This window comes from Coloeus monedula, assembly GCF_965178545.1.
Source record: "Coloeus monedula genome assembly, chromosome: 1".
Taxonomy (NCBI): Eukaryota; Metazoa; Chordata; class Aves; order Passeriformes; family Corvidae; genus Coloeus; species Coloeus monedula.
In genome coordinates this window covers 147,754,662-147,896,723 of record NC_138781.1, presented here as the reverse complement: position 1 = coordinate 147,896,723, position 142,062 = coordinate 147,754,662, and the positions used below count along the sequence as shown (strand labels likewise).

Here is a 142,062-nt window from a genome sequence, read left to right as displayed (position 1 = left end):
TTCCATGAATTTACATGGCTAGAACCTGGTGAACTGCTGACAAGGCACTAGGAGGAGCAGGATCGGGTCATCCTCTGGAATCCATCCTGGCTTATTTGAAAGCAGATGCTGTTTCAAATACAAACTGCTGAGTAGAAGATGCCATTTGTCACTCTTGGGAGCAGATCTTCACTGTAGAGGCCCCCATCTGATTTGCACTAGATTGCCTCATAATGTGCAGTGATTTATGCTATTCTTCAACTATGAATTACATTTACATCCACTCTACGGTCTCTTTATATTGCTAAAGTGTAGTAATGTGAGACCATAAGGTAAGTGATAGTGATAATTTGTCTACAAGAAGAAATTCATCAGAATAAATGTGTGCATGAAGAAGAATCTTTTTTATCTTGGAAAATATTCTGTCTGGTTTCCTCATGTGAAAAAAACCATTCACAACACAGATTTGATCTGCAGGCGTTGTTTCCCGTGACCCAAACATCACAGATATGTGCTACATCTTCCTCTGAAATGGGGTCAGAAATTATGAATCTCTTCTGTAACTAACATAATTTTTATTCAGCGTATTTATCCTAAGATCCCAATCAGAGAGTAAAAAAGCAATCTAAATTGTGAATGAGGATAAATTTGTCGTGCTTGCTTTATTTTCATTTGCTTTTCCAGCATCCGGAGAACATATCTCTTCCTATTCTAAGCTATTTTTCCAGGGTGATTTTACTTACAGTCAAAAATGAGCATTGTGAAACCGTTAAATTTAGATCTTCAGGCTGTTTTCATCAGAACAAAAACACAGGGATTTGTAGCTGTCAGCTTCCCTAAAACTGATTCATACAGAATGACCAAATCCTGAGCTCAGTTAACTTAAGGTGGTTTCTTGTGATATCGGAGACATAGGCATGAAACCAAGGTGTCTTTGGACCTTAGGATGGGGGATCTTTTGAGTATTTCAGGAATGACCAGATTGGGAGAGGTAGCTGGGAGAGAGCCACTTGAGTGGTTTCTCACTGCTAGCTTCCTGCTGAAACTTTTGAAAGAGGAAAACAACATTTCTGGTTTCTCATTTTTCTTTCTATTTTAGGATATTACTTTGGCTACAGTTGAAACTTTCTGGCTTTGAGAGCCAAATTCTACCATTAGATCAGCAGGGCATTTTATCTGTGAGGGAATGAAAAATGTGTGGAACATATAATAGAGGACCAGCAGGATTCTTCTGCACTCCAAATACTGGTCCCAGTCAATCTATGCCAGTTTTGTACTGGGCATAATGTTATATCTTCTTTGAGAGGGGAAAGTTCTAGTGTTACCTGCACCAGTAAAACACACACCATGTTTGCCTGTAATAGGGGCTAAGTCCTACCATGAACTGTCTGATGGCTTTTATGACCAGATTGCTTAATATGCTAAATTACAGACAATTACCTTGTTATTCTGGATAGAGTATTTTTGTCCACATGTCAGGGAGATGAATGCTGTATATAAAACAATGCCTCTGAAGTTCACAGCAGTGTTTTCTGAGAAAAGATGTCCTTCTGGTTCACTGGTAAAAGCAGTGTCTTTCCAGAAGAACAAATCAACCAGTTACTAGATAAGCTCCTGCTTTCAAAACTGCACTTTAGTCTTGGAATTTAGTCCAAGAACTACATTCTAGGCCAAAAATCTGGTACCTGCCACTTGAGTTTTTGTCCTACTCTGTTAGTCCAGCAAACCAGAAGAATGGTCTGACTGGTACAGTTTACTTGCAGGAATCAGTTGCACCCCTTAAAACTTTTATGTGCAGACTCATTTTTTTGTTGTTTTGAATATCCTTTACATCAGGTTAGTTTGTCCCAGCCCTGTAGGTCATGTCTGTGTGGCTTTTTTAGGGAAAAAATCTACAGCTTGCTACCAGACTGACTGCTGCTGATAGCCTGTACAGGATAAAGTAAATTAAAACCATGAATGTAGTTGTTCAGAAAATTAGGTTTACATGTGAAGAGGCATAATTCCAATGCTACCTTTTAGTATCCCTGTTAAACATTATGGAACCTGTTGTTAATGCATTCTATGCTGCCAACTGTATGAGCCATTTCACTGGTTAGGACCAAAATCCCCAGGAAGCACCGGAGTTGTCCTCACAGAGAAGGAAAATGATATGTTATGAGAGTTATTGATGCTGGTGCACCACAGAAGGCTTTCAGTGGCTCAGAAGAACAGCCCATAGAAAAGGATAGAAAAGCAGAGAAACAAAAACCCTGCTTCCTGGGGCACACTGAGGTAACATCACAATAGTAGCAACCTCAGTGTTTCTAATCCCAGAGGTTCCCTGGAAAACAGGAACTTAATGAAAAATGTCATACAGTTGAATTTAACCTTTTCCTGGTGGAAATGTTGCAGCCAGACATTTTGCCTGCTGAGAGAATGACCCTTCTCCTTTTTCCTTTCTATTGTTAATGATGGAAACATTTAGGCACATTGTATAGACAACACATAGGCTACAGATGGAGGAAAGAGAAAATCTGGGAGATGATGTCCTCTTCTGCCCTTTGTGATACCCGTGCCTGGGGAACAGGGGGATATTTTTGGAATATTATTTTAAAAAGCAGGGAGGGGCTATCAGGTTTCGTTTCATCTGTTGGTTCTGATCTGTGGTGCCAATCATGCTATAATTTTAAATTACAAAATTAAGTCCTATGTGGCGAGGAGCAAAAAAAAGAGACAATGCCCTTCTTCACAGCTGCGGTGTACCTGTGGTGATCTGTGCTTTCACCACTAAGCCCACGTTACTGCAATTACTCTCTGCCCTGGACTTACTGATGTGAAGCCTATTATGTTGGCTTAGTCAGACAGATCAGTGCAGGAATGCTCTGCTCTCCATACCTCAGCCCCTGCCAGGACAGAAAATGGGTTCCCCTTTCTAGAGGGACTGTAGTTTTTCTAACACAAAATGGCAAAAAAATGGCAAAAATTCATGGCATAATTGACATCATCTAAATCCTCAAGTCTTTATCCAAGGCTCCCTCAGGAAGATCCATCCAGACCCCATACACCTCAGTAAAGAAGGATCAACACAGAGCACAAATTACCCCCCACGCATTCCCCTCCTCTCTGGGAATAGCATCCATCTGTGCTTTGCGTTTTGTCCCTTCTTTACAGACTACAAATCTTTCAGCCATTTTGGTTTTACACCAACTTCTGCTGAAACAGCTGATGATTGTACAGCGTGACCACATGGGGAAGATGGCCCAGAGATGCACAGAGCATATCTGTTTACATCCAGATAAGGCTGGGTATTGGGATGGAGAATGGCTTTGAAGGTCCATCAAGATAAGGGAGTTGAGTGGTATCCCGAGTTGACTTTTCTTGAGAAATACATTTGACTGTAAACTTGCACAAATCCCAGTGCTGGGGAAGGGTGAAAAGGGATCAACTGTTCTCATGGTATCAGACATTCTTTAAGCTTTCAGCTACAGTGAAACCACACCAGAAGATAAGGTGGCTTCCTATTCTGATGACATGAATGCTTTGGGGCTGATCTTGGGTCTGAAGATTTTAAGTTGAATTTACCTTGCCTTTCTTTCTTCAGCTTAAATGATCTGTTCCAAAGACAGCAAGGAGGCTTGCTCCAAAGACATTGTGAAATTAGTTTTATGGGTAAAGTAATACACTTACATTCTGGCTTGCAGGGTTGTATATTGTCTACACTGCTACAATGATCTAATTTAGCTGGAGGAGTTAGACTCCAAAATGATGACAAAGGCTGTTTCTGCACAGACTAAACAGTTAACAGCTTTGTACAAGGTAAGCAGCAGTGCCTGGGAACAGGGGGAAAAAACTGGGTTCAAGCAGCTTAAGGTAGCTGTCTTATGATGTATCTTTGCATATCAAATCGCTCAGAGAGATCTGAAACTTCAGCTGTTTAATCAGCTGTCACCTCTTCAAGGTTTCCTAATTCTCCTACGCTACACACACTGCCTTGGATGACACGTATTTTCCACAGACACGTGACAAGAGCTCCGTCAGGGCCCATGTGTCTGTCATGACCCTCCCACACCAGAGCTAATGTCCTTCCCGTGATGGATATCGATATATACATACATGCAACACATCCCCTTCCAGAAAAGTTTTCCAGGCTTTTTCTCCATTAAGCTAACCTCAGTTGTATTATCTGAAATTAGTTTTGCTGCAGTTCTTCCCAGATATTCAACCAAAAGATGAATGCTATAAGCAATTACATGAGCTTCATGTTCAATGGAATAGCTGATCATTGAACTTGGATCCAGAAGCATTTCCCCTCCCCGTGCTCCAGTTGGTGAACTTACAGTGGTCACGCTTTAAAAATCAGCATACACTGCACAGTGCTCAGCACCCTCCAATACATTGCACAATATCTTCTGGGAAATCTTTTTTCTTGACCACCAACTCTGCCTCCAGGCAGCTGGGTTGGTGGAAGAGGATGGCAGCCATCAGCAAAAGCCCTCATTTGAACCACCACAGAGTTTCAAGCTAGAGTACTCTTTAGGGACACACAAATTTAAGATCAAAACCTGCTGCAGTGATATCAGTGGGAAAGATGCCAACAGCAGCTGCAGATGCCAAATTAGCTGTTCTGCAGCAGAAGAGGACACTGTTTTGCACTCTCAGATACAGATACTGTGTCCCACCTAGCCTGGGCAAATGCCTGGTGAGCTAGAGCAGGAGAACCTTAAAATTAAATGCAAACTTACAAGGACTCACCTTTTTTGATGCAATATGTGTGGGAAATCACATTAGAGAATATAGCTCTGAAAAAAAGCAACTCCTGCTTCCAGGAACCTGTAACCTAAAGAATAGGCTGGGACAGACTCAGTTGATAAATTTGTTCTTGAAGTTAATTCCTGAAATTTAAGAATCTCTTGCCTGTGAGCTGAGTCAGCATAACTGTCCTAAGAGCAGACTTCTGACTCCAGTTGAACCAAGGTAATCTGACCGAGTGGGAGGTCTACACCAGCACTATGCAGCTGGTGCATACAAGAAGCACAGCATTCCTCCAGCTCTCCTTGTGCCCAGGGACTTGTTAAAGCCAGGCAATTTTGCATCTTGGCTATCATAAAACAGAAGAAAAGTCCTCTCCTGGTCCAGGTGATACATTTTGGGTCAGAGGAACAAAATTTTCTCCTCAACTGGCCTTTAATTGTAATGTGGAAGCTCACATATCGTACCATGAGCCAAGAAAGAATGACAGGTAACTTTTTTCCCTTTAGGATTGATTTGCAATGGCTGGGTAGAGCACCTAACTGCTTCTGCAGAGCTCAGAGGCTCTTACTGTGCAGCAGCTCTTGCCAATAAAAAACCAAAATCAGTGTTCCAGCTATGCAGGTGGACTGTTTGGACTTCTGAATTATGAACCCACTGAGTTTGCTGAGTTATTCAGTGTCCCACAGTCCTGTATCACAATTTTATTTTGGCTAGGATTAATAATTTTTTCCATCAAGCCCATCCTATGTGAACCCCTGCAGAATATAAAGGGGCCTTTTGTGACCTTGAAGTATTATCATGGCTTATTCCTCAACCTTTGTGAAAGGAATCTGTGACACTTTAAAAAATGCTTCTTCCCATCACTCAAGTGTTTAGATGAGCAACTCAGCATGAAGCTGTATAATTCTAGCAAGAGACAGAAGTTGTCTTCTGAATGGGAAGACTCTCAAAGCAGCAGGTCTTTTTATTTCCTGCAGTTTTAATGATATTTTCAAATTTAAAAAACAAGCCACTAAATATGTATTTATAAAGGTAGATCTGGTACTACTTAGATCTTCCTTCTGTTTTAGAGGGAGAAGACTGCCTCTTTCTCAGCTAAGTCTTGGAAAAGATTTTGCAGCCAAATAAATACTTAGCCTGAATTCATTCCTCCTTCTGCAGGTATCAGTGTTGTGCCCTTTCTTTGCAGCTAACAGCTCTGGCCTGATGAAAAACATCTTGCAGAGAATCTCTCTTGGGCTACCTCTGGGTTGCCTCCCCTTTTCCAGCGTCTTCTAGGAGCTGGGTTCCCATTGCATGCAGAAAAATGAAGAGCTCTCAAAAATGCAGTAGGCACAGTGTGTGCTGAAAAATCCATCCTTGTAATAACAGTGGTGCTGCTGTGACTACTTGGCACTTTTCTCTGCAAATCCACTTGCTTCCTGGAAAAATCAGGCACGCTCAACTCCATGCCTGGCCAAGAAAGTCCAGATGCTTTATTGCTTCATTCTCATGCTGTGTTTAGATTTTTAATGCTTTCATGTGAAAACACGTGGGAACCCTAAGTTGATACTCTATTTATTTCTTCTGTAAAGTCACTTCTTGTTGCGAGAGTTAAAGGTTACAAGGAGTGAATGGCTGCTGACTCCAGGGGTTACTCTTACAAAGCAAACCAACACTGATTTTTATTTCTGTTTGTCTGACACTTGCAGAACACTACACACCATGTAAACATCACAAGGCACTGAAGGGGAAGTTAAAAGAAAGGGTTGACCACTACAGTTATGTCTGCACACAGCACAAAGAAGAACAAAATAAGTATTTTAAACTGTTGTTGCTAAGCCATAAAGTCTTTGCCTCTACTGGAGTAATACCAAGTCTGAGAGAGATGAAGCCAAAGACCATAAGTTATGTCTTCAGGGCCTACTGGAAGGGGAAAACTCAGATGTGTAGTGGGCCTTCAGCAGGAGGTCTGATAAGAAAAGTTCAGTTTTCATGCAATTGTTCATAAAAAAAGAAAAGTGTTATTAAAATATCTTACTTGTATATATTCAGATTAAGAGTGCTGGCATTAAGGTTGCCTGTGGGCAGTGATAGGCAGAGCAAGGGAAAGGAGGCAGCCTAGATTGATGTCTCCTACCTGCTCCTCTAAAAGGTCCTGGGCATGAGAGGTGGCAGCTGTGCCCTTCTAAGCACGGCCGAGTAGTGAAGGGAAGAGTCTGTCACCTGTTCCAGGACACCTAAATCCCCGCAGTCCTGGTTCTCAAAATTATGCATAAGCTTCTCCATAACAAAAAGGCCTGATACACTGGCATCTTTCCCTGAGATTGCCAGTGCCAAGTATTCAAGGACCACTATGTAGCCTTAAAAAACAAAATATTCCTATTTGATTGTCTTCTTAACCAAAACACGGGGTAATTTGCATTTTCTGAGTCATGGGAGCATGCTTGGAAGTTACTTTGTATCTTCTCCGCAGTTGTCAGGGCTCCAAATGTGCATTCTGGATTTAAACTGAAAACTGAGCTTCTCACCCCAAAACTATGCTCCAGATATTGGTGCTGTCAAGAGAAAGCCAGCTATCCCAAGGCTTACGATAAAAATCAGAAAGCCAGCAACTCTCCTTCCAGCAAAGCATTCTTTGTGGCTATGAATAGCCAGCTGAGTCTCAGCTATGTGGCTTTAGAGACAGAAATTAGTACCTTCAGCTGCACAACAAACATTAACTATATCAACTCAAGAAGGTGACTCCACCAGTGTCCCTGGTCACTGGCACCCATGCTGCCCCAAGCGGCAGCCCAAAAGAGGGCAGTGATACAGAAAACAAAGCTGAAAGAGTGGTGGTGCTTCTAAGTCATAGATGTGAGGGATAAAGAATAGATGGCCTTGGGTAGAAAATGGCAAGAAGACCAGTGATTACAATACTGGTCCTGGTCTGAGTTCAAGCACATGGGCCAAGTGGCCCTATTCAATTAAAGATGTATTTGGGAGAGGTCCCACATGAAGCTGCAGTGCTATTCCTGGACACACTCTGGGTGAGCTAGGCTGGCAAGGAATGTGTGCTTCAGGAATGCAGCTGGACAGGCTGTGTTTAGGAAAAGTTGTGTATCCTACCAACAGGGTGGAGGATCGGAACTCTCTAATAACCACGCTCCTCTCTCCACAGTGGTATTTACACAGCAAATCACCCTGCTGCCCCTTGCAACAAGCTCCTGTGGCTGCGCTGAGCACTGGCCACCCATGAGATCCAGCCACCATGGAACAGCTTTATACATCCCTGTCAGGCAGGGATGCTCACTGTGTCCCACTGACACTACCAGGGTGATGTTGAGGCAAGCAAAATGTAGAGCAACCCAGGCTGGAACTTCCTGCAGAAATTGAGGTGAGCATCCAGAGAAACTCCTGTGGGGTCTTCATTGAAACTGAGCAGTTAAGCTCTGGCTTTCATGGAAAGCACCTGCTGGTGCAGGAGAGGGTTTCCTCACATGTGGAAAAATGAGCTGTTCTGTAAAACAGGTAGTTCCAGGCTAGAAACATGTAAGGGACAAGAGGGTCAGCTAAGGGGCACCTTCAAAGCCAGCCAGGAACAACTCAGGCTGCTTCCCCCACACCGTTTGCTGTAGCATGACCATGAAATGTGCACTTGCACAGTGAGAGAAACAGCTCTTTTCAGAGCCCATGAGGGACGGTAGATGTGCTGTGTGGTCCAACAGCAAGGGGTTACCTTCAGATTTTCTCCCTCATCATGTTGAATGGAGGCCTGGAGCGGGCAGCATGCCTGATAGGCAGGGCTGTAATGCCCTGGCACCTTCCCAGACCTCGCCTGGGGCCACCTCTCACCTTCAGAAACTGCCCTGCCCAGGGATAACTTCACACTATGGAAACAGCTGCTTTCTGCAGGCTGCTGGAGGGACAGAAGGGACAGAATTTCACACTCCATTCCCTCCATCTGTGTTCCTACCTTCCCTTCCAGGGACATCTGTCCTCTGCAGCAGGCTTGCCCTTGGATTGCACCATCTTTCTACCTCGGAAGGCTCCAAATCACTTTAAGAGACAGGAAAATGAAGATGCAACAAGGCTGCAAAAGGGAGCACTTGACATTAACCACCTCCCTGCAACAGGCATCCAGAGAATACAAGCAGTTGGGGGGAAAAATGGAGAATTTGGGTCACCAAATTCAGTGCCCTGAGGCTGTGGGCAACCAGGCAGTGATGCTTGTTACATGGGGGCCACAAAAGGCACAGATAACACCGCAGCACCAAGAACAAACTTCAGACTTATTGTAAGAGCCACAGCCATGATCTGTCACAGAGAGGACAGAAGAGATGAAAAGCATGTCCACTGTTTGATGTCCCCAGGATAATTACAGGAGGTCACTGATTATTCTAGATGAGCCATCACCTGCACTACAAAGCCAGACCAAGCCACCCCCACTGCTGACTTGATCTTTGCAGGTGTGATACCCTCAAGCTTAGTGCCTTTTGGTGCCTTCTACTTTCCCCAGCACTGGCAGTGCAGGACACACACTGCTGTGGACCTTGGGGAGGCCCTGATGCTGATCCAGCTCTTGGCTTGGTTTGTTGCTGTCCCACAGCGAAACCTGCATCCTGCAGGACTGTTCCCACAGCCGGTTCAGACGCTGCTGGCCTCTTGCCCACTGTAGCTCTGTACTCCATATCTTCTGCATTGTGGAACTGAATGTCCGGAACTAACAGCTCCTGACTGCAAAATCCTGGGCTTAATGCGGTGGGGAGGGGGTGGAGACACCCTTTCACATGGAAAATATATATTTTCTATGAAATCATATCCCAAAGCCTGTTGTCAGCTATGCTGTGCACAGTTTACTATAAGCAAGAAATAATTCCCAGATATACTGCCAATTTGACAAGATACAAGTCCCTTGGGCTGCTCCTCTTCTCAGCTGGTTTGATGACATGATTTTACTGCCAGCCTCCTGCCTCCTTTAGATCTACCTACTGCACGGGGAAGAGGGAGGATGGGCTGGCCCATTGCATGTGACGAACGTGGAAGTTGGCTCACAGACAACACCCCACTGTTTGTCTTTTGTGCATGGGGAACTGCCAGTACTATTGTGGCTTTCCCCTCTCTATTGTCTGTTCTGAGCACATCACCTCGTGTTTACGGGTACATTTCTGTGAACCAAGGTTTTTACTTCTTCTAAATCCTTTTTTATTTTCATACCAAACCCACTTGCAGGTATTTGCCCAGGAAACTATTCCTCTCCTTCTGGTTCCCAAGGAGCTGCTGCTCAGCACTGCTCCCATTTCAGTGTGAAGCAGGCTTCTCCCCCCTGAGATCAGATAACTCACCCAAGGTACAGCAGCAGCTGGCTGCCCTTGGGGCCAGTGTCCTGGCTTAAGTCCACACTAGTGATTAACACAAAGGGCCCTCTCACCCCAACATCAGCAGCCAAGATCCCATCCAGATGGTTAAAATTTTAAACTCAGACTTTCAAAGTCAACAAAGAAAAAGTTTGGCATTCTGACTTTGCCCAGAGCTGCCTCCCTCAGCCTTTCAGCATCCTTTACTGGGTGTTCTTGTACTGCCAGACCCTGGGAGTGAGTCACTGGAGGATGGACCCAGTGACTCCACGACCTCATCTGACACTGGAACCTGCTTTCAAAGGTGAGTCATGGCCCAGCACCACCCCATGAGCTGCACAACTTGCCTGGAGAGGAGAGGCTGGCTTCTGCACATCCTTGCATGCCAGCTACCTCCTTGATGAGGACATAAGGTCTAATGGTCACCGGACGGGCAGGCAGGAACTGCAGTGATTTCATCACAGCTGTGACCTGATTCACCCTTCATCACATCATTTACTCTGCCTTCCTGTGGAGCGAGAGTCATAAGACTTGCCTGCCTGGTATGAGGATTAATTCCCACCAGCTAATGCTCTGAAGATGAGAAGAACAGCAGACATCACTAGGTGCTGCTGTTGCTGTTAGGCCTGTGCTCAGCCCAGGCTTGGGTAATGCTCAGATCAAGATTCCGTGGTGAGAGGCATTTATGCCATTGGTGTCTGTGTGACATCCCTCTCCTGGAAGGATCCCAAAGGGATTCACTGTTGGGTGCCTCAAGGGATCCAGATCTACCAGGTACTCTCCAGGAGGATACTGGGCAGGGGCATGAGAGTCCCCTACCATGCCCAGGGACAAAGCAGGGGTAGAGCAACAGAATTTTTTGAAAGATAAAGCTCCATAGGACACCTCTGAGCATCCAGAGAGTCCCAGGGTAAAACCAGCCCCCATAAAGCATCCCTGGAGCACACAGGCCACTGAGCCAAGCTTATTTCTGGCATTTGCTCTCAGTCAGTGAGTTGCTACTTTCAGGGAACAGAGGTGTTGTAAAATAAAGCTTGGGCCATACCATGACTCACTGTCCTCAAGGTTAATTGCTGTTCATCATCACTGCATGGCTATCCCAGATGGCAAAACCTCCTGCAGCAGCGTGAGCCACAGCACACTAACTCAGCTGCCAGCATGCCTAGCCGGGAATGACAAGGGCATGGAGGCAACCAGATCTATCTCTCTAAGGAAGTTATCTGTCAGCTGGATCATTTTTTAGGTAAGAGAAACGTGTCTGCTCCTGAGGTTTGAGAGCACAGGCTTCCACAGCCAAACATGGATTCCCTACCTCTCTGTAGAGAGACACATCTGGGATGGCCTGAGTCCTGTATGGGCAGGATCCTTTAAGATGTGGCAAATGAGGGTTTGCTGCCCAGAGTTTGCTCTGAAAGAGTGTTTCTGCCTTTATTCTCATATGGGAAATGCATCCTTTAATGCACACATTGAAACTGCAATGACCACGTCAATAATTCTCCCAATGTCCACTTACCTGTGGGAACCCACACGGCTCACAACATCACCCATGGTCCTTCCGCAAACCAATGCTGCCAGGTTATGTTCTGCACTGCCCAGTGCAGCACCCTTCATCCCCACCCTCAGTCACCATTTTTGCAACCAGAGCTGATTTCCATGGTTGGCTTTGAGCTGTGGTATCTGCCTGTGCTGACCATGAGTCTACAAAAGTTGAAGTTGAGATACTGCTGGAATAAAGTCCTCACCATCCCTCCATGCAGAGTGGCAGCACCAGGACTGTGTCCACTCCCAGGTGCAACCTGTGGCCACTTTGCAATGTCATCCTGTACCAGCTTGTCCCGAAAACAACAGGGTTTTTTTGAAACTGTGGTGTGGTGAATTCCCCCTGGCTCCAACCAGCACTGGGCAATGGCGGAGCCACCCTGAGCCATTCCATGTGCCCTGAGATAAAACTCATTCCTTGGCATGAGGAGCCCAGCCTTGGAGGGGTTCAAGGTGGGGAAGGTGAGTTGTGTGCTGGACTCCAGGAGGGCATAAGGGGCTGCTTTGATGTCTGTGCAACACTTGATGTCTATGCACACAGATGCACAGTGGGTAGCTCGTGCAGTTGGCTTCCACAGCTGCCAGCTGTGATGGACATGCTGCAGCAAGGGGCCCACATGAGCCACCACACTGGTGTAGGGTGGGGATGTTCTCCTTTCACAGATAAAGGTGCCTCTTTTAATCTCTCTGCTGCCAATCCCCAGGTCTGTAAACACAGAGCCATGATGGGTTACAGGTGTACCAGCTTTGTGCAAAACAGATGCCGATGCCTCCACCAGTTCCATTACAAATCCTTGCACCTACCCGGGCATGCCACATGGATTTGTTCCTGCTTGCTAACCCCTGCATACCAATCATCTGTGGAGGACTGAGGGCAGAGTTTGAGCAGCTGTGGTACCTGCTAAGTAAAGGCCTAAGTAAATAAAGGAAGCTGCTGCCCTGCAATACAACAGCATGGAAGCATGCTGTCAGAAAGGCCCTCAAGAAAGATGCCCCTCCATCACCTGCTCCTTGCAGACCACTGCTACTGTGCCCAGCAGGAGGAGGAGGAGCAGAGCAGCTCAGCCATGAGAAGATCTATTTTGGCCTGCAGGAAAAAGGTCTGTGCTCTGGAGCAGTATCTCTAATTTCTCTCTGTGCCACCATTTCTACAATGTCAATACCTGCAGTGGGTCCAGCCTGGCCAACCCTGGCTCTGCACCTTCATGTCTGCACAGTGAGCTTCACTTTGGGGTTTTTTGTTGGTTTTTTTCAGTCATAAATTTTTTTATTGTTGATTCAGGGTGAACTACAGTGCCAGTGGTGACAGCTTTCCTGCCACAGCATGTTAAAATCTCCAAAGGTTTTAAGACACCACCTGCTCGGTTGAACCCGTGGCTCTCACTGGCTCATGGTCTGACACAGTGCTTTTAGTTAGCAGTCAACCTCCTGTTGCAGCCCAATGGCAGCTCCCTGGCTGCTCACAAGGGCTGATGGTGTTTGTGGGTTATCATGACAGATCACAATAGCTTTTAAAAGAGATGGGAGAAGTGAAACCCTGCATCTGCCTTCCCTAGCACTCATTTCTCTTTTCATTCCTTTCTATAGACCAGGCCAAACTGTGCTTCAGAGTTGCCAAGCGATCCACATTTTTAATTATGTGTATTTTCAGTGACAATGACATGTGATGGTATTTTCAGTGACATGGATCTTCCTGGCTGAACCCACTGTCATGGTTTCACTCCATCCAGCAACCAAGCCCCAGGCAGCTGTTCAGTCACTCCCCCACCAGCAGGATCAGGGAGAGGACTGGAAGGGTAAAAGCCAGAAAACTTGTGGGCTGAGATAGAGACAGCTTAATAGGAAAAACAAAAGCCATTCACACACACAAAGTAAAACAAAGAATTAATTCACTGTTTCCAATAGGCAGCCAGGTGTTCAAGCCATCTCCAGGAGAGCCAGAAACGTATTTCCATCACGCAGAACAGTTACTTGAGAAAACAAACACCATCACTCCAAACCTTCCCCCCTTCCTCCTTCTTCCCCCCACTTTATTTATTGAGCATGATGTCACATGGTCTGGAATACCCCTTTGGTCAGTTTGGGTCACCTGTCCTGGCTGTGTCTCCTCCCAACCTCCCTTGTACCCACAACTTCCTCACCAGTGTGGCCGTAGGAAAATCAGAAACGGCCTTAGCTCTGTGTAAGCCCCTGCTCAGCAATAACAAAAACATCTCCTTATTATCAACCCTGTGTTCAGCACAAATCCAAAACACAGCCCCAGACCAGCCACTGTGAAGGAAATTACCCCAGCCAAAACCAGCACACCCACGCTGCAGGGCAGGACGTGGTGACAAGTGACCCCAGCCATTCAGGGACACATGGGGTGGTCCCTGAATGAACTCATCCCAAGCAGCTCCACTGCTGCAGACCTGGTCCCCTCTGGAGTCTCCTGATGTGTGGAGGGTGGTGTCATCTGCAGTGATGCTGTGGAGAGATGCTTAGGGCATTTAAATTGCAGAAGAAAAAAGCCAAAGACGATTTTGCAGCTCAAAGCACTTTTGCAGCTCAAACAGTATCTCCTGACACTCAAGAAATAGCTGGCACTGCCTGAAAGGGAAGGTGACACCACTTCTCTGTAGGGGTGGATTAGGTGGGTAGAAGGAAGAGACCTCAGTCCCAGGGCTCTCATATATGGATTTTAACTTCCGCATGCACTATGCCTCATCACTGCTCTCAAGCACTTTCTGTACCATGGGGCTGCAAGAACCCTTCAGATATGGCTGCTTTTAGCTACTGGGTTTTCACTCTTCCTCCCACTGACCCTCTTTAACACCCACACAGGTGAGCCACAGCAGGAGGTGGAGACGGGGTGGCCAGGGGCAGCCAACACTTCTGGAGTGAAGCTTCCAGCAACAGTAGGTGCCCCAGGGAGCTCTCCTGCCTACAGAGCTCCCACTCGCTGCCTTCAGCCCCAGCAGCGCTGCATCTGCACCTGCAGCCTTCCCCACACCTCCAGGGCTTGTTTTTATTAGGGTTTTTTTGTCTTTTTGAGGGTAAATACGTAACACGGTCACTTGCGAGCAGCAGATGTTGCTGGAAGCCCCGCGGCGGCGGCAGCACAGACGGAACGGCTGCAAGATGACGGGATTAGGACAGTTTATCCGGTGGCCCCGCTCGCCACGTCCCTTCAGCCCTCAGCCCCAAGCACAGGCCAGGCGATGCCGGTGGCTGCCTGTCCTGACAGCCACCCACCCCTTCCCGCGAGACTGGAGCTGCTCCCAGACACCCGGAGCACCCCACGCACAGTGTCCCCAAGTAACACTGACTTGGCAAAACCAAAATACACGTATTGAGATACATACACCACAGCACAGGGCAAATACGTCATAATCCTAATACAAAATGTCCTATATTTACAAAATGTGCCATAGCACATTCTTAGCTGGGAAGGTACTCCCTCAGCCTGGGCTTGGATGCAAAAAACCCTGTGTTTTTAATGTTCAGTAAATAACAGTTTTACTAAAAAGTGGCGGTGCATGCACCAAATAAACTATGTGTAAACAGCATTTATATTTCATATATAATACTGTCTTACATATATTTAAATAGCTTTCAATCATACATATTTATTTACAAAATATGAAAATCAATAGCACTGAATGTAAAACCATAGTGCATATAAGCCCACATGAATATATAAAACATAGATACATAAAATGTTATATATATATGAAACATTACACAATACATACATATAAAGCATACATTTGGAAAACATTCCATATATAATATTTTTTTTATATTGTTCTCCGTATAGAACCAATATGTAACATTATATTTAGTCTGTATGTTTTCACAAGGTTCTAAATGGATGGCTTTTAAAAGAGGCAGGAGAAATCCTGTGTATGCCTTCCCTAGCCCTTCTTTCTCCCTTCATCCGCTTCTGCAGATCGAACCCAACTGCGCTTCAGAGCTGCCGAGTGATCCTCATTAAAAGCATGACGGTATTTTCAGTGACATGGATCTGCCTGGCTTAACCCACTTTGCAGGGCAGGATTTCGATTCCATGTGTTTCTATAAAGATAATTTTGCAGTACATATATTACATATTACACTGTTATATATTATTATATGATACAATACTGCAACACATAAATACCTAAAACATATTGATAAGCCTATGAAAACACGCCAGCATAAATAGATCATTTGTACCAGTAACTCGAATATGGGACCTATATATGGCACTGAGATACGCATAAAACATTATTTTTACGTTTGTATTCCACCCTCAGTGCTTTCTACACACAGCGCTGACAGTGCGAAGGCCGTCACGCGCAGCCCAAAAACTCCGCACGCGCGTGGGGCTCGGGCGCGCGCTCAACCGGGCACGCGCAGCGCCGCTGGCCCCGCCCCCTCCGCCCCGCCCCCTCCGCCCCGTGGGCGGGGCCTGCCCCGATAAACACGGCCACGTGCGGCAGGGGGCGGGGCCGGCCCTCGCTTCCGGCAACACGCGCCCACCGCCGCCGCATAAATAGCGCGGAGCGGCGCCCGTCGCCACCGCATTGCTCCAGCCACCGCTCCGGTCACCGCCCTCGTCTGCTCGGCCCCGCTCCGGGTACTGCCCTAATCTGCCCCGCACCGCTCCGGGTACTGCCCCGATCTGCCGCACACCGCTCCAGTCGCCGCCGCCTACTCCCAGTCCCCGTGTTGGTCCCGCTCCGTGCCGTCGCCATGCCGTTCCTGGGGCAGGACTGGCGCTCCCCCGGGCAGAGCTGGGTGAAGACGGCCGATGGCTGGACGCGCTTCATGGACGAGAAGAGCGGCGGCTTCGTGGGCGACATCAGCAGGTACCGGCCGCGGCTCGGTGTGGCCCCGCTGCCGGCGGTGCCGCCAGGGGGCGCGGTGCCGGCGGTGGGGGCGAAGCTGTGAGGGGCGGACGGGGCCCCTGGGGCGGGCTCCGGGGACGCCGCGGGGTCGGCGGAGCGGGGTCGTTGCGCGGGTGACCCGGACCTGCCGGCGGAAGGGCTCGGCGGCTCCTCCGGGGCTAAAGGGAGCCCCGAACGGGGGTAACTGAGCCCCCGGCGGGGACCCCTGGTCCCTATGGAGGCTGTTTCTCCCCAGGCGGCCAGGCCGTCCTTACGGCTGTGGAGTGCGGCGAGAAATCGAGGAAAAGACGAAACATTCACCTGCCCAGCGGCCGGAGGGCTTTGTCCCTGGGGGCGTCTCCTGGGAGCCCTGGAGGTGGCTGCCCCCCCCCAAAAAAAAAAAAAAAAACCCAACCTTTCTTGGGACTTGCCGGTCTCGGGCCGGGAAGGATGATGTGTCTGAAGCCATAAATCCTCCTCAGGCCATGAGTAATGTACCTTACGTGCTGCTTGACTAATCTGGCTGCAAAACATCAACAAACCCCCAAGATGGTGCGGGCAGGAAGCTTTTGCAGCGCGTGGGTGTTGTGGGCTCGGGCCAGATCGCTCCTGTCAAAACCAAACTTTTCTCACAGAGCTGCATCTTCTCCTCAACTGTGTGCTACCAGGGGTTGGGATTGCTGCCACTGGGCCTGGGGATGGGTCAGGATACCCATGACAAAGGGACTTGGAGTAAGCAGGGATTTGCTGTGAGCCACTGCTGAGGTGTTATTGTGCAAGGAGGCTTATGTAGCAGGTATCTCCTGCCCTCTTTCATGCAAGCTGTAAGTAAAAATCGAGTTTAGGTTTGTAATTTGTAAATAGGTAGAAAAATGTCTGGCTGGCGGTAGTATGTCGGGAATACTGAGTTAAGCATAGTTTATATATCCCTTTTCCCATTTAAAAGCAAGGTGGTGACGTATTGGCCCCGGGCTGAGGTCCTTGCAGTGCCAGGTCCAGGTGCCCAACTGTTCAACCTGTCAAGATGCCCTGGAGAAGTGTGTGGAAACCTGACAGTACATAAACAGGGAAATAATCTGCCTCCTATGCTGGAGTTTGTCCACTGCTGCTGTTATGGTGGTTTCAGATTACAGAGTAATTCAGTAGGAAGTCAACAGGCAAGGGTGTGCTGTTGACATGTGAGATTCAAAGCAGATCCATCTTGTGCTCTTGGGCTCAGATCCTGCCACTGCGTGGGGTGTGTTAACCTGACCCCCTATTGATTTTGTGCAACCATGATAAAACATGGTCTTGGATATCCCAAAATAGCTTCTTCCTTACTGCCATATTCTGTTCTCAGGTTTTGGTCCCCATAGCAGAAAGCAGCATGGATGGGGTACGTGAGCAGCTGAGATGTTCTGCTTCCAGGTTTAGGTGGTTCAAAGCAAGCTGCAGCTGGCAGAAGTGTTGGGTTCCCCAAACTGTTGTTTCTGTGAATATTGTCCACCTGCAATGTTGCTGCTCTTCCCCTTCCACAGTGTTGTGGTGGTGCCTTCTCCACAGCTCAGATGCCCTGGAAGGGGGAGCTGAGGGTCATGGTGTTCTGAAACTGGGAGAGGTTTCTTCCACCTCTGGGGCCATGTGCAGGTGCCAAACCAGAGCATCCATCTGGATCATGCTAGGGGGGATCTGGGTTCCTCCTGTGGCTGAAACTCTGACTTGGTCACTTGACTTTAGCATATTCTGGTGGTGTGGCCATGCAGACAGCCAGTGAACAGGGGAAACAAGAAGCCTTGTCCTACAGGTTTCATTGCTTTGCATGAGACTCTGCTGAATAGCTGTCAGAGGTGTGCTTGGTATGGTGCTCGTGTTTGGGTTTTGTTTGAGGCTAAGCAGTGTAAACACACAGCCTGTACAGGAAGCCTCCTGGCTGTGTAAGGGTCCTCGTGGCTGTCGCAGAGGAAGCTTGCCCAGGGGTGCAAGCAGCAGCAGCATATTTTGGCACCTGTCAGCGCTCCAGGGCTGTCTGAGCCACAGCAGCTGAGAGGTGCAGTGAGGTGCCTCAGACTCTACTTCGAGTTTAGGCTGCAGACAGCCACGTTTCATCCCTTGTAGCTGCTAGAGCAGTGGGGGCAGCTCTGTTTTGTTCTCCTGCATGCATGGCCTGTCTTCTCCCTGGCACCTGCGAGGCATCCCGCAGCTCTGGGAAGCAGGCTGTGTACTGGGGCCTCTGCTGAGAGCCCCTGGTGGTGCTGCCCTCCCCCGCCGCCCTCAGGGATCTCTGCAGCAGCTCCGTGGCTGCCCAGGGGCTTCTCAGTTTCACATTCTGGCTTGGATCTGCTGATTTGCAGGTCTGCAGAATGTGGGGATGTGGATGTACAGCCTCTTTATAGACAGCCTTTCATTGCTCTTGAAGGAAATAAGGGGTTATAGCTCCCTTTACTAATAATACATTTACAGCAGAGCTCCAGCAGAAGCAGACAATGGCCAGTCTTGGACAAGAGATCCTAGCTGTTAACTTGCATAGTCCCTACTATGCGGGGTCTGGAAAACCATCAGATAAGTCTGAGCCCCAGCTAAGCTTTTCCTGTAAGCTTGAACTAGTATTTTGTAGGAACTCTTTTGTTAATAAATATTTTGAGTGCATATATATGTCCTCAGGGATGTCTAAATATGTCCTTCCATAGCAGTCTGACTGGCTCAGAGCAGTCTGCTACATACACTAGGAGGATATGGTGTTACTTAAGGATGGAAACAGGTTAAAGAGTGGAAAAGAACATTGCTTAGCAGTGTCCCAGCACTAACTGTGCAATCTGTGTTACCTGCTCCTGTCACAGGTATCTTGGCCTCTAGCCCAGAGTTGAGGTTCCTTTACAAATACCAAACTGTGTGCAGACTACTTCTCAGGGCAGCCTGCAAGGAGACAGCTTGGAGGCCACAATAAAAACCTGTGTATTTTCTCTCCTTACAGGAAACATGGTGTTCAACAGACTGCAGAAATAAACAGAATCTTTGCTTTGTGTCATTCACAGCTTTTGTAAAAAAGATGACCACAACAAAGAGAATATCTTCAACACCATAAACTATGATGTTGCTGCCAAGAAGAGAAAAAAAGACCTGCTGAATAACAAAGCCAAGACTCAATGTAAGACATCTTTTTGGACTTCTTTTTATATAAAAGTTGCTGCAGAAAAATGGAAAATGCTTCACATCTATTATTTTTGCACACTGCATGAAGCGTTCTAGAGTCTTGAAGGGCTTTGCGCCCATGTTTGACCTAAGTAGAAAACTTGGATACAGTTTAACATGAAGATTTATGCCCCCTTTAGTAATCCCTGTTCCGAGGAGTTGTGCTTGTTGTGTTCAGATTTTTGTCATTTGTTTGTCAGGAGGGTAATTTTTTCCTATGGTACATTCAAGTGAACCAGTTCCAGTTTTTTCCCTCTGTAGACTTCCTTGTGCACAACAGGCTGAATTTATTCTTCCTTCCATATGCATGTTGAGCACTAATCTACATTACTGGAGGCTACAAGCCTGAATGTAAGCTTTGATCCTATCTCTGTATGCGGAGTGCATGAAAAATGAAATAAGATCTCAGCTCACTCAAAACAATAGAAGGCTTGAAATCTTTCTGTACACACAGCGAGCAGCTGGGGTCTCAGATGGGGCACTGGGGGAGGACCTGGGGGAGCCTGCAGGGACAGCAAGGTCTGCATTGGCCTGATTGCAAGATAGGTACTGGCTACATGTGAAGGCTACAAATATAAACATATCCAGAGGAAATGAGTTACAATTCCCACACTGCTATTAACTCATTGCGCATCCCCCAGGATTTTGGAAACTGTTGCCAAAAGTTGGCCCCTCAGTGTATTCAGTTCTCTGAACAAACAAATGTTACCATGACAGTTTCTGGCTGGATTCTGCTGTGACCTACCATTAAAAAGGGCTTGATGCAGGGTCAGCATGCCTGTAACTGAGACTGGGTCTTTCCTTGGACTTATAGTACCAGGCAGGAGTACATTCCATAGCCTCAGTTCTTTAATTTACAGGTTGCTCTAGGAGCTCAATATTTTCCTTATGGAAAGGAGTCCAGCAGGATGGGGAGGAGAATTTGTTTTATACTAGCTGTTAAATTGCCAGTGTGTGGTGGAAGTAGGGTCAAAAGCCCATGTGAAAATGGAGTGGGAGAAGGATTGAGCAGCATAACTGCTTACAATACAGGCTCTTCTGCAAACAGAGTTAGTGTGTGCTGGGTATTGGGAAGTTATTTCGGGGAATTGATGGGACAACTCCCATTCTTAGGGAAGGGAGGGGCAATTAGAAATAGGAAAATTTTGGTCCCACAGTTTTTTCTTTTTTAGCAAGTTAGCTGCAAGCATAAGCATGCTTCTCTGAGCCTGACCTCACTGCTAAAAGCTCTCTTACATGCCTGGTGTCTCATGACATTTTTGCTCAACTTCAAATTTGACATATAATCCCAAGCCTGTAACCAAGGTAATAAATAGTTAATAAAATCAATAACAACAAAACCTGGCTGTCAGCCACACTTACTGTCTGGGACCAAAGAAGAGGAGGTGCTATGGTATATCTGTGGCTGGCAGATTAAACATTTACAATCTTGAGCTGTGTCAATGAAACAGAAGCCCTTTCTAAGGCTTAGGGCTACAGTCTCAAATGAAGCTGTATAGAAACAAAGCAGCTCAGCAAGTCACTAGATTTGGTTTCAAGTGTGGTGGTGTAAACAAAATAACTTAATTTGTACTAAAAGACAGTGAATGTTATGAGTAGAACAGAGATACAGCTCTCTGAGGTGGAAGATTAATGGAGCAAAATGTCTTTGTCCAAACAGATTTCCACCAGGAGAAGTGGATCTATGTTCACAAGGGAAGCACAAAAGAGGTGAGTGAGGTTCTTTGTTCTCTTTTCTACTGATTTTTACAAGCAGTGGAAGATCCTATGCTGATATAAATCAGCAGAAGCTCTTAAGAGATAAGTGGAAGATCTGGCTTGTGGCTGGAATTCCAGTAATGATTTTAAGCCCCTATCAGGGATCCAGGGCTTGATGTACAAGGCTTTGTACATGTGTTTAAAATATGACTTGTTTGCTTCACTCATTTAGAAAAAACAGCCATTTGCAGGCCAAGCCATAATACTGTTCTTGGCTTTCACCCAGTACAGTCCTAACATGGAAAATCATTGGAATTCATCACAATGGCTTTCTTGCACTCATGGAGAGAAGTGGCTGTATGAGACTGCTCTGAACTCACACTATATATGAAACACCAGGAATGTGTGGCTCATTTTCACATGTAAATTCATGGGTCATGAGCAGAGCTTGGGTCTCTCTTGGGAAACTACCATGACCTACATCTGGCCATGCCCACTCGTGATGTCAGTAAGTGTGGCTCAGCAGGAGCCAGGCCTGCCTCCTCCAGCTGTAAGCTGCTCCCATGGTTTGTACCCATCAGCTTGTTGAATTGAGTTGCCCTGGGTCATGTCTGCCTGGTGCTGTCAGGACTCAAGTCTGCCAAAACATGACCAAGAGTGTTTTTTCTTCTCAGCGCCATGGTTACTGTACCTTGGGAGAAGCCTTCAACCGGCTTGACTTCTCCAGTGCTATCCTGGATTCCAGGCGATTCAACTATGTCGTGAGGGTGAGTCAAAGTCCAGGGTTTATTTTGCTGTGATGCTGGTGGAGATTCTGAACTAAGCACCAGTTGGATAATGGGAAGCACTGGCAGAGAAGAGATGTCTCAGCATGCAAGTGGGTGTGTTGGGCTTTGCTGTATGAAGTAATTCATGGAAGTTGTGTGTGTGGATAGATGCCCAAAACCTTGTCTTTAGGCTGTTAAAATGCAAAGGGAGAAAAGTGGTGATAATGTAGGTGATGAGCTGTCTTAGCCTAGCATTCCTACTACTTATCAATTGTATCGCTCACTTTTGAAACCCAGAAAACGGCTTATAATTCCTGAGTTTTCAGTTCGGCTTCTGAAAAAGAACATGGGCTCTCTGCAGAGGCCATAGAGCAGTGGAGACCTCTTTGCACAGGAAGTTCCAGTCTGAGGTCTGTGGAGCTTTGTCTCCATTGAGGTGATACAGGAGAGACTCAGGAGAGCTGAGCATTTTGGGAATGAGGGGATGGGCTGAACCTCTTGGTGGCACTGATCTTAATTTCTCTGTTAAGGATCACTGTTGCTTTTAATCCTTTGTGACTGGCAGTGGTTTCAGTGGGTGAAACATTTGTTTAGTCCTGACACCATTAGGTGGTAGGAAGGAGTCATCAGCCTGAAGTTCCCCGTGCTGTGGCTTTGCGTAATAGGTCAGGGCTTCTCTTTTGGCTCAGGGTGGCCAAGGAGGTGGTTGGGGGACCTACAGGCCTGAGGACTGTGGATGCTTGTATGTTTATCTGCATGTGATCTGCAAATTGATCTTGAATTTCAGAATGCTCAGCAAGGTTTGGAATTCAATAAACCTGTTATTAACTTGAGGCTGTTTATGAACAGCTCCTTTTCATGTCTTGTGAGCAGCTGACCACTGGTGAGGCAACAGCTGTTCAGGTTTTAGGTTCTGGTGCAAGCAGCAGTGGTATTGCTTTCCCTTTGAGTCAAATATCATGAGAAGTGTTTAAGGAAGAAATTATCTGAGCAAGTTCACCTTGATTTGTTTGCCTAGGTCATCTAGGTGACAAGTCACCTCTGAAAACCTCTGTCACCCTGGGAAGTGTACAGGCATTGGGGGTGATGACCCACTAGCTGTGTAGGAAGGGCAATCACTTGGGTGTCTCATTGCGGGAGTGGGGATTCTTGGGGAGGCAAAGCAGGATCCAAGTCCATGTAGACTCAGGCTGTCCTAGCTCTGCTGATCTTGGAAAAACTTGTTTTCCTGATCGTGCAGAGGTGATCACCAGTGCTGAGGTAGTCCGTGTTTCCTGATACTGGAGATATATATATCTACACACACAGAGCCATGTCATCTTCAGGGGGATTACTGGGGAAGGAACAGTTCATGCCAAGGCCATAACCCTTTAGTCAAATATAAAGAAGGAATGTAAAATAAAACTTGTTTAGTGCTGCAGACATCCCTTTGGCAGACTTACTTATGTCAGTGAAGATCTCCAAAGACCTCTGCTAAGCATGGCCCCGGGTCATGCTGTGCCACATGATGGGCTTCTGCTGCTGGGCCCAATGTGATGGGTGTCTCATATGGGACTGAAATGGTTGAGCAGAAGTCCCACTAAATTTTTTGAAGAGCAAACTTAAATTTCAGTGAAGTCAGTGTGGTCTGGTGGGGGAGCTCAGGCTGACCTTCTTCTCTCTTTTTCTCATGAAGACTTCACACAGCAGATTTGGGAAGCTTTTATCAAAAACAGTAGTTTTGAAAGCTATGGAAGCTGACATGTATCCTTGTTTCTACAAATTACTTCTCTTCTAGCTTTTAAGAGTAGCTTTCCCCCAGTAGTTTTACAGATACAGCACTACTGAGAAGTATGAAGCTTTCTAATTGAGGTTGACTTGTGGTTTGGCAGTTTAAAGATATTAAACCTGGTACCATGGATCAAATTGTAAAATTGACTTCTTAAAATGAAAGGCTTGTATCAGCCAAGTCTCCAGTGGATAGTAGTTCATAAAGTGCCTTATATGCCAGATTTACTCATGAAAAGCTCTGTCTAGATGTGGATCATGTTTATGGTCCTTTGCAAGTCACAGGCCTCCTAGAGCACACAGATGGGCAATCTGTCACATGGAAAATGCCTTGAATGTTGGCAGGCAAAACATTTTTCCCTTCCTTCCCTCTCCTTGTTCTCTCTAGTTCCACTCATTGCTCAGGGTATCCGATATTAATGTCACACTACTTAACTCATCAAGCAAACGCTTTTCAAGGAGGGGAGTTTGGAACTGGAGGCTGAGAGAAAATATGGTGTTGCTAGAGGAAGAAAGAGAAACAGCTGCAGGTGCAAAATGGGCTTTCAGGCTTAACATGAACTTACCTTTCTGAATTTCTCTGAACTTAAGTGAACAGTGCTTAAGTGTCTTTAGTGCTTGCTTTCTTGTCACAGAAGTTGTTGCTTTAGATACACCCAAACTAAGTTCTTGGAGTTTCTAATGGTGCACAGATAAAATGGGCACTTCATTCAAGTGGAGTGGAGGTATGAGCTGCAAGAAGCTTGGCAGGTATTTTTTGTGAGCAAATACCATCAGCTGGAGCCAGTGAGTCCATGTAACTGGAGCAGAAGAAATTTTCCTCCAACATCAATCTTGTCTTGATGGTCTGCTGGTACAGCTCTGGAAGTGCCAGGTTATAGATATTGGTGCCATGACTTGGTCCTTGCTGATCCTTCAAATTCGTGCATCTACTCACATGCTACAGAACAATCAGCGTTCCCTTTTTAGGGCTAATAAGGAAGTGTGTGATAGACCAGCAACAGTTTGGGTCCTCTGGGTCAGAAGCAGCCCTATTTTCTCTGATCTTAGAGATTTAATGAAAAGACTGGAAGCATTCTGTAAGCATAATTAATGGGAGCAGAGACAAAGGTGCCTGCAGCCCAGAAGTTGTTCATTCTCCTTCAGGAACACTGTGTTCAGATGACAGGTTTTGCAGGCTGCTTCTTTAGAAAGAGACTTCTCATATGATGGTTGTGTAGTCTCAAGGGAAGGTGCTGTTTCTGATCATAAAAGCTTAGGTCAGGTTAAGCTGCCTGGGCACAGCTCTTCTGGAATAACATGATCTAGGTTGTGTGCAGCCTTCTAAAATAGTCTCTTAAATTTCCTTCTTAAGTTTTAATAGCAGTTAGCTCCAGGAGTCCTGGATTTATGCTGTCCTGAAAGAATATCAGCTGGATGCTGTCTCATGGAGATCTGTCAGCACCTGTACTGTAAATCATTATAACTCGCCTTGCTCTTGCTCCACCTGTCAGCTGACAACCAGTGTGACATTTCAGCCACTGAAAGTGAAGGGCTGTGAGAGCAAGGTGGGGCTGGAGGAGGAATTTTTCATTGTGATACTTTCTTACAAGTAGTCCAGATGTGAGGAGTCACATCCCCAACCATCAGGAACTTATGGATCCCCACAGAGTGCAGTCCAGCTTTAATATAGCTGGCTTGAGGTGTTCAGCTGGGAATTCACACTTCAGTAGTTTAAGACCTGTGATTTTAATCACTATAGAGCATTTCCCTTTTTGAGTCAAGGTTGTACTCTCCTGCTCAGCACAGCAGGACTGTGGAGGATATTTTTTGGCTCTGTGTGCTGTAAGCCACAGCAGTGGTTTTTTGGGGTATGGATTGCTTGCATACCCGTGTTGAACCAAGACTGTGGCCAAAGTGCCATCTGGCTGTAGCAGGTCTAAGCAATGCTGCACACAGTAGTCATGGGTGCCCAGCAGTGTTTTCATGGCCTTGAAACAGGGGCCCTAGTTCCCTGCCACATGGCACTGTTCTGTTTGCTATTTTTCATCTTGTGCTTATGGGAAGAGAAGGATCTGCTCTGCTGCTGAAGCTGAGAGGCTTTGTTGCACTGCCTGCTCCGGACTGATGGCTGGTGATTTGAGCAGGAGTCCCACTGCGCTTGGGAAGGGAGCAAGTTACTGCCCTGCTGTGTAAGATGCTAGCTTTCTGCTAGCTTTGCAGAGGCTCTGGGATAGCCCACTGCATCTTTTACCTTTTCTCTGTAGTTCTGGCAGACCTCTGATTAGCAAACAAAGTATGGGCAAGAGTGTGGGAAGGATTTTTTTAGTGGAGCCACCAGGTCACCTTTCTCAACATCTGAGGAGTTGGAAGAGTGAATTTGGATCTAATACCCTGTTTTCTAGAGGTGTTGCAGACTTCCCAGCTCCAGTTAAAATTGGCTGGAATGCAGTTACTTTGTGTATTGGAAAAGAAGACCTTTTAAAATTGCTCTTAACCTTTCCCTGTGCACTCTCTCCTACCATCTGTCCTTCTCAGTTGAGCGTGGGCTGGACTTAATGCAGCCACATCATAACACACACTTGCAGCTCTCCAGTCTTTTTACCCTACTCAGCATTAACCTGAATTCATCGGTCGGCTTTAGTCTGTATTATGCAAGTGGCAACATTGATTTATTTTTTATACTGCTATAGACCCCAGTTTGGGCATCAATTAGCTGAGACCATACTCGGGGCCTGTGCCAACACTAAAAGACCCCCAATGCACTGGAGCACGTGGGGTACAGATGAACTGTACTGCTTTACCTGGTTTTTTGTGTATTATATGAGCACAGAAGAATAAAATATGACTTTTGATTTGGAGGACTAGCTAGTTGCTTCAGTCAGTGGTCTCTGGGGAGCAGAGTAGCCTTAGAAGTATTCACAACATAGTTTTCATATGGAATTTCATCCTGTGTTTATTGCTGTAGGAGGAGGGAGGTGACACATGATATCTGAACTGGTTCACTGAACATAAATTGAACCTTGATAAACACAGACAGGGCAAATTTGTTCCTTCGGATAAATTAATTTTGTACTAATTTAGCATTCTTTGAGGAACTGAGATTTTTATCCTCGTTCTTCTAAAAGAATGGCCCTGGCGTCTAACTCCTCTGGTATTACATTACATGATGCTTATCACTGCATGGATTTTGGTGTTTTTAGTAATGGGCACAATATTGCTAACACCCAGCCTGGAGGAAGCTGTCTCTGTGCTACTTCCAGAACAGTGCAGTCTGGAGACAGCAGTTGTTTGTGCACAGACAAGCTGATCTGGGTGCATATGTGGCCAGTGTACAGATGGAGTCTAGCAAATCAATCACTATAATCAAAGGTCTGAAGGCTAAACAGTTTAGGGTAAGCAGAGTATTACAGGCCACTATGGGACATTGGTTGGGTTTTTTTCCTACTTATTCATTCTGTATATAAAAGAATGAGGAAAAGACCTTTTATAAGCTCTTCAAACATCTTGCAAGCTGCCTTATTTTTAGGAGTATTTAGTTATTGTGGTCTCATTTAGCTGATATAGCCAGAAAATCCACTGATGCTTGTGCACCAAATATTACACAGCTCTCCTGCATCTCCTGTTTCCTCCAAACAAGCCAAGAAAACAAGCAGCCTGCCCTTCACAGGAGTTACTGCAGGTCTTTTTTCATCTTGGGGTTTTTTTTTTGGTCATGTGAGGTGCACGATATTAATAGAATGTAAACTCAAAGCCATCTGATGGTGGTGTTGGCCTGGATATTAAACAGAAGAAGAGATTGGTCACTCTAGGCGACTTCACTGCTCTTAAGTGGCAGTCACATGCCAGTGCCCCCAGATGAGCAGAGCATGCTGCAGTAATACCGCTCCCTCAGCTCCCGCTTCATGGCAAGCTGCCGGTGACTTTTTGGATACATTCCTGTCATTCTTCTAGCAGTGCAAACAGTTCAGCTCATGACTTATCAAGTCTAGTCAAAAGCCATCTTAGTTACTTGACACAAGTAGTTGCACCTTCTCTGGACTCTCTGTGGTGCCAGCAATGGGATGCCAGAGCTGCAGATAATAAAGGATTAATAAGCTGGTCATGCGGCAACATGTTGATTGATTTGTAGCATAAAAGGTTTTTCCTTTCCTTTCTAAATTAAAACAGAAGGCTATGTACATCCAAAACAAATGGACTGACACGTGGACAGTCTGTGCATTTATATAATGTTGGGGGAAGGGAGAAAGGCTTGTAAGATCACAGGCCACATGTTGCAGAGCATGATCCATAGGAAACTTCCACAGCTGTTCTTGTGGCACAGAGATGGGGAGGAAAGAGCATCCTTCCCTGTGGAAAATGCTTCCTTTAGCAACTGCAGCCCAAATTCACTGTTCAGCTTGCTCAAGACTCAGGAGGTCAGTGATGGGAAGTAAATTGTAATCGAAGTTAAAAGCAAGATTTTCATTAGAGGAGGTTAACAAGTAAACAGGGCAGACAGGGAAAGGTGGTTTGTTGTTAGAGCTGAAAAAGGGAGGAAACTTTGGGGGGAGCAGGGGTTTGTTGTGGGGAGTATTTTTATTCTTCCTACCATACTTAACCTTTCTGTTGTGGCGACAGCACTCTGACAAAACCCATGCAACCCAGCAGTTGACGTAAATTGTGGAGTCTGATTCTCATTAATGCTCCATCAATAATATCCCCATCCAAACAGGCACTTGCTTGTGTTCCCTTATGACACTGCTTGTTTATGCCCCAGTGAAGGATGGTGACGTTGGCCATTCGCTGTTCCCTTGGTGTGAATAGCGGCTGTCAGTCCAAGCACCACTCTGTGGTTTCTCTGCATCTCTGAACCATGAAATCAAGTTCCCTCTCCCTACCCCACTGAAGATAATTAAAATGCTTTTTTTTTTTCCCCCCCCACATCTTTTGATGTGAGTTTAATTATTTAGCCTGGCTCTCCTTCCCCTTTGTGTTACTTTGCTATGTTGTTCTGTCTCCTTTTTATTTTCAAGCAGCAAACAAGTCCCTGGACTGTTTTGCTGTGTCATGTGACTAGGAGTCAAGATTAGAAAGGTATCTCTGTGCTCTAAGGCTTGCAACTTCTATTTTTATCCACAGCTGTTGGAGCTGATAGCGAAGTCTCAGCTGACGTCACTGAGTGGCATTGCCCAGAAAAACTACATGAACATTTTGGAAAAAGTGGTTCAGAAAGGTAAGAAATGGAAACAGTGAGGGGGAGTCTGATTTAATCTGCTGTACTTTGGCGAACCACATCGAGACTAGTCAAGCAATGCAAAATGGGTGAAGAGGGGTACCACTGCTTATTTCTGTAGTGCAGTTCTGCTTTCTTTTCCCTCAATGAGCCACTTGGGGGGAGGGGAAGAAATGTCTGTAGTCTGGTAGGTATCTGAGAGGTGACTCCTCCAGCTTTCCTCACTACCACCCCTTTTGCATCCTACTGAGTCCTATTTCTGACTGCAGATGTGGCTGCTCCTGCCCTCGGCCAGGCATATCTGCAGTCTCTGCTGCAGCCTTGTTGGCAGTGTGCTGTACCTAGTACTCCCACTGCTCTGGAGGGGTGTCTTCACCTGTTCAGGGGAGTGAATTGTGGTTGAGATGTGGCACTTGCCTCATGGATATTTAGCTGTTACTGTAGCCTGGGCCTTGAGAACACCCTGTTATTAAACATAATGAGAAATGCATATTAGCTGGGGTAGATGGGGAAGAGGTGCACACAGATAACCTCTTGTACAGTATCAGAGGGGAAAACTGGCTGGTTGCCAGTGGCTGGAAATGGGAAGTGCTGCAGAAATGGTAGATCTCATGTGCTTATCCTGGGAGGCTCTCTTTCCATCTGCTGTCTAACCTGCTGTGACTGGATAATGTTTAAGTGCTTTCCTCTAAAAAGAAAAGCACAGGCTGGCTCTCTTGGCCTGTGAAGTTATAGCAAATAACTTGACTTGCCTGAGAAATATGTAGATTCAGAGAAGGATTTTGCCAATTCCCATTTTTAACCTTTCCTGTTCTTCCAAAGTCCTTGAAGATCAGCAGAACATCAGGCTAATACGGGAATTGCTGCAGACTCTCTACACATCTCTCTGCACGTTAGTTCAACGGGTTGGCAAGTCTGTTCTGGTTGGAAACATCAACATGTGGGTGCACAGGATGGAGAGCATTCTCCACTGGCAGCAGCAACTGAACAACATTCAGATCACCAGGGTAAGCACAAATCCTGAAAGCTAAAAATATTGTCTCCTTCATGAAACCTTTTTGTGTTAATGGCTCTCATTTGGGTGACTGCTTCCCACTGTACTCCCAGTGCAAGCACAGAGTGGAAGGACCTGGAGTTGCCAGAATAACTGGATGCATTCCTGGCATTACTTGACTCCCTTAATTCAAACTCAATGTACATAACCCAGGATTGTGCTCAAGGTTACTGGTCACAGACTGTGGCTTGACTCCATAATGGCTGTGAAGTGCTGTGTGAACGGAGCTGGGCAGAAAACCATCTCCCCCTCATCAGGCCTCAGAGGCCAGGCCTCAGTGTGAAAAGTCAACTTAGGCTTTCTCAAACTGAGCAACTGCCTTCAAAACTTATTTATCAGATAGTTGAGGTTTTTAGATTTGTTTAATCTGTAAATTAAATGCAAGTTTTCAAATAGCTGCATAACTTCATGCTTCCTGGCTGAAAATACCAATGATTCTTCCAGTAGTCTGGAGCTACCTGTTCCAGCTGGATGAGTCCTGCTTTCATAACATCTGGTTTTTGTAACAGCATCTGTGGGGATGGGAAGGATATGTTAGATGATAAATTCCTAACCTGGCTTTACATGGGAATCGAATCAGAACTTGTTCCATTTCATACATTCACAGAAGGTTTGATGTTGGAATAGACCTCTGGAGGTCATTTGGTCCAACCCCTCTGCTCAAGCAGGGATACCAACAATAAGTTGCCTGGGACTATATATACACTTTTTTTCTTCCTCAAATGGATACTTACTCCATTGAAATGCTAAAGCTTTCCCCCAGTGCTGATATTTGTGTTAGTGTTCCCCTTGTAGTCCTGAAGAACTCTGTCTGTTCAGATAAATGTGCATCAAACCATTGCTTTGTGAATGGAACTGCCTTTTATGTGTACTTACGTGTAGGTTTGCAGACACTTTTTCTACAGTAAATAAAATAAATGTAGAGCTTGCAAAAAAAATTCACACCACCAAAGACCCAAGAGTCTCTGAGCTTACTCTTGCCTGTTGTGCCCTAGCAAAGCTTATATATAGACAGAGTGCAGAAGAATGCAAAATACAGCCTGGCAAGGAAGAGCAGTGGGATATGATCCAGGGATCCAGTGCATTCGTCCTACCCCAAAAAATGCCCCAGGCTGTCATGGGAAGGAATGTCCTCTGGAGCTGGCAGAGACAGCTCACTCCTTCGGGAATGATTGTGTCAGGTCTGCCTGGCAGGTGGTGATGCCAAAATGGGTGTTTTGGTTGAGAAGCTCTGGTCCTTGCAGGTACTGGGCAGCGTCACTGGGCTGGGCAGGCCAGCACTGAGGTGCTGGAAGGAGGGCAGGAGCTGCTGCTGTGCAGACATACTTATTGTTCCTCTGGAGTCTCCCATGCTGTGGCATGGCTGGAGATGGGACCACATGATTAAAAGCAGCCTCATGCAGTGTTCCCCTGCTGCTGATGAGCTATGTGCTGCTTGTTCGAAACAGTTAATAGCTCTGCCAAAGACAAGGCGGGTGCTGTGACTCTGCAACTTAAAATAGCAGCATCTCTGTGCAGGGTAAAGGATGAACTTGGCACATCTGTCTAACATTGTTTCTTTGTTGGGGCCCAATCCTAGAAGCTGCTGTTTGCCTTAATAAGGCTGGGGCTGGTTTTGAAGCAGCTGGAGCCCAGGTTGTGGTCCCAGGTTGTGGGCCCCGCTGATGCCTTGCTCCTGTGTATACCTTGGATTTCCTCTGAGTGCGGGACATGCAGATCTACTGTGGTAAATTTGTCCTGGAGCTGTGCCCCATGTGGGCTTGCAAAACAATCCTAGAGTCTGTGGAGGCTAAGCAAAGGTAGATGGGGGTGCCTTTTGTCTCTGTGGCTGAACAGCCTGGAAAACCAGGGCTGCAGCCTGTGGGAAAGGGGCAGGTCCTTCAAGTGTTCCCAGAGGAAAAGTTAGCCCTGCCAGCAGTGAGCTGGGAAGCCATGCAGGGAAGAATCCTGCTGTGGGTACTCACCAGCCGCTGCTGTGGTTGCCGCAAGATCCTGTGATGACATAAGCTAAAACACATGTCAGAAGAGCATGAGATTCCCAGCAATGTGTGTAACTGGAGCTGAACTTGAGAAGTAATGCCTATCTGTCTTGTGGTGGAGAGATCTGGATGGTCAGTAGCTGATACCATGATACAGCTGATGTCCTGCTGTAGTGAAAGCCGATGGTGACGCTTCACAGAACAGAGTCTCATGAGTATGGATGTGGAGTGGACAAAAAGGAGAGAGAAGGAGGCTTGGATTCCAACTCCAATTATTGTACTACAGATACATGTCCTCTTCCTTGAGGTTATCTCAAACTGTTCTGGGGCAGAAGGTCAAATATTTCTATGTAAAATGTCTCCTTAACTGCTGCTTTCTTCTCTGTGTGAAGAAGTTTTTAAAAAGCAGTAGCTCTGCTGCAAGCTAGGATTTCTTAGGTTTTCAGCTTCCTGGGAGCTCAGTTTTGTCTGTCTCTTCCAGCCTGCCTTTAAAGGAACCACTTTCACCGACCTGCCATTGTGTTTGCAATTGAACATCATGCAGCGACTGAGTGATGGGAGGGACCTGGTTAGCCTGGGTCAGGTGGCTCCTGACCTCCAAGTGCTCAGTGAAGACCGGCTGCTGTGGAAGAAACTGTGCCAGTACCACTTCACGGACAGACAGGTACAAAGAGAGGCAAACTGCCATCAGATCCTTGGTGTACCTCACTAGAAAGAGTGCCTGCCCTGTGTGTTCTCTTACTTGGCTGTCTCTTGGATCTGAGGACTGTGTTGCAAGCTGATAATATAGGCTGGCATGAGAATGGCTGTGAAGATGATTTATATAGAGGGTTTTACATGTCACAACAATGATTCCTGAAATATGAGCTTGAGGAATTAATCATACACTGAACTTCAGTCCTAATCCAGGTGAGAACAACTGCATGACTTGCAGTTGCTCCTTGCCCCACGTGTGCAGGGAAAACGTGCAGGCAAGCTCCAGCAATCACCCTGATGTCCCAGGGACTGACACCCTTGCAGAGAATCTTTGTGGATGTGGTCCATGAGCTGTACTCTGTTGCCCTTTAGAGCAAGAAATCCCCTCTGAGCTGTTCTGTGAGTGACAGGATGGTATGTGGAAAGCAGCCCTGCTGCTACCCACTTTGTACCTGTGTAAACATCTCTGGCAGGCTGGTAATCATCTGGGATCACCTTAACTTAAAAGTAAACAAACAAAAATCCCTCTCTGTTTATGGGTGAATGTCTGGGGTGTTTATACTAGACCTCTGCACTTCAGGAACCATGTGCCAGATTTCTCTGCTGACTTGGTTTTATTTACTCACTCTGAATCTGACTTTGAAAGTGACTCTGGAGGAGTTAGTTCTATTATTAAGTAAATTCAAATCCAGCCTCTGCAAATAATGAACCCAAAATCTCCCAAGCTGATGTGATAAATCACTGACTCTTAGAGAAAAATAGCTCAGCTTTTAAAACTGTTAAATGCAACTCTACTTGCTGTGCTGCCAGCCAGAAAGACTGGCCAAAGTAATAGGAAATAGCTCCCAGAGTTTCAGGCTTCCTACAGTGAAGTTCATGAATTAGGAATAGACCTTCGTAATGGTATTGGGTGAGGCTGTTCCCATCAGGAAAATGCTCATAGCTGGATATTCAAAGTAAGAGCTTTCTTGCTGTTGCAAGGGAACTGTTATGAAACTGGCAAGGCTGACATGCAAGGGAGAAAATGTCATGAGCTGAACAGAACAAATCTTTTTTTTTTATCTGCTGTAATTGTACGTATCTTTTCTTTAAGATTCGCAAACGTCTGATTTTATCCGACAAAGGACAGCTGGATTGGAAAAAGATGTACTTCAAGCTTATAAGGTGTTACCCACGGAAGGAGCAGTATGGTGACACACTGCAGCTGTGCAGGCACTGCCACATCCTTTCCTGGAAGGTATGAGGTGCTGGTGGGACAGACTTGATTGGGGCAGTAGCCATGGGACATCCAGTGCTTCCTCTGTTTGCAGCTGGCTTAGGTTGCTGCAGTTCCTTTGCCTGCATAGCCTAGTGAATTCCTACATCTTAGTTCTCCCTCAGCTGTTAAGACCCTTTCTCCTCTGTGCTTCAGGGATCCCATCTTTATCTTGAACATGAGTTGTGTCCATTGGAGCCAGAGGGTTGGAAAATGGGCATGTTTTAGGGTTGCCTGCAAGAAATCATTTTAGCACTGGCAGCAGCTTCCTCTACCTACTGCATGGAAGTAGAGGTCTTGGCAACAGGATTAGCTGGAATGAAACCTGATGGCTGCAAAATGGCCCAAGACAAAAATCTGCTTACCACTGTGGAGATGTGCAAGGCATGTCTTGGGAGTTAAACTCCTATAGCTGATGGTAGGTCCTAGCCTCTCTTCTCACAGAAGAGGGGAAAAGAATTAATTGGATCTTTGCTGCTTCTTTTTTTGGTGACTTGCCCCTAAGATATTAAGCCCAGTTCTGACCTGTCTATTATTCTGGGCCCTGCTCTATCTATTTGCACATGGGATGTCTGGCAGAGGGGTAGTGCTAAGTTGACTGATGCTTTGGCACCCTTTCTGCAGCCTCTCTAAATAGAAATGTTTTCTCCTTTCCCAGGGTACTGATCACCCCTGCACAGCCAACAACCCAGAGACTTGCTCCACCTCTCTTTCACCGCAGGAGTTTATCAACTTGTTCAGGTTCTGAACTTGGGTCACCGCAGCTTATGAGATTCCTGCAGGACACTGTCACAGAGCTTGGACACTCCATTTGTAAATAGTGTAAATATTCATGTTTGTTTGAAGCTCCTGAGTCAAGGAACAAGAGGATCTCGGAGATGAAAGGTGAAGTTGCTCACTGACATGTGGCACTTAAGGAATACAGACTTTCATAGGACTGGTGTATAAATACAGCATGTTGTACAGAGTCCCTTTTTTATCATCACAGTACAAGATACAGGGCAAAAAAACCCTTCATTTTTTGTTTTTAGAAGTTAAAAATGAATTTGCCCCACATCCATTTGAGAACTCTTTTGGTTTGTTTCTAATACAGAGAAAGCAATATGAGGCTAGGACTGTTGAACTGTTCCTCCATCTGGTTTTATTTAGTATACATATTTATAAATATGACATTTTAGAAATATTTATGAAAAATATCCCTGTGACAAGTTTAATAATACTTCTGTGCTTTTAAAAGGACACATTCTGAAATAGGATAGAACTCTAGCCTACTTGTGAGACAGAATCGCAACATACCACTTTCTACCTCTAATAGATTGAGTACCTTTCAAACAAAAATCCAGTGTACAATGTGAACTTTTGTATTTTGTACAATGATTTAAAGGGAAATGTTTGTGATAGTAAGCATCTTTTCTTGTATTAATGCTTACCTCTTTACATTAGTTTTCTTGCTCAGTGCTTGAATGCCTAGATGATAGGCACCATATAAATACCTAAGACTTTACTCCATCCTCTTTTAATTTGTTGGTTTTGTGAAAGACTAAGCAAATGGGAAAAGAGAAGACACAAGGATGAGCATTATCTATAAGGGAGGAAGTTCTATGATAAGGAAAGAAAGGACTGGATGTAATCTCACAAAGTAAATTCTTACCTGCTTCACTAGGTTAAGTACACTAGTTGAAATCCCAGGTGAGGTTAGAGTCTGTTTTTTCAAGCCCGTGTTTTCCAACATATACAGTGCTCTGTATTCCCACTGCTGTCAAGTGAATTCAGTCATGTTGGAGCTGGTAAAATATAGGGAGAACTGGGCCACTGGATCTCATGAAATGATGCGGTTTTTATTCACTGGAAGACTGGCAACAAATGTTTAATTTCAGACCCCTGGAGTGATTAGTACTTAGCAGTCAGGACTGGGGTAAGCAAGGGATTTCCAACATGGCACTTGACATCTTTGGTTCTTTCTCCATGCCAGGGGCAAAGACCCAAGGACCCTAGTCCCTTCTGCTTCCAGTGCTGAGCTGCTTTATAGGATCTCTTAACCCTAACCTAGAGCTAAATTTTCAGTCCCACAGAAGTGGCTGATTCACTGTGGCTGTGATCTGGCTCACTGTCTCCTCTGTTGCATGCAATGCTTCACTTTTCTCTAGAGTGGAGCTTGAAGAATCCAGCTCATGCATAGCAATCTGAAAACCTGCAGTGGAAAGTTTTTGCTGTTTGCCAGTAGATTTCCTGTATAGCACTTTCTCTGTGCATGATGTAAGCAGGATACCTCAGAAGGGTAAATATTTAGTGGGTTGTGTGTGACTATGTACAAAAATTGTGAGGAAGAGGAGTACTCAGGACAATTCAGGAAGAACTACTTGAGTTAATTGTTGTTAAATATGCTGTTCCTTTTTTTACATTTTTATAACTGACTTTGAACACTTTTCTGCAGCTGTTTGTATTTTAAAATGACAGTATTTGCATTTTTTTGCAAACTAAATCACTTTGCATACTCTTGGTAGAGATGTGAAAAGGGAAAAAAGCTCCCTCTAGATGGAGCAGTGGGAAGAGGGGAGGAAAAAATGCTGACAAGAACTAGCCTTCTCCAGCCGCTGAACAGCAAATCCCGAGTTTTTTGCTCTTCCAGAGAGTTCTGTAATCCTGTGCCACCCTTAGCCATGGTTCAGAGCTTGTCACTCTCCAGAGATGAGGGGAAAACACATGCAGGATAACAAGCTTTATCTTGGTGTTGATGCCCCATTCATCAGTTTGACTGCTGGTGGAAAGCATAAGCCTGCTGATCATACTCATGTCAACTGGAAGTGATTTAAAAACTGCTACCTTGGAAAAATACACTTGTGCTTGTTTGGGGGATGTTTGTGAGTAAAGGAGGCCAGTTTCTGTTCTCCTTCTCGCATTGATGGCAGCGGGTAGACAAGGCTGAAATCTGGCTTTGTGAGTGAGGGCATTAAGGACAGAAACTTGCAAGTGACATGAGTAAAGCATTGCCACTGAATTTGGAGAGTCCTGTAGCTCCTTTTTCCAGCAGTGAGAAGACCTGTGCCCCTTGGCATCCTCTGTTTCCAGCTATGACCTGGGGTTGGTTTGTTTTGTAGTTTTGCCTCTGCCACCCATGGTGAGCCAACCTGTTGTGATGGGGAGGCAACAGAATTTTGGTATGAAATGCTGCAGCATTCTGCCTGCTCTGCACCTGTGCTTAGCACTTACCCTCTGTGAGATTGTGACACTGAGTGAATCTTAAGCTTAGGTTTGAATCTGGCCTACTGCATTCCTTGCATAAGAAGATGGAAATCCTCAATGTTGAGCTGCGATTTGGGAATGTCTTGGCTCCAGCCATTGCCTCTATCAACCCTTCACTGGCCTCTTCTGCCCAGAGAGCATGGGTCATACTGACAACAGATTTAATGTGCAGCTGAGGCTCCTATTTATAAAACTTACTTCAATTACTGTGTTTTTTCTTTCTTAGCACTCTAAGGGTTGAAGTGCTGAAAATGATTTGTTATACATAGACACTTGTCTGTTGCTTGTGTGAGGTCTTGGGATATTGCTGTCAGCATCCAAACTAGCAGCAAACCAAGCAACTACTGTACAGAACAAAACAGACTAAACAAAAAGAAAATAATAAGCATTATTCAGTTACTGCCTCAGTCATTACCCTCCTGCTGCAGCAATTGTCAGAGATGGCCTTGGTCTTTTTGGAGACTCATTGTTTCTCAAGTGGCTGGTACAGGGAGATGTTGCAGTGAATTCAGTACTCTTGGTTTGTATTTAAAACAAAATGCTGTTACATCAAAATATCTTACTCTAACCATTTATAAACAAAGCAATCAGTATTTTAACTGTGCAAAGGCATCTGCTTGGCTGAGGATGGCAGAGTAACAGAACTGACAGTGATATCGGGGGCTTCCAGGAGGGATGGTTTAAGGCTGCTCTCAGGCAAAAAGGACCTCTTTATTTTAAGACAATTGTGGCAAAGCTGTTGTGAAGGGGAAAACAGACTTTTGCTTGTATTTTGGAAATAGAATGTTCTTTTCAAATGACATTTCACCTTCCAATTGATGCATTTCCATTAGATATGCATCAGTTCTTATACTACAAAAGGAGAGCTTTTCTTCTCTTTGAGGTTTTCTCTTGCCAGCATATCCAGGGAAATCTCATTGTCTTTAGAGGATGTATTAACTAGTGCAACAGCATAGAACACAGCGCTGTGAAGAGGAAAAATAGATCCATGCAAGGGACGAGCCTTAGGAAGAGAGATCCCAGAGATCTCTGTTTCAGCTTTCTAGAAGAGGCCAGTTTTTAATGTGGTGGCCATTTCAAGAGGCACGATTTCAGCTGTACATACCTTAAGCCATTTATGCTAACTATGGTATGCTGAAGTTTGATCATAAAGCGTGTGTACCTCCTCTTATGGTTTTTTGAGTGTCTTTTTTTTAACTGTGGGAGTTTCTAGGTCCTTTATTATGTAAAGTGATTAGGAAAATGTGTATTGCTCTGAAGACATTGCTTTGTATGTAAACATCTAATTGCACCCTGCCACTTTCTGTATATGGGAATATATTTTATATTATTTTTCTTTGCCCTAGGTTTTGAACTGTTTGTATTCCCATTTCTGTTTGACTCCAATTACTTTTGTGAAGCTGTCACCTTCTAGAACATATACAGGTACTAAACCAGCTTTTCCTGCCCAGAAAATTCCTTAGCCCTTTGTTGCTAAAATTTCATTTAGAGCAGGAACATTTCAAATCCTGTTGTGTAGCAGACAAATCAGATGTGCTTTTCACACTGATCTCCTGCTTGGTACAGCAAACCAGTGTTGTCTTCTGTGGTTGTCCTTAAAAACAGGTTGCACAGCTTCCTTGTAGATCAGCACCTTGCCAAAAAGACATAGCTTTAAATTAAAATGCCCCTCTTTGTAGCTGGCCTATTTGCACAAGCACAGGCCCTGTGGAGCTGATGGCTGATCAGGCTGGTATAGACTCACTCCCTCCAAGGTTTGGGACTCTGGTGTTCTGCTTGTGCTGCTTTCTCAGCTCATTGGTTGTACAATGCTGGTTACAGGCTCTGAAGCCGTGGTCAGCCATTCACAGAGCTGTCGGCGTGTGACTGCCAGGCTCTGAGTCTTTACCAGCACCTAATTTCTATCCAGTGTCTTCCTCCAGTGATTTTGTTGGTAGCAAATCAGCTTTGCAGGATCTGGCTCTAGGGAGAACAAATCCATCTTGTCCTTGACACATGCAGTCTCTAGTATATAAATAGTCTTAACACCAGAGAAATTCCCTCTCTATTGACCAAGCGTTGCTGCTTCTTCTGGGAGGGCAACTGAGGGTAGAATTTGCCTTTCTTTAGCCATCCTGTGCTGCACAGAATGCTAACATGTCAGTTACCAAGAGAACATTTTAATTTGAAATAGCAAATATGCTCATCTTTAGGAACTAATCTATAGTAATTATAAATACCTACTTATATATGGAAGAGAGTGTGTGTTCTGTTTTATTTTTCCTTGAAGTTGTAACTAGAGATGATATGAAGTGAAAGGCATCCCTTATATAAGACTCTGTTTAATATTCTTGTGTGGTTAAAATCCTTCCATTATAAATTTGCACACTTTTTTCCTCTTCCCTTGCATGTTCAACTGATTTTTACAGCTGTTCTGTGCAGACAGTATTTTTGTAAAACATTTTTGACACTGAATTGCAATAAATGTTCAAACAATGTGAACCACAGAGTTGGTTGTCTCATTGCTTCCAAGGTGGTGACCTTATCAGCCTTGAGCTTCTGATGACTGTAAGCAAAGACTCTTCTGCAGGAACATCCAGAACTTGGCTCGTTGTCACAGTAGAAGATCCCAGATCGTTATTGCTTCATCATCTCTCAAAGGGAAATGAGCTCTTGCTTCTAACAGAAACAGTGCTCACATGGAGCTTGTGCTTATGAATCTGTACTTGCCCACAGCAGAGGAGTGATTGCTGCCCTGAAGGAGATCACCAGTGCTCACACTGATCTGAAACCTTCAACTCTGACTTAACAGCTTACAAAATATTGGGGTTTTTCTAGACCTATTACCTGAGTGATTTTTAATCTTTTTTTGGGGGTGGGGAACAATTGCATCTCAGTGTCAAGACTGCAAATAGTCTGACCAAGGCTCCTGCTTAGAGGGAACGTGAGTAGGAGCCCACTGAAAGGACTCCTAATAAATTGGGGGAAAGCAGTTGAGAAGGCAAATGAAATGTGCCTCTGGTTGGAACAGGAGAAGTTATCATGGTAAAACAGGATTACTTGCCTCATGAAACCTATGCCAGCTGTGGAAATAAGTACAAAATGCAGATGTTTTGTTTTCAATCTCATTTGCACATGAGGCATGTTTGGGTGGTTTCCTAAGTCTCTATAGTTATGCTGTGACTCGGGTCTGCAGTTAGAGGGTTGCACCACCCAGACACCAGTCTCTGGAAACATAGGATGGGACAAGATCACAGAGCCTTTTAAGCAAGAGAAAGCTGTAGTTAATACACATTTCTTATTAAAACTATTTTGAAAATAGTAACTTCTACTTACTTTAACAGACTAGATGTGCTAAAACTAAATCCTTTAAGTGGAATGCTAGCACCTCCACCCTTTTAAGTGCCCTCAGGGATAGAGGGAGAGGCATCCTCAAACAGGGATGAGGGTCTGCCTTGATCAATGAGTCACCCTGTATACTTCCTTGGAGTGCCCTCACTGTCTGTCTTAGAGCCTAATAAAAGAAGTACAGTTCAGCCAAAAAGCATTTTGAAAGCCTCTTACACATTGAGTATTAAAGTTATGACTCTGCTTTGCCCCACCTTTCCCTAATCCTTATTTCTGCTTCTTTGCCTTACAGGGGTGAGCCCCAGTGAACAATGTAGGAGACTGCTTTATTTTTGACAAAACCTGAGCTGTTCTTTTGATCAGAAATGTAGAAATTGGAAAGAGCTGTTTTCCAAAAGGCTCTATAAATAACTCGTGTGGGTTCAAAGGCCTTCCCCAAGCTGGAAGGAAACCAGTTCACTCTTCACTGTTCTTGATGCATAGTATACTGCACTTTTTAGTTGAAAACAAACGTCTTTTTAATATGTTTTCCTTGGATAATTTCAGTCCCGGTCAGAACAGATCTTGAATGCAGATAGCAGCACCCACAGGTTTATAGCTGAGGTGCCAGGTCCATCTCAGAGCACCCAAAGGTGCTGCTGTTTTCATGCAATGGCTGGAAGTGGGTGGTGGGAGAGGAAAAACACCCACTTCCAGCTTCAGGGGATAAATAAACAAACCACCCCATGGGATTTGTGTTCATAGACAGAGAAATGCAGTCAGTGAAGGAAATGCGAGTTCCTCCTCGTCACTGCACACCAGGAATTTTGACTTATTTTAGCAGGGCTTTTAAGCATTGGGTTAAGATAATTCTTACCAACATTTATTTTTATACTTGAAGTACATATGATGTCTCTGTGGGTAATCTTTGATGTGAAAGGTGTGTGTAACTAACTGTCAGCCAAGAAGCTGCCGTGCTCCCTATCTGTGCCCTGTGCCAAGCTGGGGTGGGCTACAGTTTTGCTTTTTCTTGCTTTGCCTCCCCAGGCAAAACTCTCACTTTTGTGAGAGGTTTAGCTCGTGTTCCAAGCCAGAAATCTCTTTCTCTCCTTCCTCCCACTCCAGTGTGGCAGCCCAGCTGGTGGGAAGTGTCAGAGGAGGCTGCACACCCACCAGAGGGCAATTGCCTGGCTTAACCTGGGGCCAGCCTCCAGCCCAACCATGATCCAGCCTAAGCTGATGAGAGCCCCTCTGGGTCTGGTCATGACTGCAAGCACTCCAGTGCTGTGCTTGGCTGGGACCCAATGCTCTGTGGCCTTGCCTTCCCAGCACAAGGTGCCTCTTGGTACCATGACCATCACTTTTTCCCTTGGGCTTTGGGGCACCGTCCTCAGCTGGGCCTGGGGCCCTTGGACATTTTGTCCATGGGTCTCCCATCAGAAGCTGAACATGGTTTTTAACATTGGTTCTCTTTTAAATTACTTTCTCCCAGTCTTTTTATAGCTCTCTGACTGAAGGGGAATTTATTCTTTCTTTTTTTAATACAGCTGGAGGTGTAAATCCAGACAAATATAACTCCTGAGGGGGAATCAACCTGTCCGTGCCACAACTCAGCAGGGCCTGTATTGCTGCTGGTGTATATAAAGCAACCGGGAGCCTTTTTAAACCTCTGAAACTGAAGTAAATTTTTTTGTTACTTACAGCTAATTAGATGTTCTCATTTAAAAGTGCTGTCTCCTGGTGGTAGGTAGAAACCTACAATCTTGCTCTTACCACGCACTTTTATATTTAAAGCCTCTATGTTTAACCCAATGGTGGGATTCAGGGTTAATGCTCGTTAGATCTGTGTCTAGACAGTTGTGAAAAACAGGAAATGAATTGCATTATAGTATGAAAGGAGAATTTAACCTTTTATCTCCTTACTAACACATGTAACTGAGGAAAATATGTTACAGGAGAGTATTTTGGAAAGTTTAAGGAAGTAGAAAAATGAGGAGGGGGGGAAAAAAAAAAAGCTATGTTTCCACAAGGCCTCGTGGGAATTATTACACAGAAAATAATGCGCCAGGCTCTGCCCTCAGCTACACCCGGGCAGTAATTTGTTTCCTCTGGTCCCTGTGGAAAAATTGCATTTTATTATTCCCCGCTTATGCTGAACATTCAGCAGAAGGAAAAGCCAAGCTAGCCCATTTCACACACATGCACGAGCACGTGTGGCAGCTGCAGGAGAGCAGCCACCACACAACACCCATCCTGCAGCACCATGAACCAGTCAGAGAGGTTTGTAATACCCCTGGGCATTGCACCCCTTCTCCTCAGGCTACCTAAGGCCTCAAGGTATTTTTGAAACACTTACAAAGTTATTTTTCGTTTTTTTGGATTACAGCCTGAAAAAATGCAAAATTCCTTTGCTTGGCTCTTCAGGAAAGTAAGAGCCCAAAGACTCATTGGCCCCACGGAGCAGCACAGGGGTACTGCTGTGGCTGAGGATGTACAGGGGAAGGCTCCAGCTTCAGGAGACTGTTGTAATGAACCTAGAGCATGAATCAAGCCTGAACCAGTGTGGACAGCTGGCCTGCTCAGAAAGAGCTGTAAAGCGGAGGCCTGGGTGCTCTTTTCCCACTTACCCCCCTCCTTCCCTGCAAAATGGCTGCTGTTTTGACAAAACACAGCACGATCAAAAGCGCTGCTGCAAGCATAGTCGGTACCGCTTCTGAGCGCCCTCCTCAGCCCCCTGATGTGCCCCCAGTGCTGCATTTCCACCGTTTCTTAACCCTCCCTGGACCCCAGAAGGCTGCAGAAGCATCCAGCAAGTGCCTGCTCCACAGCAAAACCCCTGTCCTTCCCCGCGTGGCCGCATCGCCCTGTGCCCTCTGCCCATGCCCGCTTCTCCCCGCGGGTGCTGTGTGTGACCAGCCGGGTGCTGCCGCAAGGACCCTTTTTATCTTGTGCACAACTTGCCTCCCTCGTCTGCATCTCTTTGCTGGAGCCAAATGTTTACGCTCGCCACACATGCCCTCAGCTGGCCAGAAACACTAATATCCCCGTGGCAGAGCAACAAAGCCTTCCGAAGGATCCTCCGTGCCGCTCAGCCCGGGCTCTGCCGTTCCTGCCCCCTGGGATCCCCGCTGCCTTTGGTGGCTGCTGGGAGCATGGAGGAGAGGGATTAGTCTTCTCGAGACTATTTATTTGCTTAGGTTTATCATTATTTCTTTTAATTTTGAAGGCACATGAGCATGCAGTGTGCAAATCACTGGAATAATACTGTCGGTAATTTTATGGCGTCTTTAGCACCATCCAAAATGAAAAAAACCCAACCCAACCAACAAACAACTCTCCCTGCAATGGAGCAATCTAAATAAAGTTCTTTAAGCAATACAATATTTCCCTGTATAGCTGTCAATGTTTCCACTGCCAGTTTGTCCTCATAAAGGAACTAAACTTTGGCACAGATTATATCAGAAAAAATAACATCTTCAAGTGTTTCCAAGGAGGTATAGGATAAGGGGGATTATGGAAGTTAAAATTACCAGAAGAGCTGTAAAATGTTGGCCTAATGGTCTCAGAAAGGAAAGAGCCTCGATTTACCCAGATTTACTTGCCCATGCTTGTGCCAGGGAGGGAGGGAGTGGAGCAGGAGCCCTTGCAGCATTTGCGCCTGACCAGGTAGCAGCAGCCAAGATGTGGATCCTCCTCAAGAAGAGCCAGCCGCTAATGGGAGGGGTGAGGAAACAATTCAGTGTTGCCCATTGCTAATGCCAAAGTGAGCTTGGGAGCCAACACCCGCTGGAAAATGTGCTGCTGTGGAAGCTGTCTGTATCTCTGTGTCCGCACACATGGGGAGGCCCACGGGCACGTGCGTGCGGACGGACACACACACAGTTAAAGCTTCCTTTCTGCAGTGTAAGGAAAGTCAGTAACTTTCTTGTCAGCAGCAGCTTTGCTTGAAGGAGAGATTTTAGAACATGGCTCATCCTGGGGTGGGATGGGGGGAGTTTCTGCATTAATCCCTAATCTCTTTTCTGGCTTTTTTTATTAGTATCTTCTGCTTGATGTCAGTGTAGCCTGCTTGATAGTCTACTGCCACCAGAAATGGTGTTTGATTTACAGAAGAGGTGGAAAGCTAAACAGAAAAGGATACAGATATTCCCGGGATCCTCATCTTGGTCTCTCTCCTGGCCATACCTGTCACCCCTGAGGTCTCCTGGCACCGCAGACTGGTGGAGGAACCCCAAAGCTCCTCTTGCTGGCCAGGATGGGTTGCTGTTGTACCCTCTCAGGTATCTAGGAAGCCACATTTACCTCCAGCCCATACTCAGGTTACCAGATGAACTGCATCCGCTGAGATCTTACATCCCACTTAATATTTAATTATCCTTTGCCCTCATTTTCCTAAGTGAGCAGTGAAACCCTAGCTAGCCTGTGTGCCCCAGCAGCATGGTGTTTTATTACAGAAAGCTCAAAACAAAGCTTCCATTTGCTAATCCAGCCATGCCGTATGGCTGTAGCACTGGAGCTCCATGGATCACTCTCCCAATGGCATTAAGCAGCAGCAAGGAGCAGTTCAAACAGTATTTGGGAGCAGGCTCTTCTGCACTATGCAGGCCAGGCAGAAGAGCTTACTGTGAGACACAGCAATGACAGCTCAGAGGAGACCAAGTGTTGGTGAAGATGGTGACACCTCTTTTGGACCCCACAAGTGTACTTCTGTCATGTGTCAGGCTTCAGATATCCTCAGCACTGGGCAATCTCCACATGTGTTTTTTGGACTCCACGTGCTAAGCCAGAGCATTTGCTTATTGAATGACCACAAATAATCCCCATTCGAGGATGTCTGTAAACCCAGCAAGCATCCTTGCCAGGTTGGATGGGGCTCTGAGCAACCTGGTCTAGTGGAAGGTGTCCCTCCCACAGCAGAGGGGTTGAAACTAGATGATTACGGTCCCTTTCAACCCAAACCATTCTGATTATTTGACCTTGAGTGGGGTGGTAATGTCCTGCAACTTCCACTGTCTGCATTGCCCCTGCAGGCAGCCAGCAGTGGGGACCCCATGGTCCCTGGCAAGGGCTGGGGACCTGCAGCAGTGTGGCCAGGGCCAGGCTGAGCTGTTCCACAGCCATGGATGTCCATGGCAGCTCAAAGCAGTGGGGCCACACAGAACATTGGCAGAAAGGTTTCATCAGGCTCTGCGCCTTGGAAAGGGTGGCCCTGCTCACACAGCCCTTGGCACCAACTCAGGGAGGCTGGGGCTTGGCCTCTGTGCATGGATCCGACCTCCATGTACCATGTGAGTGTGGAAAGGCTAGCAAGCAGGAGAAGCTGGGAATGTGCATGGGTCTTCTTTGCTGGCAACGAAGTCATTTGGTCTTTCAGATCTCAAAAGCACCCAACCTGGGGTGTTTTATTTAAAAATTATCAAAAAAGTTAAGTGAGAATGACACTTGAGTAAACAATCTACCCTGTAAAGGATCTCTGTCAAATATGGCAGGCAGGGCACTGCAAATCTTCCCCGAGTGCCTTCTTCCCAGCCTCCTGCTGGGAACAAGGCAGGGGGAGCACCCTGCTGGTGACGCCAGCAAGGAGAAAAGCTGGACCCCAAGCACTGGTTATTTTGCATCTCAGGACTCAGCGTATTGAGCTCTGTTTACTTTATGGGAACTCCATGGACAATGCATTTGAAAACTCCTGGCCAGACACATACCTTAGCATATTAAAAGGTATTTTTAGTACCTCTGGCAAAGCAGATCGAACTCTGCTTTTAGCTGTACTAAGACAACTCCATGGACTTTGCTGGCAACCCTGCAGATTCCTACTGAGGTAGCAACTGGTAGAGGTTACTTAACTAAATAGTTGCATTTCCTTCATGCAAGACAAAAACACAAGTGCAAATAATACTGGTGGGATTCCTGACTTATAGTAGGCTGTATTTTCTTCCTAAGAGAGCGACTCTGCCCAATAAAAGTTTCAATTGCCAAGAGACAGCATCACGTAGCAAGGAAAAATTACTCTAACTGTCGCCTCCTCAATTTGCGATGACTTTGTTTTTGTACTGGTATAAATATAACTGTGACCATTTCATACAGCAAAGTGCTCTGTGATGAGTACAGTATAAATAGTGGAACTGATTATGCTTGCTATAAACAAGGACTGGCAACCCTTGCTTCACCCCAGCAGTTAGGAACAGTGGAAGTGGCGGGAGCTTTACAGCTAAATGGTTAAAAGCCACAGAAGAACATTTTCTCGGGATGGCTCCAAGCGTGGAGCTGGTGTGCTGCCATTTCAGCAGCCAAGCTGAGATGGGGGGAAGCACGCCACCACAATTGCATACTAAAAAGAAGGGAAGGCTGAGATAACTACCATCTTCTTACTGTGTAGGCTGTTTGAAAAAAAATAACATATAATGATTCCTGCCTTATTGCAGTGTTTGGGTTCCAGATATAGCCTTGCATGGGAAGGCTGGTATGATGCTGAACCAAGCCAAATGAGCATTTCCTGCTTTTAAATAATATCATGTCAGGAATCCAGCTCATTGGAAACACCCTGCTCATCTTCCAGAGCAGGAAGCAGACATTCGTCATGAGTATCAGGTGAATAACGTCACTTCAGTCGGACTTTGTGAGTGACAGTTCACAGCTCAAGTCCTTAGTACTTATTTTTATGGCTATAAAATGAAGCTTGGTACATCTCATGCCTAGGAAGCAGTTTAGCTCACTCAGAAACTCAGGGACTTGCCAGAGGCCTTAGATAACTAAGTAAGATTTGTTTCAACTGCCCTCAGTATCCAAGGTATTTCCTACTGTAAGTATAAGGAAACACTGAGGATACTTAAACAACCATATTTGTTTATCTTAAGTCAAGCTGAAGAGATTTTCCAGAACCACTACTGCAGCTGCATTTAGCTTGCTGAAAGGCTGCATTTGTATAGAGTGCTTCACTTCAGACTTCACGATCACAAACGAACAGAGCTGAGCTCCACAGGGAAGTGCGCACAAACCTGGGCAGATGTCTCCAGACACTCACTCCTCAGTGCGCTTCATTAACCTTGGCATCAACTGGGCCAAGTCCTGCATAAGGAGGAAGCCAGAAGGCAGAAGAAAATCACCAGCATTCTCTCCCTCAAATTTCTGAGAAGGTAATTACCTGAAGAGAGACAGACGTCCAGACAGGTATCGCCTCGAGAGGAGGTGAGATTCTCCAAGCCTGTGAATACAATGTGTCATAGGAGGGCAACCCCACCAGACCTGGAGCCATCTGCTCTGCTGGGTGATGTGAAGTGATGCTCTGCAGGTCCTCCCCTCCAGCAGTGTGGCTCATGCCATGTGTGGGGGACAGCCACCACCTGGGTCAGGGACAGTGTCTCAGTAAAGGTTCTGCAAGACACTCAGTGCGAGGTAACCATGACTACTGTAGGGACAGGGTGGTATTTTCACACCTCATTCCTATTTTCTGGTACAGCTTTCTCAAGTCATTCAGTCTACAACCCTTGTTTCCTGAAAAGGTAGGGGGAAAAACCATGAAAAATGAGAAAATTTGGACCAAACTCATTCTAACAAGAAAACCCAACCAACCAGAAATGGCCATTTTACAGTAGAAGCAATGGTGCTTCAGAGCACACACAAGGCTCTGAGTGGACAATGAGGGTATGAGGAGAGGAGGCCACACATGTCAAAATGTCCTGAGCAAGGCTCTCATCCTGAAATTTGATTCATACAAATGTATCCCATTGCCCCTTTGCTTCCTGAATAGACCAGATCACATTGCAGCATCCCCAGCTATCTAAGTATAAACTGATAGCAAACCAATTGGTCTGACATCCTAAGGTGCCACACCCCCATTTTGGTGGGGACTCTGAGTGCTGACCAGATTCCCCAAACTAGCAGGTGGTGTGATGATGCTGCCATATGGTCCCTGCTGTGCAGGAAGGGCTTGCACTGACATTACAGGCTCAGGCAGTCCAGGGCAATACCTCCTACAGCCTTGCAAGATACAAATCACCTCTGCAATGCTGTCAGAATGAGTAATTTTTAACTGTAACAGCTACTGGCAGGGTTGAGTGTGCAGGGGGACCACCTCTGTCCATGTCCCAACCTGCACATCCACTGAATGCTGACTGCTCTCTCTGCTGGCCAACCGAGAAATGGGATTTTCTCAAGACAGACCTGGTCACATACAAGTTTGCAAAAATACACTGACCAAGCAAATACATGCCAGAAAAAAAAGTGTCTTTTTTTCTAAATCCACAAATAGGTGAATAAAAGAGGTCAGTTAACAAATAAACTATATTTTTAGGTAAAAAGCAGCAGCAAAGAAGAGAAAAAGGCGGGAGAGATGTGGGTGTTCCATCTCATGCTGCAGCTTTCTGCTGCAATAGCCTGATGGAGATGGGAGGAGCCACCTGTGAGATGGGATGTGCCCCTCCCCCCCCCCCCCCCATTACAAGGCTCTCACAGTTTTGCCCTATGATGTCTAGAAATAAAAGGCTTGGAGAATTTCCAGTGATCAACAGAATACAGAAGCTGGGAGACTGTGGGATTGTGAGTAACTGACCTGAGGGCAGGAGGGTTTCTCCTGGCTTTCTTCAATGCCTGACTCAAGGATCATCTAGTCCAAAAAGCCGCCACTTAGGGGCTCTAAACACATAAAAACTGTAATAACTGGACAATAGAAAGACATCACTGTGGGAAAGGACAAGGTAAAGAAGGCTGAAAGGGAATGGGAAGCTAAGCTGCACTAAGAAATCATTGTACTGAAAGTGCATAAGCAGCACATCTCTGCCCTGGACACATTGGGACAGCATCTGGACACAGTAAAGATTAAAAGTCTCAAGGGCTATAGACAGCATGGAGTGAAAATGAGCACAGGCTGATCCTATTGTGCCAGTGCACCCCAGACAATCACCCATCAATGCTTTTGTATTATTTCCTATCTCACAGTGGCGTGAGCCCAGCTCCCCTGCATCAAGGAGGGAGGTTCTCCCTAAGCACCACTTCAGTTGGGTGGCTGCACTGGCCAGCCTGGAGCTGTACCCGAGGACCAGCAGCTGTGCTCTGCCATACAATGTGCCCCACACACGTACGTATGACTGTGGTATGAAATTGCTTCAGTCTTAGGTGTTTAAATACATCAGTAGTCACAGAGCTGACAATTAGTGATGTCTGGCAGTGAAGTTGCCTCCTTGCCATCAGCTTTACAGTGGCAGTTCTTTGCTTGTACTTCTGCAGGTACACATGGCAAAGTGGCTCTCAGCAAACTTTGCTTTTCTGTCTGCAACTTAGTGTGGTGTTCAGTGGGAAAACCACACTGCTGGGGCCACCTCATGCATCAACTATGGGTTGACAGCAGAGGTTAAACACAGCAAGTTCCACAAAATAGTCAGGCCTAGGGTTACCTAGAGAAAGGACCAAAGAGGGGAGGGAATTCACTTAGTCCCTCTGATGGGACACCAGGACTAATCAGCATCAGAAAATAGCTGGTTTCTGATAATTACAGTGAATTGAGTAGCTTATCTTTGTGTTTGGGGCCCTAAATGAGCACTTGATGTATTCCTGAATTCTGTCCCTCTGATAGCATGCCTCCTGAAAGGTGATGAAATGCCCCCAGACCTGATGAGCTAGAGAGACAGCACCACAGTATCACCATCCTCAGCACTGAATGAAATCATTCTCTGGCTTCTACTGATCCCTCTGAAATGACAACTTTTTACAAGAGCTGCAAAACGTTGTTAATTATAGAAAAGCTATAATCACACACACACAGCCCGCTACATGTAAAATTAAGCACCTGTTCAGAATGATTAGAGAGAAAAAGGACTAACTCTTCACATTGATTTTTTTTAAACTTGCATATTCTGACTAATGGTTGCGGCTGTTCTCCTTCTTAACAGCCTTGATGCTGAAACTAGATTAAACCAGGCAGATTCTTGTGTCTTGACCCCCACTAAAGGGAGTGTGTCACAGATTTCAGGCACCGGAAACCAGCTGAGGTTAAATCAAATGACATACTCAAGTAGGGAGGGATGAGAACCTCATGTTCTGTAACAACTTAAAGGGCCTGTTGAGCAATGCACAGGAACTCTGTGTCTATGAGATTCAACCACTTGAAGGATAAGAAGTGCTTAACACAACCCGTTCATCTAAAACCTGGATCTTTACATTCTCACTTCTGCTGTGTCTACCCCAGTGCGTTGGCAGCTACTGGAGCTGAGCAGGCAAACTGCTGCTGCTGCTCTACATTGTCACAGCCAGCCCTAACAGCACTCAAAACCAGTAAGTAACAACATCTTCATTCCCTCAGAGCATGCCTGCTACATCAGCATCAGGCAGAAAGAGCTGCAATTTCATCCAAACATGGATACATCAGACCTTTTACACAGGAGTATCTGGTTAAATCCAGCTGTTTCCTCTCAAGAGGGTTCTGTGCATCAGTTTATCAGGAATCCTGAATTTCATTTCAGTTTCCTCTGGTGAAGCTGGTTCAGAGTGACAAAAATTGCAGATCAACTGTCCCACTCCAGAGAGGAGTGTCCCAACAACCAGCCTCCTAACTATAGTCCCTGTTGGCACTCAAGGAATATGTGTAGTAGCAGACTATCTGCACAGGCAACCAACTGTGCTGCATCTGGCAACAGAAAGTTTAGGTTTCTATATTCAGCAGCCCTTATGACACAGAAAGAGATGTCTGGGTGAAGTGAATCAATCCCACAGTTGTTCAGTTGGCTGTCTCTGCTGTTAATATGCTGAGTAAATTCTCTTAGAACTGATGAGAAATACAGTAATACACTACGTATATAACAATATACCTATGTAACAGTGATACACATGTAAGATTCTTACAGGTTTTTATATTTTTCTGTACTTACAAATAAAATGATCCCTTAATACTTAAAACCTGTACTGTGCTTTTCCTCATCAGGAATGAAGTGCATCACAAATGTTTACTGTAGTCTCAATCCCAGCAGGTTTCCAAGCCCTGACTGGATAAAGCCCTGAGCAGCCTGGTCTGACCCAATTTGAACAGGAGATTGGACTAGCAACTGCCTGACCCTTCTAACCTGTGCTATTCTACCAGTCTGTGAGTCTATGATGTGCTAGTGTATAAAGCAGAATGGATCCAAAGATGAGAATTGAAGACCTCGTTTTAGCCTGTTTCTGCAATTCCATGTTTAGGGCACTCTTCTAAGAAGTGTGAGACTGCTCCAAACCCTCAGTCAGCATGATGGCTTTCCTGGGATGCCCTGCAGAGATGCAGCTTGGTATCACCTCTATGGATATTCAGCAGCAGACAACCCTGGAGGGGGAGGTTTTCTCACTCCCTTCCCCCCAGCCATATGGCCCTGCTGATTTCCTTACACCAGCAGGAGCAGCTGTCTGACCTCATGACAGGCCAGTTCAAGGAACCAAGAGGCAGGAAAAAAAAACCCCTCAAAAAAACTTCCTGCTTTCTGTCAGAATTACCCCGCATTACCACAAGGCCAAACAAACACCAAGTGCAAGAAGATGGGAGCAGGTGAGAATGCACAGCCAGCATGAGAAGCAAAAATAGCAACTGCATCTTCCAGGAACTGTCAGCACTAGGCCATTTAACTGAAATGGCAGGATTTAATCCTCCCCTTGTACAGCACAGAAACCTGGATGCTAACCTGGTTTTACACAGTGCATGGGAGTTCACAACTGAACTACTAAATCAATGCCCTTTACACTTCTACTAAATAAGGACTAATCAGTAAAGCTAGTGAGGAAACTGAGATGCACTGTCTGTTTATATATAATTGACAGCAATCATAACATGAAGAAAACCATATCTCACTTTTTAAATGTGACAACATGTAGCAATTTAGGCTACAATATTCAGTATTTTATGCACATATTTTTCCAGAAGCTTTTTTTGCAGCTCTTTTCAGTTTGGGCACAGTAGCTGGAAAAGCAATATGCTTATGGTGGGATGTCTGCCTTTGATTTGACATTAAAAACCAAGTGCATTCTTACATAATTAAAATAAAAGTTTTTATTCCGTTCATTGTATTTCTGACTGGGTGTTCTATTTTTCCAAATACTTACTCCAGGTACAGAAATGTAAACCATAAATACAGTGTAAGAGCAGCAAAACAAAACACATCCCCTCAAAACAGAACCAGAAGAGCTTTGTTCACTTCACTGTCCTTCCAAGGAATAGCTGTAATCAGTTTGACTGCCAAATTGATGCACAAAGTCTGAAAGGGAGAACACTGAGCCCCATCCCACTTCAGGATTCATACTGATGAAATCATCCAAGTTCATCTTGGAATCTAAAAAAAGGACCAGAAAAGGGAAATACTTAAGTTCCTGATGCAGGTTCTGTAGCACAGGTATACATCTTTCAATAACACATTTCGACCCCCTCTTCAATAGTTCAGTTCACTCCAGCAAAATTCTGCAAATTGTATGGTGGTACAAAAACATCTATTTCCTGTCTCTGAAACATTGCTTTTGCCCCGATTCCCCTCACTGCCCATGGCAGTAATCACTTTACAGGATCAGTAAGCATCCAGTAAGTAATTAGAAACTAGCATTTGTTGGTAAGATTTTTCCCTACAATGTCAGCCTAGAAGGGTCGAGTAGTGTCAGAGAACTGGAGTGCAAGTAACAACCAACACAGGGAAGTGCAATGCAGTCTTCCTGCATTCACACAAATGGGATTATTTAAAAGCATACTATTCACCCATTTAAGTTCTGAACCAAAGTCAATGGAGTCAACTCTTGCACTGACCACAGAAGAACAGGATCACAGCAGCAGTCAGAACTGCAAGTTGCTTATTGTCTCTCAGAAGTGATTATGCCCTTGGCAAAACTACAGTTTGTTACTCTCCAGATTGCAGTATTTGCTTTCCCTCCAGCCCTGAACTTTGTCCTTGCTGAACATGGGCCCACTGCAGGGCCAGAATATGCAGAGGGGAGGAGATGTGTGACTTAACCCAGCCTCCAGCCCAGAGGGATGCTCAGGTGAAGAAGAGCACAAACCTAGGCTGGGGGCAAATATTTATTATTTGTGAATCCTGAATGACAGAATGAAGTCAGAGGGGGAGAAGTTTAACTGCCATGGTTTCAAGAGAAAAGTAACCATGACTGCTCTTTGCCAGGGTTTTAATCTGCTCTGACCCTTGCAGGAAAGGTAGTAACCATTCTGTCCCATTCGTGGATCCCAGAGAGCTCACTGGCAAAGTGCTGGAGTGCAGTTTTGGGTTTAGGTGCCTTATACATCCTTGTGCCTTATACATGCCTGGTACAAGCTTTGCTGACTCAGAACCATGCCAATCAGAGGTCCAGTTCTGATGACAAACATCTGTGGGCTTGTTGTTTTATGTTCTCATGGATGATGTGTGCAAATAAATCTTTTTAAATGCCCATTAAAAGAAAACTGGCAGAGAATGAGTTTAAGGAACAGAGTGGTAAAGCCACTGTTACAGGTTTATTTTACAGATTTACTGTTAACACCTTTTCCACTGTATTAAGTATTTATTTTACCATGGATGATTCATGGTTGCATTTAAGGATTACGAATCAAACAAGAGGAGGCTCTAATGAATAAGATTATAAAATCCAAAGGAGGGAATTTGCCTCAGCTGCAAAAAGCTTGTGTAACTAGGCTTACCATTATGGACAGTGTAAGCAAGGAAGGGAAGATGATGTTCAGGAACCCCAGACTCAGGAGTCCCAGGCATAATCCAGCCCCTTAAGGCCTCTGTTTGCACCATGTCTACACTACAGCACAGCTTTGTGATTTGCCTGATCCCAGCTCTCACCCTTTCTGAGGTCTGGCCCCTAAATCTTTTCTTGTTAACATGTTTGAACTCTGCATATGGAAAATCCTTATGTCCAGCCAAGCATAGTCCTATTGCTGAAGTGAGTTTGGCAGAACAGGAACAATGTCTGCCTACGTGGGAATTTAAAATAGCACAAGCTCAGCAATTTGCTGTCATAGCTCAAGAACAAATTAGTAGTGGATAAAAGCTCTTGCTTGCTGGTAGACTGGTAAGTCTGTTTTCCAGTTTCAAACTTGTCTTTTCTTCCCAGATGCTTTTTCAAAATTAATGTGATTCTTCATATACTTTAAGATTAAAAAAATAAATTATTCTCTGCTTTATGTGCATTGAGAAGAGTAAAATAATTTCATAAAACTGTTCTGTGAATGATAAGGCAGTCCAAAGGAGATTGTTCCAGTAGTTACAAACACAGATGCTGTTCACAACTTGGAAGTTGCTATCACAATGCCTGCAGGAAATGAAATATTGTCTTAAATTCAGACGGATTGTGGCAGAGCATAACACAGCCCATAAGAGAAATGTAATGAAAGGAATAGTTGTTTCACCAAAGTAAACAAGTCCTTTCCCATGAAGAGCGATGGCCTAAGAACCTGTCGGTAGATGGCACTGGAGCAGCACAGGAGTTCTGATCCGTGGGGAAAAACTTAGTGAGACCTCTCCCGTTTTATTCGTGTAATAACAGCCTTTCTATGCTGCTCTTTCCTCATCTGAAAGCTCTATCTGAAGGCCGTGCGTGTTTAGACTTTACAGCTTTAGGAAACAGCTCGGCAAAAATGCATGAGAATACCACAAAGTCCTCTTCCCGAAGCGGATGAAGAGTGACAAGCATCAGAATTTACAAAACATACATCTGGATGCTACAGCTGGCAAGCCAAGATTCTCTCTCCACAAAAGCAAGGTATTCTACAACAATTTCACAAGACCAATAGCAGCAAAATAATTTTATTTTAAGATTTACATTACACTTGCAGTTTTCCTCAAGTGCTGTGACTGTTACACTAGCTTGCATTTGTGCATGCTTAGAGCTCATCTTCCTCTTTGACCAAACATACTTTGTTAACACACACCCACAAATGAGACCTATCTGGCCCATTCTGGGATTCCTGCATAATTTTATTTTTGTTTAAATTAAGTCTGACGCTTTTACCCCGAGCAGGGATGAAGTTAAAGGCCACACACTATCTCAGGCATTGTTAGTCATGATCCTTGTGGCTTCTGCCAACAGTAGTTAGAAAGCAGTGTTTAAGCCAAGCCTTGGCTTGGCTTACAGACCTTGGACTAACTTGTCATAATTACAGCTGCCCAAGGGCTGCTAGAAGCAAGGAAGTCTGGAACAAAGCCTCCAGGATCAGTTCTGCTGGTGCCTAAAACCTTGGGGGCACCTAAAATACCTAGAAAGTTGGACTCTTCACAGACTTGTGTAGGTGTTTACAGTTCTCTTCAGATCCTCCTCCCTGTCTGAGCAGGGAGGTAAGTCAGCAGGACTCTTCCCACACTCAGCTGGGGGGCTGCTGTCTCCACAGCTGAGATATAACTGACTGTGCAAACCATCCTGGTTGATCTCAATGTAAAAACACAGCTCACCACTTTTAATTATCTTTCACAGAAAGTAGTGTCATTTCAATAAGCCACTCTGGGAATTTAAATACTTCTTACTTGTGTCTTTATTGTATCTATATGACTTGATTCATTACTTCCACAAGAGCTTATGAAGTAAGGACCTAACTTGACAGACTGGAGGTTTATTCACATGAGAGGAGCAGAAGGTTCCCATGAAGTGCAGAGGAGCTACTTGTATCCCTATCAGCGCCTTCCTTTTCACTTCCACTAGGATCCTGCCACTGCATCAGAGAGGAGATACAGAAAGCAACGGCAGACATCTGCCTGGCCTGTGTCTAGCAGCTTTCCTGTTACCTATCTGTTTGATACACAGTGTCTCCACAATTTCCCAGCTGTCCTACTCATGCTCTTCAAAATTAAAAACACCAACCCAAGTAAAACCCCATCATTATTGACTACGAGGGATTTTAATAATAATAAAAAGAACAAAAAGCTTTTACAAATCAATCCAGCAAGTGTGCTACCAAACACCTTGAGAGAACTGAAATTCAAACCAGTGCTTTACAGTGTTAGAGCTGCTGCTAACACTTGTACATAAGCCATAGGACCATCTGTTCTGAGTAATTTTGAAATGCACTGTGCAAGCTGTATTTTACACAGGCTTGCAGTAAGGAGGGCTGATCTCATCCCAAGTCATAAACTAAGAGGAATCAGACCTCATTAATTTGTAGAAAGAAGATTTAAAAGAAAACCCCAGGTTGGGCTCACCAGCTCTAGAATAATGAATCTGTTCACCAAATCTCATTATCTTGCTTTTTATTATTTGAACAAAACATCCTGTTTTCTTTCAACAGGAAGTCACTGGCAAACAGGTGGGACCACGGGAATCTGCTGCAGCTCAGGTATGTTTAGTCCAGCAGAGCTGTTTGAGGACCCTGCAGCCAGTTAGGCTGGCCAGCTTCTCCTGGCATCCATGGCAGCAGAGCAGAACAGAGGCCAGAGCAAGGTCAGTAAAAACCACAAAGGCCTAACTCTGGGAAACAGCTAGAGCAGAGCCAGTTCCAAGAGGCGAATGCTTAGCATGTGAGTTCTGAGAAGATACTGAGGAGTCTGAGAGGGTTTGTTTTTGTGGTTTTATTGATTGGACTGGAGTTGTTTGTCTTTTAGAAAAATGCTTTACAAAAAAATCACCTTGTTCCACCTTCAGTTTTTTTAAGCATAGACTGGAATTTATGACTCCATGTAAACTTATTTTTGATGATTTATTTTGCAACCCCATGAACAGGACAAATGCAGTTAAAGATTTATTGAGTTACTAGTAGGAGAGAAATGCTCAATTTGTTACAGATCGGGATTCCTCAATTCAATTCCAAAAGGGTTTGGTAGCAGGGGAGGGCTGTAGGAATGGCTTCTCTAGAAGCTTTCCCCATGTCCAACAAAGACAATGCCAGCCAGCTCCAGGATGGACCCACCTCTGGCAAAGGCTGAGCCCATCAGCGATTGTCGTAGTGCCTCTTCCTTTAAGCAATTTTAAAAAGCTATTGCACAGAAGTAATTGTATCCAGAGAAGAGTGGGAGAAACGTGGGAGAAACAACTCTGCAGACACCAAGGTCAGTGAGAATGAGGGGCAGGAGGTGCTCCAGGCACCAGAACAGATACTCCCCTGCAGCCCGTGGTGAAGATCACGGTGAGGCAGCTGTGCCCCTGCAGCCCATGGAGGAGCCTCACGCTGGAGCAGGTGGATGCCTGAAAGGAGGCTGTGACCCCATGGGAAGCCCATGCTGGAGCAGGCTACTGGCAGGGACCTGCAGACCTATGGAGAGACGAGTCACGCTGGAGCAGGTTTGGTGGCAGGACCTGTGACCCCGGGGGGAATCCATGCAGGAGCAGCCTGCTCCTGAAGGACTGCACCCTGTGGAAAGGGACCCACACTGGAGCAGCTCATGAAGATCTGCAGCCCATGGGATGAAGTTCATGAAGTACTGCAAGGGAGGAACCCCACACTGGAGCAAGGGAAGGACTCCTCTTCCCTGGGCAGCAGTGGCAGAATCAACCTGTGATGACTGCAACCCCCATTCCCCATTGAGGGGGGAGGGAGGAGGTAGAAAATTGAGAATAAAGTTAAGACTGGTAAGGAGGAAAGGTGTTTTTTGCATTTGTTTTGCTCCTCTTTATCCTGCTCTGATTTTGATTGGTAATAAATTCAACTAATTTCCCCAAGTTGAGTCTGTTTCACTCATGACAGTAATCAGTGAGTGATCTCTCCCCGTCCTTATCTCATCTCATCTCATCTCATCCTTATTAGTTTTCATTATATTTTCTCTCCTCTGTACAGCTGAGGATGAGAGTGACTGAGCAGCTTTGGTGGGCACCTGGCATCCAGGCAGGTCAAACTGCAACAAACATCAAAGAAGACAAACAGGAAACAGAAGGAATATAAAAACCTTGCATCTTCTCAAAAGCTTAGGAATTTGGCTACTCTAAATGAAAGCAAAAGAAAAAAAAAACCGAAAAAAAACAACCTACCAAAACAAACCGACTCTGGTGTTAAAACAATATGGGGTCCATTCTGTCAGCCATTATATTGCAGTCACCTCTAACATGAAATATGCAAGTAATTTAATCTAATGCAAACACAAATCAACATGGAAAGCAGAATGTTCTATCTACATGAAACGGCAGGGAGAAAACAGTTATCTGCAATGGAATTTGGCATGGACATGAACATTAATACCCCAGGCTCTTTTATGATAACAAAAGGTCTGACACCCAGTTTTACATCAAATTAAAAATAAGGCAGCTTTATGCCTGATAAAACTGTGCTGAGACATTACAGTTAAACCCAGACTCCTCGCAGACTCACAGCACTGTGCACATTGAAGCACGCATCATTATTAAGTATCTCAAGAGAATACAGAGGGAAGACAAAAAGTAAAGCTGGAGGAACTGGTACTAAATGAAAGACAACTTGAACTAGACGTCCTAGATTTGAGACAATCTAGTCCTGTTCTGACTCAGACTTTGAAGCTCCCTAGTGAATGACTTTTCACCTTCAGTGGGTGCAAGGTCACAAATTTCTTTCAGGCAACTGACCAGGAGACCAGAGCACATCAGCACAGAGCTGGAATACTGTGTCCATTGGAGCTCCTCAGCACAAAAAAAAAACCAAAACCAAAACAAAACATGGCCATACTGGAGTAAGCCCAGAAGAGGAAAATCAAGTCGTTTGGTGCAAGGCAATTATTTTATTCAAGGAGAGGCTGAGAGAACTGGGTCTGTTCAGTCTTAAAAGGAGAAGATGAAGAGGAGACATTACTGGTGCCTACATCTACCTGATCAGAGGTAGGACAATGGAGCCAGAGTCTTCTTGGAGCAGCCTGGCAACAGGACAAGAAGTGAGAAAAGCAAGTTGGAACACAGGAAATTCAGTTCATATACTAGGATTTTTTATTCATTTTTTGTTTACCATGATAGTGGTCAAACATTGGAACACTGTCCAGAAAGGTGGTGGAATCACCATCCCTGGAGGTATTCAAGACCAGACTAGACAGAGCCCTGAGGAATCCCTGTTTTGGGTAGATGTTGGACTGGATGACCTATGAACATTTCATTCAACATGGCAAAGTAGAGAACAAAGAATGAAAGCATAAGAGGAAGTAAGAGCTACATACCTTTCACTATCTACCAGCACCACAGAGACAATCTGGAGGCTGGCTGAGGCCTGTGGCTGCTGCTCACCAGTGAGGTAAAGCTCAGCCAAACAAGACAGGTAAGGGGAGAGTTACAGGGTTTGCAGCTATGGAGTAATTTACTCCAGCTAGAGACACATGTACACATCTGCAACTGTTTGAGTCATTCTGTAACTTACTACCTACAAGTAATGGTTTTTACTCTTTTGATTTGAATAGAACTGTTTTGCTTTCTTGGTCTGACCTCGTCTATATTCCTCACACTTTCATTAGCTCTCAGCTATCAAAACAACAAGGTTTCCACAGGCAAAAAAGTTCTCAGCACCTAAGAGGCTCCACCTAACAGAGAACCATCCACTGTAGTTCAGGACTTCTACACTCCCTACAATATCTTTGCATAAAACTCTGCTGAAGATAATAACTAAGAGTTAGAATTCAAGGTGCTTCATAACCTGGATTGTCTAGAAAACACGTAAAGCCTCATAAAGATACATCTGTGTTCCTGCTCACTCTCATAATTCATTTCTACTCTTACGTGAAACACCAAGCTTCCTTAGAAGCCAAAGCAAAGACAGAGAATTCATTTCCCAGCAACTTCAAACCACGATACACTTGGACCTAAAGACAAAACGTGTTTCTTTGACCCTGCCTTCTCTAACATTAACACATAGCAGTACTGCATTATTAAAAATCAACAAAACCAAACATGCAGAGAAGTAACATGAAAGCTCTTTCAAACTCTTTCAAAGCAAAACTTCACCATGCTTTCCTTGGAAGAAAATGAGAGAACAAACAAACATACACATGGCAAATGTTAGTCGGCTTGCAGAACACATGATCAGAATAAGCTGAAGTGCTGCGTGATAAGAATGTTTTAAGCAGCTCTACAGAATAGATCGCACGTCTTTACCTCTCTTTCTGCCTGGCCCAGAGGATTAGCCAGGCTATCGCTTAAAAGATGCTTAAGGCTTAGGGAAAAACTTGCCAACTTGTCAGTGACTTAAGACATCCTGGAGTCAATTCACCTGGTAGAGAAACCTCAAACACTTCATGCAGGCAAAGCCACCACACTGAGCAGAGCCTGAAAACTACCTTGCCAACACTACTTTGCCAGAATGGGATCTGTGTGCTAGTGTGCTATAATCAGTGTGTTAAAAACTTTGTGGCCCCTAAGCAAGTTAGTCGGCCTGTTTGCTTCAGTTTCCTGCTGTAATGAGAGAAGAGTATTACTTACCTCTCACTCTCTGCTCAGTTTATGAAGATTAGTAATTAAAGTTTGATAACAGTAAATGGGTATGTTAGACTATGTGTTCAAAATAGAGTACCAAATGCTCATAGCCCTATTTTTTCCCATATGAAGTAGTAAGCTGACCGGACAAATGCTACAGAAGTTATTTATTTCCCATGTGCATCCTGGACTATCTCATTCAGCACTGTAAGCAGGAAGAAGTAGTTCTGGGAGCTTACCTGCAGTTTCAATGCAAGGGTATGGAGGAGGAGGTTTCTGCCATTTTCCATTTACATCCTTCATATGAGATCTGTCTGAAGCAAATGTTTTCAAGTACAAATCTGCTTGAATCATTCTGATGTTTCTAAATAAAAATGCAAAATTGTATTAAGAGATGCATGTACACAATACTGCATTAATCACTCAGAACAAGAGTACTTTCCTCTCATCGAGGAGCACTAACATTATTAAATACACAAACCAGCAATGTTGGGCCAAGTCATTAACATGACGCTACAGTAGGAAAGAAAAGAGCTTTTGATGACTAAGGTAAAGAGCTTTAGACAAGTAACACAGTGCATTTATTTTACTGGAGTATAGCAAAGAACCTCTGTTACTATGCATACACAAAGAACTTGAACTTTGATTTCATGAAATAACATCCATAGTCTTTATATTTTTTGTTATCACCTGTGAAACTCTGGACGAAGGCTGTCATCCGACCTAAAGGCCTCCACACTATACACGTCAAAAGGACATGGAAACGGCAACACTGTGTCAAGATCATAAATGAAGTTCTGCTCCCCGCTGGAAACATGAAGTAGAATAACATGGTAGTCCTGGGAAGAAAGGTAATGGCTATTAGTTAAACAGCCATTAATGAGACACTGGCAAAGAGAGTGGAAAAAAAAAATTCCTAAAAGCATAAGTTCAGATCCTTTTTTTAAAGACTGCTTTCTGTCCTGGAATATTAAGTCTGTAACATTTCTGGCACCAGGAGAGAGATTTCCTAATGCCTATCTTGCCCATCTGCTCTTCCAGAAACCTGGGTATTCTCCCCATTTCTTTGCAGCTTCCTTTGATTTAAGCCAAGACAGCTAAACTAAAGTGTATGCTACTCCTAAGAAAACAGAAAATTTCTTTCATGTTCCACATCAAACCACAAAAGTTGTTTGGTTAAGCACTTTTTTCTTAGACCCATTCATACATAAAAACTCACAAGATACAATGATAGATTAGTATTAAAGTTACCTAGTGATCTCTTCTAATAAGAGATTTTGTACCTGTTGCAGTAACACGGTCTGTGAATTTGAGTGTCGAGTGTTCAGCTGCCAGAAGCACTTGAAAAACCAGCACACCACTGAAAAACCAGTGAACAGCTCAGGAGGACCACAGGAGTAAGACAATTTCCTGTAGCAGCTCTGGAAGCTGGGAAAAAATATCTGTGGGTACTCTATCACACTTTTTCAAGGCAACTATTTTATCAAGACATTTGGGTAATGCAGTGCAGTTTTATTCCTTAACTTGTAAGAAACACAGGTGGAGGTTTGCAGATGCTGCAGTTACTGATGTTAAGTGTCAGGTATGTACACTGCTGTTTTCCAAAATTAAACTGAAGGTAGCCCTTAACTTAAATTTACATTGAATCCACTCACAAAAAGTGTTGAGCACTGTCTTTTGACATTTTCAATATTAAAACCACAAAGAGATTTGAATGAAAAAGATTTGGGCAAACTAACTTCACCAGACCAATACACATACACAACCGTATTCAATAGTATTTAGAAAAACCTGTTACAGAGTATAACAAAAATTAACTTACAAGCTTTGCACAACCTATGATCCACTGAAACATCAAAGTTAAAAGACCTTTCAATCCATTAATTTTTATGGGAAATCCACATGCTGCCATGGCCTTTCCTGACTCTGCTATTCCTTTTCAGGTCATCTCTATAACACTCGGATCTTTTTTAAAACCAAACCTTTTTTTTTTTTTGTACTGTAAAGATACCAATATTTTGGAAGAGAATGAGTGATTCAGAAATCAGAAAACTTCAGAAATTTGCAGATTACTTTGCAGAATTTCAGAAACAGAAATTGTCAAAAGAAGTAGTTTGTTCTGTGCCAGATAACTGAAAGGAGTCTATAATGATACCAGGGAATTCTGCATCAGCAATTACTGAACTACACTAATTGATCAAATGACACTTCAAAGCCACTGTTAATGGGTCAGTTTAACTGCTGACACCTGAATGCATATACAGTTTGTATTTTTCTATCATCTGGCAGGCCTACATAAATATTTTCATCCATCTACTTCTTACAAATAAAGTCATCCACCTACAATTCTACAGAGCTGTCAGCCTCGATACCCAGATAATAATTTTCACAAATGTGTTATGCATTCTTACTAATATTAAGACTTGTCACCTGTAGGTTTTACTTACTGCCTTGCTAATAATTTATGATGGATGGTGCAAAGGAGCATCAGATTTAGGCTATTTATAAATCTGTTGTAAAAGAATTATAAATATTAATGCAAAACTATACAATGTGTGAAGTTGGAGAGGACTTCAAGAGGGCATCTGATCCAACCTGTTGCTCAAGGAGACTCCTACAGCCAGCTGCTCAGGACTATCTGGAGAGCTTTTAAAAATCTCCAAGGACGGAGACTCCACAACTCCTCTGAGCAACCTGCTCCAGTGCTTCATCACCCGCAGACTAAAAAGTGTTCCATTTTGTTCACATGGAACAGTTTGTTACATGTCCATGTGTGATCCTGCAGCTATCAACCACAGAGGCACACACTCAAAATTACTGAGAGCAATGAATGCCTTACCCAGACAACAGGCTCATCTCCATGTCCAGATTTCTGCTTCCAGAGTGGAATCTGAAAGTTATAAGTGAACCTGAAGTGAATAAAATCTTTCAGATTAATACAGAGTAATTTCAGGTAAATTGGTTAGTTCTTTGCTAACCTATCAACTTCCTCGGCTTACATCTGTGCTGCAGTAACAAAGTTTTTTCCAGTTTCTCTCTCTGGAGCATGAAATTGGAGATACTATTCTGGGCCACATTAGAATAAGGTGTCCAGAGAAGTGGTGGAATCACCATCCCCAGAAACATCCAAAAGACTTGGGGATAAGGTTTAGGGGTGAACACAGTGCTGCTGGGTTAACAGTTGGACTTGATGGTCTTAGAGGTCTGCTCCAACTTTATGGTTATTAAAGGTCCTATGATTTTATAAACATAACCATTCTCTTAAATTGACAGATTACAGACAGCATTACTCCCACAGTGCACAGGGACACCATGCCTCTTCCCACTGTCCTGAATGCAGTGGATAATTAAAAGATCTCATGTGGTGTGGTTGGCACACCTCTAAGCCAAAGTGAGCTACAAGGCAGGTCTGGACTGCATCTCATCTGCAGGCTGGGCTAAAGGCTCACTCCCCAACACCGGGCTGTGGTTGAAATGGCTGGGATCATGTCTCACCTACACTGGGCTGCGGTCTGAAGGCCCGAGCCTCTCCATAGCTGACTCTGATCACATCCCATTGACTCACCATCCTCCTATCATTGGATATGAAAACAGCATAAAATTCTTCTAAAGGGTACCGATCCTGACTCCTGATGTAGTCACAAAGCTTCCAAACATTTTCTTCACTGCAAAACACAAAACCGATTATTTATTTTTTCTCCAACTTCATTTCTCGTCACGAGAAACGAGCCCAGCAGTGTGATCAGCCCGCAGCCGCGCCACTCCCGCCGGTGGCTCCGGCTGTCCCGGCGCCTTACGCTGGGGCGGGGGGCACCCGCCCGCCCTTACCGCTGTCCCCCTTACCAGTAGCAGCTAGTGTAGGTGCAGGCGGGGCGGGGCGGCACCGCCGCCTCATAGGCGGCCTCGGGCCGCGCCATGGCTGGTCTGAGCGGGGGTGAGGGCGGCGCAGGAAGAGCTGGGCCCGGCGGAGGCAGCCGCTACGCCGTCCCCGAGGAAAGCAGGGCCATCCCGCCTCGGCGCGGGCACTTCACAGGTACGGCCGAAGCGGCGGCCGGAGAAGCAGGGGACCTCTCAAAAGGGGAGGGACGAGGCGGAGCCGCCGAGCCAACCCCGCCCCGCGCCGGGGAGCGCAGCGCTCCGAGTTTTCGGCGCCAAACGCGTGTGACTTGGAGAGCCGCAGCGCGCCGCGTGTCCTTCCGCCGCGCGGGCCGGGAGTAGCGGTCGCAGGAAAGAGCGGAACGGGAGGGAGCGTGGCGGAGGGATCCGGGCGGCGCGATCCGTACGGCGCGCGCGGCCGGGCGCGGGTCCGTGTTCCCCCCCGCCATGGTGGTCCTGCGGAGCAGCGCCGCCCGTCCGCCCCGCATGGCCGCCCGCGGCAGTCACTGTCGCCGGCCCCCCTTCGACCTGCTGGACTCCAGCTCCGAGTTTATCTCCTTGGAGCCCCCTCCCCTCAGGAGCCACCGCGTATGGACGCGCTCCGGGTCCGCCAGGGCCGCGGTATCCAGGGGGACCAGGAGAGCCGAGGAGGCCGTGAGTGCCGGGGTGGGGGTGGGGTGAGCACGGCCTGGCGGGCAGCACTGGGCTGTGGGCCCGGAGAGCTGGCGGGGGGAGCCGCTGCTGGGAGGAGCTGAGAAGGCGCTGGGGAGCGGTGTTCCGTGGAGGATAAAAAGAGGGGAGAACCGAGTGTTTTGGGGTAAGCAGCTGCGGTTGGGGGTGTGTGAAGAGGCAGCCGGCCTGCCCCCCCCCATTCCCGGCCTGCCCCCCCCGTTCCCTGACGCCCCGCGGCTAAAGGCGGCCCGGCGCTGGTCCGGGGGCTGTGGCAGCGTGCCGAGAGCCCGTCCCATGGAATATAAACCTGCATCGCCTCATGGTTTGGTGTGTTGTATGTCTTTCCCCATCCCCATTTATTTTGGTTCAGTTCCTTATCTGAAAAAGTTATCTTAAAAAGATCTTAGAGACCTCTTTGCTTTAGTTGCAGTCATGCTTATAGAGCGCTCTCTGTTTAGATGATAGAAATGCATCAAAACCGGCGCGACACGAAATATATGGGACCAATGAGTGCATTCTGGTTGGCCCGGAGGGCCTGTTAATGCTCCTTAGTCAAATGTATCCAAATAGTACTTTGGATGTTCTAAAAACAAAACTCTGTTTAGAAATTAGGGCTCGTTTGTACTTAATTAAAGTGCTTAACTTTAACTGGTGAAAATGTTACTTAAGCTTTCTATAATCTTGATCTACCCTACTAGAAAAGAGACAGATAACTTGCATGATGGTAAAGGGTATCAAGTGGCCTGTGCTCTCTGCATCTCAGCATTGTGACTTTAATAACTGAATCATTTAGCTTTTCATTGTTTTTAACATAGCCTTCAAAAACTAAAACTTTTCTCTACTATTTCCAAGTCAGGCTCTTCTCTGCAGGCTGTCCTGCATTTCTATGACTAATAAAGGTAGACCAGATCCGACTCGGAAGTGGTCTGCTCTTCAAGGGAGCCCTGCCTTGGAGTGATGCTCCTCACAGTTTCCTTCCAGCAGAAGTCTGTCAGGAGTCTCAGTTGTATGGATTAATTTTATATTTTTTGCCATTATATCAAGACTACTGAACTAAGAAGGAAAAAATCCTTCAACTGGTGGGTTTTTCCCCCCCTTAGAAAGAGTCATTGTATCTGCTTAAGTATCACTGCTTTGTTTTTGCAGTCTCTGTTTTTCAGGGGCTGCGTTCAGCCTTTGCACAGGAGGGAAGGCTGTGCAGCATTAGGCAGATAACACTGCTGGCATGTGTTCTCAGTGTGGAAAACAGGAATGAGGAAGCTAAATGTAAACTCATCCCTGAAACCAAAGCAGAATCATTGTTATGAAACTGGTTTATAAGGTTATTCTTTGGTTTGGGTTTGTTTTTATTTTTTTTTCTTCCTTTTTGTAGACCTTTCCCGTGCTTTGAGCATGGAGTCATTACCTCAAGTGAAGGATGCTGGGTTCTGCTGGAGGTTTTAACTGTAGAGTTAATGTAGAAGTGCCCCATCTGACAGAGATGATGGGAACTGGTGCTGGCTCTGTGTTCAAGTCCTGATGCCTCTTTCCTATCTTGTTGATATGCAAGAACTTGATGGTGGTAGCTTTTGCTTTTTTTCCTGATATCAACATATGGTTTATCTTTAGTTATCCAGCTCATTTCATCCATAGACAGTAAGAAGTGTACAGCAAACATCTGGCATCTGCTGGGTTTATTCTCTTCCAGGTTTCCAGTCCTGGTAAAGTTTCATGAGTGAGTTTCCCAGTGAGATCCAAAGTGGCTGCTATCCCTTTGGAAGCCATTATCTCCAGGTCTATAACCCTAGTATAATTCTCCAAGCTGAACAAGTTTGTTCTTGTGACCTATGTTTGAGGGCAGTGTGCTCCAGAGTTCCATTTTTGTCTGGGCATCCTGACTGTATCAGAAACAGTGTCGCCAGCAAGACCAGGGCAGAGATTGTCTGCTGTGCTCAGCAATAGTGAGGCCACATCTTGAATCCTGTGTCCAGTTCTGGCCTCTCAGGACAAGGAGGACATTGAGGTGTTGGAATGTGTCCTGAGAAACACAACAGAGCTGGGGAAGGGTCTAGAAAGTAAATCATATGAGGAACAGATGAGAGAGCTGGGGGTGTTCAGCCTGGAGAAAAGGAGACTCAGGGAAGACCTTATCACTTTACAACTACCTGAAGGGAGGTTATGGGGGATCAACCAAGTAACCTGTGACAGGACAAGAGGACATAGCCTCCAGCTGCACCAGGGAAGATTTAGGTTGGACATCAGGAAGAAATTTTTCACAAAAAGGGTGGTTAAGTCTTGGAACAGGCTGGACAGGGAAGTGTGGAGTCACCACCCCTGGAAGTGTTCAAGAAATGACTGGATGTGGCACTTAGTGCTGTGGTTTTGTTCACAAGGGGATGATCGTTCAGAGGTTGGACTTGATCTTGGAGGTCTTTTCCAACCTTAATGATTCTATAAAGGTGAAGGTCCTGGCTTCACTTCACTTCAGGAGCTCCTGGCAAGCTCCTCTGCCAGCTCCCTCTGTACCCTTGGGTGGGATCCCATTGGGACCTGTAGGATTGTGGGTGTCCAAGTGGTGTAGCAGGTCATTGATTGTTTCCTCCTGGATTATGGGGGCTTCATTCTGCTCTCTGCCCCTGTCTGTGGGCTGCTGGTCTTACTGTTAAAAACTGAGGCAAAGTACCTCTGCCTTTTCCTTATCTGTTGTCATATGTTTCCCTGTACATCAAGTGAAGAATGGAGGTTCTCTTTAGTCTTCCTTTTCTTGCTGATGTATTTGTAAAAATGTTTTGTGTTGTCTTTTACGGCACTAGTCAGATTAAATTCTGTTTGGGCTTTGACCCTTGTAATTTTTTTCCCTGCATAACCTCCCAACATCCTTGTGGTTGTTCTTCACTCATCATCTCCATCAATGAGTGGAATTACCTCTTGGTAGCATTAGTGTGAAGAAATAGAATAATCTGGTCTGGTTTCTGCCCTTTTCAGTGTGAGATTTAGTTTGGCATACTTGTCACGAGACCTTGGCTTGTAAATGGAACAAGCCCCTTCCCATGGTCATCGCAGCTTTCCTCATATAGTAAAAATCAGTAGCATCTTCCTTGCAGAAACACCAATGTGAGCAAGATGAACATCCATGAAGAACTCTTTATCTTGAGTTCCCTTTGGTTTTCTGTGGATAAATGCTATCCTCCTGAAGGAGATCTTTTTATATCCCTCTGAATGCCATTATAAATGGAACAGAGACAGGAGGAAAACTCTCCTAAAAAGATTTTAATCCCAGTACTAGGAATTTTTCTGTTGTATTAAAGATACAGAAGTCTGGCAGAAAATGAACCCCCTTGGGGTTTCAGCTGGTCCTCAGAGATCAGAGGAGCTGGGTGTAGCTGGGCCTAAGTCCTGATTATAGCCCATTGGACACTGTCAGCCTGGCCGAGTTCAGTAGGAACTTGCAGGATCCAGATTTGCGAATAGCGCGGGTAATTGAAGCGACAGGAAAGCAGACTCTGAATTGCTGGTGGTAAATGCACCAACTACAGAGTGTTAATATGGGCTGCTACAGAAGGAATAGTGGCAGAGATCTATTAGTGATAGATCTAAGTAAATATTCCCAGGTCTGCTCCAAGACAGTTGGGAGGCACAAAGCTCACCTAAAGGCATCCCTTCAGGGACAAGGAGTGACACAGTCCATGAACTGATCCAAAGCAAGCAGTGGAGCTTTCTCCTCTCTCTATTGTTTTGCTCAGTTTTTTGGTTGTTCTTGTTTTGGGGTTTTTTTGCTCCAAACCCCTCCTTTTATAGTATAATATTTGGCCTTTCCCAAAGGGATGGAACAATTCAATTGCATATTATAAGTGAGATTTTGGTTACTGGGGTCGCTGAGCCAAGTTTGAAATCAAAGATTTGGGGTTTTTTCTTTGAAATCTGGTGTGGATTTTTTTCATCAGAGCTACTTCTTGGTGCAGAAGTGGTTCGAGGCTTACCTGCCATTAGTTGCAACACTCTTGAGTCAGGAGTGTAACAGACTAAACTTGATCAAATGAGGCAATGTAAGTGGTTCAGATAAATACATTCTTCCTTGTTTTCCTAGAAATTTTCCTCTGGCAACATTGAATGTTTCAATGGACACTCTTTAAGATCGATGAGAAAAAACATGGCGCCCTGTTCAGACTCTAGCTTTGACAAAAGCATGGAAATACTAAGTGAAAATGTCAATCGACACTTTTCAAGGTATTGTATTTTAGGTGTTCAATCTCTTTAAGTATGAATGAAAAGTGAAAGCATGCACAGTGAGTCATGTCATGATAAATCTACAGCTAAAAACCCACAAGGGAGTATGAGTATGTTAATGTCAGTGCCAGTGTCTTAGAACTAGAATCACTCTTCTTAGTAAAAGTCTTCTGATTCTACAAAAGGCATGTATCTGCTCCTGGGTCCTTTGAGATCTCTCCTCCACTTAGGTTACTGAGATATTACCTGCCTTATTGAGACATCAAGATGAGCCAGTTGGGAAATAATCTGTCCTTAGAGAACTACATGCATATGGGACACAGCAGACTTGGGATCCACATTCTCTCTGGAATCCACAGGCTTTTCTTTGCATGACGTTCAGTGCCAGATTGAAGTTCCCCAGTGCTGAGGGGCAACTGCAATTCAATGTGATTCAGTACTTTTGTACAATACTTTTAATACAATTCTGCTCTCCTTTCTTCTCCTCTCTTTCTTAATGTAGGCAGTTGGCAAAGCCAAAATCAGGCCCAAAAAAGGAAGACTATAAAGAAGGTAAGTAGTGATAATTCCTTAAGATTCCTTTTTAGCTGGATATCTGAGAAGGATTGCATTTGGTCACTTTGTCCATTTAACTTGGCCCCAAAAACTTCTGAACTCATCAGCCAAAATCACCTGAATTTGTGAGACTAGGTATAACAAAGTTAGGAATTTCCACTGAGTTCTATGAAAAGAGGTAGGTGCAGATAGGAGAAGATGCCATTAATTCCTTTCAGGCTTGGGAAGAATGCAGTGTGATTTCCTGAATTTTTAGGTGTTAGAGAATCTGTTTCTTATCTTGTGTTTCTTTGTGTCAGTCATTTTCTGGAGTCTGCAGAACTGGTTAACTTTACAGGTTAACTATAAATCAGTTTTGCAAGTAGGAGGAGATATTGCAGTATTGTAAAAAAAAGTCAGTTATAACGTAATTCAGTCACGAGATGCACACTGGCATGGGGAAGGTGTCCCTGAAGTTGAGCATTTCACCTTGGAACTGACTTGCCATGCTGAGTACACAAGCAGGCTTGGTGCCTTAAGGCCACTTTATGGCAGCTGGGAAAATCCTTTAGCTCCAGGCAGCATTGTGCCAGCTACAGGCCGAATGTGGGAAGGGACCCAAAATGCACTTCGTGTGTAGTAACTCAAGATCTATTTGGGCCATGTAAACTATTATTTACTGAACTCAAAGTTAGTTTTATAATTGGTGATGATGATGTGTTTAAACTAACGTGGTGATACATCTGTTACTCTCTCACTGACCTCTCTTAACAGTTTTAATGACAGTACAAATAATGAACCCATAGCAAAGGATGCTGTCTGGTAAATATTGGGCAGATGTCTTTTAAAGCAAGCAAGCATTTTTGAGTTCTTTATATTTAGGAGTTTATCTTGAGGCATTTCTTGTCTTCTAGGGCTTTTGTGTCATGGTGCAGAAAATGAAAATGATGCATGCTTAGACAGTGTACCAAAACTGTGCATCTTTAGAAGAGACCTCCCACATAAGCAATTTTTAGAAAAAACTATTAGATACAATTTTACATGAATGGAGAGAAAACACCTTAGAGGTAGGCATTTGTTGTTTTCACTTTCCCAGGGAGAGGTAACTGGAATAAATTTGCCTCCTACATGGAACCAAAGCTGGGTGTTTGTTTTCATCAGATTGGCTTTCCTGTCTATGAAAAAGCTGCTATACAAATCAGACTTTCAAATATGTAGTTTAAGCGTAAGTACTTTAAGTTGAATGCTGTGATCACAAAAATAACTTTCAATTCAGTATTTAAATTTTAAAAATCAGTTAAAGGCAGGAGGTTTTACATTTTGCTAGAGCAAGAGTGAATTAAAGGGACTGACATATTTCCCTTCACATGAAGTTTTATGTATTATTGCATTTTAGTGTCCAGAACACTGAAGACCAGAGCTGATGCAAAAGCTGCTGAGCAAGCCCATGAAGAAAATGGGGATTTGGAGGTTCGCCGCAGCTGCAGGCTTCGACAAAGCCGTTACACCACTACAAATGACTCTGTTTTGTTTGACAAACTTATAACAAAGTAAGGAGGCTTTTCTCATCTTGCAAAGCTACTACAATGAGCCTTATTAGCAACTCTTTGTGCTATGGCAAAATATGGCTAGGGACTTTCTCCTTCTTTTCACAGCAGGAAAAGGTATTGTTTTTCCTAGCAGCAAGAGCTATTTGCATTCACTGGTCAGGCTGAGACTTCCCTATGAGCTGCTAGATATGTGCTAGATCTGAGTGATTGGATGCTAGGAAGAAAATTGTTTGCTGTGAGGGTGCTGAGGCACTGGATTATGTTAACCAGAGTAGCTGTGGATGCCCAGTCCCCGGAAGTGTTCAAGGTCACATTGGGACTTTGAGCAGCCTGGTCTGGTATCTATGTGCTGGGTAGGTTTAAATGTTTTCTTATGAACCAAAACAATCAGTTTATGTTGTGGCTTTCACTAGATTTAACTTAAGATACTAAGGAAAGTTGGATACTGGCAAAGTGAAGCAATCCTAGTGTTTCTGCCTGTGGCTTAATTCCCTTGTGAAGCCCAGACTGAAATTTGTTTTCTGAAAGGTTTGCAAAGTGTAACAGCAGTAAGATGTTGTGTCTAGCATAAGTAGTCACTGAAAAGCAACATGAAACTTTAATAGCAGTGTAGAGAAGAATAAGCAATCTGTTGTCTGAAGAAGGATGTGAACCAAGTGACTCAATGCTATCATGCAGAGCAACCTAAGTACTATGAAAAGCTGCCATAATTTCTTTGTTACCTTACTATGATCTTCAGAATTCTCTTTTCCTACTAAAGTAGTTGGGTTTTTTTTACTCTGTTCAGCAAGAGGGGTAAATAAACCTGAAAACAATGCATGTTTGCAAATCCTCAAACATTTGTTCTTAATTCTCTTCATAAAAAAGTAAACATTTGACCTAATTTTTAAGTAGTGTTGAAAAATTTGGCTAAGTGTCAATGACTCTTGCGTTGTGCCCACTGTATTAAAATGTTGTGGTCATTGTCTGCTGTTCTAAATGGTCTTTTTTTTTTGTATTTGCATATTTTTGGGTTTTTGTGTCAACTTTGTATCTTAGTACTGCAGAAGCAGTCTTGCAAAAAATGGATGACATGGAGAAGATGCGTAGACGGCGAAGGATGGGAGACCTGGAGGAGTTCCACGACACAGAAGAAGTAGATACTAATTTATTTTGCTGTTTTTGTATAAACAGGGTATTTCACATAGGGAAACTATTTCCCTGCCCCGAGAGGAACTCATGTTAAAATGATAGACAGCCATCACATTTCCTCTGTTTTAGTTTTGCTTTATTAAATTAAGTTAATCCACTGTCCTTTTGAATGGCAGTCAATTTGGTTTTTAAACATCTTCATAGCCTGCTTTCAATAGATTTTTTTATTTGGATCTGCATTCCTATTTTAGAGTGGAAACCCTTGTTATTAATCTTATTAATCCTGGATTCTAGCATGATATTCCTGTTCTCTCTTGCTGTACAATCATTAAATCTTCTGTGTATATGGAGTGCCTTGGTAATGATACTCCACAGGTACCAAATATGCCCACAGGTTTTCTGCTTATTTGTGACTGGTCTTTCATGTTTCTTTTTTTTCTTTTAAGGAAAGCCTCGATATGGAAAGGACTGATGAAGAAATAGCTGATAATCAAGGTAGTGTTGTAGGATAATTCTGTTTTGAATTTTCTTGACTATGCTCTAGCCAAAAGCTTTGTCTTAAATAATTGAGATGAGATGAACTACTGGGTATTTTTCATCTATTAAAAAGAATCTATGCTGCTACTGACATTACAAGCCACAGTCACAGACTCTAGGGCTGTACTGTAGTGAGCTCAGAAAGGTTTTCAGAGGAAAAAAGAGGTTGTCGTTTTTCCAAAGCGCTTACAACAGAAAAGGTTGTGGACAAGTGGAGATACACGTAAGTGTAGTGCATTTAAAATTTCATATTATTCGCAACAGTACTTAAACAGTGGAACATAATGTTAATACACAGGGGGTTCCTCAGAAGAAAGTGAAGCCAAAGAAGACGATGGTGAAGACACTCGAAAGCGTTACTCCTTTCGGCAGAGGAAAACTGTTGAGCGTTATCAAGCTCCATTGCAAAGTAGGTTACAGGCACAACTTCTCTTAAGAACTAATTTCTTGCATGGAAGTGGGAGTGTTACAGGGCTTTTTTTAGAATGAAACTATATACACCCACTCAACATCTATTTAAATATCTTACCTGCCATTTTGTTAAATGCATATATACTGTGCACATTCTATTTCTTTGCCTTTTGGCATCCTTACTGTTGTTTTTCAATAAAAATACTACCTGTGTATCCTTGAAAGAATAGTAATTAAACAGAGCTGATGATCTTACTCTTGTGGTTTTCAGTTCTTAAAAATCAGGTGTGTATGTTTTTGCTTTTATTGTGCACTGATTTTTAAAAAAACCTCTTCCCCCCCACCCTTGAAACTTCCCCAGAACTTAGAAATGGGTGATACACATCCCATTCTCTGCCTCTTTTAGTATCCTGCTTTCTCTTAAACTTGTTTGTAACATTAACCTTTTCTGCTTTCAACAGAACCAAGACAACGTAAGATGTATTTTGCTGACAGGTCTTCGCCTGTCAGACAGAGAGATTCATGCAAGGGAACTAACAGGTATGGGTTTGTTTAGTGATAGTTCTTTCTCAGTAGTGCTGTCAGTCACATGACTGAATACTGCTTTCAAGAGTTTTTGGACTTGTAATTCGATATTAACATATCGTATGGTTATTGCTGTGGTACTCTGAGAGTATAAAGAAAGCAAATATTGGGGGGAAGCCCATCCTTTTTACTGGCCATTAGATTTTATTTGGAAATGCAGTTTTTGTGGTGGTGTTGAGGGTTATAGCTAACACTATAACTGAATTAATTTGTTCTGGAATTGAAATCAAATTCTCCCTCTGAAAATCTCAGACAGTTGTATCTTGAAGGATGCAAATTATTTTCTTAAAACCAAAGACAATTCACTTAGAGAGAGAGCCTGTATGGAAGTTTTAATGAATTTTTTTTTTAATCACTCAGATACTGATTCTGGTTTCTCTTTGGAATCAGTTTCTGTATGAAACTACTTAAAGGAAGAAAAACGCTAAATGAAATTCTAAATTACAAATTGGAGTAGCAATGACAAATAGGTTTAGGATCCTACAAGTGTTGAATGCCATTCGTTGCTAGATAGGAGCACTTTGTTTAGCATCCTTGAAAGCAGGCAGTTATGGAAGGAGGTGGTTTTGAAACCAAATTTTGAAATTAAAAGGTTGATGTTTCACAGAGTGGATACATAATGCTAAGTGAAACTTGATTTGTGTGTGATAGAGTGGACAAAAAGTAACTTGGTTAAGATACTTCTTTTTACACTGGTTAAACATTTTACCTTCCTAATAAAAATCAAGTTTTGCGGTCACAAGGAAAATCACATAATGTACTTTAAAATCAGATTCACATGGAGTACAATTATCTGGAAACTTACTAGATCTCAAGCTAAACTGAGATAGTGTTCACTTAAATCTTGATATTACTTAGTGTTTATTTTAATTGTTTTAATTGTTTGTTTGAATGTTTGCAGACGGAGACACGCAGTCCCCAGCAGTGATTCCTCTTCTTCATCTGATGATGAAGAGGATTTTGAGAGGCAGAGGAAGAACAGAAATTTAAGAAGGTTAGTGCAACTGGAGAACAGGGGAGGACAGAGTTTACTTGGGAGGACTTAACACTTCACAGTCAGGAAGATGTAACCATCTTAATCTTGTTCAGTTTGTAAATTCTGGCAGTTGTATCTGTTGATACAGCTGTCACTGGACTCTACAGCTGGATTTTTAGAATTGATTTTAATAAGCAATTTGATTTCTAGGTGAGAAGGGGGGTAGCAACACTTTGATAAAACTTCTTAATATAAAATTCTGCTGCTCCTGTGCTTTACGGTAGCTGATTCAGAAAGAAAACCACCATAACAGAGAATGTTATAAATAGAGGAAGTGACAGAGATTTGGTTTCTTAACAAATGCTCTAGAAAAACTGTTTTAGTAACAGTCTAACAAATATGTTTTCAGCCTGATGTCTTTCTGACTAGTCTCCTGGCACACAGGTTCCAGAGGCTTTGGGAAGGACTGACAGTGATAGGGAGCCTTTATAATCTTAATACCAACTGAAATAAGTATCCTGTTGGGCTGTAACTTTTCGAATATAGAAGTTAAAAGTATCTGAAAGATATCACTGTGTTTGGGGATTGGGAGGGGCAATTTTCTTCCTCATACGAATCACTGTCAATCCATGGTCTGCACATAAGGAATAACTTCTTCTAAGCTTGTATTCCTGTATATGCTCTGTTGACTGGCATGGATTTTCGTAAGTGCTAAGAGCTATTAAAAGAATTAACTCAGTTTAATATCTGGAGTGACCATTTTCCTTTCTTTACTCATGGACACTAAACATAAAACAGCTGGAACAAATATTTAACAATTCAGGAAGTGTATACTCATTTGTAAGGTCATCTGCATTCACTTGCTGTTATTAGAAAATCAAAAATCCACACTGTAAGTTAGAAAGCACCTTTCCTTTTCTCCCTAATTCAAATCAGGTCTCTTCCTGTCAACTTTCGGGAAAGTGATTTAAAGGGAGTTCACAAGGACCGCATGAAAATTGGAGCGAGTCTGGCTGATGTTGATCCAGTGCAAATAGATTGTTCAGTAAGTATTTTTACTTCATTGTGTCAGAGAAACATTTTCAGTAATTTTGAAAGCTTTCAGTAATGCTCTGTCTACAACTACCTTGGCTTACAGTTTTGTTTCAAGCAGTTTGAAAATTGGCATGAGTGTTTCCTTTGTGCTGACATCTAATTTCTGATGGAATTTGTTCCGGTTTGGCCAAATTTAGAAATATATCCTCTGAGGGAAGGCACAACCACCCCTCCCCCACCAGGTCCAGGAAAAATAAAGTTTAAAGGCACAAGAATTAATTTCTGGGCATAGGGCAGCGATATGGGATACACATCACAAAGTCACCCCTAGACAGAACTCTATCAAGGTTACAGCTTTAACATCTAAAATGCGTTATGGTGTCTTCATCTTTAGGTACGATTTGATGGTGTGGGTGGTCTTTCTGACCACATTTCAGCTTTAAAAGAGATGGTGGTTTTTCCATTGCTTTATCCAGAAGTCTTTGAGAGGTTCAAAATTCAACCTCCAAGGTAAGGGATGCATTGAAAACTGTAAATTCTACTTCACCTATTTTCAGGAAAATATTCAACTGTGCTATTGTTGTTTCCACACTTCAGAATTTTAAGTGTTGACTGTTTGGGGTTTTTTTAGCACTAGGAAAAAGTAATTTTTAAAAAAACTGATAGAATCCAGCATACGTGTGGATTCAAAGATTTACAGTGTGGTGAGACTGTTTTAAAAGTGTCTTGCCTTTCAAAAGGGGGAGGTGGAGTGGTTTTGAGTTCTACATGCAAGTGGACTTGATCAGTTTGTAAGTGGTAGTCAACTGCAGTTTGTTTTGTGGAAGTCCAATTGTCTGTTCCACCAACTCTTTTTTTCAAGAGTTCCAGTATCAGTTTTACAATTGATTTGACTTGTAACTAGAACCTTACAGTGCTTGTTGTGCTTGGGCTAAAAAATGCATCTGTCCACTTTTTACACAGCTGAATGAGTTCTGTGTTATGAAATGAAGTTATTAGAGATTTAATTGTTAGATTTATATATTCTTCGTCATCAGCACTCAGTCATGGTATATTGAAATAGGGCTTCAGATTCTTTGGTTTCTGTAACTTTAAAAGTATTACAAACAATGAAGAGAGCTTTGTTTAGGAGAAAACAGTTGTATGCTTTAGGGATGAGGTGGTAACAGGTACTTCTCTGGTATTTTTCTTATGTGAATTTTTTTTTTTCTTTTTTTTTTAAATTGCAGAGGCTGTCTATTTTATGGCCCACCAGGGACTGGAAAGACATTGGTTGCTCGTGCACTTGCTAATGAATGTAGCCAAGGTGACAGGAGAGTAGCCTTTTTTATGAGAAAAGGTGCTGACTGCCTCAGTAAATGGGTCGGGGAATCTGAACGACAGCTTCGTTTGTTATTTGATCAGGTACAGTTGAAATGTACATTACATTCTGTCTGAGTTGTAACTAACTTTCTGTGGTCAAGAACAACTCTTCCATGTTTTGTCAACTCCTGCCATTGAAGTGGGATTGTCAGTGTTTCCTTTTTCAGTAACATTTTTAGGGGCTTGAAGTTTTGAGATGCATTAGGAAAAATTAGTGAAGCAGTCAAGAGAACCTTGCAAAGCAACATGCACCCGCAACTCCTTGCCTCAGGAAAGAAAAATCCAAACAGCCACAAAAAAGTTTTCAAGAAGTGCTGACTTTTGGTCAGAGGGAAAAAAATGCAGGCTGAAACCATGGTTATTTTTAAATTGGTAACAAAGGTTGCTTCCAGAACTTGTAGTACAGTTAAGTCCTGGCTTTGTTCTTGGTGGTTGCCAAATAGCTGTAAAAACCAGTGGTGTGATTTGTTTCCTGTCACCCATCTCAGTGGGTTGACCTAGGCTACTGTTACTCACGACATTTTACTACTGTGGATCAATGAGTAGGAATCCCTGATGCTCATCTGAAAAATCTACTTCCAGTGACTTTGCAATCACAGTGTTGTTTGTGCATTTCTTCTCCAAACAGTGCTGTTTTCCTGATGTCAATATTCCTGTATTTTCACTGTAGGCCTACCAGATGCGACCTTCAATTATTTTCTTTGATGAGATCGATGGTCTTGCTCCTGTACGGTCCAGTAAACAAGACCAGGTTCATAGGTAGGGCATGTTTTGTGTCAACTTAGAAGCTGCTTGATCTTTGTGAAAAAGAGACCACAACCTATTTAACTTGATGTGACACATTCATTTATCCTGAAAACTAGTAATTCAGTATTACTTAATTTCAGATTATCTTTAAATAGTAATTAAAAACAATTCACTAAATTTGATACCAGCACAAGGTCTGTGATACCTTATCTATTTTGTTATGTCTTAAAATGACTGGTCTTTTTCTTGTCAGCATTTTCTCAATGTGTTGCTGTTGTCCACAGGGACAGCGAGAAAAACTACACAGAAGTCCAGGATAAATGGGATTATTTAATTAATTACAGACTCATTTATATAGCATTGTTCACAAAAGTGGTATAACATTATTGGGTGCTTGACCATACACCTCCCAGAGTGATTGTCTGAATGCTACGATGCCCATTTCAAAATATTTTCTTCAGTGTGGAAAACAAGACTGTGCATAACAAGTTTGCACCTGTGAGATAAAGTCTTGGTTTACAAAACCCTCTATGCTGTTTACAGCTAGCTTGCCTGAGAAAGGAGACTCTCACAAACAGCTCTAAAATGTAGGAAAATTTCTCTGCCAGGTCTTTCAGCATCTACAAAGAGCTTGTCCTTTTTGAGTGAGCATTAGTGATTATGTGGAACTGAAGAAAATTAACTAAACTGCTGAGTGAAAACTGTATTCTTCTCTTAGCTCTGTTGTATCAACACTTCTGGCACTTATGGATGGCTTAGACAGCAGAGGAGAGGTTGTGGTAATTGGAGCCACCAACAGGCTGGATTCTATAGATCCTGCTTTACGAAGACCAGGACGCTTTGATCGAGAATTCCTCTTCAGCTTGCCAAACAAAGAGGTCAGAACTTCAACTCAACCTCAGTGCTTAGTGTGGCAGAGTCCATCTTTGTAAGAAACCCCTGCAACACAGCAGGATCATGGAGCAGTGACAGTCTCCTCAGTACTGTACTGCTTGGACAAAAGAGAGCTGTCTGGAGAGACTGTGCTGTACTGTGGAGGGCAGACCTGGCACTGAATATGTATCATTAAGCTGATTGCCTTCACCTAACTAATAGGTAGTTAGTTCTCTAATTAGTTTTGGTTTCTCTCTGACCAGCAAAGAAAATGGAGTGCTGCTACTCACCAAAATGTTTAAAAATGACTGTATGAATTAGTTAAGAAGTACTGCTATAGCACTGTGAAATTGAAAGAAATGATGTGCAGACAAGAATTCTTTTTTGGTAACAAAAACTTTGATCCAGACTGGTGCTGGAACCAATTAAGTATGTTAGGAACTGATGTTCTTTCTGGTACTTAGTAATAGGGACTGGGATAAAAATTTGAAGTCACTGCACAGGTGCAGGGCTGGGGAAGCTTCTTGTTCAATGACAATAGGCAATAAAAAAAATATTGTGGGTGGGGGTAGTGGGAAAAACTTGGAATGCAGTTCTTTTTCTTAGCACTTTTGGTAAAGTGCTGGATTGAAGGCTAGTAAGAGTGCACTAAAGAGTGCATTTAATACAAACATTTTTCTTCAGTTTTTATCTGCTCCCAGGACAAGGAGAGGAGGTGCCATGAAACAGGTCTAATACATGCTACCCCACTGTGGAAGAATTTTAGAAATCTGCCATAATTAGTCTATAGACCATGAAATACTTCAGTGAAAGTCCTGCTAAGATTAGAGATGGGTATAGGCAACATTTGACATGTTCTGGATGAGTGACAGTAATCTGAGTAATAATTATTGTTCTGCTTGGTAGTAACATTAGCAGTAGGGAATGTAGTGCTAGGACTGTTTCCCTTGCATGAGCTGGCAGAAGAGCAAATATGATGAACTAATGAGACTGTCACTATGAAATTTTGCTGAATTTGAGAGAATTTTCTGCAAAAAATCTGTTTGCAGATAAGTTTGGGGGTTTTTACTGCAGTATTTTCTTCAGGATCTCACACTTGTGAAAACTCACTTTTTATGGAAGATGTAAATGTAAATGCCTTTTATTTTATTGCAGTCCTCAGTAAGAGTTTAATATAATGAATTTAGAATTAGGAAATTTCCTGCTTGAAAAAACAGAGCATGTTAAATGACCTTTAGAATACTTCAGAGTTTAGCAGATAAGAAAAGTATTGGTATTAGTGTGAGGGGTTTGGGGGTTTTATGTAGTGGTGGTTTTAAGAGAAAATTTAGGGCAAACAAAAATGCAAGTGTTTTGTTTTCAGGCGAGAAAAGAGATTTTCAAAATCCACACACGAGACTGGACCCTGAAGCCATTGGACAAGTTTCTTGAAGAGCTGGCTGAGAAATGTGTTGGTGAGTTTGAAAGCAGTGTAGGTTACTGCACACGACTTGAGTCATGGGGAACTGGAACTTGTTCCAGGCAGTTTTTGAGCTCTTGTGCCTCGCTGTAGAGCGAGGCAGTGAGGCATCTGGCATGTCTTGAGAGCAAATCAAGATAGATGCTGCTTTCAGTGTTCTTTCTTTTCTCAGAACACTGAATGGGTTTAAGCCGTCTTTCCCAGGAGTAAAGTTTTGACTAGGAGGCTGCTTCCTTAGTGCAGGATATCAGGCTGTGAGACACGTAACAAAACTTCTCTGCAGTGCAGTAATTCTATAAATTGTCCCTTACTCTGTTAATTTTTGGCTGCATGCAAAGTCTTTCATTGTTGCACTTTAGAAATCTTGGCTTTGACTTCAGTGTTGCCTGAGCCTGACATAACATTTGATTCTTGCTTTGTTTATTAGGATACTGTGGTGCTGATATTAAAGCCTTATGCGCTGAAGCTGCTCTCTGTGCTTTGCGCCGCCGCTATCCTCAGATATATGAAAGGAGTGAGAAACTGCAGTTGGACATCGCTTCAATTAAAATAACAGCAAAGGATTTTGTCATGGCCATGCAGAAGACTGTTCCAGCTTCCCAGAGGGCTGTGGCTTCACCTGGACGAGCGCTATCACCTATTTTAAAACCACTGTTAGAAAATACTCTGGAAAGAATTTTACAAGCCTTGCAGAGAGTATTTCCGCACGCAGAGCTTGCACTGAAGAAGGACCAACAGCAAGGTATAACAATAACATCCAGTTGTTTAAAATTCTGCCAAAGCAAAAGCTTCTGATAAGTGCAATAACACACACAAACCTCTCAGCCATAATAACAGTTCAGGTTTATAATCTGCATGTGCACAGTGCTGGATGGGAGCCGTAACTGACTTGCTATACGCAGTGTTTTAGTAGTTGTACGTTAGGGCTTGGCTTCCATAGCATAAGTGAGCTCATGGTCCTGACTGTATCAGCCTTGATCAGGTGTAATTTGTCAGTTGGTGAGAACAAATAAAAATTGATACACTCTCTCTTGATTAATGGAGGCCTGTGAATAGTTAGTTACCATGCTAATCTCTGGAGGCTGTTCTCCCAGTATTGCTCCCAGTAGAGCTGGGATTGTTTGCATTGATAAAACAGAGACTCATCAATGCAATGAAAGCATTGGGGCTGGGAGGTGGGTAATTGCACCCCCTCTCTGTTGTCCAGCTCCCATTATCTTCTCCTTTCGTGATCTTGAGGAGCCTTATTTAGAAGTTGTGTGGGTCTTTATATTCTGACTGACTAGTTCTGGACAAAAGGAAGTCTGTGGCCATCGCATTCACTTAATTTCCCCACATCTGGTGGGAGAACCTGTTCCAAAAAGCAGTGGCCTCATTAGGTTTTTCAGATGTCTGGAACTACAGATGTTGTTCCTAATCAACTTTATTCTAAGGAAAATAAACCTCCCAAGTTTCTGTCAACAGAGAAACCTGATACAAATCATGGGACATAGGACAGCTTTGTAGAGACTGCAATCTCTTTAGATCTGTGGTAAAATGAACTCTTCAGAAAATAGCATTCAATGTGTGCCCTCAAACAAAATACAGGAGAATGGTTTCCTGCACTGATTTCAAAGGTGTGTTAATGCAAGAGTGAGATTTGGACTATTCAGGAAAGTCAACAAAGCTCTCATCCTTAAATCCTGTTTTAGGAAATGATGTGATTGACAGTGAAGAGGAATCACCATCAATCTTTGAAGAGAAGCCAACTCATAAAATGCCTGATCGTGAAAAGGCAGAATTCCTCACTTTAAACAGGTCTCATTTGTCCCCTTTATGTTTACGTTTTTAAGATGGCCAGGTCTGTAAACTGTTTTGTTGTGAGGGATGAAGGAATGATCTGTTTGCAGATAAGTTTGGGGTTTTTTACTACAGTATTTTCTTCAGGATCTCACACTTGGGAAAACTCACTTTTTACAGAAGATGTAAATGCCTTTTATTTTATTGCAGCCCCCAGCAAGAGTTGGGTTGATTAATATTTGCAAGAAGCGTGAAGATCTAGCTGGGTACTAATGTTCTAACCAAACACACTGCCCTGACACGCCCAGCCCTATTTGCCTAAGTCAGAGTGATCCACAGATTATTAGAACACATCGATTTAATCCATGGTATTCCTTGAAAGATTCAAGACCCAAGAAATGTGCTGTCTGCCCTTTTAGCTTAAAAAAACCCTAAGGATTTGTGTAGCCATCTTTTGCCCTTCTGCCTTCCAAGATTGTTAAACCAGAAATAAAATTGAGAAATGGCTTGTTAAAACACTGTGAGAAAAACTTAAACAAAGTCTGCATTTTGTACGTTTAACCTACAGAGTTTGTTAATCTTTTGATGTTTTATTGTGGAAGTAGTGTAAACCAAGAGCTGAAGCAGTAGATTATTGTTTTCACTGTTGGGTGTCAGTTATTCTTCTCCTTTTCTATTGCTATGCTGTCCAGAAAATGTGACCTGCTGAGCTTGGTCTCAAGGATCTTTGACTTGAGCAAGTAAAGGTACAACAGTCTTGTGGTAGAAAAACCCACAAACCTCTTCTCAAGTGTGTTTCATGCTCGTAAAACAAGATGATTAGGAAGTGAATAGACAATTCAAAAGATGAAACCATAGAAGTAATTTAACCAGTCCAATTGTATGCTTCTTCAGATACAGCTAATGTGTTTCAGTGCCCACTCTAATTTTTTTTTCCTGGAAACGTTGGTTTTCTTCTTCCTTACCACCATCTCCAGGCACTATGGCCAAATTTTAGCTAAACTCAGCAGGTGTAGAGATCTCAGTTACTTGAAGTCAAGACACACTGAAAATAGTTGTGTACATGGAGTGAAGAGACCCAGATTGGTTTGTGCTTAAAGAAAGAGTTGTTGTTCTGCCCCATACCAGGTTACTGACCAGTTGTGTGTGTATTTGGCTGGACAGTTTCCCTGAAGGATTTAAGAGCTCTTACTTAACCCAGCTAAAGGAATGGCAGACATGCTGGGGACTGACTGGCAGGATTTCTTAGTGGAGACATGGTACCAGTTTTTGAGAAAACAGGATTTGGTAGTCTTCCTGATCACAGACGAGCTTATTATTTGGTGGGAAATGGAGCATATTTACAAAAAGAAAGCATATAGGAAAAAACTTCAACATCTGGGTGCCTATTAATCACTTGTTTTTAAACTTGTTTTCTTCTTACTGTTGTAGAAATCCTCGTTGCCAGCCAACATCTTTCAGGCCACGGTTCTTATTAGTTGAAGATCCAGGGTGTGGGCAGGCTTTTCATCTGGCACCTGCAGTAATCCATGCCCTGGAGAAGTTTCCCGTTTATACACTAGACCTGCCTGCTTTATTTGTTAGTACCACATCCCCAGAAGAAACATGTGCACAGGTATCTTTTTTCTCTTTAATCTGGTAGGACTCATGAACTGAATATAAACTGTATATAAACTAGTGAAATAAGCAAAATTCATTGTTAGTGGAGAAGGCCTGGTTGGAATATGCTGTTATGTTTACTTCTGTCTGGAAATCCACTTTTCTTCTAGATGGGATGATACTATATAAGGATGTTAAACATAGTCATGTTTTCCATTTGAAAGGGAGCAGTGAGGGTGTTGCTAGCAGCTTGGGAAGATGGGGGGTGCTGCTAATAAAGCACTCTGTGGCAAAATATCCTGCTGGTCTCTGTGGGATTCAGGAAGTTTTCATTGCTTCTTAAGGCTCTGTGCTCTCAGTAGATGGCTCTGCATCAGCTTGACAGCATCATGCACTTTCTGAAGCCCTATTTTTTATTGTATTTGTAGGACAGTCAAGGCTTGGGTGGAAAGGGTTTCTTTTTTTACATATAAAGCTTGTAGTGCCGCAGTACATGCAGTAAAGGAATTAAAATTCATGTAACACTTAGATTTTTACACTGGTGTGCTTTCCATCATTAGGAAAATTAAATATAAGCAGATTAGTGCTGGTTTCTTCTTTTTTAGTTTTAGGCCAGGAATACATGTTGTTTGGCATCACTGTATTAAAATATTTTGACCTTTAGTAGCAGCATTTGAGAGCTGTAGGAGTCAGGACAGACACATTGCATGGCTCATTTGTCACATAGGAGGAGCAGTTTTCCTTTTGTTATGTGATGGTTGCATCTGTGGACATGTAACTATGTGTGTAGGCACTGCCTGGATATACCATGTGCGCTTCCCACCTTCTGACAGGAACTCTCTGAATATTGTTAATCTGAAAGGGCACATGGAGAAATTTGTCACTTCCCTCTGGCAGTAGATGCATGTTGTCTTCTGTGATTGAGGTGCCATCTGTAAACAGTGGCTTGTGCTCTTCCAAAGCATATCATCTGGTGTGATGGATCCTTTGGTAGTAAGAAGTTGTGATTTAGCTCTTCAGGCAGACAAAAGAATGGTCACCTCTTATAAAATGTGCTTGAAATTATGAATTATAAGCAGGCTTCTCACATAGGTCTTCGTTTGTTGAGTCTGTGCTCCAGTCTGTATTAGGTATGTGCCTGCTCTGAACTGAAACTGGTGTAGTTGCAGTTGTGTGGCAATTTCTCTAGGCTAATACATCTTGATGAAGGGTTAGTCTTGTTTTTTTGGGCACACCACCAGATTGGCTGAGGGCTCTTTAGGAGTTCTCTTACACCTAAGTAGTTTTGAAATCAGGCAGAGATTCAAGTCTGTTTCTGTCTAGCCATGTCTGTGTTTGAGTCAAAGTGAAAATTTTACCTTACTGTTAAGGAGCAGTTCGCTTATTGGTTTGTCTTGATGTTTTAGCTTCATGTACTCCTATTTCATAAGATAGTTTGACTGATACATAGTTTAGTATCCTGTTCTACAGGATGTAGTTTTCTTACCTGAGTTTCATTTTACCAGTTGATGCGAGAAGCTCAAAGAACAGCACCAAGTATCATTTATGTCCCACAAATCCCTTTGTGGTGGGAGACTGTTGGACCTACAGTGAAAGCTGTTTTTACAACACTACTGCAGAACATTCCAACGTTTGCTCCAGTTCTGCTCCTTGCAACAACTGATGTGAAACATGGAGATCTCCCAGAAGAGGTATTTATCAATACTTTACTCTTCCTTTTTTGCTTGTTACTGTATAACTCCTTGAAGCATGGGAATACTCTGCCAACAGAATTCATACTGTTATTATTTAGGCACCCAAGCCCAGTCTCTTAAAATTTGCTTAGACAAAACAATGCTGAAGGCTTTTGTCTAAAGCGTTTTCTGAGTAAAAAGATGGACTTCAACCCAACTCTTTCACCCTTCTCACACACTGATGCTTATTAGACAGATGTACAGATTTGCTTCAGGTGATCATTTTGGTGTCTGCAAGATGTTGAGGTGTGTGCTCAGTGAAGAATATACAGTGCTTGAGATATAGATAGAAAAAAGATTGCTTTACTGAAAAGTGAAAGATGTTTTTACTGAAAAAGTACAGTGGTCACACTGTTACTGATGGAATGTAACTTCAAATTTAAATAATTTCATTAATATTTCAGTTTCTTTTTACATCTAGGTGAAAACTTGACAAATTAGAAAGATAAGGTCCAACTTCCATTTAAGTAACTTGGAAATCAGTTTTTAGTTGTATTCTGTAACAAAAGTCAGTAAGACTACATGCTGAGCTTTCTAGACATTTGTGGTGGTACAACTACCCCCCCTCCCCTCAGGCTGCACTGGGATTTCAGAAACAACATCAGAGAGTGTTAAAGGAAGGTGTTAAAAATGTGAATATGCTGTTCCGATTATTTTGTCTTGGTAGCAAGTTTTTATGCTGTTAATAAATGCTTTCTAAAATGAGGAATGAAATTACTTCCATACCCTTTGGTAACAGAGATGGAAAAACAGAGTGCAACCTGGAAAATGCAACTTTAGACTCATTTAAATTATCAAAACCAAAATTTTCAAAGCCACCTTACCAAAAAGCTGACATTTGTATGTTGAACCTTGCCCGTTCCCTCTATAGCTGCCATAAAGATTCGAGCTAAAGAACAGAAAGGCAGGTAGATACAAAACAGCTAGCCTTGGAGGTGGTGACTGTCACCTCCTCCTCAGTGGTTTATCACAGGTTTTTTTCATGGATCCTAAACTCTAGAAGGTATTATTCCTCAGAGCAGGTGTTTTAATTTGCCAGGCTATGAAAATTTAGCCTTTTAAAGCCAAGAAGATGACTTTGCATAGCTTGTCTTACCCAGGTGAGTATTCAGCTTAGTTTAGAAAGGTACTCACTGTTTTGGAATATAATATAAAACATGTATGTAGCTTTATATCTGAAATATCTTTTCTGCTCATGCTTTAGATAAAAGCTTTGTTTAATAAGGATCATGAAGAAGTTTTCAAAATCCAGTGGCCTACCTGTGCTGAAAGAAGAAGTTTTTTTGAGGACTTAGTTATGAAGCAAGCTGCTGAACCTCCTGCATCAAAAAACAACTCAGGTGAGGATATTCAAAATATGAAACTTTGTTAGCTGTAAGTTAACAGCTAATACAGTTTTTCCTTTGGGGGTAATTTTCTAGCAATTATTTTTCATGTGCTTGTATTTGAGTTAATTAACTAAATTAACTAAAATTTTCCCATTAATTTAAGCTCGGCGGCCATTGGAAGTTCTGCCTGTAGCACCACCACCTAAGCCCCGACAGCTGACAGAGGAAGAAATAAGACAGCTGGAGGAGCAGGAAGAGGATACATTGCGTGAACTGAGGATTTATTTAAGGGATGTGACTCACAGACTTGTCATTGACAGACGTTTCAGGGCATTCACAAAGCCTGTTGACCCAGAGGAGGTAAATTAGTGTTGATGTGCTATACCATTATAGCTGTGTGTATTCACAATTTCTCTGTGTATGTTCCTCGGTGTTAGTGTGTCCTTTCTAGGAAGGTTTATCTTTGTCTTTAGGATCACAGTATAATGAATTTCCAGGAAACAGGAAGTGAATTTTTGTTCTGCTTTTACTTTTTTTGACTCTTTGGGGCACTCACATGTCTGTTATTTCAGTGTTCACTGAAGTCACTGTGTTCCTCCTAAAACCTCTTTAAAACTTGAGACTATGTCCATTAGATCATCCAGCAGGGATCATCTAGTCCAAGTGCCAATTATATTAAATGGCAATACAGTTTGCTTATGAAAAGGCTTTCATATGTAGGTGTATTACAGCACTAAAAAGCAGAGATCTCTCCTTTTTTCTGTAATTATAAACAGTACTTCTAGGGCTGTTTTAATAAAGCCTAAAGCTCTTTAATTGTCTGTCAATAGTTTCTGCAAGAACAGGAGTAGAAGCAGCAATTTGTCAGATATTCAGATTCTCTTCTCAGGGGCCTTTCCTTGGTATAAGATTAACCATAAAGGCTGTGTGGTTTTTTCCTCCTCCCATATGCTTCTCATTTAATTCCTTAAATACATGTAAGCTGGGGCACATACTTCCAAGTCAGCTGGAGATTTGAGACAGCTTTGCATTTCCGTAAGGTCCTGCTCCCCCAAATTTCCACTGGCTTATTTCCTTTCCTTCTAGTTTCTAGATGTGAATAATCTAAACAAACATAGATGTCCTCATTTAAACTAGTCATCAAGCTCCTTCTATTATCTGAATAAAGAAATTGGCACCTCTGGGTCCAGTTGTCTCATTTTAGGTGCCTAGGACAGGTGCTTCAAAGGTGCAACTCCTGCAGCCTTTTTCTTGCTGCAAACAACAAAGAGAATCTCAGGTGACTTTACTGAGAAAGGTTTCTTTGCTGTTATTTTCTGCAAGGAAGTGAAACTCTGGGAAGTAGCACTCTGGGTGCTAGTTCCCTTCTGTGCCCCACACATTCTTCTGACCTCCCTGCTTCTTTGTTTTATCCTCTTCTAGTCTCTTCAAAGCCAGCTGAAATAGCTCTTCTGTTTTCAAGAAACTAATTGGGTAATTTCTGCAGCTTTGGATGTGTCATATTGGGATTTTTAAGAAGTCCTTTATTTGGCTTTATGAAAATAATTACTTTTGGTAGCTGCTATGTTGAATCTCTGAGCACGTATATTTCCTTTGTAGGTACCTGATTACAATGCTGTTATTAAACAGCCCATGGACCTCTCCACAGTTCTCTCCAAGATTGACACGCACCAGTACCCAACTGCAAGAGACTTTCTTAAAGACATTGATCTCATCTGTAGCAATGCTTTAGAGTACAACCCAGTTAAAGATCCTGGAGGTGAGGATGTGGTTTTATCCCTAATTTGTAAAAATTTTAAATGCATAGGTTGATAAATGTCATCTGTGTACAGTAGATGTGGGATTCGATAACTTAAAAGATCCCCAGGGAGGAGTATTTCTGGCCAAGTTATGAGTGTTGCAGCATCAAATAAACTATTTGGGCATGAAATTGTGATAGACATGTCGACTGGAAACTACTGCTTTTGCTTTAATAATTAACATTTCTGTTGGCATGCTGAAAATATTGACTGAGAGAACCTTTCAGAACCTACCTATGACAAGAGCAAAAACATTCTAAGTAAACAAAATAAAGGAGCTCGTTGGCTGGTAGAAAGTACTCAATTCTGACTGTGAAATTTCAGATCGTCTCCTTAGGCACAGAGCCTGTGCTTTGAGAGATACTGCCTATTCCATAGTGAGGGAGGAAATGGATGAAGATTTTGAACAACGCTGTCAAGAAATCAAAGAATCTCGTAAGCAAAGAGGTACATTTTTTGACACTGAGGATTTAAAGACTTGTCTCAGTATTTGTTACCAGCCATGCAAGACACAATTCTTCGCTCTCTCTTCTTTATTGCAAGGTTCAGACTGCGCTCCCTCTTACGTCTGTGTAATGCCAAAGGAGGACTCTGTTCCTGGGTGTACGAAAACAGACCCAAAGTGTAATGAAAACCTGAAGATGCCAGCAGGGCCTGTAGATGCCAGTACCCCCTGTTCTAAGGGCAAGTTGTGTTTTACTCAGACTTTCTTGGAGAAGGTGCTAAAGTCTTTGTTCTTGCAACCTAACAGGTTCCTGTGATGCCTGGCTCTTCATGCCAGAGGCATTAAATTTTTTAATATGCTGCAAAACATGGGATAAATCCAGAGCTCATTCATTCAATATGGTTGTAAAATTCAAGTATAGTGGCTGGTTGACATTGTAAGACACTGCTCTTGGTGGCCCAACCAATATTTAATGGCTCCTACATTGCTACCCTCTTAAAGTCAGAAAAGTTGTACATGGCAGTTTCTGAATGCTTACCTAGTTTTCAGTTATATGCAGCACTGTTTTCCCCTTCCCTGTGCTCAAACATTAAACTCTATGCCACCTCTTACTGTCATTTCCAACTGAAGGGGAAAGGGTTAGAAAAAAGGGGAGCAGTAATTATAGACATGTAAAGGAAAGATCACTATTTTTTCAGTTTTACCATGAAAAAGACATGGAAAAAAAAGGGTCTTGGGTCTTTTTCACTTAAAACACCCGACATGGTGTGACATGTCCTGGTCTTGCTGGCATGTCTGAGAATTTTGCCACTGTCTTGAACCATAGGCCATGTGTGGTATCCATGAATACAAAGAATGGTGGGGTTTTCTGGAAGGCAAAATGCCAAGTTTGTTTTGAACAAGGTTAACTGAATAAGAAAGCTTGAGGTGTAAATATCTATGGATGATGTCTTTCTCCAACAAATATTCCCTTAAAAGTGTCTCTTCAGCTCTTCCCAAGGTGTGTACAACTTGTGAAGTTTACAGATTTAGAGGGCTCATCTCCAAATGCATTTCTGTTGTTCACATATATTAGATCACTTAAGTCACCTAATAATCTTACTTTGCAGTAATACTTCCTATCTAAAGTAAGAATTTTGCGTTCATAACCTCTTGAAGCTGATAGTTTTGTGAATTAAATTCTGTAGCTGGATTTTTTTAAATCTAGTAGCTAACTGACTCCATTAAATTGCAACTTCTTCTCTAGACACGTGTCTAGGGAGATGGGCAGTGGTATTTGAGTTTGTTTGGTCATTTTCCTTGTCAGTAAAGTAAAAAGAGGATGCTTCTTGTTTTGGATGACTTTTGCGTGTATCTCTTTGTAGATAAGTCAAAAAGAAAACGCAGAAAGAATAGAGCGTCTTCAAGTATTGCAGCAAAGAAGAGGAATGTTCAGTTCAATAAAGAAAATAAAATTCCTGAAGATGAAAATGAAGTAGAGAGTAATGAAGAGTCTAACACAGATTGCGCTGAATTTGCAGCCTCTCAGGATGCTCCTATTGAAGAACATGAAAATGTACTTCAAGAACGACAGAAAAATGGGACAGAAAATGAAAGAGAGAGAGTTCTCCTTGTGGGTAAATCTCCTGGAAAAAAGAGGGAACATTCAGACCTTAGAGAGCAGAGTGAGATGCCAGATTGTCAAAAAGCTGGAACTTCTGAAGACGGAGGTTCAAATGGTAAGTGAAAGATCAAACAGGTCATTTACCCCCTTTTTCTTCCTAAGGAGGGATACTCTACTTACCAGGTTTTAGCCTTCTTGATTGCTGTTCTCTGTCTCTCTCAAATCAGTGCACAGTGTTTCTTGTATAATGGTGCTGCCCCTCAAGTTATGCCAGCAAAACTCATGTATTTCTGCAGCTGCTGGGTTTCTGATTCTGCAGTTTGTTTTTCAAATGGTACCTAACTGAAAAATAATCACTGGCTTTCTTTTATTGCATGAAGATCTTTCCAGCAATAAGAAACGTAAGCTAAAAAGCTGTACTTCAAGCAGTGTGCATACAGGGTCATGTGTGGAATAGAAAAGTTATGTCCTAGTGTTGGAGTGTAAGATGTGTTTTCTAACCTAAATTACTTCGGAATTTTACAGTGCAATGCTGCAATGGCCATGTGATTTTTTTTTTTTTCCTGGTTTTACCCTGCTTTTTTTGTCTACTGTTGTTTTTTTGTGTCCAAGTTTCTAGTTTTATGGAGCAGTGATTTTTTCCAGAAAGGCGGTGAAAGTGTTAAGCATTTATCACTGAAAAATGGTAACAGTTGTCTCTGTTGTTGCAGAGAAGTTCTCTTTTCCAAGTATAGGATACTTCACTCATACTGTATTCCAGAGAAAGAGAAATCCTCACTTAAGAAATGTCATTCCAGATTTGTGGGTACACCGTATGACTCGTGCGAGATCTTCTCAGGTGGAAGAGAAGCAGCTGGGATGTGGTGGGAAAGCCATGAAAATTGGCACACAGAGAGTGTTTGTGGATTACTGTGAGCTCAAAGTAAGTTTAAATTTTAATTTTGTTGATACCAAAGTAGGACATTTTCTTGCTACATACAGAGTTGTAAATTAAGTCAGTTGTTAACCAATGCCAATTCAGACAATTTAGGAGAGAGATATATAGCTTGTGAAATAATTCAACCTGTCATGGACGAGGACTGTTGTTTCCACAGCTGGTCTTGCTTTTAGTGAACTAGATTTTAGGAGATTCCATTCTCTCCTAATGTAAAAGTGCTTGTTAGATTTTAAAACAGCCCACTGACAAACTGCTAGTGCTGTTGGTTATTAGTGTCTTCGCAGTCTTTATGATGGACTGGGGGGTTGTTTTGGTTTGCTGTTTGCATGTTTTCATTTATTAGGAACTGGAAGAGTACGCTGATTTTTAGCAGAGATTATTTTGAACTTTAAGTTAACAGGCTGACTTAAAGGTCCCTGTATTTTATCCTTTAGTATTTTATCCTTAGTATTTTATACTTTATCCTGAATAAAATACTGCTCTTCTCAAATGCTTTCAAAATCCAGTGATGGAATATTGCATTCGTATAGGTACAGTGTTACAAGGTGTTCCGGTTTGGCCAAATTTAGAAATACACCTCTGAGAGAAGGTACAAACCCCTTCCCCCCCCCAGGTTCAGGAAAAAATAAATTTTCCTTGAAGGAAAGTGAAGGAGATAAACCTATTTATTTACCAAACACACAGGAAAAGGAAAGTAAGGCTAAATAATAGAATGTTTCGCTGTGGAGGAAAAACCTGGGAAAGTGTTGGAGTCCTCCCTTTGGTCTCCTCGGAGCTGGGGCTTGGGCCGGGGCCAGGCCCTCTGTGCCCGATGGAAAGTCCTCCCGATGTGCTCTGAGGTTGAAAGCAGTCCCGTAGAAAAGGGAGAAAATCCGGAATTCCAGAGAAGGAAAAGCAAAATCCAACTCTCAGTCTCTCTCCAGAGAACAAGAAACTGAAAAACAACTGGCCAAAAGCTGACTGGAAAGCAGCAAGCCGGGTGCTTCCTTGCTCCCCTGCCACAGCTGGGGGGAAAAGTCACTATCTCTACTTGACCTTGAACAAGCTGCAAACTGCTTTGAAAAAGTTTTGCTCAGTTTTTCCTTCCCCCTCTCAGGCTCAGTTTAGAGGCACAGAAAAGCACAAAAATTAATTTCTGGGCATAAGCAGCAATATGGGATACACATCATAAGGTCACCCCAAGACACAAGGTTTTTCCAGTCCCCTGTAGGAGAGAAGTTGCTATCCTAGGATACAGCTGGAGAAAGGGTCAAAAATGTGCCTAGCTGCAGGGGGTAAAAGGAGTTCCTTTGCATGAATTGGAGAGGGTAGAAGGACCTGGCCTTATTTAGGAGATGTTGCAGTGAGGAGAATTCAGGAAATTGCTCGGTTGAGATCCTGTAGGTGGGTCAAACCAGAGGGGGGCTGCTGTTTACCTGTCATGATAAGAAATTGAGTGAGAAGAGAGAAATTAACTTTTTAAGACAGGCTTCCTAAGCAAGCAAATTTCTTTGGGTTGTGTTCATAGAATGATGAATATCCTGAGTTGGAAGGGACCTACAAGGATGGAGTCCAACTCCTGGCCCTGCACAGGGCACCCCCAACAATCCTGCTATGTGCATGAGAGCATTGTCTAAATGTTTCTTGAGCTCTGTCAAGCTTGGTGCTGTGGCCACTTTCCTGGGGAGCCTGTTCTGCTGCCTGACCACCCTCTGGGTGAAGAACTGCTTCCCTGTATCCAACCTAAATTCCCCGACACAGCTTCATGCTCTTCCCTCAAGTCCTGTCAGTGGTCTCCAATGAGCAGAGATGGATTGGTGCCTGCTCCTCCACTTCCCCTTGTGAGGAAGCTGTTGTTCATGTCTGCCTGTTTAGAGGATCCACATAGGTTTCTCTAGAGTCAGGGTGCCAACAGCCTGTGCTCTGAAGGTACTGCCCACTGGGGAAGTGGTACAGTAGAGGCCTTACAGATGTTTCAGCTGTGAGGACAGAGCTACAGTCATGAAATCCATCTTTTAGAAAACTTGATTCCTTAACATGGGTTCCACTGGAGCTTGCTGCTTGTGTCAGAGCGCCTCTTTGGAACTCGCTTGCAGACAATAAGCTGGGTGAACCTCCAAACTGTAGGTGCTTGGTTTTGTTTGGGCTGGTTTTTTTTGTTTAGGGTTTTGGGTTTTTTCGTTTATTTGCTTGGTAATAGGCTTAGAACTTGACGGACACATACAAGAGTGTGCAGTCACTTATGTGGCAGCAATTAAAAAGTTTCACACCGGAAGCTGGCCATACACCTGTGCCATGTCCTACCTTTTCTGTTTGTGACTTATCTTGTGCTATTCTGAACTCCAGTTTCCATTTTTTTTCTTCAGCAAGTGTTGCATTCTATTGCCGTGGTAACTGAGAACGTCAGTATATTTCGCATGGAAAAACTATATGCTGTCCTTAGCCAGTGCATTTACCAACATCGGGAAGATGGTGACAAAAACGAATTAGTGAAGGTAACTTTTTTTGTCTTGTAGCACTTTGTCACTGTTATGGGGTGTGTGTGTGTGTGTGTGTGTGTGTGTGTGTTATGCATAAGTATGTGTGCCCTGTGAACATCATGGTTATTTAGTATTACTCACTGCTGCTTAGTTGCCTGTGTTACAAGATTTGTTCATTACAGTCTGGAAGACATTTATCCATATTGCAAAACCATTGTTGCATTTGGCTTAGTTGTTGGCAGTTTCAGCAGGAAAAGGCTTGAAGATGATGGCTTCCCCCCCCCCCAGAGCCCTCTCAAAGCAGTTAACCTCAGTCTGTCACTACTCCAACTCCAGAACCTTTTCAGTGCTGGGGGTGCTGTGAAAGAAGCTGCTTTTCTCAGTCTGTCACTTCCTCATTCTCCTCTTGCGGGCAGTCACACATGGTAACACTTGTATAGTAGTCATTCCATTCTTGAAAAGAAACTAAGTATGAGGCATAACAAGAATAAGACACTTTAGTCTCTAGCCTCACCAGACTTTCTTTTTAACTAGCATGGCTCATGCCTCTTTAATTTCATAGCTGGGGAGCTTCCTGCCTATAAAGGTTTAATGCTAACTAGTCAAATTCTGTAATCTCTTCCTCTAAGAGAGGATTTCCAAATTGTCAGAACTTGGCAGAAATATTCCACAGGAACTCATTTTCTCAGTCTGACATTGCCAGTGTTGAGTTGATTTAGATAGGTTGGATACTCAGTCTTCAGCTTCAAGGTCCTTGAATCCATTTGTCTTTCAAGTAGTCATGCTTAAGAATAGATAAAATTCTTTATGTGTCTCAGTCTTCCTTAAAAAACCCAGGGTCTGGTTTTTCTCTTCTCTTGGGTCCTGGTCATCTTGATATCTTCTTCCACATCTGATAAAGAGTCAGATCAGATGCTCTTGCTCTGACTGTGCAACAGTGAGGATTATTTGGATTCTGGGATGCCATTCCTGAAAAATGTACCTTTCTCTTATCTATCATAATGACAGGTTGTAGCATGAGAAGGGATTTGTTTGTTTTCTTGGGGCTTGTGAGCTTTTGTGACAAAACTTGATTTCTTTGTTAGTTTTCTACTTCTTTGAGCTTTAACCAAAGAATATCTCCTATTCAGAGGGACTGCACAAGTCAGTCCAGGAGTAAGTTCTACTGTATGAAGACAAAGACTTTAACAAGTATTTATTCAGAGTGCAGAAAAGAACAGTTCAGCTTTTCGTTGTGGCTCTTTGGGAACCGTCTCCTCTCTAACTGTTGAAAGCACCATTGATAGAGATCCATAGTCCCTTGATACAGATCCCTGCAGTCTTTCTAGTCTACTCTCTATTTTGGGTGCATACAGATGTGTTGGAGCCAGTGAGTATAGAACAACAGTGATGGTGGTAGCACATGTATTGGCTAGATCGTTACTAACAATTGTATGCACAGATTCTTGCTTCTTTTGATGAAGTAGTCAACAGCGTTCTTAAGTTTGTATTCACACTGACTTCTAATTTGTCTTTTTTTTTTCTTCTTAGGCAATGAAAAAAGAAATTACAGCCTTCAGTTATCCATGATACTTGATTTCAGCACACTTGGCACGCTCTGTAATGTTTTCTTTTTATTGCATGCTGTTTTTCTTTGCATAGTTCAATAAATACTAGGTCTACATATATATTTATACAAATATATCTTAAAATTTATTAAGACAGGTCAAATAAAGTCATTTAATGACTTTTATTTGATATTTCCCTTCTAGATATGTATATTTTAATGTGACATACTGCTGTGATTGCCTTTGGAACTCAGCAGATCTGAATAGATAATTTCAGTACCTCTCTTTAAAAGAAAACCTAACTTGAAACAAAGCAAGATTTACTACTGTAACTTTCTAAGGTAAAGTTTAAAGTTTAATTGTAATAATGACAATCTTAATACTGGAGAAAAACATTTTAATACAAATTTGTTAGTTCATCAGATGGCTTGTAGTTGAACTCAGTTGTAAATAGTTTTCTAGTTACCCGGGAAGAATTATATCTGATTATTACATAAAAGTGAATATATTGTTGGCAATAAATATATTGAAGTAAAAGCAAAGCAGTACCCTGTTTTGAAGAAGTATCTCTTCAAATCTGCAGAGAGAATTTATCTGTTAATTTGATAGTTATTTAAAAAAAAAAAAGAGTAAGACAAAGGTTAACTATATGAGAATTAAAGTTTATATAAATGGTGATAAAATGTGTCATGACCCTTTGCTCTTCTGTTCTGTCACCTCACGCACACAATGTGTGGCGATACTGAACGCCGAACTGTGCAATCCCTCTTTGTGTGTGTTTGGTTTCTTACCTCTGTCAGTAGTGTTCTCTTTGTGTCCTTCTACTGTGTTTGTTCAAACATTGGTGTGCTATGCAGATTTTTTTTCTCTGTATTGTTTGGTGGGTATTAATAAAAAATTCATCTCTTTTTAGTGGTGAGTTGTCTGCTCTATTTTAATCACAGAACAATTTCGGTCATTAATAATCTTGCACTTGAGACACCAGCACAAATACTATGATTTTAAAGTAAGAACTGCATGTGCTCAGCTTCTTCTCCACTCAATGTATGGATTATACAGCAAAGACAAGCTCAGGAGAAAGAAAAAAAATTTATATTGAAAATGTACATTGTAATGTAATTTATGACATTGGAAATGTAATAAATGAACTAATGTCCTTAACTTGATCTCCTCCTTGGCTGCCATCACCAGGGGCAGGCAGCTTGCTGAGTGCATCCCCTAAGAGCACTGTTCAGAAAACTGAACAGGAGTGACAGTGTGAAATTGAGGAACCGTAACTATTCCTGAGACCTTCTGTTTTGAGCAAATGCCTTCCTGCTTCTAGTCTCGACAGGATGCTGTACCTAGGCAGATTTTAAAAAATGTTTCCAAGTGTGTAAATCTTCTGTGACCACCTGAGAACGGTTAAGAGTTCCCACACACCATATCTTTCTTTTTTCTTTCTCAGGGAAACCGTAAGATATTACTATCTGACCCAAAAGAGCATACACTAATGAGAAAAACAGTATAGGGAAACAACGTTTTTGAGAAGTGTCCAGTGCGAGTTAAACCCAAGTATTGGTTAAAATATTTTGTATGTACTAAAGGGAGAGATCTCCTTTCTCCAAGTTCTCTAACTAACAAAAAAACCCCAACAAACCAAGGAGTGGGAAGTGTCTTTTTCTTCAGAGCTGCTACATCTGTCTTCACTCGCCTGGTTTGGGTCTCGGTACCCTGCGGCCGTGTTCTCCCTCGGCGCCAGCTCAGGGCGGGAGTGGCAGGATAACCCTTCCCAGGCTGGGGGCGACGCTGTCCCTACAGCCCGTCCCGGGCGCGGCGGTAGAGGGCCGAGCGCGGAGCCGAAGTTTGCCAGTGAAGGAGCGGCTGCAGGGGCGCGGCTGCCGCCCGGGAGCTCCGACCCCGCCGCCCCCGCTCCTCCCCGCCTGGCCGAGGAGCCGCCAGTGTCCCCGGGCTGCGGCGCTGCGGTGCCGGGGCAGCCCCCGCGCCCGGTGTCCGCCGCCTGACGGGCGGGGCGGCGGGAGCGGCTCCGCCCCCGCGCGCTGCCAGGGCGGCTGAGGCAGCGGCCGCGCTGTCCGCGCTCGCCGCGCTCCCGCGCCGGGGCAGCACCGCGCCGGGACGATGCGAGTGGGCGCCGCGGGGCGAGGCGAGGGCGCGGGCGGCCGCGGCGTTGGGAGCTCCCGGCCCATCCGCCGCCCCCCCGCCCCGAAAGAAGTGCAGTAGTTTGTGAAGCGCAAGATGGCGGCGCGGCCGTGAGCGCAGGCGGCGGGCGGGCGGTGGTGCGGGCTGAGGGGGCGAGGCGGAGCGGCGCCGGCAGGTAGGGACTCGCTGAGGGGGGCTCTCGGAGGCGGGAGGGCGACCCCGCTGCCTGGGGAGGCGCACCCTGCCCCCGCCCCCGCTTCCCCCGGGAGCGGGCCGGGCGCTCCCCCTGCGGGGACGGGACAGCGCCGCCGCCCCGGAGCGAGGGCGGCTCCCGGCCAGCGGGGGCGGGCGGGCCGGGGCTGGCGGGGACGGCGCCCGCGGGGTGGGCGCGGTGGGGCGGCCGCGCCCCGCCCTCCTCCCCATTGTCTGGCGACGGCGCTGCCCCCGCGGCTGGGGGTCATCGCCCGTCGGGGGTGGCGGGCTCTGGGCGGGCTGGGGGAGGCAGAGCGGAGGCAGAGCCGTGGCATCCCTTGGAAGGGGACTGTGCGTGTCCCCCCGACCCGGTCCGCACTGGGGTCAAACCCCTCCGAGCCCGAGGACGGGCTCCTCTCCCTTTTCTTCCTTCCTCCTCCCGGTGCCGGGAGCCTGTGCGGGGCATTGCTCGCCACAGGGCGGAGGAAAATCCGTCTGACTCGTCAGTCAGGAGAATCAAGAAGTTCAATCCCGATGCGCCCAGAGGAGTCGGCGAGTTCCCGCCTGGTGTCACCGCTGGCGCTCAGGCGGACGAACGGATTGACAGACTGACGGCAGGCAACGAGCCATGAAGTTCTGGCTCCAGAGTTTTCTTGCATCCCGTGGCGTTGCGGTGCGGGGGCGAGCGTAGAGGAACAGTACGGTGTATGTGCAGGCAAAGTTGGGGAAGATGTCTGGTTTACTCCTTTGGGGGTGCCTGGGTTTTGGGGTACATTCTGATGCTCAGCTCTCCCCTATACCAGGATGTGCAGCACTGGAAACCAACACCGACTTCAATAAACCATGTAATGGAGGCAGTTCTGGATCCCTGAAAGGGCTCAGAGTATCTGCAATAGTGAATGTTATCTGGTAGGTACTTGCACTTTATTTCTGAGCTGCTTGGTAGGTTAAATAGTTAATGGAAAGATGGAGAAGTTTACTGTGTACAAAGTGTCATGTAAAATAGTGAAGGCTGAGATGTCTCAGTCTGCAAGCTGGCATAGGTGCCACTTATTTTTAAAATAAGACATACAGAGAGTATACTGAGCATTTCAAAATGCATAAAAACATTGTGTAAATGAAAAGTGGATTTTGTTATGAAACTTGTTACATGGAAACAAATATTCCCTCAAACGTAGGAATGAGAGAGGAATTTTAAAACCTGTGCTGTTGGTTTTCACCAGCAGTCTAGGTTTTTTGTTTTTATTCAGAAGGATTTCATGCCAAAAAAAAGAAAGCTTGGGAGAACTTAGAGAAACCCTGTTTAAAACAACCTGTGTGATGCAGACTAGAGGACTGCCCTGAATTAAGACCTCTTGGAGCAAAAATGCATCATTTAGAAACCCTTTTGTTACTTTCTTTAAACACTGCCAGCAAGGCAGTCTATTTCTCTGATGTTGTTAAATGAATTCCCCTGAGCGGATTAGAAGTAGATGCCATTTTGTGTAACTGAAATTATTTGCTTTTAAGTTTAGGCTAGTGGTTCTTGTATCTTTGCTGGACTGAAAAGCCCTCTGCTACCACATTTGCATAATTGTGTGTATGTTTACTATGATTGTCCGCAAACCTGACTTTGTAAAACAGTACTTTCAGGCAGAGCTTTCCTTTGGGAGGCTTACTTTTCTACTTCCCTAATGTTTCTCGTGGCTCTCTTCTGGATTATTTCCTCTCTTGCAACACCTCTCTCGATATGAATGCTTTTAGCTGGATCCAGTGTCCTGATATCTAGTCTTAATTACTGTCATTTATAACTGTTGTTTATTACAGGAATAGACAATATTTATCACAAAGTTTTTCACAATACTTACTGTTGGAGACTTAGAGCTATGTATCGAACAATTCTCCCTTTTGTAGATTCTCCATACCGCAGAATTTCTATCAAATAATGGATGTTGTAATATTGCTAGGATTCCTTTTGTTCCTCGTGTATTCAGAAGGCTGTTTCTTGTGTCTTTTGCTTCACTGGGCCGTTTGTAGCATTTTAGTTAAGCTTATTGCTGTCGCTGAGATTTTCCCCCTGAGATTTTCCACCATTTGTTTATATGTAGTCTGAGGGAAAGGTTTAAATTTTGGGTTAACTTTTTCATCTAGTTGTGATTGGTGACCCATTTGTTTGTGTGTAACTTTAGAAGAGTCTTATTTGAAAAACAGTTATTTGTCTTCGAAGTCAGATTATTTCCTTAAATCTGAGTTCAGGATTTTTTGCAGCTTTACGAAGCTGGAACTTTTAAAGATCCAAGTACACATAACTCGTGGCTTTTTCTGTTTGCAAATAATAAATACAACCAAAACACTTGCAGCTAAGCTATGGCTAATCTTTATCTTGGTGATCAGTTTCTCTTTACCTATCAAATTGAGGTCTAGTAAAGATTTCACAGTATCAAATTCAGTGTTTTTATGTTTTCTAATTTTTGTAAATCCCGACCTTGCTGTAAAATTTTCAGAACAATCAGTGTCTGTTAAAATCCTGTGTGATAACCGTTTTGGGGTCATGGCATGAGGGAATGTTCTGAACATTTTTAGCTGAGTGCATGGACATGCGGTTCTCTTCTGTGTATTAATGGTCAATATTCCCTCTCCTTGTGCTTTAGATGTGAGGTCATTGATCCATAAATGCCCAAGATGGTTTGCCTCTGAGTCGTCAGGAACTTGTAAACAAGTGATGCCATTTTCAGAATAGTCCCATTTTCCCTTTTGTTTGCTTCCTATTTCCTAAATAGGCAGCAATACTGATTGTAGCATTCTGCTTGTGTAGTTCTCCACTACCTGTCAGCAGCATCGCCTTTGCTGACTGTATACCTATAAGAATACAATTTTCTGTTATTATTTAAATTTCTAATATTGCCAAATTAGGCATTAAAGGGATGTGACTACTTACATTTTCAGCATTATTAGTTTTATTAATTCAAATTTAGTCTTTCATTCCAATTCATCTTTCCTCTTTTTTCCTTTTTTTTTTTTTTTTTTTTTTTTTTTTTTTTAGTTTTCATAGCTAGTTGAGGACTTTCCCAAATACTCAAACCATTTTGCTGCATAAACAGTTCCTTCTTTTTTTGTGGAGGTGGAAGCCACCAAAATGATACATTTCCTTATCCTGTACCAGCCAGATGACATTTCATAATTTTGTGCCTTGCACCACTTTCACTGATGGTTCATTTCCAGTTCTGTGCTCTTTCTGTCAAGGAACTGGATGGAACTTCAGGGGATCCACTCAGGTCTTTTTCAGAGTTCAGTGGACTGTAATGTATTTCTTAGAACAGTGCCTCTACTATCAGTGGATTCTTTCTAACCAGCTTCAGGGATCAGCCCAAATTGAGCAAAAGTTGTCTGTTGTCACTTGTTAGAAGATGTGTACCACTCTTTTATCCTTAAGAGCTTTGAGATCATAATCAATGTTACAGTTCAGTATAATTCACTGTAAAAGAGTATAATCTAAAGGGGCAGAAAGTAGCGTACATTTCTTATACCATTAAAATTATCAGAAGACACATGGTCACACTAAAGCACAGAAGACAGGATAATTGCTGATGACTGAAGAAGGAACGGATGTAGCGTGATTGAGAACCTTTAGGAAAAACTGTAAAGTACTTGCAATATGCTACTTTTTGCACTCCTTGAAAGATTTCGAAGTAGCAAAGAACTTAATGTTGTGAACATTCTTTAGCATTACCTCTGCTTGTGCCTGACAGGGCTAAAGGAACTTTATATATTCTACTTCAAAAGAACAGGTTCCACGTGGTGTTTGGAGCCGTTTAAGAAAGTGACTTTGGTGTTCTAGATTCACTTCATGCAATTTGGCCTTCTCTGGTGGTGTTTTGCAATATGCTGCTCACCTTCCTGGTCTAATGGTCTCAGTAGGATTTGGAGGAATTTCACATGCTTCGAGGGGACCCACAGTTTGAAGCCATTGCGCAAGCAAGACTTGAAGGCTGACAGTTCTGTTTAAAGAGTGGGCAGACAGAGCTGTGTAATGAGGCGCGTGTAACGCCAGCCCTTGCTGCTTGGCAAAGCCTGCGTCGTTCTGTGAGCGCCAAATTCACCCCACCAGACAGAAGGATAGAAATGAGCTTTTGAACTTTCTAATGATTATGGTAAAAGCTCCACATGTTCAGCACTGTGAATCTTCAAAGCATCTTCGAACGACATTTATTAGATGGAAAATAGCTGTTAGCTCACAATGAATTCTGTGATTTGGGCAATCATAGAGGTTTTAGGGCTTGAGTCATTGGTTATAGGTTAGAACTGTGATTATTTTAACATTGTTTTAGCTTAGAAAGGTGTTAAGAACTTCATAGATGGAAATGCATGTTTGTATAGTCCAAGGCAATCTTGGTAGAGGTGTCTAGCTTGCCTTTCCTAAAGCTATGAAATAGATAAACATACACAAAATACGGTACTAATGTGATTACTTTCCTCCCTGTGTAACAATGGAAAGACTTGGTTTATATGTCAAAATGCTGTTGATTTTAAAACTCTTCTCCTGGCTCTGTGCATGGGTTAAGGTTCTGTCTTGGTAATCAGATGGTTGAGATCTAGGAATGTTGTATGTCCAGAAAAGAGTAAAGGGGAAACAGTGGGGAAGGAGTCAGGAAAGGGCAGTTATTACTACCTGACTGTAGAAGACTGGAAGTACAATGTTAGTTACAGTTGTGTGCTTCCTCAAAAACTCCAGATTTCTAGTTAATCTTTAGAATACCTTCAAAGTAGAAAGTTACTGCCTTTTTATACATGGATCAAATGCCTTCAGCAAATCAGTGAGAGCTGAGAGTACTCTGCAAATCCAAGTTTTATCAGGAGGAGTTGGACACTTGGCAGCAGTTTCCAAGTGAGTTAGATGGAGCAGGCATGAAAGCTCAGAGGTTTCTGTTTCTCAGCAGGATTTTCAGCAAGGTGAAGTGCATCTGTAGATTCAGTGGAATTTTTGGAGCATTCAGCACTGCACAATGTTCACCCTTGTTTGCTATGTTAAATACTTAATGGCTCTCTGTCCTGCAAACTTCTCAGGGGGGATCTGGTGTGACAAAAGGTTCACCACACCTGGAGTGTCATATGAGTTTGGGTTTTTTGTTCATGGATCGATTTGAGGAATTGATGCCCATACAAGATCCCTTGCTGGCATTGTAGGTACCTGCTTAAATATAATGCAAACACAGACAACTTCACTACTTGTAGCTTACAAGCATTTTCCAAATTTGACTTCTTAATACATTTTACTTAAATTTGTTGGTGAATAGAAAACTAACTTTTATTGCATTAAAAGAAGTAATTTAGCAGGGAATAAACTACTTTTGGCAAGGGTTTTTTTTGTGATATGCCTACAACTTTGGATGTTTTATCAGTCCAAAACCATTCATTTTAGCTCTGATTCTTGATAAGTAGCATTTTCTTTAAACTCTCTATTTCCTGGGTTCCTCCAGGGGAAATGTAAGGCCTTGCTAATATCAGCTGTTTGTTTCTTTAGGGGGAAAGGAGGGAAGAGATGGGAGAAAAGAGTAATATTGAAGAAAAGTAAGTTTACTCTTTCTACACGTAGGACAAGCACGTGTCCTTAGAAAGAAATATTAATCATTGTACGTAATGTCCAGAGAGAGACAAGTTTTACATCACTGTGTGCACTGAAATTATAGTTCAGATTCTTTTGTTTTAAAAGCTTTCCAGTATATTAATATTTCCATGGATGATGACAAGGAGTGGGGAATACTTTGACTGCAGTTTAAGCCAGATGCGTAAGGGCACAAGCTAGTTCTAAGGGCAGAATTTGCAACTATATGCTGCTTTATATGAGTGAATATCCTATTTGCAGATGTAATGCTCAATTACAGATAGTAATTACTATCTGTGAATTACTGAACAGGAGCTGTCTTCTTCACCAGGCAGTGTTTAAGCCCTGTTACTGCAGAGAGCTAGCGAGAGAGAGAGACAGGCTGAGGGTGAGAGCTCACTGGAGGTTTGGGACTGAAGATTGCTTTACACCAGAGTAGGTTCTTCAGCACTACTTTGTGTGGAAAGATTCAGTCATTTCCACCCAAAGCTCAGTCAGCCATTTCATCTTGAGATACCCCGCCCTCTGAAACAAATGTTAAAAATAAAATGTAGGTTTTGGCCCATGCATATCCCAGTAATTTCCACTGATTAAGTTGATGCTTGTAATTGGGGTCTAGACAGGCTGTGTTTTGCAGAATATAAGTATCTTTTTAAAATTTCTGTAGAGAGTGTTAGAAGATTTATGTAATCGCTTTGATATTATATTTAACCGAATAACAGCTTGAAAATGAAAGAGTTTGTTTAGTTTACCTTTGTCCTAGATTCACTTTTAATATCTAATGTTTAAATGGAGGGAGGATTGATATTTATTCTTAATGATTCGTGCTGTCTCAAAGCACAGTGGTTTCTAGTTGTGTGCTGCCTTTCCCACTGGGGGATGCAAACAAAAGAACAATAATTTCAGACTCCTCCTTCAGTTTCCAAGAGAACCTTAGCTGCTCAGGGATAGCTTTGAATTTTAAAAGCATCTTTCTTCCAAATTATGTATTGATTGCACACAAAATAGCAGTGCTCTAATGTGCAATTTAAAACAAATGCATGATGGTGCTCATTTGCTTTTAGTGCTGCTTTTTCCAGCAGAAAAACAAAAAGGGGATTCTGTTCCCATAAACCAGTCTTGCAAAATCCTTACAAACATTTATTAGTCTAGACACAAAATATTCTCACCCAGCCTCAGCTTGACGATGATAAAAAAAAAAAAGGCAGAAAAGCAAGCTAATATTGTACTTGGCTGTCAAAAAAGGAAAAGAAGGAAAAAAAGAAAAAGCTTGCCCCAGGCTACTGAACCAGTAACATTTTGCTGGGGCTGCCTACAACAACAGATGCATCTAATTCCCATGGGGTTTCCAGGCCTGCCTATTCTTGATGCTAAACTTGGACACTCTTACAAACATTCTCTTTGAGTACCACACGCCAGTCGTATCCTGGGTTCTTCTCATTTGGTTGATTTAATAATGATACCAGACATGTTTGTCTTACCTCTCCTGACCACTCTTTGTATTACCCCATCTCCCACAGATATCGTTTAACTAATGCATTAATTCAAAAATAGTCCTAATGGATGGAACCCGGAATAATGGAAATAGGTGACTTGATCACAGCTTGAATCTGAACATAGGGAACCCTGATATAAATGATTTCTCCTAATCCTAATTAGGATTTCTCCTAATCTTGATTTGAATTTATGCTTTTGATAACTTTCATAAATGGCAAGTGATTCTCATTGTTTGATATTGTGGTAGTTTGCTGAGGTTTTATTGTAAAGGGATAAATTATATCAGGGATTGTTACTTTATCTCAACATGCTCTCAGAGTATTAGTTTTTACTTCTGTTATTTTCCTAGAAAACAGTGTATTATGCATATCTTGTTTTTCAGTTAATGATTAGTTCCTGTTATTCCAAATTTATGTCAAGCTACATTTGATTGGAAATTAAAATTTTAATTTAAAATGCACCTGAATGGCATAATATGTCTGTACTATTAAACTACTGTAAATATGTAGCATATCTAAGAATACATGTATACAAACATGACTTTTTATTTTAAACCTACTGATTTGTGAGACAAATTATGATACCTTTTTATACTCCCTAGATTAAATTTATTGTTTCTGTGATGAAGTATCCATGTCTGTTAAGATTTTAGCCCTGGCAGAACTTATCCTTAAGCCTGAATTGGACATCTTACACAGAAAAAAAACTGTCCTGCTTTTTAAAGTTTGAGGCAGGACGTTTTGTCGTTCAGGAAGTAATTTCTACCTTCACTCAGTGCAGATGTCTACAAAGTGAATTTCTGTGTATAAGGTTAGTCATTAACTGCCAATAATTCAGCATTTTCACTGAGAATTTCCGACTTAGTTAAGTTAAAAAGTAACAATATGAACTAAAACTATCTGTTATAATACTGATTTTTTTTGAAGTCCTTTTATTCCGTTAATATAAACTGAGCTGTTTACAGTTATAACAGAACTTCCAGCAGTAATGTCTGGTTTAATGTCAGTAAATAAGATCGGTGTTTCTCATATGAGGGAATGTCTTCAGCGTGTTCTTGAAACATTAATGTAAATGAACAAAATCTTTCTGATTAAAACTTAGAGTCTAAATAATAGGTGGTTTAGACATAATACCAATTCTTCTCTTCCTTTCTTCCCAACTCTCATGCTGTTTTGTGCTATGTAATTTGTTTTAGGCTTTTCTATTACCTCTTACATGTGTTTTTACCAACACATACAGTATTTCTTAAAGAAATTTTACTGCTCATTCTCATTTAAATCAGTGAGAGTATGATGTTGATCCTAGGATATTTATGAAGCTTTAAGCTACCTATATTTTTTTAAATAGAACTAATCCATTTTTTGGATGGTGTTTAAATCTAATGAAAAAAAGGAAAAAGAAACTCCACGGCTATTAATTTTAATAGAGTGTTTTAGTCAACTCCAGATTTTCCACTTGCATCATGTTGTGCTAATTTTCCACCATTATACTTGAGAGACACAAAGTGAAAGTGGGCAGTCTGTTTTCAGTGATTTGCTCTCTTACTTCCCTGCCAGGACTGAACATTGGAGGTTTGTGTTTCTCCTGCAGGAGTGACTCACATGACAGGTAGCTCCAGCAGAGCAGGGCTCCAGCTTTCCTTGGCCAGTGGCTCCCGAACTGGGGATTGTCCTCTCCAGGGCTCTGAGCAGTGATGAGAGGGGTCACATGTCTGGCACAGAGTAAGTCACAGAGGTCGGGTTCACAATCAAAGTTTAGGGCATTAGCCTGGGAAACAGTGGAACAGGGAACCAGCCTGGTGAAAGACTTGTTGATTCTTAGCTGCTGCATTGAAGGGCTTTGTTCAGGTGAGCTGGGAGCAGCGTGAGAGTGCTGGGTGCCAGGTCAAGCAGCACCTGTGAAGTGGAGCCTGTGAAACATGGTAACTGCAAGTCTCCTCTTCCCTGTGCCATGGGCCGAGAGACTTGTTCTGATTTGCTGACTCTTCAGGACTCATTACCCCATGCTAACTCAAGTACACAGTCATCTCTCCAACTTCTGCAGTGACTGTACTTCAGATTCAGCTTTCCAGTCTACACATTGTACTTGAAAGCCTTTGTAGTCCCCTGTCTTTCACCCTTTTTATCACTGGACTGATAGGCAGTAAACAATGTTTATCCACTCTGTGGATGAATGATGGGGGCGTGGGGTGGGGGGTGAGAGAATTGGTCTTGTCACACATAGAATAAGACATTATCTCCCACAGAAATCAGCAGGAGTATCTAAGGAATACAGTACAGTACTCAGCAGGGGCATGGAGTCAACGTCACTGTTGCAAATAAAAATGCTTTGCTTTTCGCAAAGGTTAACTTGGTACACAGTGGTATTTTACTAGATAATTGAGACCTGCAGAGAGTGTTTATGCAGGCAGCTTGGACTGTCCTCTTTTTTCTTTTTTATATGCTCAAACATCTCAAAATCCTGAGGAGAAACATTAGAGTAGAAGGGACTTCTGAAGATTGTCTAGTTCAGCTTCCTGCTCAAAGCAAAGTTTTCTGTGATGGTCGATAGGGTTGATTTGGGGTCTTAGCAAGTTTTGAAAACTTGCAAGGATGGAAATTCCTTAGAAGTTCCTGGCAGATTTTTACAAACTCTCCAGACAACTGGTTATAATTCCTTACCAGTGCTGAAGTGTTGTTGCTCCACCATCACTCTGCCCCTAAAGTCATCTGCGGCAGACATAGAGTATGTTAGTGTTGCAAGGAAAGGCAAGCCTGAGTTAGCTTGATTGTCTCACCCTGGTCCTGGCAGTAATGTAGTGCTGCACTGGGAATACTTGCAGTTAGACCAAGTGCTCTGAATACAGAGAGGGGAACTTATATGTTGTATTTTCACTTGTTAATCTGCTGCTCCATGAGCAGCATTGTTTGGATCAGGTCAGAGGATAACATCACGGAGAACTTCTATAAGATCAGCTGTGCTTGCAAGCATGAACATACAATTCTTCTGCATTTTTCCAGTATGGAGGAGTCCGTCAGTAGAGACTAGGTCAATTCTTTATTTTGTCTGTTCTTAATTTATGTGATTCAGTTTACAATTGTAAAGCTATTATATGACACTGGAAACATTCTGTAGCATCTTAAAAAGAATACCAGCTCTGAAGTCACATTTTTTGCATCCAAAGTGGAGATGTAAATCATGTGCCACTGAACATTAAGGACTTTTTATGCACTCTGCACTCCTTGACCTTCTCACAAAGTGGGAGCAGACCTGCAAAGCTGGAGGAGCCTTTATGGAGGACATGGGGTGGGAAGCAGGTGGATCCAAGGCACACAGGAAAGGTTCTGAGCAAGCACATTTGAGCAAAAGCTCATAGTAGACCAAGTGGTAGAGGAGGCTCTAAAGAGCGGTTGAAGCCTTGAAAATGTGCCTTATAGTCTTCATCTTGACATGGCATTACCTAGGTCCATGCAGTAGAACTGATCTTTTTTGCTTTTCAATTGACACTCCAAGTCCTTGCTTTGTCCTTATTCATAAAACAGTGGTTAATACAAGCACTGGATTTATACATTTGTTTCAAGTATTTTGGGATCCTTTACAAGTTACTTAAATTATGGGTCTGTGTTCTGGTGTATGCAAGTCTGTGTGCATATGTGGAGCACACATATGTGTGTGTATTAGTGTCACCTGATCAGTTCACTCTAAGTCCTTGTTTTCAGTTTCTTCTGATGGTTGAAATGAGAATTTCTCACATTGTTTCTGTCTTGAGGCTGCTTTTATTCTCTGTTCATTGAGTTTTGGGGGAACATTAGCTGGTTCAAGAGTAAAATTAACAGAGTGAGGAGGGAAGCAAGGAGAGGAAGACAGGCAATCTTCACGTGAAAGCCGTATTATCTTTCTTTTTCTGAGCAGCTCTGTGCCTCAGAGATTTGACATAGGAACTTGAAATTTGACAAGGATCTGGCCTCAAGGTCTGAGAAATGCATTCCGCTGTGTAAAAAAAAAGAGAAAGTAGAACTGTGAGTCATAATGTGTCACTACCTTTTTGTACCCAAGGTAGAATTTGCAGGATGTTCTATTACCTGCTCTTGATCATGCTTTTATGCCTGTCGTGCACATCTGCAGACTGCTTTAAACCACCTATATTTAATGGATGCTTCCTTCTCTATCTGTCCAGGTTCTTGTATTGTCATACATCAGGGTAGTCCTTAACCTGCTGCTGCTCCTTGGGCTTCTGCAAATGCCACAGGCCTAGCAGAAGGTATAAAAGCATTGGGAGCTGGTAAGCCCTGAGACCCAGTCCTACTTTTTAAGGGTAGAGTGCTACTAATACTCTTAATTGCTGTTGAGAAGTACCATTTTAACAATGACAGCCAAATATTAATGAAAGCAGAAAGCAGCCGATATGAAATCTGGTTTCCATTGTGACGAGGGCGTTTACGGTTTGTCGGAATCAGTGGAGGAGGGGGAGAGGAAAGCGAGACAATCTGTGCTGGGCTGTGTCACCTCGAAATCGCGGGGGTTCCTGTACAGCACCAGGGATGACTAGGGAATGAGTCGGGCTATCTAGCGAGGAGACCATCTGTAGGACTGCAGCTTGGGTCTCTGGAGAAGCTGAAAGGTGTCTGGGGACATGAACTCCAGACGTTGAAGGAAGGCCTTGTACTTGCAGCACTGGACTAGGGCCTGGGAAAATGAATGTCTCTTGAAATTTTTCATCTGGGAGAAAAAAAAAAGCAGAATCAAGTTGAAAGGAACATTTTGTGAAGTCATATGTGTGCCAGATTGTTTCATTTTAAAGAAAGAAATCCCATGAGAATAAAACCTTTCGTTTTGGTATTTTAAGGAATAGCTTTTTTGATAAACAGTTCTTAAAATTAATAATTTCTTAGTGTTTTAATTTTTTTAAAGCCAACATGAAGTATTTGGAGAGTTGAATTAAATGTTTATTCAACGCAGAACACATTAAAATTTCTCTTCATGTCAGTAATTTATTTCTTCATCTTTTCTTTTTTCTGTGTAACAGCACAGCAATTAAAAAAAACCAGCTGTAACTATGCAAAGAAAAAAGAATTCCCCAACTGCTGCCATTTTATTGGGTATGATAAGTCTGATACTTTCAAAAACAGTCATGCAGGTATGTCTGACATTAAAAGTACTGAGTGCTCACGGTTTGAATTGGACACTTCAGAGTCAATAAAACAAAGGTCTGCCCATGGGAGGTGTAGCTGCCAAAGGTGTCTGTGTCACACAGAAAATACCTGCCATGTGACTGAGGAGCAGAGACATGGACCATTAAAGGTATGCCTTCATCAGTGCACCACTGGTTGTGAAGTACTCAAGATGTTTCGTCATTAGCTTTATATGATCAGATACATGGCTGTGGCTTTCTATCGAAAGCAGGGGCACAGGTTACTGTGCTCTCCGTAGAGGTACCTGGGGTATATTGTGCAATAGAGAAAGATAATGTAGGTCATTTAGTGGTTGCTTCTGGCATGAAATTCTGACCTTTACTTTGATGGAACTGTTTGTTACCCATTAAAACCAGCACTGAGAGGAAGTAACTGAGAAAGTCTAGTCACATGTCCTGTGGCAGGCTCCCTTCAGCCTCTGCTGGGCTTTATGTCAGCTTTCCAGTGCTCCGTCACGGGTCTGGCTTTGGCACAGCCTGGAGCTCTGTGCGGGCAGTACAGCACCTTTTGGTACTTGCCTCCCTCATTACCAGTCCTAATGCAGCAAGGACCCTAAGTGGGCTTTATCTTGGTAATACATGAGGAATTCTGCTGAAATCAGTTTGACAAGTTTCACTCCCATGTTGGATTAGTATAAGACCTTATTTTAAGGAGGAATCAAATGTGAATATTGCAGGATTAATATAGAGATACGGCTTTATTTTGGAGTCAAAAGCAGTAAGGCCTTCTGAACTTTGCAGATAATGAACAACTGAAGAAAATGGCACTCTACAACAAAGTCCTTCACCCTTTTCACTGAGAGGCTGCACAGATCAGAGTATATTAGCCTACACTGAGCTCTCTGCAGAATAGTTTCTGATACAGATACATCTACTCTGAATAAATGGTAGTAGAAGGAGGTTAAACAAAGGATCAACAACTGCATATTGTCATGGATTATAAGAAGGCAGCATTTTCTGTGTTGAGAGAGGTCGTAGGCAATTTGTAATCTAGGTGGATTTAGATATTAGAAGCAGGTTCTATTGCTTCATCTTCTCCTAAGCTACTCTGAGCATATTCTTAAAATCACATTACATGGGGTTGGATTTTTTGTTGCCATGCTTTTCCTGCATGCTGGATGGAAGTGTCATACAGCAATGCCTTATCACAAAGCATAGACCCTGAACACACAGTGAACATTTTCTGTAAACTCATTTATTTTTCTTTCTGCATCAGCTACTCTTGTTTGGGGGGGAGGGGAGGAGGAAGTGAGTAAAAAATTTTTTTCTGGAACCAGGTTCTTTCATGTGTGTCTTCTGTGGTCAACTCTCTGTCTTTTTGTTCTCAAACTGTAATCAAATGGGCAGAAGGTTTCTGCCTCAATTTAGAAAATATTTATATGTCTTCATTCAAATCTGCTATAAAGACAACTTTGAATGTTGAATTCTGCTCTAGAATGAATCTGTCTTGATATAATTATTAATTAATGGGGATTGCTAACTGTTTATGGTTTGTGTCTGAAGAACAGTGTCCTGAGAAATTGCCTGCTGAAAGATAAAATATCAGATCCTGGACTTTCAAAAAAGTATGCCTGCACTTGCTGGTTTATGTTCCTAGAAAAACATCTGTTTTGTGGGCTGATTTGCTAGGAATGTCAATTCTATGAAAATCGGAGGTGAAATTACAGAAGGGGATTGCAGTGTAAATAATTGAAAGGTTTTCTTCAGATTCTTTTATTAAAAAATGCTGGTTTTGAGATAAAATAAACACCTGGATTATTTCATTGCAAACCATATTTGTATTTGAATGTCAGTATTCACAGGGAGGGATAAAAAGAATCTTTAACAATATTTTGTCACATATTTGACCTTAAGGTGCATAAGGGACATGCAAAAGCATTCTCTGAACCATTAGTGATGACCTTCAGGAATTCATGGAATATGGGGGAGGTTTCAGTGGACTTGAGACAGGCAAGCACAATACTGGGCACAAGACTGCCAAGTCTTAACCAAGGGAGATGCTTGAGCAGAGGAGGAAAACACAGAGTGAATCACAGGTTGGTTGAAGGGATCTTCATTCCCATCTCAATACAGGAAGAACTTAGTAAAAATCAGTCTGTGAGAACCTAGAGAATTGTAACAAGGTTCTTAAAAAGGTGGATTTGTCAAAACCACACTGTCAAGACAATCTGATTTCATTTTTTGTTGGAGTCATTTGTCTACTGGTACAGAATGTTGCAGATCTTACTGAAGTCGAGCTACATGGCAAGGTCCCACACACTCCTGTAAGGAGAGCAGGAGAGGTATTTTAGAGGAACTGAAGATTCCAAGGATGATGCATAATTGATTGGATAAACTTCGTAACTGTGAGTTTTCATAATCCCCTGCTAAATTGAGAGAACATGTCAAGCAGGGTGCTATGGGTAGAATAATCACATTAGCACCAAGGAGGAGGGCATGGAGGTTTCTGTAAAGTCTGTAGAGAAAAGAAGGCTGGAAAGAGTTGCAAGGGTTGAGATTTTAATGAATGCTGTCATAGCTCTTCATAGCCATGAATTAAACAGGGTTTTGACATCACAACATCCTTTTTTTAAAAAAACCCCATCTTACATAGTGTAGTCAGAAGAGCACAGATTCAGCTTTCTTTTTCTGAGACCTGTTTGCATCAAAAAAACATGTTGCTATCTTGGTAAACAGAGGAGGGACAGGATAATCTGCCTATGCACCGTAAGCAAAACTGAAGCACAGCAGAGATGTGATACAGATTTAGCTAAAAGGCTGCAGGTGCTGCAATTGCATGTAGACCTGTTGGCTTACAGGCACTGTGAACACTACTGAGTACATGAGGAGACTGGAGAAGAACGTTTATTGATCTGTTGAACAGGTTTCCCATTTTCTTCCTCATCTCCAGTCTTGCCTTGAGCATGCTTCAATACTGCATGTCAGATCAAATGTTGCTTTCACTTGCACTCCAGGCCAACCTGGAACAGGACCCTTGGCAAGCCCCTAAGCTCACTTAGACTTCTCTGTGTGTGGATCCTATGTGCTGTGCTAGGGATGAGGTACTGCAGAGTACCACAATCACTTCTCAAAATGCAACTTCAGTCAGCAAAACTAGCTGTTAAGTTGCTTTTTAAAATAGGCATTTCTGGCATTTCTGAAATTTTACTCAAGATCGCGGAAACATTAGGTAATACCACCCAGCTCTTCCCCCAGAGCATTGCTCAACATTGTCTTGGCAGTTGTCTTCCCTTTTGTCAAGAGCCCTCCAGCCCCACAGAGAAGCAGCACAGTTAATAATGCTCTACCTCTTGTCCCTCAGGACACTGAGACAAATGGATCTATTTAGCTTTACTTCACGGTTCTCTTGCTGAAAAGAGAAATGAGGTGGCCTGAAATACGTATTTCATACATACATTAAAATAAATATATTTTACACTTCTGTGCTCAGTTTTACAGACTGCCGCTATTAACTTGTGGAAGAAGAATATCTTTCTACTCCCGTACCATTAAATAATTGTCATCCTGGAATGATGATTACCCAAGATTTATTGAGCATTTTCAGTGTCCTTAATGCCATGTAACCATATCCTTGGCATAAAATGTGTGTCTTATGAGGCTGTGCACTTTGGATTTAGTCACAGATAGTGCAGTGACTCTCTACATAGTAGTGCAGAGGGTGAGTGTTAAAAACATTTAAGGAGGATATTTATGAAGCAGTAAGGTGACATACAGTTTCAAAAACAGAACTTGTGGAGCAGCACTGCGTAGCAGCTGTGGATGAATGCTTTTGTGTTTTGCCTAAAGCAAAAATGTGAAGCTAAGGATTATTTATCTTCCTTCCTATTCACAGCCTCCCATAATCAAAATAGAAAAAATCCTCACGTCATATAGTGAAAAACAGTATTTCTTCTCCTCTTCCATTTCTTGTATCTGCCTTTCTTCCATTTAACTGTTCTTTTTCCTTTAAGACTTTGTCACACAGAGATGGCCTTTGGTTTTTAACCTGTAACATGTTGTTCCCTTTTTAAACATTCTGAAACAGCTATGTAGGGATGCATTCCTCTTGAACTTGAGGATGCCCACACTTAGGGAAGTAGACCATGTTCCACTGTCTAAAAATTCATGTATCTATGGGTTTTGTGGTAAGAGAAATACGTGTCTGATTTTCTGTCAAGAAGGAAGCTATTACAGAGTTGATAACCTTTTGCGGAAATTTGTGCATCATTTCCAGCAGATTGTTGTGGTCCCTGTGGGATAAAATTCACTTCAGTCTATGCTTTTTTAGAATATATTTATTCTCTGAATTTCTTTAGGCCTCAGCTTTATTCGGTGATGCTTTAGTTTTACTTAGAAATGGACAAAGAATTCTAAACAGAGAATACATAACTTTGTTTGACTTCCGCTTCAGATATCAGTCTTTAATGCTTTTTCTCTCTCTATTACAGTTTACACCATCAGTCATGTCTCCATTAATGCATAGAGGCATGAAAACAGATTTTAGTTAATTGCTATGTGCTAGCAATCAACTTTTATTGGTTTGGGATTGGTCTTCAGTTGAAGAATGACATTTGGGAAGCTTGGAAGAAAGGATAAGTTGTCTTTTGTCTGTCAGAGTGCCTTATAAAGACATTGTTTTGCCTGTTTTCAGACATGAAAGAAAAGCCTTGCACATGATTGTGCTTGCCTGTATAATGCGATAGAAGAACACTCCAAACCTGCCTTTTCTGGGATACTTCACAGCCTCTGACATGAAAGACATGACAGAGCCAGTAGTGGAGATGTACTGGGCTCAAGTTAGTGATAGGAAGGACCTGAGCTCACACAACAGTGAAGAGAAGTTGTTGTAACTTAGGCAAAGCAATCCAAGGGCAAGACTGACTCAGCACTGTGCCAAGAAAAAGGCTTCTGAAGAAACAGGAAGTTCCCTGTTTTACACTATTCTATTGTTTATATTTGTCACTGCATTAACATGAACTGAAACAAATTTCAGCCTGTAATAAGTGGATTGGAATTTGCTTTTCTTATCTTAGCTTCAATTATGTCTTCTTGGAATGGGTCTGCTGGTTTCAGGGGATGAACAGCGGCGTCCAAACCCCAAAGGACTGAATTACCTTACACCATAACATGTAGCACAATAGAAGTTATTCTTTAAATTGAACTAATTCCACTGTCTCTTCTTTACTACAGGTGGTGGATGTGGACTTTAAAACAGTGTGTCTCAACATCTCATCCTCAACTATCTATTTTTAATCTGATTGCACTACGAAAGAAAAGCTGCTAATGGGATAAATGTTGAGACTTTACAAGAACTGACTTGAAGTACCGAAAGCCATTATTATTATTATTATTATTACTATTATTAATCGAGAAGAGCTCGAAGCTAAGTCTGTATCTGACCAGTCGTTACCATTTTCACGGTAACAGTCATGGCAAGTAAACGAAAATCAACAACACCGTGCATGGTCTTAGCCAATGAGCAGGATCCAGATCTAGAAATGGTATCAGACTTGGAGGAAGGACCACCTGTGCTGACACCAGCAGATAACCCTACAGCAGAGAGTGTAACAAGTGATGAGGATGTTCATGAGTATGTGGATTCAGACAATCAGAAAAACACAAATAAAGTAGAAGGTGGTTATGAGTGTAAATACTGTACTTTTCAGACTCCAGATCTCAATATGTTTACTTTTCATGTGGATTCAGAACACCCCAACGTAGTATTAAATTCATCCTACGTTTGTTTAGAATGTAATTTCCTTACCAAAAGATATGATGCCCTCTCAGAACATAATTTGAAGCACCATCCTGGAGAGGAGAATTTTAAATTGACCATGGTGAAACGTAATAACCAGACAATCTTTGAACAGACAGTAAATGATCTCACTTTTGATGGGAGTTTTGTTAGAGAAGAAAATGCTGGACAGGCTGACTCTTCTGAGGTCCCCTCTTCAGGGATTTCAATTAGCAAAACTCCTATAATGAAAATGATGAAAAACAAAACCGAGACTAAACGTATTGCTGTTTTCCACAATGTAGTTGATGACATTCCTGGTGAAGAAAAGGGAACTGAAAATGACCCAAACTCTGAAGAAGTAGTAGAAAACCCCCCACCGTCTGTTTCTGAGTCAAAACCAAGTCATTCAGTTGTTTGCAGTGCAGCAGACATGGCCGGAGCAGTAGTGACCCCGGCACCAGTGCTTCAGCCTGGGGTGGCACAGGTTATAACAGCTGTTACAGCTCCACAGAACTCAAACCTGATTCCAAAAGTACTAATACCTGTAAATAGCATTCCAGCCTATAATACTGCTTTGGATAACAATCCTCTTTTGCTTAACACCTACAACAAATTCCCGTATCCAACCATGTCAGAAATCACTGTTCTTTCCACTCAAGCTAAGTACACGGAAGAACAGATTAAAATATGGTTTTCTGCGCAGCGTCTGAAACATGGAGTGAGTTGGACACCAGAGGAGGTGGAGGAAGCAAGGAGGAAACAATTTAATGGCACAGTGCATACTGTGCCACAGACAATTACTGTTATTCCAGCACACATTTCTGCCGCTAGCAATGGTTTACCTTCAATTTTACAGACATGCCAAATAGTTGGTCAACCAGGACTTGTTCTCACTCAAGTTGCAGGTACAAATACATTACCAGTAACAGCCCCAATAGCTTTGACTGTAGCAGGAGTCCCAAACCAAACACAGTTACAGAAGAGTCAGATTCACAGTGCTCAGCCCGTTGCAGAAACCAAACAAGTAGCTGCCATTCCAGCCCCTCAGCCTATCAAAAATGAATCCACACTGATGAATCCTGACTCCTTTGGCATCCGAGCAAAAAAAACTAAGGAACAACTGGCAGAATTGAAAGTCAGCTACCTTAAAAATCAGTTTCCTCAAGACTCAGAAATTGTTAGACTTATGAAAATAACAGGCCTTACTAAAGGAGAGATCAAAAAGTGGTTCAGTGATACACGCTACAATCAGAGAAACTCAAAGAATAATCATGGGATTCATCTCAACAATGATTCATGTGCCACCATTGTTATTGATTCAAGTGATGAAATGAATGAGTCTCCAACAGGAGTCACTCCGCAGAGTAAGTCATCTTGGGGTACTTTTCCTGAATTTGCCCCACAGAAATTCAAAGAGAAGACTGCTGAACAGCTGCAAGTCCTCCAAGCAAGTTTTCTTAATAACCCTGTCCTTACTGAGGAAGAGATGAATAGGTTAAGAGCCCAAACAAAACTGACCAGGAGAGAGATTGATGCCTGGTTTACAGAAAAAAGGAAGTCAAATATCTTGAAGGAAGAGGGAGCTGACATGAATGAAAGTAATGCTGGCAGCTCAAAAGAGGAATCTGGAGAAACATCTGCGGGAGATGGAGCAGCAGGAACAAAATCAGGGTGTTCCACTTCAAGCAAAATAGGCAAAAAATCACCAGAGCAGTTGCACATGCTCAAAAGTTCCTTTGTTCGTACTCAGTGGCCATCTCCACAAGAATACAACAAGTTGGCAGAAGAAACTGGGCTTCCAAGATCAGAAATTGTGAGCTGGTTTGGAGATACTCGCTATGCCTGGAAAAATGGTGGATTGAAATGGTATTACTATTACCAGAGCGCTAATGCAAACAGTCTGAATGGCCAAGGCTTTGCAAGGAAGAGAGGGAGAGGAAGACCAAAAGGGAGGGGGAGAGGGAGGCCTCGGGGGAGACCTCGGGGAAGCAAGAGGTTAAATTGCTGGGACAGAGGTGTGTCTGTAATAAAATTTAAAACTGGAACAGCAATCCTGAAGGACTATTATATGAAGCACAAATTTCTTAATGAGCAAGACCTTGATGAACTGGTAGCCAAATCTCACATGGGATATGAGCAGGTCAGAGAATGGTTTGCAGAAAGGCAGAGAAGATTAGAACTTGGAATAGAGCTGTTTGATGAGAACGAGGAGGAAGATGAAATGCTGGACGATCAGGAGGATGAGGAAGAAACAGATGATAGTGATACTTGGGAACCCCCCAGACATGTTAAGCGTAAACTTTCAAAAACAGACTGATGTACCATTTGGAATCCGGGGGCCAAAAACCTATGAATTAGGTTTGATGTTATGGTGAAGAGCCAAATGATTTTTCATGGCCTTCAGTTTAGCAAGCAGCTGCTTAGCATCTTCCTTGCACTCAAGATGGGCAAGATGCTACCTGTGCAGGCAAGAACTGTTTGCTTTGTTGCTACAAGAGATGAACATCCTCGGGCCTGGCTTGGGACAGGGGGTTACAAATCAGATCACGTTCAGCTCCTCCTTTTCCACATTACCAATGGGAAGGTTCATGTTCATCATACACTTGACTGCTTCTCAATATTTAATTGCCTTATGTTGTTTAATTCCAAAAAAACACAGACAGTTTTTTTTGTTGATGTAGGAGAACATTGCCTGCTCGTGAAGGAGAAAAACACAAAAACATTAGATGTCTTTTTGCAAAGATCACTTCATCTGAAAGGTTTCAAGGCCTGGGTTTATTTCTTAAGGAAAGCATTGAAAACAAAAGAGAAGGGGAAAAGTGTGACAAAAGGAATCAATGAACCTAGGGGTGAGGATTGATTGGTTTAAGAAAATAAGGTGATGTCTGCACCTTTTGCATTTCTTCAGAGTGTTTTGGGTTTACAGAACTTGGACTGAAATGTTCCTTGTTGATAATTATGAGCTAACTGAATGAGTCTGATGCTAGAAGATGCTTTTTGTTACAGTTAATCAGTGTATCCCACATCAGTCTAATTTAAATGCCTGACAGACTTGATGCAGTTAATAGTAACACTCAGTTCTACCTTGTGCATTCTTTCCTTTGTTGGAAATGGTAAAAGAAGTATCTATAGTTCTAGGAAAAAAGACTAATTTCTTGAAATCTGACACTGAGTTTTAAGGTTAACATAAGGCAAAAACTGCCTAAAAGTTGTTCAGAGTTGCTTAGAGGTTTGTAAGAATACCCAGATACAGAGACGAAAAGCATTTTTTGGTGCTAGTAAGAAAGGTTTTCAAGTAAGTTGTGGCAATGACATGGTGTTCTAATTCACAAACAAAATGAAGTTATATGGCTTTTAGATGCTTAGGACTTACAAACATGTTAGTGTTGAATTGTTCTTTAGTGATAGCACAGTTGAGTGATTTGTGTGCAGGTTTAACTCTAAAACATCCTAATTGTCAAACCTGCCACTGTGCTGATTGCTCTTAGGACTACTGGGTGAACACACTTACTTCTAGAGATGGTTTGATCTACCTGAACTGAATTCCAGAAGTAGTTTAATCTGATATAAAACATTCATATCTTAAGTAAGTGTATATAAAATAGGAAAAAAAAAAAAGCTATTTGGTCTCAAGACCGTGAAGTCATAGTGCAGTTTGAATTAGCAACTAAAAACAATGGGCCAAATTCACACAAATTAGTTTAGGCAGATGTTTGGCATCCTAGAGGACTGGTACTCTGAGGAAGAGTAGTTTCTATTCTTGCTACTGCCAGCCTGCACTTTTAGGGATAAGTTGCTTTATATTTAGATGTCAAAAGATGATGACAAATTGGTGCTGCTGTCACCAGCATTGTCTGCTTTTACATTGGCACTAATGGAATGGATACTAGCGATCTTCTTTTGCACATCTGTCAGCATCTTCTGTGTAGGCTTCTGCATCTGATGACTGATGAAGACAGATTATTGCAGAGAAAATGGGTCCTAATGTCTCCCCATCTCCGAGAACTTATTATAGAGTTCTAGAATTAGTCTTTCTTCTGGACTATTAACTGTCAAAAAAACACAAGAAATCCCTTTTAGTCATGATTTTCTGAAGCAGAGGAGTCTGTGTTAGATCTGGTTTTCATATCTGATTGTGAGCGAAGCCCAGGCCAAAGTAAGAAAGGGAATAGTGTCTGACAAAAAATATTGTTAACCTCCCAGACCTTCCTCTCTGGACTCTTGTAGCTGCCCTTCTGCTCACAGATTGAATCCCTGAGCTGCATGGAAAGGATGAAACATGAAGGATGTTTCATATGAAAGCCATTTACTGGGGTGACCTCTTCTGACTGTTTAAGATTATTGGAGAGAAAAAGGCAATAGCTTATGGTATATGTCACAAATTTGATTATGAAATTATTCCCTGGCTTCCAAGGCTCAAGTTGGTGAGGCACAAAGTGGCCGGCATTGCTAGAGAGGAATAGCCAAGAATCCCTCACTTTAACTTCGGAGTGGGACAGAAGCAAACCCATGTTGTCAGCATATTTCATGGGAGTGTTTATGACTCTGCATGTGAGGTGGTACAAGAGATCAAGATCTGCCCTTTTCAGCACAGGGTTGGGAGGGATTCTGATTTGTCTGGTAATGGTGTGGATGAGGCTGTTGCAGATGCCAGCAGATACAAGAAAGACTCACGCTAGCTTCAAGCTCTGTTGGGAATACAGGGTCAAAACTCTGTGCTTGCTGAGTAGGAAAGAACAAAGCTAGAAGGAAAAGAGATGCTATTTTTATGTTTCCAAAAATATTAAACCAAATCTTTGGGAATATGCCTGTAGCAAGCAAAATCTGGAGTTGACTTAATCCTTGAAGTTGACCCAGAATTAATTTTCTTAAAGAAAAAAAGCCCACAGAAAAAGCCAAAACCCAGAACAACCAAGCAGCCTGTCCAAATAAATATCTCCATTTTTGTTAGCAGAGATTTATTTAGGTTAGCTAGGAATTCTATCTTCTTTTAAAAATAAGGAAAAAAATAAAGATCCGAGTTAAATACATTATTCAACTGGGATATTTTCCACTTTGGCGATGTTCTATTAAACAACACTCAGCTACAATGGTAGGCCTTAGCACATCTGGTCTGAAAAACACAGGAAGAGGAAATACATTGTTTATTGGACTAAATATAGTTGGATTGGAGGTCTTCTTTCAGTAGAATGGTCAGAGACAGTGGCTGATGCATACTGGGCCAGATCTTCAGTTTTTGTAAATATTAGAGTTCCATGTATTCCACTGGTTATAACAGTATTTACAGCCCAATTATCTTTTTGCAGAATATTAAATTTAAGTTAAACCATGTGCTGTGGATCAGCTAATGAGAGATGCAGTCAGCATGTTTCCTTTGGGCTACATGCACATTTTAAGCCTTTCAGTTGTGCCAAGGATGAAGAAAATCTGGGTGGGTTCAGCCTGAAGACAGAAGTTGTATGTATTCATCATTGCCCATAGTCTGACTGTTACTTCTGTTTGAACAGAGTCCATTGTTTACAGCATGTATATATTTGCACTGCATACTGGGAGAGAGGCAAACTCCTTCCAGAGGCCTCCCGCATCAGGACTGACAGGGGAAGCATTGGAAAGTGCTGTGGTCAGTTGTATCTCTGATTGTGGTCATGGCTGGTGGGAAGTCAAAGCTGCAGTAACAGTGGTTTAGCCCAGATTCATCTCAGCCACTCTTAGGATGCTGTGGGCATTGTACAGTCACCCGGGAGAAACAGAAGTGGCCTGGTGGGTAGAAAGGATATGGCACCTTCTCATTCTACCAGTCACATCCAGGAAACTCCCTGAACTTAAGCACATCAGCAAGTCTCTTAATTTATTATGATTCCGAGCACCTCTGTGCACCCCTGCAAACCTGGCTCCCTCTTGTAGCATATGCACACCTGGAAGGTGTTTCGGAAGCCATTTGGACTGAGTTATATTGGCAATGGGAAAGGAAGGGGCAAGAAAATACGTCTGCCATGGGGTGAGTGTCCACGTGACTTTTTGTTGATTTTCCTGCGTGGTAAGGACTGTGTCTAGATGAACCTGTGGTACGTTTTCTGTGTTTCTGTGGAGCTTTACCTCTTAGGTTTGAAAACATTATGAGCCAGACTTCAGACTTCATCTCATTTACATTGAGATGAAGAAACTCTGTCCTTGCTTATATCTTGCCTCTGGGTGGCTGGTTTCTCAGTCTTTGTTGGGACCACTACATCAGAATTCAGTTGTGAGCATCAGTTCCTTTAGAGCTGAGCTAGTGCATTCCTCTTCATCTGCTGTTTCTGCCAGGAGTACCTGCTGTCATGATGCCAGTTGTGCTGTCTCTGGAATTCAGCTAAAGAGAGAATACAGTTAATCCTGAGCCAGAATGGAGAGAGGAAAGAGCTAAAAGAAAGAAAGCACTGTTACAACCAGGGGAGACATCACCCATCACAGTATCATCCTGCTTCATGGCATGTTTCACTCTCACTTCTGAGTGCAGTGAAAGAGCACAGTTCCATCTTAAACAGAGCTGTCTTCCCAGTATCAGCCTCTCAGTGACCCCAAAGTTAGTGTTGGAAAAAAGAAAGTCAGGCCTATATTCCCCTGGAGGTTTGAATGAACTAACAGTGCTGGCATGTAAGAAGCGAACAGAAGGGAAAATGAAGAAGCTTGAAGGCTCTGTCTGACTTTCGCCTGCCCTGCAGAATTTACTTTCCTAAAAGTTGATAAGCAAAACAATTTTAACTCTTTCTGTTCTGACAGAAAGAATAAGTTATTACAGTCACTCATTTTTAGCACATAGAAATTTATGCTTTGTTGGAAAACAAAGAAAAGATACCTAGTACCTCATTATTAGAATTTAGTGTATTAGCTCTAATATATATTATAGTAAATGAGGCCCTGCCCATTTTTAACCTTGTCCGGTACCATGTTGAAAACCGCTTTTTCATTACATTATATGTAATGTGTCTGACTGTAGCTTTGATTATCGGGAAAGAAAGTCATGCCACGTCCACACATGACATGAAATAATTTTCAAATGGATTACTTGCTCACCTTGAACAAAAGCACATTTTCTTCTGCTTTCCGAGAAATGCTTGAGGCAGGCAAATGCTCTCCCTTCCCCTCTACAGAGCAAAGAAAGGATTTCTGGATCCCACACAAAGTGATTCATGGCTGTACATGGTCCCCATAGGCCAGAAAGCCCAAAGATGCAGACGTTCTCCTCCTCTGTTTTCCTCTGAAATGAGAGCACAGCAGCAACTCTGACAACTGATCTCTGGCTGCTGAGTAACTAGGCTGTGGTTTAAGGTGGGGAGCATTTTCTCTTTTGCACTTAACGGAGTACTGTGTATTCAGGCTGGATGTCACTATTTGCTTCTGTAAATATGGTAGTACTGATTTGCGTCCTCCACCTGAGTCCAATACCTGTCTATATTCATATCTCCCAAGGAGAGAAGATAATCTTTAAGCTTCTGTAGTGTTAAACATACCTGCCCTAACCTGAAGGCACAAAGTAGAGTGCAATGAAATACAGCTATTTTCTTTAATTTATTTTTTTCTTTGAAAACAATTTTGCTTGCATTCCGTAGTAATAGAAAGATAGTATCAATGACCAGGGAACAGTAAAACTTTTGAGAGTTGTTTATAATGCCTGGAATGATTGTGTAAATTAAAGATGGGAAGGGCTAGTAAAGGATTCAGTTTCTAACACTGAACAGTGCTGGGTTACACCTGTATTCTCCATCCAGCTTGTGATAGCCAAGGATAAGTAGATTTACCAAGAAGCATGATACAAACTTACAAGGTCAGGTTACTTGAGGTTTGCTGATGTATTAAAATTCTGTAGGAAAATATTTTGAGAATTTCAATAGAAAGTGAAAAATCCCTTTAATAGCTACTAACACACAATAACTCAAATTTCTGCATTTTTTCTCCACTTCTTAAAAGGGAGATTTTGAAGCACAGGTGGGTTATAGGCAGTATTTCCAATTGTAATGGCTGGAGTTCTTGGGGATTTTTCTCTTTCTGTGGTGAAGAGCATCTGCACCTTTTCAGTGAACAGTCATTGCAAAACCAACTCATGCAACATTATAAAATGTAGAGGGATAACTTGAGTATCCTGTAGCACTTTTCATGAATTAAGGTGGGATTTGTCTGATGCATGTTGATGTCTGCACTGGGGCAAGACACTGTAGTAATCAGCAAGGAATGCAAACCTGCTCATCCTGCATGCCTGGAGTCACTCAGAAGGAACTGCACCTCAGCTCCATTGACTTACCCTGACGTGCAGACATCTGACATTATAGAGATCTTCTGGCTGGATTGCAGCACTGATGCCTGTGTTGTCGTTAGCAATGGTACTGACCTCTGCTTCCAACTTGATGCTTGTTGGGAAATGAGGCTCTTTTTCTTTTTTTTTTTCTTTTTTTTTTTTCTTTTTATTTAGAGCAGGTAGCACTACAGTGGATAAAGTAACTGATCCTTGGTCATAATACTGTGGCATAAAAATGCTTTGGGTTTTCTCAAGTATTTTAGAGATAAGGTTACTGTGTGAACATTGGACTGTGCATAACCTAGAATGTGTTAGGACAGATACTTGTGTCCCGGTTGACGAAAGTATTTCCTTATGCTTATTCAATACTAGATACCTATCATGAAACTGTCCCTAAAGAATCTGCTAGAGTGACAGAAGAGTCAAATCTTCATCTGTGCTACGAAATGATCAACCACAAGAGTTCTGCTATGATTTCAGAATGTTCCCCCCATCTTCCAGTTTCAGCTTACAAAAATATTTCCAACCCTGCATAGTTGGCTATCTGCATGTGTGCTTACAGTCTGTACAGAAATGCACTAAAATGAGTTGCCCTACCTGGGAAGGCTTTATATTGTATAGAAAATGTGGCACTAGGTACTGCTCTTCATGTGCACAGGAGAGTTAACAGGTGTCAGTCTCGTTTACAGAAATGATGGCGCTTTGCAATTTTCTATAATATATTGCAATATATTTAAATGTCCTGTTTGACATGTGAAATGAAATTAAGTTAATGCATTGTTATGTATTTGAAGTACGAGGAAGATGATTCACTAACAACCAGCAAGGTTTTTAGAAAGGTGTCCAGTATATAGCCGTCTGTGTGATCTGTCTGGTGTACGTGATGTTAAAGGAAGCAACAATACTGTCACTGTCTAGAATGAAGAGTTTCTTTTGAATGATGCAATAGCTTACAATGTCTTTCCTTTGTAGCTGCCCAGTGTGGTGAAGGGGAAGCAATTCTTGAAAAATTTCAAGATAACTGGTTAACTGTGAATGGGCCTAATCTTTCGTGAAACCAAGAAAATTTTTGGACACACACAGGACTTGAATATTGAAAAGGATTGGAACTTAGTGTTGTGCCAAAGTTAAACTACTGCACTTGGCAGTTCTGCACTGTTAATAGAAGACTGATTAAAAGACAGCTTGTAAAAAAATATTCAAATTTTAATACAGTACGTTTTTATTGATACATGATGGAAACATTCGGTTTTAGACCTTTTTTGAAGAGGCTTCAGTGACCACTAGATTTTGTCCTCTTATATTTTGTTTGGCTTAATACTATATGTTTTAGTAAGATGGGCTTTATTGCCTGTGTTCTTTGATATGTGATTAAGCTTATAGCTTTGAGTGACCAAACATTTTACAGAGTAAAAGTTCTTAGAAACAGTATAATGTAACTGATATTTCTGTGTCTTATTTATCAGGCTCTGCACAAACTTGGAAAGTTGTGCTGGACTTGTACAACTCATATATGGGAACGCAGCATACTTCTGGATATTACAAACCTAAGCCTTTGTGGCTGTATGGATCTTGTCTTTGGATTTATTTTTGTTATTTTTTTGAGGCAAGGAAACGAATGGATGCTGCTGTAAAATATTTGTAATATTGCCATTATTGCTTTCTGTAGCAATTATTGCTTTTGCTTCAACAGATAAAGAAAATAAATCAGAGATAGAAAAATCCTAAAGACGCTGGTAGAAGAAAGGATCATGTGAGAACTTCTGAAAATAAACTTTGTACCAAAAAATTTGAAAACAGAAATAATGGAATAAATGTCTCCTTACTGAGTGTGTGTGGTTTTAAGAGGTGGTGTGGAAACCAGGAATCGTGTCTGTATGAAAATGTCACAAACCAGATCTTCTCAAATATCTTTTTCCTTGTTACAGAAAATGGAATTTCACCAATTCCTCAGATGCATTGAATTTAGAGAACTGACTTGGCTGAACAGCCAGTGTGAGGTCAGCTTCATGTGTGAGTCAGTACAGCTGCTTGTTGCTGAACTGTTCTGCCGTGTCAGCAGCCCAGGACATTCACATGATTTTTCGCATTAAGGCAGATGCTTTTTATTATGGCCTTTAAAATATTCAGGGTGGGAAGAGTAGGGGTGAGTAGGAACCACCTCCTCACTGAAGTCCCTGTCAGTTGGGCAGGCGGCTTTAACGTGTGCCTTTTCCTGAGATGAGAAGGGTCTGAGGAAAGAGCTGCTTTCTGTTGAGTTCTGCCCTTCTCCCGTGAGCCCAACCTGCCACCATTCCTAGCCACTCCCTGCTGGAGGCAGTGCCACTGTCTTGCTTTGGTGAGACCCATCACACCTGTCTATTCCAGCTGTTGAGGTGCAACTAGAGGAGCTCGAGGCTGAGTTTTTTCTGCAAGACTTGACATTGTGCCTACACATGTATCCCCACCACAGAAAAATGTTCAAAGCAGTAAGAGTCATTCCTGTGCTGTAGCTGATGTTAGTCTGAAAAATGACATTTCTAGCTGAAGTTGTGACCTTAGCACAGGACTGGAGATGAGCACAAGTAGTCACTACTGCTTGGTGTTTGGCCAAATATTTTTACTCAGTTCAGTAAAAAAGAAGAACACTTATTCAAGAACCCACCAGCTAATGAAGGAGTTAAAAGAAGCACTGGAGTATGCACGCAGTCACCTTTTTTCAAAGGTACTTTTTTTGTTTACAGTGTTATCAGCCATTCCAAAACACTGCAATTCAGTAGATATTTTCACAAGAGATCAGCTGCCCTGTGGGTTGTTTTCCCTCTCCCAGCCCCCTCTTCCCAGCCCCCTTTTCCCAGCATCTTTCAGCTTGCATTTGTTTTCATAACAATACTATCAACTACTATTTTTGCAAATTTAAAATACCAAGCCACTTTGTGTACTGCCTTTTTTCCTTTGTATGCCAGAAAGTCCCCTCTATAAATTGTTCCTTGTGGCCTTGGTGCTGCTTTGAAATACTGCTGGTGGAGGTCCTTACACTCAGATAGATGGTGGTTTCTAATGTTTTTGGTGGTTAAAGACTTGTTGCACTTCAAATACTGTAAAATGAAATATTCGAATATATGTTTCTACTGCTATAATACTGAATTGCCAGCATTGTGACTAACTTCTCTCCCATGTGTGTTTCTTTACAGGTTCAGTGCTGAGCTGATCTTCTTTACCTTAAAATACTTGGTAGAAGGAAGAAATGATGGAAAAAGGGAATACAAGTGTGTGTCACACCTAGTTGATTTGTGTCTTTGGGTGAAAATAAAGGTCAGTGTTGGCAGTAATTCTCCTCCTAGTGATCTTCAGTTTTCCTAAATGAGAGCCAAAGAGGAAAAAAAACATATTTTCAGTAAAGCCTGTCTTAAGGGACTAACAAGGAAGAGAGCCCACAAAATAGCCTGTAACAATAACGTGTTCTGAACTGGAGATGGTACAAATAGTATTGCAATTGTAATTGCTCTTAGTTCTGGAGTTGCCAGCAGCTGTTCCGAGTCTCCAGATGAAGTCCAGCTGCAAGGATTTCTGTGCAAGTATCACACCTGGCACCCACAACATGCAGAACTGGAGCCTCACAAATGCCGTGTTACGGAAGGGGTTCATTTTTCCTAGAGATACCACAAAGTTAAAAACTGCATCATTGATGTATGTTTTATAGATTTTTGCTCTAAATTCATTTCACATGCAATAACGGGAGGAAGGGAGCAATTGTGGTCAAAGTCCATTCTGGATTTCTGCATTTGTTGAGCAGTGCTTTCCCTCTGCTGTGCCTCACATTTCCTGCAGGCACTGCTACTTGTATAAGATGGTAAGAAGACATAGAAGCTAAATTTAATAGCAGTTCCTACCAGTCCTCTCCAGCAATGCAAAAGTTGTATGGAAACAAGACACTGCAGGATCAACAGTTTGGTTGTTTCCCATGAGGAGGCAGCCTCCATATGGAAAAAGAGAGCAGGGACTGAAAAAAACCCGAGTTGTGAATGTCACTGAAGGGCAGGCCTGAAGCCCTGGGTGTATTTCTTCTGTGTAGCTTATTTTTTTCTAATTCTTTTGACTTGTTTCTCTTTCGTAAAAGATAGCAATATTGTAGTAAGTCAGTTCAGTTTATTCAATATTGTTACAAAAAAGGTCTTAAATGGTGTCCTAGAGGAGTTGCCACCTGTGTTGCTTAGTCCTGCCCAGTCCTGAAAACTGCAGCAGGAAAGTTTTAACCTAGAGAAGTAACAAATCCACTGTGGTCTCTGTGGCCTGGTTTCATCACAAGTAGCAATTAAGCAACAAACATAACGGTGGCCAGGGCAAGTTAATGAGTTTTCAGAAAAACTGATAAAACTGAAAAAAGGGTGTAAAAATACCTCAAACATGCCCAACCCTGTGACTCTCTTGGTTGTTTTTCCAGTTAGAGCAGTAGATTGGAGATACCATCCTTTGCCATGATTTTTGTATTCACAGACCATCAAGGTACAATGTCAGTGCTTGTACTATGTGGCTTAGTGAAACAGTTCAGACACATGATCACATCAGTACTGGAAATGTGTAACCTTGCTTGGGAAGATCAGTGCTTTAGGATTCTTTCTAGCACTTGATCACTTTCTTCTTTCTATCTTTCCAGAAAGCTTTTTTCCTCTTTTCTTTTCAACAGCTTTCTAGTCAAACCCAAGGGCATACTCATTCTGCTCATCATTTATCCTACTAGACAGAAAATAGCTGCAAAACCCATTAATAGCTGAACACATCTGTGCGCAGTGCACCCTTTTGGCAATAACAACTTTATTGGGGTTTGTGAAGCCTGAGGGGGATAGATTATGGCCTAGTTAATATAGCTTGCCAGGGGCTTGAAAGGTTGCACTGTCTTAAGGTAGAGCAGGGAAGTGAACCATCTTTTGGGGGATGCATCTTCTCCTGTCTGTCCTAAGGACCCCTAAAAAGCTTTTGGCTTCTATTAACAACAGTTCATACTCTTTGATTTCCACAATGCACCCCTCACCTCCCCACTCAATTTTTGTTGTGTCTAACTAGAACTAGAACTTACTGACATCATTGTAAGATATGCTAGAGTTATCTGAGCTCATCAGAGCTTTTCTTGTTTGCAGTTTGTAGTAGTGATAACCTTTGTCTGCCCCAAGCCATGAAATATTACTTGTATTACTCTCCCAGTAGTCATGGACAATATCCCCTTACATGTGACATCATGCAAAGAAGAGGAAAGATGGTTTCTGCTGTAAAGGATTTGCAATCTAAATAAAAGGCAAGAGACAAGGATGCAGGGAGACAGTGTCAGCAAATAAAGACCTGCTCCTCTTTCCATGAATGTGTTCAGGGAAGAACCTCTGTTATGAGTATCCAACAAGAAAACTAATCTTCCCTTAAGGTATGACTAGCTCACAGTGTCTGGAAGAATCCACTTAACAATTCAGGAGCCACCCCATCCTTTGAGGAATGCTGCCTGTGGGCCTTACTTGGCCTCTTCACTACAGGCAGCTCTCTTGCTTTGAGGAGAGAACTGCTCTCTCTTCTGCTTTTTTCCAAAGGCAGCTGCTTTCCAGTATATTTTAATAAAGCTGTGTGAGAGCTGCATTATTCCTGGTCGATGTGTGTGGGTAGTGCCTACCAAGATAGGGCCTTAGTTGCCGACTGAGGTTTCTTGTTTCTGCTGTGCATGCATGATGGTCTCTGAAACCTTTGTGGTGTGTCTGTGTGCTAGCACGAGAGTGGCTGGACTGTGGCGAGGACCCATGGAGGCAGGCTGTCATAAATAACAACATCAGTAATTAAAGAAGCACTGGAGGAGAATTCTTCTGAATTAATTTTGCCTCAGACAGGGAAACCAGGAGAATAAGGGCTTTAGACAAACTGTCTTCCATGCTGCCTTTTCTTTTCCTGGCCAGAAGATTCAGGCCATAGGACAGTGTGACAAATCCCTGGCTCATAACCTGGGCTGTCTCTGGGCTCACCCTGACTGCAGGTGAAGCACACTGGCCTGCCCCCCACTTGCCTGCCCCTGCTCACCCAGGGTAAAGCTGGGTCACAACCCCTCACTGCTGCCGTAACGAGGCACACTCGTGTGAGCAGCCACAATGGCTTTGCTGATGCACAGGAACTCGTTTGGAGGCCACAACTTACTGGAGCCCATTTTTATTGGTCCAATGCTCATGTGCCGAGCTGGTGGCTGGCAGTGGAGTAAGACCTTGGCTGCCTTCAGGGAGAGATTCATCTACAGCTTCTTTTTATCCCTGAAGCTGCCTGCACAGAGCAGCTGCAGCAGCACAGGCTCTTGTAGGGCTCATATATTTGAGCCCGCTCAAAGCTGCGTCTTCCAGGGATGATGTTTTCTCCTCTGTGAAGCCAAGGCTAACAGCACCGAGGCAAATCATGCCATGCAAACTCGGGCAAGCAGCTTTACTTACTTAAGTAAAGTGAGAATTTGTGTTCTGGCAGCTACACTGATGACTTGGATCTTGAGGGAGAAATTGAGCAAACCTCCGGTGCTGACAAGGCAGTGGAATTTCTTAAAGTTGCATTTTTTCATTTCTGTAACTAATATATAAGAATCTTTTTAAATGTCTTGAGGGGAGGCAGGGGCAGGGGAGAGCCAGGCAAAGAAGGAATGAAGAAGAGAGGCAATACTTTGCCCATGACTTAGAACTGAAACCACACAGTCAGCTGCTAGGCCCCCTCTGTGGCACTTGGGAATCAAGGCTCTGCTATCACCAATTTACCAGACAAAGGCATTCTCTGCATTGCAACACAGAGCCTTTTGTAGACCACGTTGGTATCCTCAGAAGAAAGGATGGTTGAAACCCCCACCCCTGGAGGACTCTGCAATCCAAGCTGGCAGCCAACCAGCTGCTGTGGGATTTGCCCCTGGGAATGCGTTGCTCTTTTTGTTTTACTTTGAGCTGGGGCCACATTTCACTTTGATTACTCATGTTTCTTTTTTCGGATTTTCTTCTTTTTGATTTGTGCTTATTTGCCCTTATTTTTGCGCCTTGTTCATCAGACTGGTGTGTTGCAGCATGACCTGCAGTCCTGGAGTAGGGGGAAAGGGAACATGTGTGTGCAGTGTATGTGAGGAGCACTACAGGTGCTGAAACTGTTCAGACACTTGTGCCAACCTCCTCAGTCTGACCCCTGTGTGCTTTGCCTGTCCTGGTCTGTGGGCAGGAGGAAGCCAGATGCTTTTGGTGTGCAAACACAAGTGACTGTCCTCACCTACCTTGAAACTTGTAACAGGAAGACTGAAGCATGTCAAGGAAACTCCTGGTTCTCTCAAGACTTGCTGAACAGTTTCCTCTGTGCTGGAGGGCTTGCTTGCCAAACAGCAAGTTTACAAGCAAAAGGAACATCAATCTGCTTTAATTGTTCTGACCAATTCCAACTACCAAAATTGAGTTTCTGCCCTGGCATTTATGCCAGGTCATGCTACATCCAGTCATAGCTACACTGGTATGGAAGGGTATTTTAAGCAAATAAAAAGAAAAAAAAAACCCTAACAAAACCAAACCACGTGTTTTACCTTTAAATTCACATAAAAATCACCACTACTTTGGCCTCAAAATCTGTTCTGGTTCTAATGGACAAGTTCATTAGTCCATTTTGCAGGCTAAGGAAGTACAAGGATGACTTTTCAGCTCACCTCCAAACCTGTGTGGTGATTAGTTGGGACAAAAAGGACCTTCCTGGAGGGACGGACTGGCAAGGTGGAGGAATGAAACAGCATAGCAGTACCCTTAAAACACAGCACACTGTGCACACCAATACCATGAGGCAGGGCAGGCAGCTGGGGCATGCAGAGCTTTGAATGAGCAGCTGTGTGCCTGTGTCTTGACATTCTGAAGGAGGTCTAGGATCAGTCTTCACTTGGCTGTGTTCCCATTTGCCATAGCACAGTGTAGGCTGCTCTGGGAAAGCGTGTCGTGGAAAGCCTGAAATTTCAGAGAATCACAGAATTTTTAGGGTTGGAAGGGACCTCTGGAGAACATCTAGTCGAACCCCCTGCCAAGGCAGGGTCACCTAGAGCAGATTACACACCAGCTTCCCGTTCTGCTTTGAGACAGAACTGAAATCAAATGGGAAAGTTGCCAAAACACATTCCCACTCACCCCTGCACAGTCACAGGGACGAGATGCTAACAGAGCACCTCCACAATTACGCAGTTAATTTATCAAGGCGCGGGACTTCGGTTCAGCTCCTTACTGGAAGGTCTCCCAGCACTTCCCTTTGGGTGAACGGTGCCCGATCTCCTCCCCCCGCGCGGAGCGGGGCCGGCGGGGGCGGGCGGGAGCGGCGGCGGCGGCGGCGATGGAGCCGGCGCTGGGCCCCGAGTTCGAGGATTCCTTGTTCGCGCCGAGCCGGGAGCGGCGCTCGGGCGGCGGGGACGGGGCTCCCTGCGGCGCCAGGCACTGCGAGCCCCGCGTGAGGAGCCGGGGCGGGCGGGGCGGGTCGTGACGGGTCTGTATGTGCTCTGTGTCCCCACAGTCGTTCCGCGGCTCGTGAGGGGTGTGTGTGTGCTGTGTGTGTGCTCTGTGTGCCCGCAGTGGTTCCACAGCGCGGCCCGTGACGGGTCTGTGTGTGCTCTGTGTTCCGTGTGCCCGCAGTGGTTCCACACCGCGGCCGACGGCGGGGAAGGCGCCGGCGGGGTCACGGGCAGCAAGTTCCGGGCGGACTGGGCGTTCCGGCAGCGAGACTTCGAGGTATTTCCCGGGCGCTCGCACGGGCCGGGGCGAGTTGTGGGGACAGAAACTGGGGCGGTCCTGCAGTTCCCGATGTGCTGCGCCAGGGTGAATGTACATTATGTACCGCGGCCTGCGGGTCCGGCGGCCGTGCTGCGGTTAATCCCGCTCCTGGTTCGTGCCTGAACGCGGGCAGGGCCGGGCTGCGGCCGGGCCGCAGTGGCGATCTGCGTTCTGCCACGATCCATCCGGGACTGGAGCAAGCTGGGCAGGAGCACGGCGCTGCCCCGGAACTGATCCCAGGCAGGCGGGCGCATCGCAGCAGTTCAGCCGTGAGCAGAGCTGGTGTCTGCGGCCGGGGAAGTCATGGTCAGAGTTTGGTACGTGGGTTTCTCAGCTCCTGGGGATAATGCTGTGTCCCACAAAGACTGTCAGATCGCTGGCACCACGTGGCTGCGGGGCGCCTTTCTCAGAGCTCCCCCCGCTGTCAGATGAAAGCTGTAGTGGTCGTCAGGCTCCTGCCGGTCGCGGAGCAGCCTCTCCGTGACTTGTCCCAGGTCTCTGCTGCCTCCGCTCCCTCCGGAAGGCCGGCTGTGCCTTTGCCGTGCGTGGATGTTGTCCGTGTCTGTTCCTGCCCGCGGTTCTCCCAGACCTCTCCTCACTGTGTATGTCCTGAGCCGCATTCTTCATCAGCGATGCTCTCCTGCCTTTTGCAGTCCTAGTTGCAAGATCTAGTTTTTGTTACCTTGTTTTCTTGTTGAAATCAGCATCTCCAGCCCTTGTTTCAGGTGTAGCTTCTTGTTCCAGCCTATGGTTTGCATTACAGGCTCCCTGATTTCAAAGCCCTCCATCTGACTTCTGACTGTACTCCTTTTGCCTTGCCCATTGGATTTGTGGATGTTTTTGTACCTCAGTTGGCACTGATCCTAATATTATTCCAGCACCACTGCAGCCCTGTGTATACCTGACAGATGTTTTGTAGTCTCAGCTGAGATGCCCTGAAGGGATTCATAAATGGGTGCTGATAGCAGAGCTGCCTCAGGCTGTCGTCAGACGTAGCTGCTGACCCTCAGGAAAAGCAGATTTCTCACTGCTGTGTCTCCCAGTCAGGAGAGAATAACACCTCCTCAGATCTGCTAAATGGAACAGACCGTTGCTTCCTAACTCTTTTCTGTTGCAGCGATTCATGTTAGAAACGTTTTCCGTTTTATTGCTAACCTAGATCACTGGTGGAACAAGAACCAGAGCTCAATTGCACATAAAATTACAGGTTTGGAAGCACAGACCTTAGAAGGAGGGCTGGAAATATGTAAATAGGGCTAGTAATCTCTTCTCTCATTGTCAGTGTTTTTTTACTTCAGGATAGGTCACTTGATAGGAAATGTCAAGGACAGCAGTGATCTAAGCTGTGCTTGTTTTTAGGATAGAGATGACTGTAGAATCTGCTTGGGATTCATAATGCCTGAACCGTGCCAAGTTATTTCCCTTTGTCACATAACAAGGCAAACAGGATTGTCCTCAACCCTCAGATCCATTTTCACCAGTGGCTGCTGCATGCACTGGGCAGAGGGGAGCTCCCTCTTTTGCTTAAGAAGGAATGTGAGCTCAGCATCAGGAAAGAAAAATATTTCAGCCGTTTTGCTAGGAAGTATTTAGGGTATGTCTCCTAGAAGCTCTTTCTGTTAAAACCATTAAAGTTTTCAAGGAATAATTAAATACTCACTTTGAGAGATGGGAGAATGAGCACTGCTCTTCAGTCTTCTCTCTGAGCACTAACAAAGGGAGAGAAATCAAGATTCCAGACTTAGCTTCACTGAATACTTAGTTTAATGTATTTAAATGTTAATTGGAGTCCTGGTGAGTGCCCTGAGGATTAAGCTGCAGAAGTATTGCTCATTCCTGCCTTTTTCCTTAGCCCAATTAATATTTATTTCATGTACATTAAAACAGCCTACAGGAACAACTGATATTCACCTTCCTTGTGGTATTCTCTGACTTGCTGATTATTTGAGGTGAGGTACTTGCAGGTTCAAACCTGCCCATGGAGAATGTCGTGGTTTTGGAACAAGGTCCCACAGATTTAGGATGAGCGCTCAGATCATTGAGCTGGGGGGAAAGATGCCTTGTGTCACATATTACCCAGGTCAGGAGATGATCCCTTCTGCATCAAGCCTGGTGAGAGAGAGGTGGGCAGATGTGTGGTGAATCCTGCTGGGGCCTAAACATGAGTTAGAATTGAGGCTGCTCGTCACCATCTAGACTTGGCTGTGTAGTACTGGGGCCTTGTCTCTTGCTGGCACAGGTAGTAGCTGAGTCTGGAGAAATGCAAATGTAGACTTCAGGTTCTGAATTCCCTTTGTGACTGTAGTCGTCGTGCTGTCAGGCTTGCTTTTAAATGCAAATCTCTCCCTGTTTTGTTGGCTTTTCTTCCTGTGATGCTCCTAGAAAGCCCTGTGTGAATACTCAGACTGCCTGCTACTCTTACCTGCCAGCAACATTGCAATGAGACGTGATGTCCAGGAGGGCCAGGCTCGGTGTTTATCTCGCCTAGGAAGGCACAAGGAGGCTTTGGATATTGCAGAAAAAATGGTAAATAATGCAGTCTTTCTTTTAGGGTTTGAACATGAAAACATTGCCAGTAGTTCTTTTATACTGACCATTTTCTGGAAAAATAATTTTCATGTGTATAATCCTTCAGGATGTTCAGCGCTCAGAGTATTTGGTAAACAGAGGGTAACTGTCACTGCAGATATAATCACTCTTTAGAAATTGGAACACCCTGTACCACAATGAGCTCCCTGTGCAGGGAAGCTGGTAGTCCTGGAAGGGACTAAATATCATGGTCTGCCAGGCAGAATTAATGCAATGTAATAGGAATTTTAAGAAAGGGAATAAATGAGTGCTTAAATCTTTCCACTTTACAAGTGACAGTTCAAAACTCCCTTTTATTTCCATATACTTGCTGCCAAACTGCCACCAAGAAGACTATCTAGCCACAAATTGAGTTTTTCCCATAAAGGAAAAAGTCCAGAGGCTCTGAAGTCTGCTAGAATATTATTGATGCTTTTTTATATTATAGAAAAGGTATTTATACTGCAAAGAAAGGCAGCTGTAGAACACTCTGAAGGAAAATAAACAAATGACAGCATTTAGGGCCTTCTTGCCTCTCAGACTGAGACAAGGCAGCTAGAGGGAATGCTGTCAGCTTGAATTGTGCAAGATCTGTATCCAATTGTATCATTTTAAATTCAGAGCACCGTTTTGTACAGTTTAAAAGTTACCTTGTGATATTCGTATGTCATTATTTAGGGAGACATTTTCCTAGGCTCTGAAGGATGATTCTATTCTACTCTTGGTTTTAATCTGTTACCTTTTGTTTCTAGAGAAACAGCGCAACTAACACAGATCACTTAACAACGGTTCTCAACCTGCAGTTTTCCATTTACCAGGGTCTGGAAAACGTAGAAAAAAAGATCATGTGTCTTCAGCAACTTATCTGCTTACATCCTTTCAGTCCTTGGTTCTGGAAGTTACTTGCTGAAGCTTATATGAGCCTTTTACAGAATTTGTCTCCATTAGTCATTCCAGAAGCAAATGTAAATCAGTCTGAAGAGGTTTGTGTAAGAAATAGCAGTTTCAGAACATCACCTGGCAGAGAGAATAATTTGCAGCCTCACAGATCAGATGGCCAGAAAGAAGGCCCTTGGTTCAACCTTGCTGCAGAAACAAAGTGGGAGAATGCAGTGATTTGTTCCAGCAGCCAAGTGGTGAGAGAATTCCTCTGCACTTCAGGAGAACTGGAAAGGACGGACAAAGAGGAACGCGCAGATTCCAAGTCCTGGAAGCAGAACATGTCAAAGAAAGTTGGGATAAAAGCATGTGCCTCGTTCATTAGAGCAAGGTAACTGTATGTATTCTCAGAATAACGTTAAGTTCTCTCAGTCAAGAACAATGTAAAGCATATTTTTCCCAGTTGTCCTCAGTTTGCATTTTCAGTTTAAATGCTTGCTTCAAAGTTGGCAACAATAACTTAGAAGCAACCTACTACTGCTTCAGATCTAAAAAGCAAAATCTACTTAGTGTGATGGCTGTGAAGAGTGTGAATCTGAGTGGAAAGAGTAACCCAGTGTCACGCACAGCTGAGAAGAGTTTTTAAATGAGCTTATAATGTGAATCTTTTCAAGTAATTACATACAAAAGGGTCTGTTCTTCAACAAATGCTCCTGCTAGACCATTGCTGTTCCTGGTCTGGTATTAAAGATGCAGCAGCAGAAATGCCCCAAAGGGAAGGCATAGCCAGTCTTCCCTCTGCGAGTGCCACCTGTCTTACTTGCTTGAAGCCTCATGCTTGAATGAAAATGTATTTTATAATAATACCCCAATCTGCATAATGGATGAGGCTGGAAAATGAACTCTGTGACAACTGATTGACAGGGCTGCATTAAAATGTTCTTTCCTTTTCTTTCCCCTCTTCCTAAAACTCTTGCATACAGCAGAAATCCCCAAAACATAATCTTTCAAAGAGATAATTAGGAACTGGTTTTGTTAAAATAATCTTGGATGATTTTTCTCCCTCTTGCCTCTCAGTAATGTATCAGTCATTAAATGTTTTTAAGGGCATCTTATGAATGTCCAGAAATGTTTACAGAGAACACTTTATAACTGCCCTGCTGGGGCAAGATTTAAGAAATGAAAAAAACCCAAATAGTAGCTTTTAACTGTACTCAGACTAAGAGATGAAGACTTTAATTGCTACTTGGAAAAAGTTAATTGATTTAGTACTGATATTGAATATCGAAGCTACATTTTTATTAATAATTTGTGTTGCTTGTTTCAGTGTATATAGTTCAGAACTGAGACAGTTACAAATGGTGGCATTTCCTTGCTTGGCTGAACAGTTTCACAGAGTGTTACTGTGGTTTATATTTGCAGATACACTTGTCCAGGATAAGCTTCTCCCCTGCCCAAGGCTTATGCAGGTTTTCTAATATTTTCAGGTCTGTTGGATTTTAAGTGGGATGTAGATGGTGTATAAACGTATGTGCAGGATAAGTTGCACCTGGAAAAGGGATATTAGTATTGGTTTTCGTAGGAAATAAGTTTCTCTGTTAATGCATCATGAATAATTGACTCTCATAGTTTTGAAAACAAACTGGAGTGGTTTTTTTGTTTAATTTTCGTTGTGATTTCATTCTTTTTTATACTATGTTGATGCAAATTTTGAAACAAAAATGCTTTATAAATTAAAAATACTTTCCATTTTTACTTGGAACCAACAAACCATCTGTAAATTCAGTAAAGTTTTGACTGGGAATTTCAGACTTGTAAATTTTGATGTTTATAGTGTTCAAATGAAAGTTTTCATCTTAGATCTTGAGTCTTTTCCTTAAAATGCACACCATTATTATAACACCAACTTCATTTAACTTCAGTAAATAGGATAAAAAAATTGTTGTTCTTCTTTTTGCATAAAGCTTGAATTAAACACTTTTTCAGTAATAACACTGCTAAGTTCTAGTGGGCCCTTGGTTGAATATTGTAGAATCATAGAATTCCAGGTTGGAAAGGACCTCAAGTATCTTCCTTTCTTGGCAAAAACATGATCTAGGCAAGATGGCCCAGCACCCAGTCTAGCTGAATCTTTAAAATATCCAACACTGGGGAATCCACAACTTTCTTGAGGAGATTATTCCAATGACTGATCTCATTGTAAAATACTTTCCTCTTGTGTCCAGTTGGAATCTCTCCAGAATTAACATATACCTATTTTCCTTCATCTTTTCCATGTGGTTTGTTGTATAAAGGGAGTCTCCATCTTCTTTGTATCTGCCCTTTAAATACTGAAACATGGTTAGGAGGTCTCCCCTCAGTCTTCCTTTCTCAAGACTGGACAAACCCAGTTCTCTCAGCCTATTCCCAAATAGCAGACATCCCAGGCCTTTGATCACCTTTGTGGCCATTCTCTGGACGCTAATAAATTCTCTAAAACTGATATTTATCTCCACTATAACACCCATGGTGAATTTCAGTGAGTTCACAGGAGATTATGCAGTATGTCTCTCTGCTCCTAGAAGTGTAAAATAAGCATAATACTGTTAATCTATCTGACAGTGATTTGAGACAAATGTATAGATACCTGGATATTTCCTCTGCCAATCCATTTTACAGTCCTTGTGTGAGGGTCTCTGGAAATTGCCACTGTTCTTGCTGGTCAAGCAGTTGGTGATGACATCAATGCCTGTCGTGAGCAGAGTGTGTAACCTTCACCAGTTCATGGTTGTGACTTCTGGGGCACTGCCTCGAACATAAAACTGGTGAATGCTGTAAGAAAATATTCCAGGGTTGGCCTCTGTGGGGAGCATGTTTGATATTTGTCCAAACACCCACATTTCTAGCTTTTCAGGTTCCATAAACAAAAATGGGCTGCTGTCTTGTTAGGCCATAGTAAGGACATGGGACACCTGATGACTCACAGGTCTGAGCCTCACTTTTGAATGGTGTGACAAGTATATGGGGACAAAAATGTTTGCACAGAGCAACCAGAGATACTGGCATATTATTTTTCAAAAATACTTCTCAGTAGTTCTATAGCACAGATACACAATATCCATATTAGATTGATACACGTGTATTGACTTCTTTGCAGTAGACAAAAGTCATGAAGAAGAGCTATTTTAAAGTATTAGAAGTGTTAATTAAAGTATTAAACATTTTGGTTGTTTTTAGGTCTTACTTCTTTTCCAGCTGTGCCAATTTTTAACTACCTTTCTCATTCCAGGCTTTTACTTCAGCTTACCCAGTCACAGCAGTCATCCTTTGTGCTAGAGAATAACAGAAAAAGTCAAAAAGAAATTGATGACAAAGTGGCTCAACTTGGTTTTGATGAAAATTCCTTGCAGTTGATGACCAAAGTAAGAGGATGTTTCCTTGTGTGCAGGGTCTCAGTTCTCTGTGTAGACTGGTTGTCCTCTAAGCATGACACTCCCCTGAGCTAATTAACTGTGCCAGGAAGCAAGGGAAATTAGCTGGGGCGGGCTGCTGGCAGTGTGTTATCTGGAACTGACAGAGGTGCCTGTAGAGCCCTGGCCTGCGTCACACAGGTGGGTCTCTGATCTGCTGAGATTCTCCTTTCAGGAATCTGCAGCGTTGTTAAGTTTCTCACTGGACTTGTATTTGCAGGTGCATCATTGCTGTGCATTTCCTGGGATTGTACATTTTATCTCAGGAATTTTAGATGCCCCAAAGTGAATCACTAGTTTGAAATGGAAGTGAAGATTAATTTGATGGCCACAGCAGTATTAAACACTTGCATAAAAAGTAATAAATGTTTCCAGAAAAAGCCAGAGACTTTCTTTTGCATTTCTTTGTTCTGTTTAATGTACTGGGTTCTAGTTTTTAAAAAAATAACAGAGGAGAGCAATATTGCATTTAATCTCTTCATAGAGATTAAATATTTTTAGTACTATTTAAAGAGCTTCTGACTTTTAAGGAGCAAAAGGAAGCCAGCAAGATTCTAACTTTGCTGTCAGCATTACAGCTTTAAGTTAGTGACAGGCAAGCCACTGCCAGGCAGCAGGCAGTCGAAGGAATGGCATCCATGAGAGGGCAGTAGCACACAGGCTGTTTCACGGTTGGGAAAGGCTGGGAAAAGAAACTTCGCTTCTTGCTTTCCGTGCTCGGACATGCCTCAGGAGGAGTTCAGAGTGTTGATGCTGATGCAAGGTGAGAACTGAATGCAGAGCTGGTGTTGAGACTTCCGCTGCTATTCAGAATGAAACCCTTCTGTGCAAGTGCAGACAGAACCTGGAGTGGTTGCACAGCTCTGAGCTTTGGTCTCAGCTCTCCCTGAATGCAGAATGCCAAGGCAGGCAACTTCATCATGGCTTGGAAACTTCTCCAGGATGGTGTGTGGTTCATGTGACTAGGGCTTTGCCTGTAAAGATCTGTTATTAATGCCATGTTTGATTGGTTTTTTTCTGCAAGTTATTTTCTTGATTCCCTTCTTTCTTCTTACTCTTTTTGCAGGCTATGGGACAGGATCTTATACCAGAAAAACTAAAAGAGGAGTTTCAGGGTGAGGTAAAATGCATAGGCCCTTCAGCATTGTCATCACTGGTAACTGCTTCAGTCACGGAATTTGAAATCAAATGGTTTGGTAATCTCCAAGATGATTTATGTCACTTTGGCACACAACGTTATTCAGATATTTATCTCCCACCTTCAGTAATGTAGAGGTTTTGTTGTATTTATTCTTTTATCTCCAAATGATTATGGCATGATACATGCAATAAAGTTCATACTACATTTTTTAAGAATTCTTACTGTATTTCTTTTAAGAATAGATATAAATCTCTGTATTTAAATTCTTCACCTTGCATCCTTTTCTTCGTTCACTGATTTGTTTGTATTTAAAATTATAAGGAACACAGTATAAAATCAAACTCTCAATTCAGCTTTCAGAGGTAGCTTTCCATCATAATCCTCACCAATTTGTGCTTGAAGCATCTGCGATCTTTTTGAGGCCTGCAGTGCTGGTGGGATGGAAGCTTCCCTTCTGATGTCGAGTTTCAAAGTTTCTTGGTAACAGATTTGATGTTGTTGCATTTAGAGCCATGGAATTAGCCATTTCCTTAAGTAAATTTTTTAATATTTCTTGATAAACATTATCGTGATTTCCTGTTCAGAGATGGGAATCTCAAATATATTTATGCTGAGAAATTGTCAATAACAATAATTCCACATCTTTTAGGAAGGAAATCTACGTAGTAAATGTTTAACTTAAAACCAGGAGA

At 43.0% G+C, this 142,062-nt stretch overlaps 5 protein-coding genes across 16 annotated transcripts; 4 read left to right on the top strand and 1 right to left on the bottom strand.

Moving 5' to 3' along the window:
• Positions 1 to 16,100: 16,100 nt before the first annotated feature.
• On the top strand, positions 16,101 to 39,722 carry FBXO32 (F-box protein 32). Its single transcript, XM_082289399.1, has 9 exons — positions 16,101 to 16,402; positions 19,432 to 19,544; positions 21,249 to 21,298; positions 21,961 to 22,053; positions 28,921 to 29,014; positions 29,837 to 30,021; positions 32,529 to 32,711; positions 33,837 to 33,980; positions 34,657 to 39,722. Exons 1-9 carry the CDS (start codon positions 16,287 to 16,289, stop codon positions 34,744 to 34,746), a joined length of 1,068 nt encoding a protein of 355 aa, XP_082145525.1. The 5' UTR covers positions 16,101 to 16,286; the 3' UTR covers positions 34,747 to 39,722.
• A 12,880-nt stretch (positions 39,723 to 52,602) lies between these two features.
• NTAQ1 (N-terminal glutamine amidase 1) lies at positions 52,603 to 64,844 on the bottom strand. Of its 7 annotated transcripts, none has more exons than XM_082283569.1 (6): positions 64,668 to 64,844; positions 64,390 to 64,489; positions 63,664 to 63,714; positions 61,515 to 61,663; positions 61,064 to 61,188; positions 52,603 to 52,831 (listed from the first exon to the last, which is right to left on the bottom strand). In XM_082283569.1, exons 1-6 carry the CDS (start codon positions 64,739 to 64,741, stop codon positions 52,698 to 52,700), a joined length of 633 nt encoding a protein of 210 aa, XP_082139695.1. In that variant the 5' UTR covers positions 64,742 to 64,844; the 3' UTR covers positions 52,603 to 52,697. The 7 variants fall into 7 exon arrangements, with proteins under 7 accessions (XP_082139695.1, XP_082139698.1, XP_082139699.1 ...); XM_082283572.1 differs by lacking the exon at positions 64,668 to 64,844 and adding an exon at positions 62,108 to 62,252 and having other exon boundaries at positions 64,390 to 64,485; XM_082283573.1 differs by lacking the exons at positions 64,390 to 64,489; positions 64,668 to 64,844 and adding exons at positions 62,108 to 62,252; positions 64,320 to 64,341.
• A 210-nt stretch (positions 64,845 to 65,054) lies between these two features.
• Positions 65,055 to 96,885, top strand: ATAD2 (ATPase family AAA domain containing 2). 2 transcript variants are annotated; one of them, XM_082283546.1, is made up of 28 exons: positions 65,055 to 65,354; positions 69,439 to 69,578; positions 70,081 to 70,130; positions 71,509 to 71,662; positions 72,701 to 72,797; positions 73,240 to 73,288; positions 73,629 to 73,739; positions 74,203 to 74,281; positions 75,228 to 75,320; positions 76,239 to 76,347; positions 76,732 to 76,847; positions 77,567 to 77,741; positions 78,370 to 78,458; positions 79,165 to 79,324; positions 80,683 to 80,773; positions 81,206 to 81,520; positions 82,470 to 82,575; positions 83,989 to 84,172; positions 85,662 to 85,847; positions 87,094 to 87,229; positions 87,381 to 87,577; positions 88,817 to 88,976; positions 89,341 to 89,463; positions 89,560 to 89,700; positions 90,826 to 91,179; positions 91,862 to 91,986; positions 94,347 to 94,475; positions 95,991 to 96,885. In XM_082283546.1, the coding sequence occupies exons 1-28, from the start codon at positions 65,148 to 65,150 to the stop codon at positions 96,027 to 96,029; spliced, it is 3,915 nt and encodes a 1,304-aa protein (XP_082139672.1). In that variant the 5' UTR covers positions 65,055 to 65,147; the 3' UTR covers positions 96,030 to 96,885. The 2 variants fall into 2 exon arrangements, with proteins under 2 accessions (XP_082139672.1, XP_082139673.1); XM_082283547.1 differs by lacking the exons at positions 65,055 to 65,354; positions 69,439 to 69,578; positions 70,081 to 70,130; positions 72,701 to 72,797 and having other exon boundaries at positions 71,537 to 71,662.
• Positions 96,886 to 98,050: 1,165 nt separating this feature from the next.
• Positions 98,051 to 126,592, top strand: ZHX1 (zinc fingers and homeoboxes 1). Of its 5 annotated transcripts, none has more exons than XR_014226573.1 (4): positions 98,051 to 98,321; positions 99,142 to 99,247; positions 115,756 to 119,151; positions 125,547 to 126,592. XR_014226573.1 is itself a non-coding variant. In XM_082285157.1 (4 exons), exons 3-4 carry the CDS (start codon positions 115,995 to 115,997, stop codon positions 125,560 to 125,562), a joined length of 2,190 nt encoding a protein of 729 aa, XP_082141283.1. In that variant the 5' UTR covers positions 98,051 to 98,321; positions 99,142 to 99,247; positions 115,756 to 115,994; the 3' UTR covers positions 125,563 to 126,592. The 5 variants fall into 5 exon arrangements, 3 of the variants coding, with proteins under 3 accessions (XP_082141283.1, XP_082141281.1, XP_082141282.1); XR_014226574.1 differs by having other exon boundaries at positions 115,756 to 122,300; XM_082285157.1 differs by having other exon boundaries at positions 115,756 to 118,168.
• A 6,307-nt stretch (positions 126,593 to 132,899) lies between these two features.
• On the top strand, positions 132,900 to 141,502 carry LOC309576779 (uncharacterized protein C8orf76 homolog; the record flags this gene model as incomplete). Its single annotated transcript, XM_082288309.1, has 6 exons — positions 132,900 to 133,013; positions 133,196 to 133,291; positions 135,716 to 135,859; positions 136,654 to 137,171; positions 140,049 to 140,181; positions 141,296 to 141,502. The coding sequence occupies 6 exons, from the start codon at positions 132,900 to 132,902 to the stop codon at positions 141,500 to 141,502; spliced, it is 1,212 nt and encodes a 403-aa protein (XP_082144435.1).
• Between the last annotated feature and the right edge of the window lie 560 nt (positions 141,503 to 142,062).

What these genes read in the sequence shown, in the direction of transcription:
- FBXO32 (XM_082289399.1), top strand. Translation starts at nt 16,287, where the DNA reads ATGCCGTTCCTGGGGCAGGACTGGCGCTCCCCCGGGCAGAGCTGGGTG. An exon ending in TTCGTGGGCGACATCAGCAG is followed by an intron (nt 16,403 to 19,431) that starts GTACCGGCCGCG and finishes TGTCATTCACAG; the next exon opens with CTTTTGTAAAAAAGATGACC. An exon ending in GCCACATCCTTTCCTGGAAG is followed by an intron (nt 33,981 to 34,656) that starts GTATGAGGTGCT and finishes CTCCTTTCCCAG; the next exon opens with GGTACTGATCACCCCTGCAC.
- NTAQ1 (XM_082283569.1), bottom strand. Translation starts at nt 64,741, where the DNA reads ATGGCGCGGCCCGAGGCCGCCTATGAGGCGGCGGTGCCGCCCCGCCCC. An exon ending in GAGATGAGCCTGTTGTCTGG is followed by an intron (nt 61,664 to 63,663) that starts GTAAGGCATTCA and finishes CTTTCTTCCCAG; the next exon opens with GACTACCATGTTATTCTACT. An exon ending in CCCTTGCATTGAAACTGCAG is followed by an intron (nt 52,832 to 61,063) that starts GTAAGCTCCCAG and finishes TCCTTTTTTTAG; the next exon opens with ATTCCAAGATGAACTTGGAT.
- ATAD2 (XM_082283546.1), top strand. Translation starts at nt 65,148, where the DNA reads ATGGTGGTCCTGCGGAGCAGCGCCGCCCGTCCGCCCCGCATGGCCGCC. An exon ending in TTTGACAAACTTATAACAAA is followed by an intron (nt 71,663 to 72,700) that starts GTAAGGAGGCTT and finishes TTTGTATCTTAG; the next exon opens with TACTGCAGAAGCAGTCTTGC. An exon ending in AGTTCCACGACACAGAAGAA is followed by an intron (nt 72,798 to 73,239) that starts GTAGATACTAAT and finishes TTTTCTTTTAAG; the next exon opens with GAAAGCCTCGATATGGAAAG.
- ZHX1 (XM_082285155.1), top strand. Translation starts at nt 115,995, where the DNA reads ATGGCAAGTAAACGAAAATCAACAACACCGTGCATGGTCTTAGCCAAT.